Here is a 142,372-nt window from a genome sequence, read left to right as displayed (position 1 = left end):
ACGCTGATTGGTCTGTTTAGGGATGAAGACCTATTAGACCAGTCATTCAAACAAGTTCGCCTCAAATATAATATTTTCACTGCACTACTTCTTGCTGCGTTAAGCAAAAATGATTTCGCCTACATACCTAATTATTTTGTTTTACCTGAGCGTCGTCTTAAACAAACGCATTTGCTCCTAATTTGTCATCGGTAAAATAGTGAGTGCAGCAATTCCACCTTCCCTTTTTAGGGCTCGCTTTGTTGCTATCCTTAAGGTGTATCAAAAATATACATATATTATAGGGGTACGTGAGCACTAACATGTGTCTGTTTCTCCTGGTCCTACAAGGCAATGCAACTGCACAAACGGTGTATTTATATGGTGATTTAGAACTTATTTTAGCTGCATCCCGAACTCCGCGGGTACTCTGACCTCTGCTCTATGATATGGCCTCCAGATCATGCCAGTGACCTTTTGACTCTACTGTATGTTAGTTGTGTGCGTTCCTCAACAGAACTTTGGCTTAATGCGAATTTAAGATAGACATGGGGCGCCACAAATCTCTGGAACCGTAATGGGGCACACTAATGTAAAAGAATATTATATTATAAATTTATGTGAGGATTAGGGGCTGTGCGAGTGGGTGGAGAACCATTCTATCAAACAAGTGTACAAACTGCAGAGACCGAAGTGCCTCCTCAATGAAATGACATTGACCACAACATCGATATCGTCCAGTACTGATCGCGCTTTGCTTGTACGAGGTTAATGGCGTCACTTGTCCATAAACGTTCTAAGTGTGTTGAAGTATGCTGACGCTTTATTATGCGTCATATCATTCTCAGAAATATTTTCTTATTTAATGGGAGTAATCGGGGTTCAGGTAATGCTTGAATTGTAAGTATTTAGTGAACTTTTCTTTTGGGTCCACAATTAATTTTCCACAGTGAAATATAACACCTTCAAATTATCATATAAAATCTGGATTCTAGGATAGGATACACAGGTAATGTAGCGCCTTGAGACTTCTCTGAACACGAAAGATGACAATAATCTGGCAGAATATGTGTTGTTGCGTATAGTAGGGCTTGAGCCTACTGGAAAGGCCCGGATCACAGGCTCAGTGGTGAAGGTACAATAGTGGAGCACTTAAGCTTCCCGCGACCAAAATCGGCAGTTAAATAAGAGGTTAAAGAATTGCAATGAGTTTTAGCAAGCATTTGCTCAAATAACATTAATTCCACGCAGCGAAATCGGCGACAAAATTTAAATGACTTTACGGTTTCGTATACCACGAAAACTGTTCTTCATGGAGAATTTTGGAATAAGTGCGTGCCCTAAGATCTGTGGTACCAAAAGCCGTCTCAATTTACAGGTAATTTTGCCTTATTGCGTGCATTAATTCCCAACGAGTATAGCTAAAAATGAGAAAAAATTATCCTTTAATATGTGCGCGCTTAAATTGCATCAATATGCTTGTTCAAGAATATGATCGCAAATATCCAAAAGAAACCTACTTTTGACCACTAATTTGCTTCCCTGTTTCTTATGATTGATTCAACTCAAGTCGCGACCGTCGCCGCATGGAAGCACTTTCATGGTAGAATCACTGTTGTCGTAACTGTAGGTTGTATTGGCCCCATCGACGAGTCCGTACCCCCAAGGGTTTATTTGTGCATATGCTGCAACGCATGTATTCAATTTCAAATTATTCCCCTCTTATCGGCTGTCTCAATCCACGCCCGCATTACTTAAACCACAAAAATCGCAATAGATACATGTAATGCAGCCGCTTAGTGGGTTTTTTGAAGTACAATACACTACATTTCCTTCCATTTTATTGTGCAGAGGAAAATGCTACCGTAAAAGACTTCCCATAGTTGTGAAAAAAGGTAAGACTGAAATCCGATCATAGAAATTTATTTGAGTGACGGGTTAGTAAACAAATGTGGGTCACGTGATACGTTGGACCATTTCCTGCCCTTGAAGTGTTAAAATAATTCCATGGTAAAACCGTACCACCCGGACTGTGTAATTTGCGACCCCAATTGAGCCTGAGCAAGGCGACGCCAGCATCCGGGGTCGGTGGGCCTAGCATCCATCAACGAGGATACACGTCTAGACGTGGGCAAAGGCGGCTTTTCATTTCCTACTTTAGCTCCACATGACTTTCATTTGTTTTTGATAAATTTTGGATGGACCGCTTAGGAAGTTAAGCAGAGTTATATCTATATTAAGAGTGGAAGTGATTTTAATGCGTAGGGTATAAAACTGATAGTGAGGAGTTATGGGATTAGATCAGGACTAGTGGTCTAGGTATGACCAATAGCTCCATTTCTGTCAGATTAGTATGCTACACATTTATATGATGTGACTTGAATGAGCAATGAATTACCGCGATGCTTACACACGACAGCACCTCACTTTAAAGACGAGCTAACAATCGTTTTTAAGGTGTTCCATACTACTTGCTTAACTTCCCAATTCACCAATCTTGCATGATTGATAAACTCACTTCCCTCAACGAGGAACTTGGAGCACCGCTAGTGCCCCGATCGCTTTGGGGGGCAACTTGCACTCACCTGCAGCCGATGGAGCAGTACTCGATGGATTTCGTAACACGTGGCGACTGAGGCTGCCAAAAGGCGGCGGGCTCAATCCGTCGGAGTTGAACAAAGGCCATGAGCCGTTATCCACTTGTGGAAGACCCCTCCTCACTGCCAATCACAGGTGGAAGGCCCGGAATGTGCACGAAGGAGGGAACATTGATCGGCCCGCCGGGTATTGTTGGCATATGTGTGATCATATGTTAATTATATTTCCGTCCATTTTCAGCAATGGAGGTGTACTCAATCATCCGAAACTGCGGATCCCCGCGTAATTTGAATTCTTGGGAAAGTATATTCAGCTGTAGTAAGATAGAACATTTACAAAAAGTCGGTCTTCCAATCATCCATTGAAGGCGAACATGGGTTGGATGCATCTGTCGAATCGCGCCAGATTTAAAGCCTGAATTCTACACACTCTCTTTTCCAGAAAACAAATTTCATTCCATCGGTACTGCTACTTGAAATGCTGACTAAAATCACTCTTTACTGATACAACCATTTCTGACCGGACGAATTAATTGTAAAGCGTAGCTTTAGTTCAAGAAATGTCAAGCTTTTAAAAACTGCTGTGAACTGGGTCGGTTGGAAGTAGGTATTTGTCGCAGATATTGAGTAGAGCATCGCTAAGTTTATTTCCTTCATAAAGAAGTGTGCCTTTGAACCTATTTCACCACTGGTAGTGGTTATTTTCGAGCGAAAAACATGGGTGTTTTAGATAATTGAGATGTACATTGAGTTATAAGATGAATTTTCAACTCCATTAAATGCGAATTCATAAGATAGGTACAGTTCACTGCCCCAAAATGTCTGAAGTAGGTGCTCAATTGCATCGTCTAAAGATGCGGCAAGGGACTTCCCTAGATCTAGTGCCTTTGGGGGTTGGTTCGCAGCCTTGATGGACGATTTGCGCAGGCCGGGATGGCATGTGGTAGAGCCAATCCACTGAGAGTGCGCGAAAATGACGTCATGGAGTAAGGACTTGGGCATGACCCACGAAGTCAGTTAGGCATGCAACTTGCTGCACTTGGGTCCTAATAGGAGACCAGTCACAAAAAACACCCGTAAAATCACAAGTCCCGAGATCGTGGTGTTGATGCGCCAGCAAAGCCTCAGGAACACAGCAGTATTATTTCAAATTATTCCAAGTGTTCGAGACCTGGCTTTATTCAAAAACATTCATCGCATATTTTACACCTAAATAAGTAATCGACTGAATTTAACAAACCCCACCAGGGGCTGCATTCGTCAAGACCCACGCTGACTTAGTATACGACGAAGATCACTTGTTAGCAAAGATATGTTTAAAAAATGCCGTAATCCCAACCCCATTACTGCCTTTCAACACAGACGACCGCCCAATACTCGTCGTAGCGGCAAAGGCGCCGTGCTGCCTTCCCTGGAAAATGGTCCCAAAGCCAGGACACGGTGCCTGAGGGCAGAGCCCACCATTCTAAATAATATTCTCTCAAGCCTTTCAGACACCATGATCGCTCCCCGAATTACAAAACTGACTTCCAGGCTTCACCTGGGTCAAGGCAAGATCGCAGCAGCCACAGACACTCTCATAGGGGAATGGTAAAGGCTTTAATCGTTACAAAAATTTAATTACAAAAAACACTTAGAAATCCTCATCAGTAGTAAACTTGTGAGTGTCTTCACCTCTCATGCGCGACATGACGCCGGCACGTTGATACTCTGCGACACGCTTCTCAAAAAAGTTGGTCTTCCCTTCTAGAGAGATATTCTCCATGAAATCGAAAGGGTTATTATCCTTGTATATCTGAAAAAGGGAGTTCACTCCATAAATGGAAAGGTGGGAATAACACTAGCGCCAACTAAAAGCTAACCTTATCGTATCCCAGCTCTGTAAGTAGCCGATCGGCAACAAACCTTATGTATTGGCACATTAGGCGACAATTCATGCCAATAAGATTGACAGGTAATGCGTCTGTGAGAAATTCGCATTCAATGCTAACCGCCTCCCTCATAATGTCATAAACTCTTTCTGCCGTAGGTTTGTTGACAATATGTTTAAAAATAAGGCATGCAAAGTCGGTGTGGAGGCCTTCATCCCGGCTGATCAACTCGTTGCTGAAGGTGAGGCCTGGCATGAGACCGCGCTTCTTGAGCCAAAAGATAGAAGCAAATGAACCAGAAAAGAAAACGCCTTCAACAGCAGCGAATGCCACTAGCCGCTCGGCGTATGGAGCCTTCCTATTTGCAATCCACCTAAGAGCCCAATCGGCTTTCTTAGCAACACATGGCAGCGTCTGAACGGCGTTAAACAAAAAGTCGCGTTCCACTGGATCCTTAATGTAGGTATCAATCAGAAGAGAGTACATTTCGGAATGGATGTTTTCGACGGCGACTTGCATCCCGTAAAAACAACGAGCCTCGGGAATTTGGACTTCGTTACAAAAGTTCAAAGTTAGATTTTCATTAACGATGCCATCACTGGCTGCAAAAAAAGCCAAAACATAAGATATGAAATGACGTTCGCCATCATTAAGGCCTTCCCAATCAGTGAGGTCCTTCGCCAAATCGACTTCCTCAACTGTCCAAAAGGAGGCAACAGCTTTCTTGTAAAACTCCCAAATGTCATGATATTGGATGGGCATCACAACGAATCTTCGAGGATTGGGAACAAGTAAAGGTTCCACAGCCTAGAAACACAAAAAACTTCAAAAAGGATTATCAAAACCTCATTGCAGAGGCTAACGGAAATTAACATACGACATTCTCCTTGCCCTCAGACGCCATCAAGACCACCAGGAAAAGTAGAGTACGCTTTTTATAACCTGCACGTGTTGGCCTAGGAGGCCCATGGTGGTAAGATAAAACAAGCTAGCAAAGTTCATTTATTGCATAAAACTGTGGCAGAGTACATTTAAAGGGAAGCATACAGTTGTAAAACTTGCTTGAAAGCGGTACAAAATTTTTCATAGAATTACTCTGTGTGTGCGGTACGCAAGCACCTATATACCAAGAAGACGTTAGATCACATAGTATCGCCTCATCAGAACGATACATAAATCACTTATTCATGTCGTTGTGCAAAATCGCTTTCCCATATATTTTTCAACTGACGATGTAAAATGGCCAATAACCCAGAAAATCTATTCGTTCTCTGCTACTGCAATTACTGTTAACAAATTACCTTTCTGGATTTCAATCTGTAGGCATAGTATTCCTGTAATTTTTGGTTCATCTATCGCTTTGCATGGTCGAAGTCACATCAGCTACACCCTAGGATCTCAATTGGTTTCTCGTAGCGTTGTTTGCTCTACGCCTTCATGCTTCGCTTAAGTTTCCCCCCCCCCCTTTCACCACATTGTACTCCAGGTTGTTAGCAGCCTCCCATCCCCGTCCGTTAGTAACGTACTCCCCACCACTTTACCAAATTCTCACGTCTTCATGGAAGACTGTAAATTGGACGCTGCTGCTATTTACAACCCTCCATGCCGGCGAATAAAGGTAGGTCCTCCGGAGGCCTCTTCCAAATACATGTGCCACAGCTTCCACTACCCGATGCCTGTGAAGATCCAGGGCAGTGTCCCCACCGAGAGCTACTCCATCCCTGGAGAGCCACTAACCACACAATCCCATCAGTAGGTCACATCTCGGTAACGGAGCCTAGAGTAGCGTACCCACCCCCGGCGAAATAATCTGGCGGAGTTAACTGGGCCTCACCGGCTGCAAAGCACCAACGTGCACCCCGCAACTCGCAAATCGGGAGCCCGGTGTGGACTACCCCTCCTCCTACGTGACCCTAAAGCCATTTTTCGCTCCTAATCGCAGTGAGGAACTGAAGCTTAGGGGCTCGACAAGACTGTGGAGCCCCGACCTCACTGATGTCACAGCAATAGACACGCTTAATTCCTTCATCCAAAATACCTACAGCATCCGGGTTTGCGTCTCGCAAGGCAAAGGTACTTCCGAACAGGAGCACACTTGCCTGTAGAAAGTGTGAAAGACGCAGAAACAGAGATAAACGACCCACCATTTTCCCCCCGAGGTAGTTAATGAAATTACAACCGTATGTATTTTGCATATAATGATAAAAAATAAAGCTGGACCAGACATCTCTTTGCACCGGAGTGAAAGATAGGGAGGCAAGTAGTATCTCCTAAAAGAACACAAATTGTTTTAGGACCAATTATCAAAAATAAGGCAAACAGACACCCTATACAATCTTTAGGCGCGTACTAACCTCAAAAAGTAAGAATTCCACCACCAAAAGCAATCGCTGTTATTATGAAGATAAAAAATTAAAGCGCACAAGTGTAATTGCTTTGAGGCATTTCGTGTTAAGGCATGAATTTCACGAAAATTTTAACGCAAAGTACTTACGGCCTTTTCTAATAAGCATGCCATTGTAATTGAAGACTGAATACTGCCAGCCACATCCAGACATTGGTTTAATCTAACGGTTTCCGCTTCTAAACTGGTCCCAGCTCTAGACAACATAAAGGGAGGGAGGTTGAGACTAACCGAAACAAGAAAAGGTTGATTACCTACATCGAATAGTTTGATCAGTTATTTTGAGAGATCCTTGTGGATGTCAGTGTCAATCACAGATTCAAGACGTTGAAGTTTTGCATTTGAATGCAAGCAGAATTTGGACATTGAGTCGACGAGACCTGTGGGGAATTGAAACGGCAATTAACAAGGTGAGCTCCAATAAAAATAAGATGTCTATGTGCTTGTGAAAGAAAGTAGATATTTACTGTGGAAACATTCTAATTTTGCTGGCGACACGGATCTTTGCATTTGGTTGCACTTCCGGCGTGTCGGTCTTTTCAAATAATAATAAACAGTCCAATAAGACCTATTACACATTTCTCAAAAACTCGGTGTCGTGTTAAACAAATACAGGGAGAAAGCCAATGAAAACCATTTGATGCGCGAATATGTCATTAAAATACATAATAGCCAAAAGAACTCCAAAAAACTATATGACCTCAAAGATTATAAGTAAAAAATACAATTTGCGCTCAAAACGAAATTTCGTATCTCTGAAACTGTAGTCGGACTCCACCGATAGTAATTTCCGAGGAATACATGGCTAAACAGTCCCTACAGACGAAGTTACTTAGCAGTTCCCAAGCTACCAAAGCAGTCCATAGATCTGGGTTATTTTTGAAAATACGCACACAACGCACTGTATGGGTGATAATCCTCCGTAAAACCCATATGGCGCTTCCTTCGAGAAATTATTAGAGACCGATTTTGAGAGAGAGATAGTGGTAGCTCATCCACCGGGGGCATGATAAATTCCACCGCGTCGACAGGACCAGTGGCTTCGGAGGAAAGGAAGGACCTCCAGTTGCCTACAAAAATATTAATCAACAGAGTAATATTCTAACCAATCGAGGACGCAGTTATGTTACAATGCATGAAACCTACTAAAAGCAGGAGGAGCTGCAGACGGAATATCACTAATAGATACGGCCCAGTTGCCATGGCGATCCAGACTTGGTGCGTAGAAATCATAATGATTAAGGAATGGCTGTATAACCTCGTTGATGCTTCCCTCACTTCCTGCGGAAATAATACAGCAGCGCTTCATCGGAAGTCGTTGGCGCCGTTTAAAACATCGCCTACAACGCTGTACCCTCTTCCGCTTGCGGCCATAAGTTACCACATTGTCAGTAATAAAGGGCTGCAAAACAGCTGCATAAACGTCATACGCACAGAGATCATTAGTAGAGGACAGAAGGAGAGCATCGCGAAGTAAAAGTCTGCGACAATCATAACCCAAGTTAATGCCGAAGTTTTTGGCATATCTCAAGACGTTTTGGGATACTGAAATGTGCGGGTTATCGCTAATCAAGATACCTACACTGATAGAAGGATTCGATTCGATAGAGAACTTGAACAAGACATCGATTGTCACAACGGTTATCTAGCTTGTCTAAAGAAACGGAAAGAGTAGATAGACGAAAAATAAAAGGTGCTGGAAGAAGATGATATCCAGATATTATTAACGCAATACAGAGAGGTTATCAGATGGAATTAAAATCATTAATGCGAGGATTCTTTAATACACGATATCGAGGTCGATGGAAGGAGAGTAAAAAAAGGACAAAAAGCATGTGCAATTAAAGTTGAGGATACGACTGCGTAAAACTAGAACGCAAACGCTCGTTGCTCAAAAAGTGGCCAGGGAAAACTACTAAACGATGACACAAATACGGACGAAACACACCTTTGTATAACCGCGCAAGTTCAGAGATGGCTTTCTGGAAAGAACCCCAAAGTATAACGCAAAGGTGGTTTTGGCAGGACAAATAGCGTCCTTTCACATAACTATTGCACTCCATCAGCTCATCAAGTGAGAGAGCTTCATCCATCGTCGAGCCAATCAAACGGCGTGCCCGAAGTGATCCGCCTGGTCAGAACGTAAAACAAATTGCATTAAATTTTAAATGCAGAAATTCGCCTAAGATAGCTTTGAGCGATTGCCATTTTTGAACGCAGCCTGTTTTAATCCCTAAAAGCCCTCCTAGTAGTGCAATTGCCTGATTAGTGATCGTAATTTGTCTTTACTTCTGTTAAAAAAATTTTCCTCTTCCAAAAAAGAGGTTTCTACAACATTCATTCATGTATGCTTAAAAGACGTCTATGTTAACCCATGGCACTAACACCAACCCAACTTGTGCCAATTTTGTACTTTAGTGTTGTGTGATACATCTTCGGGTGAAATGTCCTACTGTGAGACGAATCCGGAAAAGCTTCGTAAATTGAATGAGGAGGCGGAATCAAAGCCAGATAGAGACTTGGGATTTTATCCTTCCCCCATATCCGTCACTGATAAGTGGTTGACTCGGGTTTTCTCCCCAAAAGATCCTTATCACTCGGGTAGCTCTTTTCGATAGTTATTTTCTAGATAAGGGATATCCGTATTCGTATAAGCCTGCTGGTAATTATCTTGGAAGACCTCTCTTCGCCACTGACTTACATCTTGGGACGACATGGGGGACCAACCTGCGTCCATTCCGCCCAAAGTTCTGCCAAATTATGGAACGTGACTACCTTAGGTTAGTCGTTGCCTTTTCCGATTTCCTTTAGATGTCTCAGTAGAGTTGGAGTCCAAAATTCCGACAAGATTTGTCGTATTTATTGGGAGGATTTGATGGAATGTACAACGTATGAAAAATCCGTAAATTAGTCGTGTTTTAATCGCCACCACTCTAGAAGAAGAGAATGCTCTATATGGAAAAAGTGCGGAAGCAAAAGAAGCTCGAACCAATGAGTCCTCCACCGTTCACCTCCATTCAACGCCCCAACTAGGTAGTCAAATTGCTGGTATGCGCGGTAGTCGTTCGGATGGGCAAACGCCCCCCTCATAACTCCAGAAACATATCTGTAATTCTGGTTTTGCTGGTTTCATTTACATGGAGACCTAAATACTTCACTGTTGAATGCCAAGACTGTACTCCTTACTACACATAAGCCACAGTGGACTTTGAAATCATGTCCACCTCTGTAGACTCTGGGGGCTAATACCTTACACTCATCCGCCTGTAGCGTCCGGGAAATGCCACAAATTCTGCTAAAGATTTCGCGAGACTAGCCCTCCTTGGATGCTAGTAGCAGCCTAGACCTAAAGCCAATTTTTCCCCTCAAGTGGACACATGTAAGTGCCAGTTGCAGGAAAATAAGGCTCTTCCAATATGCCTCATCTGGGCAACATTGAATCAGCCCATCGAGGCTCTCTTGCGCCTTCAGAATATATTGCGATCATACCGCTTACCTACCCAAAAAAGTCACATCCAATAGAGTTTCCATCAAGAAGTGTAATCTTTGCATCATACGTACAAGACCTTTATTTCGGGGAACGGCGCTGAGTGGTTACTCTGTGCTAAACCCGAGATCACTTAAGATTCGCCTTTACAAATTCAGTTGCTGCAGCGACCACCTGAGCCACAGAGACCCCGTTTGATGACCCGCTGGCTTGAGCCGAGGTTTCTCTGCCACCACCTTTGCCGCTGATGAGGGAAGAGACACATCCCACCCACGAGTTCGCCTTCAGACCGCGTGTCACTAACGCCTATGATAGAGCGACACTTTAAGAAACACCAGCGCAAACGTTCACATCAAGAACAATTTGGATAAGCTGACCTTGGGAACCTGAGTAAGACAGAGCACCTCGCCGTCTTCTGCATCCAATGACAGCGCCATAACAGCAGTTGAGGGCAGTGCTTTCTCTATCTCCTTCAGGGCGGTGTTGAGAACTTTTGCATTGGATCCCGCATTGAAGACGTGGACTATGAAGTCACCTGTGTGGCCGTGGCAGAGATTTTTGGCCTCCTCCATGACCCGACTAGCCATCTCAGCCTTAAAGGCCTTATCAAAGTCGTCTAGACGCTTTTTGGCGACATTTATTGCCGCACGCATCGCCTCCCGCGGACTCACTCCGATTTGCGCGGCGTCAACGCTCTCTGCCACCGCAGAAAGTTTGGCTGCCAACTGACGACAGGTACGCAAGTCCACTTGTTTGTTGGAGATCGCCCTCTCAATGGCACCAGTGTGTTTAGCCACTTCAGCTCGAAGGTGCTTTGCCTGCTTCTCTGCCTGAAACGGCCAAATGACATTCGATTCTCTTGCGCCAACAGCCCTTCACCTACCCACTTTTTTCAGTGCCAATGGGCCCAATAATTCACTTGTTCTAAATACAATTAGTGTGATAAATCACTAAAACACCCAGATTGAATATGGAAAAGGTTATTTACATAAAGTTCGGCATACGAAAGCGAAACCTGGGGAGTGTAACGTTTGGGAAATTAGTAATATAGGTGACTTTTGAGATGACCTTGGTAAGTGGCAATGTGAATGGTAAGCAAGCTTGATTAAGATGCTGGTGGACTTGCAACTGACACGTTCACCCTCGGGGCCGGTGACGGCGACGATCCGCCGAATGCCCTTTGCGATGGCCTCCTCCGAGACAATAACGAACTTGCCAATGTGAGCTACATTTGTTACGTGCCTAGTTACAAACAGATAAAACATAAGCGCCTGGTTTTCCCCGCAAAAGAAGTATAAAATAAAACAACAGGCCTCGATTTTAGTTATTAGAGAAAGAATATTCCCAAATGAGCGCTAAAAATTCAGCCAGGAAAAATCGGCTGAGATTACGCGTGGTAGGCGGCGCATGGCATTAGGGAGAAAATTCACGTTTTGGTCCAAGTCATGAGTAAAGTTGGTGATGAGTAACTAGCACCAGTTTATTCCTGAAAGAATGACAGATGAACAGAATTGTGGAATGATGGTGTGAAACGCTAAAAAATTAGTACTGATCTATCCTGATAACACCTGAGAACTTACGTGCCACCACAAAGTTCGACAGAGGTTTTAGCGGCTTTGTCACTTGACTTGAAGGCAATTAGCTTCTCCACCGGCACACCGACGGAGACGACGCGGACAGGGTCGGGGTATACCTCACCAAAAACAGCGCGAAGTCCCTGGATGGCCTTTGCATCGGCCAGGTGCACGTCCTTTGCGTAGATGGGCTGCGCCGATCCGATCATCTTCTGTGAAATCACCTCTGTCTCACGTACCTGCTTCTTCGTGAGGGGATGCTACTTGGAAACATTCACAAACATACCTCTGACACTCCACAATATAAACCGAACCATAGTCCATGAAAGAGGAAAATATGTGGTTTTGTAATCATGATAGTGAGGCCTCTAAGGTCATATTTTTCCATTTTTGCTATGAGTGAATACAAACACATTCTGTTAAAATGCATCACAACTCAAAAATGTAAAGTACTCTCAACCATGATCCCGTAACGCTACACCTACAATTTTCAAAGAAGAAATTGACAGCTCATGTGATGCGAAAATGGTCACTGGTTTTTGGCCGAAGTAAAACATACCTTGGTGGAGAAGTCGAAGCGGAGGCGGTCGGGCGCTACAAGACTACCCTTCTGGTCAGCCTCGCCCAACAGGCGTCGAAGAGCGAAGTTGAGAACGTGGGTGGCGGTGTGGTTGCGCATGAGACCCACTCGGCGTACTGTGTCCAACCCCATACGTACGTTTTCTCCCCGCGAGAGGCTGCCCTCTAATCGGCCCAAGTGGAGCACAAAACCACCCTTGTTTCGCACTCCGAAAACGGACAATTCGTTAGCCTAAGGTACAGAAAGATACATGCACCTTTGGTTACTGGTATTTTGCAGGCTTTCTTTTCTAAATCACTCCAAATCTGACAGTTCGGTAAGATAGACAGTTGTTTCCAAAAACTTAGTAGTCTCTCTCATTCAAGCCTTCCACTATACATGCGTCCAATCAGTATGCCGTAGTTTAAATCAGCTTCCGCAATACTTCCTCAGAAATTCCCCATTGTAATACTGACCGACCCAAAAGGGGAATGAATGCGGTATCCGTTAAACCAGTTCGCAAATTACATTAAAGTGCAAAAATTATAGCAATAGAAATCCCAGCCATCTTTTAACGCGAAGTGTATTCGTTCAAATTGACGCTTTTAGTGGCAAGAAGTAACGTGAACCCATGGCGTACTTCAAGCCAATGGAATACCACTTGCCATTAACGGAACGAAAAATTGTACACAAAAAGTAAACTTTGGTTAGCTGGAAACGAACAATGCTGTATTTAGAAAACATAGTAATCATGCGTCTCAAATAAGTAATTCCTGGTGCTTACTGATTGTACTGGTAGTGGAGAAGCATTGCGTGATCAAGTGATAAGTCTACTCCATCGAAAATTATAATCTAATCTAATCTGTTTATTCACAAGCTCCATCTAAAAGAGAGAAAGGTGATGACAGGGAAGAAGCCGGCTTACATCATTCCCCTCACTAACGATGAAGCCGTGATCTTCGGCCTGTCCGCCAGCCTCGGCGTAGAAAATGGTGCGATCAAGGACAAGACCACACACTGTGCCTGCCCCCTCTACACTTTCCACAAAGCCCTCCGCCGTGCGAATTGCGAGAATCGACGCCATGTATTCCGAGAACACTGCGGCAGTAGATAACAGCAAGTCATACAGTACGTGTGGCATTAATGAACGACGCATTCTTACTAAGTTATCAAAAGGGGATAAAACTAAGGATCACCAGAGTGAGTGTACCCACCATATTTGTGCCTTTTGCTGTTGTACCTGTATTCGTACTTGAGGCTGTCATCGGTCAGAGGCACTTCGCGATTCTGCAGAGCGGCGATGTCGTGGACGTCGAGATCAATACCAAATACGTCAGTGCCGAAGGTGCCCTGACTCTTCAGCAGGGCCTCCTCCTTCGCCTTCTCGTAGCCCTCGACGTCAACCTGCATGAAAGCAGAGGCGTAGGCGTTATCCATCTCTCGAAACGATGATCGTACCACCGTAAATCACTGCTTAATCTAGCGTTTGTATAAATCACTCGAGCCACGCCAAGTAAGTAACAGTTTCCTCATGAACTCGGCGCAATGTTTGATCTCGAGAGCGAATCTCAAATATGGTGATGAGGAAGTAATAATCTGTATTGAACTATGTTGCAAAAAAGTATTAATACATCACGCTCAACGAAATTTTGATGACCGTCATACCTCAATGCCAACCTCGCTTGTCATGACCTGAGTGAGATCTAGAGGGAAGCCATAGGTGTCATAAAGTCGCCATGCTACGGCACCAGGCAAGGTGGTCACTCGTGACTTTTTCAAACGCTCCACTTCTCGCTGCAAAAGCCGCTGACCGCGTCGGAGTGTCAAAAGGAACTGCTGCTCCTCTTCGTTAATCAACGCTTTCACCTGTAAAAATGCCAAAAAATAGTAACCTCAAGTCCAATTCAGACTATCATGGCAACCAAGACATGTTTAGTAGTGACAATAGAGAAGCCTCAATTAAAGACCCACTGCTGCTGGGTCCCTTTTCACTTCAGGGAAAGCGTCGCCGAGAGAGGCAACAACCACATCAACGAGGGAAGAAAAGAATCCCGGTTTGGCACCGATGACCTCGATGGAGTAGCGGATCGCCCGTCGGAGGATTCGACGCAAAACGTAGCCACGGCCCTGATTGGAAATCTGGCCACCGTCGCTCAGCGCGATCGTGAGGTTGCGTGCATGGTCGGCCAAGACGCGGTAAGCAAAGTCAAGGTTGCCTTCGTCCTCCTCTCCCAATTTTCCCGCATACGGCCGGACCCCAGTAGCCTAGGTAACAAGAAACCGAGATTTTGCCCAGTATTCTACTGCAATCAGCAGGATAACAACATTTACTGCGTGGTTAAAAAATGTGAGGAACTCAACGTATCAAGCTACACAAAAGTGGACACATTACCTTATGTATGATTTCAAAGTAGGGTAGGAATAAATTAGTATCATAATTTGATCGTCTGTTCTGAAGGACAGAGACAATACGTTCCAGACCCATGCCTGTATCCACATGTTTTGCTGGGAGAGGACGTAATGAGCCATCTTCTTCCCTGGTTACCAGAAGGGTAATGGTTAAAGATACGAACAAGCAAATAGACGTTAAGAATATAAGCACCTGTTGTACTGCATAAAGACAAGATTCCAGATTTCCAAAACATCAGGATCACCCATATTCACATATTTTGAGGCGTCTCTGCCGCCAATACGATCATAGTGAATTTCTGAACAAGGGCCACATGGGCCGGTCTCACCCATCTCCCAAAAATTATCTTTCATTCCAAACGGTAAGATACGTTCTGAAGGAATGCTGATTGAAGACAATATCGAGTCATTGAGATGAATTTACCCCAAATCAATCCAGATCTGGCGCACTTCCTCGTCAGATTCCAATTTTGTTTTCTTATCACCCCCGAAGTAAGTGATGTAAAACCTGTCTTCCGGGAGCTTCCAAACTTTGGTCAAAAGCTCCCAGGCCCAAGTGCATGCCTCCCTCTTGAAATAATCACCAAAGGACCAATTTCCAAGCATTTCAAAAAAAGTGTGGTGGTAAACATCACGACCGACATCATCGAGGTCGTTGTGCTTGCCACCAGCACGAATGCATTTCTGTGAGTTTACGACACGTTTGTACGTCGCCATTTCCGTATTTGGATCCACTGTACCCTGAATTATGGGTTTCCACTACGTGTTAAAGTAAGGACTTCGTGATATTAACGAACTTGATTCATTCCAGCATTGGTAAAAAGAAGAGTGGGGTCGTTTCGGGGTATAACGGATGAAGAATGTACATATTTGTGACCTTTCGACTTGAAAAATTCGATAAATTGTGAGCGAATATCCGCCGCATCACACCCGTTCTCCATGCTGCAAAAGAACGCACCGATAAAAAGAGGGGCAGGGCTTTTCAATGTGCCGGCATGTATTTAAATACAGTCCAACTTGTTTATGTAGCGTTATAAAAAGCAAATGCGTTTATCATAATCAAACCATAAAATTGCAATTACTACTTTATTTTAAAAGCTTGGACTCGTGGTAAAGCTAATCGTTACTGCCATGAGCTGAGATGTAGCTTATGCATGTCCCAGCTGCAGGAACTCAACGCTTCCCTAACGTTATAATAGGCCAAGAAGGTGCAAATATATATTAGCACACACACTGTCAGAGAGCTGCAAATATGAACTCTACCAAAATTAATAGAGCCCTGAAGGTCGAATACATCATATAGTAACGCAAGAAACATTAATGTACCAAACGCCTGCTCATTCAAATACTGGTATCTTCTAGATATAGCAGGGTTTATTTGACCCATTGGATATTTCCAAATAATTCATTGGTCTAATTTGGCGTTTTGGGCTTATAAAACAATGGTTCATGTTTTTGGTCGATGGTTTCTGCCACAAAGTATCCAGAGTGTGTAAAATCACGTTTATTTTAACTCGACTAGTATGAATTTTCCTCTGCGTTTCAACAACTTTACTTAATGCTTCATTTCCGGAAATGCCTGCACCAACTTTGGGGTACGCCGTATATCTCCTTTATAAAACGACCTCATTTAATCATTTTCATGGACTTACACAACAACTTTTGGATATAATTTCACTGGTGCTCCGTGGGACGGCATATTTTGACTACATTTGATAGCTGAGGCACACGCTGTCATTGGTAGTTTCTTTTAAGTCCCCCTGAGTTAGGAATTCTAACTTCTACTCCTCATGTCCTTGCGCATTAATACGTATTCACGTCTGGTGGTACTTGCGAAATTAGGCTTATCGAAGGCGTAACATACACTTTATTCTACGACGCATTTCCGGGACAGAAGGCACTGAACCAGTCAAACCCCGCAATTCTGCCTACATCGTCGCTCTCTCAAGAGGGATACAAATCTGAATTTCCTTAAGATTTACGTACCCAAATACAACTCCTATTATAAGGGGATATCATACAATCTGCAAATCAGTCTTATTGATCAGCGTTTGAAACCAGAAGCCAGTGCGAGTGAAAATGTGAGTTTGACGTAAGAACTTAATTACACCAAAGTATTTTCATAAACTTACCATTAACGCGATTGTTGACTCATCCTTTGCTACAGTTTACAGTAGGTGTCCTGTACCATATTTTATTATGTACTCAGTTGTGCTCTTCCAATACCCACGTGTGGGGAGGGAAATTATGGGTAATCTAATCTCAGCTAAAGCAGCTTTTCCTGCAGGTTAAAGAGCAATAATACTTTAATGAGTATACCTACTTTAGGTCTTACTGCAAAGCCTAATCTTTCAATGAGTTTTGAACATTAGTTTGATACGTTAGTTGCTTGTATAACTCTCGGTTTTGGTAAAAGGGATCACTTGGATGCCCTCCATTGTACCTCTGCTGGGTGGGCTAGCCTCCGGGCCAAGCCACTAGCCACAATCCCTTTTATATGTCAAATATAGGTATTATGTCTAAGTAGTGCCCTTTTTCATCTTCGGAAGAGTCGCAGGGGGCTGCAATTGGTACGACAAATTGACCTATTTATGGAGTCTACCTTGACAAATGCCGCGTTCGTTACTGGTCTTCATTGGTAAGTCATTGTTGACACGATCCTTCGCATAGCTTGCCTTTTTTACTGATTTCGTTGAATTTTACAAAATTCTAGCACCTCGAGACTTCCCTGAAGAAGAAAGAAGACGTAACACTTAAGTAGAATATACATATTTAACATACAGTAGGGGCTGGGGCTAATGGCACGGCTCAGAGGCCAGCCCACCTGGCGAAGGTACAATGGCCAAGTCACAAACTGACCCTTTACCAAAACCGGGTGTTAAACGAACAACCAACGCATTACACAATATTGCAATGGCTATTGAAGAGCATTTTATCATTTTGGTTGTGCGAGTCTCAATGTTTGCTTCTTAAGGACTGCTCCCATTACTGTCATTTTCATAATCAGGCTAAAGTCAACTGCTGCCAAATGTTATTCTTTGAAGGCGAGAAGCTTCACCGAGATGCAGTAACATATTAGAAGAAGCATTTTGAGGTCGCCTTTCAATTATGAACAATCAGATACTGGTAGTAAGTCATCCACATCAAAAGAAGTTTTTGAAGAAGATTCAATCACGTTGAAATCACTCAATTGAAGTGCTACTAAAGGAATCCAAATCAGAGAACTATGAAATGGTACATCGGTGTAGTTTTGCAAACCACATTTGTCAACCCAATTCATCAGTGCAATAATGCATTTATGTTCCAATAATGAATCTTTTCCACCGAGCTTTCCTTTACCCAGCCTCCGTGAACTACCAAAATGGTTAGCGGTACCGGATCTAGCCTCACTTATCGAGCATCATTCTCAGAACTGCCGATTTTTCACGGTAATTTTGTTACATGATATTGAAACATGATTCATAATAATAACCCACGGCTGGACAAAATTGTGTCCGCATTCTTCACAGAGCGTTAGTCTCCATTTCGGAATGAATAAGCATGCTTAAAAAACAGACGGCACGAGGCGTTTTGAATATTGCGTTTGCGATCACACTCATGCACCATTCACTGCACAGATGGAATGACCGAGCTGTAACAGCTGAATAACGCTTTCCAACGCAATAAAGCATGGAACACCTTAGCAAATTGATGCTTGCTGTCCAAATCGTTCTGCTTTTAATGGTACGGACTCAATATAAAAGCGATAAAATTGAAAAAAGAAATGCATGAGAAGCACAATACAGTTTGAAAGAGATCAGTCAGTGGGACCTCTCGGTAGTGGAATACTTAGTGATTGACGTAAAGCACTAATTGGGAGGACGTACTCAGACTACATCTACCCTGTACTTCGTAACATATATGTGAAAATGGTAAGTAGCGCCATAATATGTCCATGCATAGCACAGGACAACCACGTTCATTTGTAAAACACTAGCATACCCACCGGAGAGATTAACGCAGAGGTATGATATTAAGTGGAGTGCAGAATTAGTGAACCATAGGATTATAACGATTCTTGTGTCAGCAAATCGTGCTCAGAAATCTGTGTTAAAATAGTAATACATGAGCCCACCAGTCCGGTTGCATTCAACGCAATTACGTTGGAACCTGCTAATATCAAAGTCTGTCAAATTTACCGAGAATTCAGACCGTAGATACAGATAAAAAAGGCGACGTGGTTGCCAATTGAAGCATAACTTTGCGTGGCTAAAAGGATTTCAATGCAGAGGGCTCACATTTTTAAGTAGGATGTCATTGGCTTACGCTACACTAACTCCAAAGGTCCATGCACTCAAGACCATTTATATTCGCTGACTTAGCAATTGCATACGTATCGGTTCAAAAGTAATGCCAAAATGCATGGCAAAGCGTTTACATACCTCTCTGTCCTTACAGTGGACCTCTCATTCTTATTCCATTTCAGGGCTTTTCAGCACCACTGGTTAATAGCACAATTGTTTTTGAACATCTCTATGTTGTAGCATGACCATTTGATAAGAACATACCTATTTGTATAACCAGTCAAACGATGTAAATGGGCGTAACCAATATGGTAGCCAAATAGGCTCAAAATTCTCACAAAACTTAATGTTACATTGAAATACCCAGAATTATGTACTGCTGATATACCTGTGTATTTCTCCGTAGACGCGCGTAATTATCTGCTGAAGGAACTTGTTGCTGAGGTAACAAAATCTCGGCCCTGATTCGGGAGGTATAAAAAAACAACTCAGGGGATAACATTCAGGCAAATGGTCGGAAATGCCTTTCTGCAATGACTTTACCCCTCTCTTCAGTTAGTATGTTTCATTCCTATTAAGACAAATTAATTAATACAAATCAAATTGGCATTAAAAATGAATGCACGGCGAATGCGCTACCAAGGCAATAAAGCAAGATTGACAATTGATGCCCGCTGACGTTACACGTGGCAAAGTACAACAACCCTACGGTCATCTGGCGCTTGACGCTGGGCTCGTAAAAGCAAGTCAAAACAGGCAGCTTTGACCTTTCGTGCACTACGACTCGCAACGTGGCCACTGGACCCTCGCCACCGCGCTCTAAATGGGTAGTCGATGCCCAGTGCTCGTCCATGAACTAAATACCAGGTCTGGACATTGAACAAAGTACACTAGCGAGGGGGGGGGATATCCCATTAACTGAATTGAGACATCCAATACCCGTTTCCACTGGTCAAACAATCAACCAGGGGCAGCCAGCCGGAGATAGCCCAAACCACTTTAGATGCCGAAAAACCAAACGTTCCAAAGGTGCCACCAAGTAGGCTAGCCCGTTGGACTGTTCTACCAACTGAGCCTTATCCACCCAATGCACACCGCGACCGAGGTATCCCATGCATGACAAAAAGACAGGATAGAACCATGCCTCACTATAATCTATTTCCAGTCAAAACAATAGAGATCCAAATTCTACCTCAACGCGGACACTCATGACGATCCACCAACAATTGAACATGAACATCGAGCGGTCTAATTCTAGCAAGAGGAGAGGAGCACGCACGACAATCCTAATTAGACCACCGCGATGAGTAATTAAACTTTTTTACCCCTCACGCCAGAAGTTGAAAAAGGTCGAAGAAACTAAACCAGAAAACCTCGTACTGGATAACACAAGTACATTATTGATAAACTTGAAATGTTACCAAACCTCAATACGCAGACGCTGTACACATCTAAGAAATTTGAGTGTAAATGACTGTGTACAGTTGGTTTAGAAAGAAGCACTGAAAGTAGATGCAAGAACTAAGCATGGTGCATTTACATGCTGGATGAAGGAAATATACAGCAAAAACAATAGCTTTAAAGACAGCATAGAGGAGGGGAGTTAAAAGAACTTAAATATGGAAAGACGAAGCGAGAACGCAGTCGATTATAGACTCATTTCATTACACAGTAACATACTTGTCAGAATTTGTACTTCTGCCCCACCTGTCCAAGAAACGGCAAGGCGCACACCGCCAGCGACTTCAAGTTGATCATTCATACTACTCTTTCCTCGCTCGGTGCTTCTTCCTTTTAGCGGAAGGAATCTCCTGCCACTCATCCTCAACGGGTTTTTCAACAATTGGAACCGTTGGCACATGAATGTTCTTTCCTGGGCTACTATTGTCTGAATTCTTACTTTCCTCATCTCTATGTTCTGTTTTGGGAGACTTCTCAGCCTTTTTATTTTGTTGTTTTTGGGACTTCTTAGGCTGGTTATCAGACTTCTTGTTTTTTGCCCCTGCCTTAGCAGTTTCTTTGGTAGGAGATTGACCCGATTGCAATTTAGTGGGCTTAACCTTTACCCAATCATCCTCTTCAATCGTTACAGGCACCTATGCGATGAAACAACTATTTCTCTCCCACCTGCACCATCGGAGAAATATTCTTCTTTACTCCAGAGGTTGAATTGATTGAAGCGTCCTTTGGTGGCTGTGACTGAGCCTTTGATGTAGACTTAGCAACCTAATAGCTAGATACAGGTATCCTTCTCACTTTAGCTGCCTGGTGGTTAGACTTCCCTTCTCCTTTCTTGTTCGTGTTCTTCTTCTGAGAACTTTTCAGTGGGGAATCAGGAGCTCCTCTTTTGTAGAGATATTTAAAGAAAATGAATAGACTGAAAATCACAACCGATGTGGCAACACCAAGATGTAGCAGACCTGAACTCAGGACATTGACAACACCTGCCATCACGACAAACCGGGATCTTCAAAGACTGGAACGCAGACTGTGAACTTACTAAAACAACATTTTCATCAATTGGCAAAATTTGACTAACTACAAGTAATGTGCAGCTGTAGGGGCATTAACAGCATTTGTGCATTTTATTTTATTATTATGCCACTGTGATTTTAAACATATGCACAAAATCATTGTTAATGAAAATATAGGAAAATGGGGGGTTGATGATCAGATTTGGTGGTATTTTTTTTCTAATCTGCTTTAAAATCCAAACATTTACATTTAGGTTAAGCTCTTGCATGTACTTTAATCACTGTCAGAGTCACTCCATACCTGTAAAGCAAACTTGTTTCGCGCACAGAAAATCTTGAGGACTACGGACATTGGTCCCCGGAATTGCCACCAAAATAAAAGCCCAACATCCATCTGCTAAAGTTTGTGTAGGCATATCTACATGGCCAAACATTCACTAATTTTAGTAATCCTACATAAAATTATTTCAATATTTATTCCCATGAAATTTCCTAGAGAATGTTTGAAAACAACTTGTTTCAAGCATTGACATTTTAGACTCCCGATTTGTAAAGATGCTTCAAGAAAATAGATAGTTACAAACAAACTAATATCCACTAGAAATAACCAAACATCTCATTCACTAGGTGACATACCCTTACTAAACAGTATAGAGTTCCCGGTCCTCCTGCTTTTGAGCTGCACTACCTTCATAAATCGGAAATCATCTGAAGTTTCGTATGTGACCAATTGAATAGACGTTGTGATTTTGATAATTTCCCCATAAAGCAAATATTCCACGACCCGACTAGGAAATTTTGGCTTTCACATTCAAACTTTTCAGCTCACTTAGCTGAAATTGAATCAAGCCAAAGTAGTGTGAAGGAACATGGATTGTCAAGGTACAGAAGAGCTAGGAGGCTGCTAGCATAGCTCAAGTGCCACTTCACAGGTTGGAAGCGCAAACTGTAAAGACTGAAGCGTCTGCGTAGTTAAGCATGCATTCTAACCAAGTGCCAAATAATTGGACTATTAAATTCGTTAAATACTTGCACTTCAATTATACTTATTTGTAAAATAGCTGCAACGAATTATGGGATAGAAGATGAAACACAACCAAGTAACCCTCCCAAAGAAAAGGTCTACTTTCAGTTTTAACTCTGTATATCAAAGCAAAATTAAACGTAGAGAATTAATCAAATCCTTTCGAGTGAATAGAAGATGAACAAAGATGGCTTGAATTTCAAGCGTGTGTAGCGGTCCGAATCGCACTCGAAGGCAAAATTGAGGTGTACTGGGTGTCGAGTTATCGCTTATCGCTGGCTACAGAGCGGCTGGGATAATTGGGTCATAAACGAATTTTAATTTTGTTCGTGGTTACTAAAGGCCAGGTAGGTTGAAATAAGCTATAGACAAAGAACTTCGTTATATGATACCCTCTTTCACATTTATAGATATCACCAATTCAAGCTGCCTATGCAGTCTTTAGTCGAACCACTGCAAAATTCGCTAATTTACTTATTTTGATTTATAATTTGACATCCCCACGCGGTTTTATGCAAACAGAAATATTCACATCACTAACTTGAACCAACAGCTGCAAACGTGCTCATGTCAAATTTTAAATATAGGTACTATTATATTTTATTTCTAATATGCCAAAGTTAATTCCCAATGCAATATTCCCAAAAAATAAGGAGCTGTCTTGCTGCCTTACCATGAAGGAGGGTTGGTTCTTCAGCACCCTGACAACCTACGCATCCAGAGTCAAGAAGGCAACTGCTAAAAACTGAACGCCTAACCTTTAGCAAAATTTAAAAGCACTATTTAGGGAGCAAGTTATCGAAATAATTATTTCTGAAATATTTTTAAGCAGTTGATTACATTCAAGAGAAAGACAAATGGTATCAAATGTCAGAAGTGACTGGTAGGTCTTATGTATGAATATCCAGCCATAACATTTGCACAACAATGCTCCGCATTTACAAAAGTTCCACATTAGATTGTAGGATTCTTTTTGATCTAATTTACGTGGCTTTTTACCCAAACTTGGGTGTTTTTAGAAAACACTTAGCTAACCCGCCCATTTTGAATGTAATTATCCACATCTTGGTGGCCTTGGCATCACGGAGATCAGCAAGCTAAGCAAAGCCGTTGCCTAAATCTTATCAGTGTACAAATCAAGTCTTAAAGCGCAGTTTTCCTGCATTCACATGCCTATTTTACTAGAAAATAACCACTTAAATTGCCATCCAGAGCGTGTTCAAAGTAGGAGTCGTTGTTATTTAAGCTACATTGAAAAAATGCAGCGATGAGACATCCTGCCGTCACGTCGTGACTTACAGTGACTGCGCTACATCATTCGCTCACACGACGTGCTGCTCATCAAGGCCGTTTCAAGGCCCCATCATCTGTCTCCTACCGCCACGGCGTCACAACCTTGTTTTTCTTCAACCTAGAGAGAGAACGGTGGAACGGAGAGGCCTCGTGTGCGCTCCGCCTCTGCACGAGGCAGTAGATGGGGTTGGAAGTGGGGGAGGAGGGTGTAGGGGTAGGTCGAAACATGGTCTACCATTCCATGTGTGCTAAGGTAAACACTTGTGAAGGGGGGTTAGCGACAATTGACTCATTCATAAAGTAGCTGAATGCATCCACATGTCACCGAGACTCAAGTGATAAATATAATAGAAATTTAGAAAAAGGCTGCTGTTGTATGAAGAGATCATACAAAATTATTTACAAATGTCATGCACTTCCTTCATTAGGACATGGAGGCGAGTAAAATAAAGATGTAAATTTGAGCCAATGCTTTTGATGAATGAGGATCAGGACAGGAGATTCAACTAGACCCGAAATGCCTTTCATAAGGGCAAAATTTACTTAACTCTTTGAGACATGATAGTACGCTCTGGAGTGGTGCATCACCAATACGAATTATGATATTGGTGAAGAGGTGGTCAGTTTTCTTTTTCTTTATTCCTTAATAATTTCTATATTAGTATCCCAGAGTCAAATTATTTGCATAATCTTAGGATTTAGTTCTGTTCTTGACCTGACTTCAGTCAGGTTTACGCTACTACAATTCATCTCACGGATGGTACGGAATAATGCAAATACAAATTCGCGTTTCAATCAGTAAAATTATTTTAAAAAGGAGCTAATATTCTTTTGAAGTTATACGTAACGAAACAGACTGCTTCGTACATACTACCATTTCGAGACGATTACAACAGAGCAAACAGGGAGGATGATTTGAAAGAAGAATAAGTTGATTAATCTATTAGAGCATTAAAAAAGGTATTTAAGCGTCCAGGGGAAATAGGCCAGTTCGATGAGGGGCTACGGGTAGCCCACCTTACAGTGCCCTTGTCTTTTATCAATAGAGATCTAGAGTGTGCTTATACTCTCAAATGAGCATTCAAAAACGACCAACTTACCCAGAGCAGAATGAGTCAGCATGATATGTCAACATTTTTAGCCATTTTGAAAAAACGTGTCAGCCTCCACCACATGACAGGAAGTCCTCCAGCCTTTAAAGTATGCTATGTAGAAATGCATTGATGAAAGGCAGCAGCAGGTGTCGTAGTAGTATTGACGAGTGGCTCGATCAAACATGCAAGTTCATAGAAGGGTAACCGCCCCATTGATATGGACAGTACCATTTAGTGCAAAATTGTGGTTTCGTAACCACACGTTCTTGACAGCTGGATCTCTGCAAGATTTGAAAAGCAAAGCAATTCAATCGTGTTCGTGAACGGGTGAGGCATTTTCGTATACGCATCCAGTAATACGGAACTTATCATCCAGTAGCTCAAAAGGAAGCCACCCAACAAAAATCCTGCCCTAGCAGTATCGCGTAGAACCAGCACACAAATCTCACCGAGCCCAAAAAGCGATGTGTGGCATGAACAATTCTCCGCAGATTCCCGTCTATCAATGTCACTTATTATAATGGACAAAAAATGCTTGACGTGAGTTGTGCCAGTCTTTCGGTTATCGGCAGATCATTGTGGCCGGGGCCTAACGGTAGGCGTAGAGTTTGGACGGACTGTTTTGTGCTGTTCGATGTGGATTTTATAAAATCGTGAAATAAAGGCCTCAGCCGACGGCTCTAAGGTAGGTAATGCAAGGACAAAAGAATAGTTTGGGAAGAAGTAAGTGAGATTCAATTAAAATTCCGAGCTGTACTGAATCATTGAGGATGGTGCTTCATAGCACTGTCACGCGCTGGTACCGATTAAGCACTTGGTGACATTTTCCTAATCCAAACGACCATCAAGGGTGGTCCGATAACAATATGTGCTTGACGAACTTCATCAAAGCATATAACTGAGGCTTTGATGGGAGGAAATGCAGCCAAGACGGAAGGTGAATCAAGGAAAATATGAAAGACAAGAAGACGTTATCATGTCATCACGATAACTTGATAAAAAGTTTTATTTTTGCTTGAATAGATAAAATTTTGCAAGAAATAGCACGTAGGGGAGTTTTAGGCGCAGGAATGTGGAAGACATCTAGATGACGGAAAACCTGATAGCCTTATATCAAAATATGGTGTTCTTTGTATAAATTTTTTGGTTATCTAGATGGTGGAGCCACTGAATGTCCACGTCTCAATCCCCGGAAGGGGTAACACGTCCCCAAAGGAGCCCTCCTTATGGTATTGATGCCAGTGTTCGGTGGAAGAGAAAATGTTCTCTGGCTGCAGATAGGAAGGCGCAGTAACCAGTGCTTGGGCTTGGGTCGGAAGACCAAACGGCTCGACAGACCTATCATCCAACCAGCCCAATCGGTCGGCAGCACCGTCAGTGGTCGCAGGGTAGTTGAATGTAGGTTGGTAGGTGATGGAATCTTCAAGTTGATGCTTAATGGCATCTCTCTGGCCGTTAGCGCTCTGAAGCGGCGTCAGTGTGTCCACGTTAGGGTTATGACGCAGTACAGAAAAGTCCAACAGACCATCTGTGAAGTCTGGTCGCTCTTTGGAACCCAATTCACTTAGGGGTGAAGGCTTCAGTTGACACTTGGGGCGGTTACTTTGAAGGAGCTCATCAAAGTAATGATTGATAATGTTGGGGTTAGATGGTGGAGGATTGGTTGCCGGGCGCAATGGGGAGGAGTGACAATCGATTTCATCACCATCGAGAGTCCGTAGACGTCGACGTGGTTGGTATTTGTAGTCGGGGAACTCAAGAGAGTGAAGACTCTGAAGACGACGCGCTTCCTTTGCGTAGACCTCTCTAAAGTCGTTGGAGAGATTTCGCCACAGGCGCCCTACCTGCTGGCTGATGTGGACATTTGGAGCGTCGGGAAAACTGGAAAGTGTCAGTCGTCGAATGTATTGTGCGAATATCTACAACAGAAATGGAACCACTTCAACCTTCTTGATAATATTAAGCATGGTAAGATATTTTTTAATGAGCTTTTAAAGGAAATCACCTATGTGTGAGAAGGTGAATAAACTTCGACACTGGGAGGTGAACCAAAGCGATCCGTGACGCGAACTGGAAATTTAACTTGTGCGGGGTAAAAGCGGTTTCAGTGTTTCTAACGCACACTTAGTAGCGCTACCTCCACACTAACAATGAGTCATGAAATTGGAGGGGAAGAAAGGGGAGGGAGAGGTTCATGGGCTTGCAAGATGGAACGTGTTGTTGAAGCCTTTCATCCGGTGCCCTGCCTCCCCACCCCTACAGCACCCCTCGCGACATTCCCCCGCCATTTCCTTCACGTATTTAGTAGTGAGAGTATCGGAATGCATAAGAAATGCGAGTGCGAGGGTGCGTTGTAGGCAGTCGTGACAGGCACTAAAATGAGCGGCTGGTGTACCATCTGTCATGCGGAGTGTGGTGGCGTGGTGTGTAGGTGAATTTGTCGACGAACTAGTTCATCCACCATCAGATCAGGCGGACCTCAGTAACTTGGCATACCAACACCGACAGCCGAGAAACACCATGCTCCGCATATCTGGGCATAAAAGGACTGAGGAATATTGTTATTATCAAAAGTTTGAGGCCAGTCCAACGCTGAAATTTATGAAAATTCTGCGGAATCCGATCAACGTACAACAGCTATTTGAAACAACTGCCTGTACATTCAAACGCCAGGAAATACAATAATTTGTTCAGTATATGAATAAAATTACAAAAACATTATTAGAGAATCTCAACTGTCATAGGAGACGAATCAGACGTTAAGAGAACTTCCAACCTCTATTCAGTGAGATGAAATTCACCATATGGGGAAAATGGGTACTGCAGTCAGTGTTAGTACCATAGAACAATTATAACATCACAGTGCCCTGGAGAGTTCACATGAGATGGACCATATGCATTCAGACTCGATCGTAGTTTTAAAGATTGACGATAATTTTCGAGAGCGCCAACTCGTTAAATGAAGGCTGTCAGGGTGAACTTCAATTCAACTACAACTACTCGGTAGGATAATCGCTTGGATGTCAGTTGGACTTAATATTGTGGGCACAGCAGGTAAACGATTACTCTAGCGTGGAATATTGTAGCTAGAAGGAGAACTAAAAGTAGGTCAAAGCATTCAAGATGCGAGGATAAAAATAGAGGTTAAGACAATGACCATAAAAGTCAAGCTGAATGGAATACCGAGCACTACGTACATTGCATTGGGGTTTTACCCAAATAAGAATCCTTAAATGGAGTATAAGCTAAGACAAAAACATGGACGCAAATACTTCATTTATTTTCCCGATCTGAAAACATAGATGAACTGAACCCAAACAAGTCATGATACACGGCAATTAGGTATTTATAAAATATAGTAATGAAGCAAATTTGCAGTTTCACTAAACCCACCGTCAACCCAGGGGATTGATAAACGTAGATGCTTGAAAATTAATGTACAAAAACTGAAATTTGGCGTTGCTTCAATGATAGTAAAAATGTATCATTAACAAATAAGCCATGGTATCTAAGAAACTGAGTGGATCACACACAGATTAACGCCGATCACCAATGCTTCGAAAATAAAACGTTCCATGTCCTTGAGGGTGTGGGGATTTACTCTTTTGCACCAATGACGTAAATAGCGAGCGTATTTAAAAATTTTGCAACTCTTTTGCTAGAGCTTAAGTGAGAAGTGACTCCATAACACTGACAAATTCGCATGGATCGAGTTGCATATGCAATTTTTTGATATAACACCAAAAACATAGTGTTACTTTTTTTACACAAGAAACAAACCTCTATGAATGACATGATTGCTCACCTACATCCCACCCAAGAAACAACCACAAAAACACTAAGTTGTATTCTAAATACAGGTATCATCCTCGATGATGAAAGTGACGAAAGGATGACCGAGCCAAGAGAAAGCTTACAGCCAAATGCCATTCGCCATTATGGGTCAATGTCTCGCGCTGTCGCACTAGCCATCAAGATAATAAACTTAGTGTGGTCTGACGTTTATAAGACAATCTGAATAATAGAATGTGACTTGTTCCGCCGTGAAAATGAACTAAGTATCGACATAAACAAGCGTTGTACTCATTAAACGCTAAATAATAACAAAGAGCTCTGAAATAGTCGAGCAGTACCCATAACCGTAAAATGGAGATGCCGCAAAATTAAAATTTAGCTGTCATTTCCTGATAAACAACAGCCTTTTTTTAAACAGCGATCCACATTCAGCAAGCACCACCTCACCGTGCCATCAAAAATAAGGATACTATAATAGTTTCTTTTTTCAACCTAACAAAAAGCAACTTTAACAAATGGAACACGTGTTTAATCAGTACGAAAGCCTACCATTGCTGCTCTTAACTGCTTTCAAATGGCGCAAAATTACCGGTCGCCCTTCATTCCCCTACGCGAACCTCCCATTACATAGAATCCGCAGATCAGTGCATAAAATGCCACATTTAGCACTCTAAAATTGCGTTTTTGTAATCTCTCCTACTATCTCACTTAACTCTACTTGAAATGCAAATTTCGTATGCTTACTACATATTTACAACGTCGAAAATAATCGTGTTCAAATGGGTTTGGGTAAATTTCCCGACTCCATTTGTGTTGCTACCAACGCATGCACTGTGACGCGAGGTTAAAATACTTTTGTCCCACAAAACAACGGGATAAAAGCCTGCTTTAGGGGATTCGTGGCTTTTTTAACATGACCACTGTCAGCGAATTTAATTAAAGGGCAAATTAATATTTTAAGCTGTCTGGTGCGTTTAAAACAGATGTTTTGGTCTAATGGTCTAATGTGTTCACGACTAACTACAAAGCAGTTGAGACTAGTTGCTTCGACAGGAATGCAATTTTGACAAAAGGGGCAAGAGAACACCCTACCATGAAGCTGTTTAGAGGCCGTGGGACGCCTGCTGTTCTTCGTTTCTTATGAGAATCCACGACTGACGTGTAGGGATGACCTTTGTCCATCAGTCCGTCATCGATTTTTGAGCTCGGCCAACGAGACGGGAATGTGTGCACCTGCCCCAAGTGTTCCATCCAGGCATCCAAGCCGGTCAAACGCGCCTTTTCACAGCGGCTGCATTCGTTAAACTCCGCCACGCTGTAGGCGAACAGGGAGGCGCTACCTGCCTTTACCTTGCGTTTACTCTCGTTACCAGGCCCCTCGAGTTTGCAGGGCATCTTGGAGTCATCATTCTGATTCAGAGGGCTATAGTGCATGAGTGGGGCCCTGGAAGGGAGAATGCGCTCGGCACTGTCTTGTGCCGACGCCATTTGACTGTGAGCTAGTGAGTGGGGGAGTGGCAACTGATGGAAGCACGCGTGTGTGCCCACACAAACAAGCAACAATAGCCGATTTTCGGGTCAGTTTGTGGGACACCACGCTTGCATGCACGAATGTAGTAAATATGCATGAGTAATGCTCCACAATGATTGGCTTGGGACGAATAGCCAATCGCATTGTGGCCAGGTTGCATGGGCGGGCGGTCGTATGCCTGCGTGCATATCCGCGGCCTTTGAAGATCGATGGTCGGAGTCGACGCGGGACCCGACTGGCGCATGCTAAAGTTGGTCACAAGACTGCCCACATACGAGTGGCGGTGGTAACTGTCGCGAACTCGGGGAGGATCATTTACCAGCGAGGTGTTGCGATTGTTCGCAAATAGATATTTGGTAAGTCACTATTTCTTCTGGTTTTATCTACTGTCAACAGTTTGTTTGCTGTCCAGGCGAGGTAACCACACGACAGCCCTGTCAGAGGATCCGCCAATCGCATGCCACTCGTTACGTATTCAACGGAAGTAAATGATTACTTCGTTTTTAAATTGGCTCTAAAGTTGTTGATCAAATGCTCATTATATAAATCGAAGTGATGAGTGTTGTCTACTTGTCCTGTGAAGGTAGTCTGTCAGGATGTGCACATCATTTTCATAAAATAATTGACGAAGTTTGTGTCTGGAATGGGATGGTGAAGGTTTCATGTGTCTTTTGAATGAGTAATCAAAATTATTTGTGTCAGCCATGGATAAGCATTGAAAGCATGCTTTCACCGGTCTAGGTCTAGGCTGGATATCTGGAAGCGCACGTTCATTCCAATTACAAAGCATTCTAGTAAGTAATAGTCACATTCTTTGTGACCAGAAGTAACTTGTCTCGTTCGCCCTCGTAAACCTCTACCATAACTTCTGCGCTGACAATTAAAAACTGCTAATCTAACATTGTTGAGACCAACCGCTCAAATTGCTCCCAAATTTACGGACAATGACAGAAGTCTGACTTGTTTTCTGTTCGCCATTGGACTGTGTAGACGTTAAATAATGCTACAGTAAATGTTCTTTTTTAAAAAAGACACACGGGGTTAAGAGTTTGGTATTTAGGCTGGGTGAAACTAGAGGTGCCAAAATTGTAGTGCAGCTGTACTACTATTTTGTAAACACCCGTTGTGGAAACGCTAAACTTAGGAAGACCAACTCCGGAATCGGATCCAAATTCCTTGTGAAAATTCCAATTTTACCCGAACTTCATTCATAACATTGTATTCTCTTCATATTTTTAATGAAACCTGATTTATTTTTATAGCCGGAGAATACGATCTGTTTATTAATATAAGGCGCTATGTTATACAGAAAAACTATGCGTTCATCACCTCTAAAATCACTATTTAAGGTCCCCTTTCATGGGGGTGACACTAGGATTCCCTTTATCTCAAAATTTTATTTCAGTAAACCACGTCTTTTCACGTCCTGTCATGTGTATATTTCCTTACCCACTGTGAAATTAGAGCTAATACTAGACTTGTAGTTTTGATCTAACTAGTAGGAAAACAATGTTAAAGTACTGTTCTAATTAAAATCCGTCAGGGTTTGGTGTTTTTGATTCACAAGCAACTGTGTTGCACCGATACCCCCTAGATAGTGGAACCTGTACCAATGTCAAAGACGAAGTTGCGGTTTACACTTTTTTATATGCGCCTTTCTGGGACAGTCGGTTTGGATATTCACCCTGTCTGAAAGCACGGCTTTTGGAGAGCTGGTAAGCACCGTGGTACTTTACAAAGGCTAGGGCAATAACCAATTTGTGATCCACAAAAATTAAAGTGCAGTCCAACTACTTGCTGATGCGACAATGTCAAGGATACTTCAACAATCATGCTGCGACTCCTCTACAAGAAGACTTCTGACGTAGAAATATTAAATTAACTTGCTGCCAATAAACTTTGGAACTCTGATGTTCTTTATGAACATCTGATGAGGTAGTTTAAAACAATTGAATCGACCTGTTAGCCGTAATCAATTCTAAATGAATTGTGGATAGGCTACATATTTGCCTATATATTATTGTGAAATCCGATTCCTTTCGATGAACCTACCATACTTCGCACTTGTAAGCCGTGTGCCAAAATATACAACGTGCATTGTTGTACTGTTACAGAACTGCGATTAATGACTTGACTGCCTTACTGGTTAACTAGCAGGACTTGAGGACGATAGATGTTTTTTTCTCTAATAAAAGAGAAGGATAGTGCAGAGGTAATCCAATTGTGAGTGATACCTTTCATTTGGGCGTGCCTATTCCATTATGGTAGGCACTTGCGGGGATCATGCCAAAGGTGTTGTTCATGACTCCTCTGGTCCGCTGTCGCATGGTCGCACTAGGCGTTCGGACCTTCCTGCACGTTATCTATGGTCGCCTCGGTCGCACTGCACACCTAATTTTCTGCACTTTCGTCCTCCTACATAGCCTTTGCATTGTCGCCACTGTCATTAAGAGTATGCTTCCGTCACACCTGCCTTTCCATGAACGGTTGAAGGATAAAGCTAGTTGTCGGTAGGTCTGGTTGAAAAATTCCCCAATATACTGCTATCTTATAAAAATATACAACCAGCTTCCCGCTATTCATAACCGACCAAATTAACAATTACATCACTGAATAAAAGATAAGTATAAATTATGCACCAATATATGCATAATTTCCAGGAAGCCAAACACAATGCATGCCCTTTAGACCTAAGTGATGCCGAACATATTAATGCACCTCCACATGGTGACTAACTAACGCGCCTTAACTCCTCATTAGCAGATGTGAATATTAGAATACGGCTATTGTTCTCTTCCCTATCAAACACATCATCATTTGACGAAGGTCGGTTCAGGTTATTAGCTCAGTACAAATCAATGGGTAGGCAAATTGAGAACACAATGTAACCGCGCACACACACGGGTGCACATTTAGCATTAGCAAAATGAAGTATACCTCCAGCTCGTATCTAGGACACTTTAAAGCCAACTTATGGACACAAAAACAAATAAGCGGACCCCAAATTGCACGTTTACTGCCGCTACTCATGTTAATTGCATTTAACTAAGTCAAGAGTTCTCTCTAAAGAGATGTTTAATTTGTTCTTTTATTCCATCACATACAACCTACGTTCATTTGAAGCTGGGAACGGGATTTTTACGAGCACTTTCACGAATATAACCTTTGATTTGGTGTGGATTGTAGCTACAACTATTGCTGGAATCTGCGTGAGCAGCACGAGTGTACGACTAGTATTTCCTGTCTGCGTTGTGGGTAGTGATATCCTCATGCTCCCTTCAATGGCAATCTTCATCGGCGTCTTCTTTCTCAGCAGCAATCCAAAATTAGGTAGTTTTTTCAGCAATCTGTACCAGCTTAATAAATCAAATCGGCTTTCCTACATTTCGATTGCAATCGTGGGGAAATTCATTTTTTCTCCTCTGGTTGTGTATATCGAGAGACTTCGTAAGGAATCTCACAATAAACACAACACGAATCTGGGACGCCAGTCATGGCACCGTATCTATGAGATGGACAACCCATTAGCCCCTTGGACTTTTGACTACGCAGAGTAAGCGCTAACCGATATCATTTCAAGTCTAACAGTGAAGTGTAGTAAACTCCGGTGATATGTAACTTCCATTGCAGATTCGGTAAATTCGTCTTATTCTAGGCGAGTCACAATCTTCGAAACGTGCTAAATAAGGGAATATAGTAGTGCTAGCAAGTCTTCCTTCTGCCTGGCTACAAATTCTATGACTTCCAATAATGAAGGCTAACGTCAAGGTGGTGTAACGTGGTGCCACTGAAATTTACAAAAAATTTAAATTTGGGCTAGAGGTAATACATGTAGTGGAACCTATGAGATATCAAGTGCTACATTGCTCGTTAGACTAATTAGTGGTAAGTTTTACAATGATTCATGCGGTACGCCTAAGGGATTGCGTTTTGGAATATCTGTTGTGGGGTCGCTTAATAGGTAAACACCCGTCTTCTGATCATTTACGCTACGGGGTGTACATATACTGAAATATCAGATTTAAAAATCCAACAACAAGTGCTAATCTGGCTTTTCATAAGTACGAGGCAGTTTATAAAGGTACTGGCAGAAGGATTTCCACCACACCTATTTCACGAGGCATACGTAAATGAAGGTGCTATTTGGGAGACATCAAAGTGGCTTTTTTCGTGCGACATGCATCGGTATAGAAGAAATTTCTTTACACGCTAAAGCCACAATGCAAATTAGTTCCCTGTTTGACATTTTTTGACTATCTAACGATCGTCCCATAACAAATCCATCGACATTTTACCATGCGTTTTACAGATCACTTTCACTCAGTAATTATAGCATGGAAAGTTACAACCGACCTGACCCTGAGGAAGTGAGGCGAGTCTATCAACGCTCATGGTGTTTCGCTCTCGGCAGTCCTATTTTGTTCTTCGTGCTGTATGCCCTCATTATACCCGGTCTCTTCTACACTGTCAATTTCCTGGACATTGTCTCATTCAAGAGCGTAGTATTAGTTAACGCTTATGAGTTCCTAAGGTTGTCATTGTCGACTCTTGGTCATTAAAAAGTATGAGTAGAATGAGGGCGAATTATCTTCATTTAGGTTGGTTTTAAGGCTAAAAGCTCCTATTTAAAGTGATTATTTTAAGCACAAGAATGCCTTTAAGGATTTAACATTAGTAAAAGCATCGAAATGAACTGAAATAAGCGAATCTTTTTAGGTCAATAAATGGGATTCAATCGATGGATAACACAAAATTTCTCCCATTTCTCGACGCAAATAATGCATTTCATTTTTCTTAATAGATATGTGAAAAAAAGGGATAAATTTTGTTAGTGTACTGATCTTTTGTGCCATTTCTATGTGTGAAACGGAGGATGGTTGCCGTCTCGTCCGCTAAATTAACCTTAATTGTGGGCGCTGCCTGCAGCTCTTCGCGCCCCGCCAACGCCCAAACCAAGCGGCGCAGAGCCATCGAGCTCCTATGCAAGCATGTTTAGCTCATTAAAAGTCTGTCGCAAACTAATGCAGTGAAATCATTAGGACTACATTTGCTTGAGAATGTGGGGTAAATAATCTTTTCAATTCATAAGAAAGGGGAACCTAAAAACAAGTAAAGATTGTATTTAAAGGGATACTGCTGAAGTGGTTGAACTATTTCCAGATGGGCGTGTTTGGTGGCCGTCAGAGCACAGAGAATGTGATGCGTTTATTAAGGAATTTGGACAAACTCACCAACAATGGTAATCGAGAGGTATCCGCGCAGGTAGGGCAAAAGAGTGCGTTCTTCATTTCAAAGAAATTGTATAAGAATACTGTACAGTGTTGCTATTTGGCCCTCTCTGAAATTTTAAAAATTCAATTTGATGAAACATTGTAGTAACTCCACTTTGTGAGTAAACAGTACAAGGTGGAAACAAGTGGTGGCGCTTCTGGGACGAAGCTGATATTCCCAATCTCAAAGGGAATAGTAAACAGGTAGCGGATCCCGCCGTCAGGCAAGATATGTGAATAACAACTTAATGCAACTGAAGCAGGCTAAGGTGGCCCTTGCACACGGTTATCGCGATTTGCTTGTTTTTATATTTGCAGACTGATGTAATACACATGGGGCCAGAAGTAAACGTTTGTTTAATGAATTCGGAAGGCAAAGTCAATAGTATTTGTTATCTTGTTACGACAATGGTAATGATCATCCATGAAACACATGTGGAAATTCCCTATCGTGTTATCTTTGTCAAGCTCAATATCTGCCAGTAATGTCTTCTGGTAAGTATTTGTTTAAAAGAAAATAAGGCTTAAGTACATCTAAAACTTTTTTGGCTGCAAGTAATATGAGTACGGTCATATACACAAAACGATTGGTTAGGCTAGAATAAAACATTAAGTAAGTCTTCTAAGGTTAATCGAAAACTTATGCTTAGCAAAAGACGCAGCAGTGTGAGCCATCGCTACAAAGTGCGACTTAATTAGGTGTGCAATTCTTGTTTTAATCTTACCATGAGGCAGGAGAGTCGCCTCTGGAAAAGCACTGAGCTTGGCAAATGCGCGCTTTGCTCCCATGAAGATTGTATTTTACAACTTGTGAAGCTGCATGCTTTGAATAAAACATCCTGTGTTTAAAAATTCGTCTTCCGAGCGCAAGCGGGAAGGGGACTCCTCAGTACCTTGGAGCCATCCAGGCACACGCAAAACAAGGAGTCATGTTTTTCTTACTGCTAATGAAAGTGGTTTAGGCCCAATTAATAGGGTAGATAAATAGATAATTTAAACGTTTTACGAAGGAACATTTTAGCCGCACATAGGTGTCTGTGTGTGGTTGTCTAAACATTCGTTTCAACAGTTTAGAATGGAGAAAGGGTAGAGATATTGCAATATCTCGCAGTTTGAAGGAACAGTTCTGTCAGTTCGATTTCATATTTTTAGTCTTGTAGTCACAACCCTAGGAAATATTGTAAGATGCGTAGCTCTGCCACGCAAACTATTTAAAATGACGTGAGTAGGTTTCGTAAGCGCAGGCAAATTCAGTTTAAAAACACAGCTTTGGTAAAGATTATAAGCTGTAGTTGCGAGATTTAAGGTGGGAAGATGTTTAAGTACAATAAGGTCCACCTTTTTTTCAACACGGTAATCACAACAATTTGTGCTACTGAAATAGATCTAGTAACATATAAAAATGCTTAACTTGCCATTTGGTATCATGTTAAACTAACACTGGAGCATTGAGGTCAAGAGTCATAAGCGAATCATTCAACAGTTAATTTTTGAAGAGCTGGAGGATGTTCTCAAATTTAAAGCGGTCGGAATCGGTGGCTTATTTTGAGTAACCAGGAGGGTAATAAATGGGAGGACCAAAATTCCTTGCGTGTTGTCTTGGTAGTAAACGGGATGGGAGGAGGGGGGAAAAAGTGAGCCTGTTCCACCTAAAAGAGATAGCGTTTTAAAGCGCACGAAATGTCCTGCAACTCACATGACCATTAGGCATCTATGTCATTAAAGTAGGACTGAATGTGCGTGAGCCCGCCCATTTAAAATGATAATTTCGACTTGCTGGAAAGGTGATCTATATTTACTTAACACGAATTAGTGTCAATTAAAAAAGAAAGAAGTCCAACTCATAGAAATTACGAGTTTGAGAAATTAAATAACAGACTACATTGTAAAAAGTAGGAAGTAGGTATAGTGAAATGACTTGGTCTTTGTTGCTAAAATATGATAAATATAATGTGAAAATGGAGGGTACGTTGTAAAAATAAGGATTTTGAGTCGGCTTGGGGAAGTACTTTTCAAATTTTAACGCGGTTAGAAGAAGAGGTATAACGATCTCACGAGTCTGCAAGCAATACATCTGATAAACTGAAGAGCCGTAAACTATTAGCGTTAGTGCCGTTGGAATTTCATTCAAAATTGGACAGTTACTGCCCTGTCCGTTTGCTAGTATTGTGCCTAACTGTTGTAAAAAGGCATTTTAAATAAGAGATCATAATTTCCAAGAGTACAGAAAATCAGTTATTTCTTTGGAGAAATGCATTGGAAATATAAAACATGCCAATTAAATTTCTTATCCTACTTAAATATTCACTTGGGCGTGGGAGCAAGAGGTGGCCAATTGACGTGAAGGAAGTTGGACTCGAACGGATTGGCTGCTGTAGAAACAGAAAAAAACATAAGTCAATAGCAATGAATGCAGTTCAGAAGTATCTCCTATAAGAATTGTACCACCTTTGCTAGATTCTCAAGCTAATCAAATGACTACTGCTTGGTTTAATCCCTTTCTATTAATCATTTTCTACCCTGTCCTCCTGCTGGTTATCAATATTGCTGTCCGCTTATATTCCAAATGGATTAAAAAACAAGCAAGTTTTGCTTTATTCTTGACTACTACCTTTTCCTACTACTACTTTCACTATTACTACTCCTTTAATTTTTATCAAGTACTAGCACGAAAATTATTTCAGCATTGGAACCCAAAACTTAGTCATTAAAGCTAGATACTTCACTTTGTATTTCGTTTAGCGAGAAGAATACACTTCTGTTCTACATCAGATACCAACAGCGCAGTATTTACTGTTATTTAGCAAGTAGGTATTCATTACTTTAGGTAAGTAGTAATATTCTGTTGCTTGCATTTCAAAGCCTAAACCACTTGGAAACAGTAAGGGGAGTCTACTGAATTTTGGGATTGTTACAGTCGCGTTGGCCATGCATTCCACAGGCGCCTCTGCACTTACTGGTAGCAGTTATTCGGCAGTACAGGTAACACCCACTTCATCGAATGTTTGGCAGGAGAATGTCCCATTTCGTCGATTTAATTCTCAAAATGTGTTGTGTACGATTGTGGTTAATGGGTTCTTAAAATACTTTAGCCCACCATCATAAAATGATAATACCTAACAAATCATTACCAAGTCACAGCGCCTGAAAACTGCAATGGTCCCAACATTCGTAAAATCCATCTGCTTATGTATTTAAAACGAACTTGGTCCGTGCATAAGAATTTTATACCTGTGTTAAGCAAAAAACACTGGATTGCGAACACTTAATGAAGAAGCTTTGCCCTTTTTCGAATAATAGTTTGGATTGTCCGGTCCCATGTGGTTCTTGGTGGGAACTGCAACGCCCCTCTGTTTGATAGGAGTCCTGATCACACAGTTTCGAACCAGGGCGCCAGGAGCCGAAACCTTCCCCCAACTGATGCTGGCACGATTCGGGAAGAGAGTACACCTCCTATTCTGTTTTATTACCATTCTCAACAACCTGTCCATCCTTACATCTGTGGTGAATAGTAAGTCTTCTTGTGAAATTCATCGAACCATTATATCTTGGCAAACACACTGACTCTAATGACGAGTCGCCAACATCTCGTCAGACTAAAGGTTGTTCCTGGTAGTACCTTCTACAAAGAAGAGCCCCACTACAGTACCGAAGTTGTACCGTATTTTAAATATAAGTTATATCCACAGCAAATATTCTGTGATAATTGTTTAGTTTGCTAAGTATTTATATCACAATCCCATTATTTCCTTCAAAACTTTGTGATCAGCTGTTTAAGAGAACATTTACTGCTTATTTTTAATATAATGAACCTCATTTACCACATGTTTCACAATTTCTCGAATAATATTAGCAATTGTGCTGTAGTAAATGCAAACCTAAATTTCGCTAAAATTGAAATCCTCTGCCCACAGAGGCACCGTGTGCGTATACGCGGATGTCCGCGAACGCAGTCGTATTTTTCAATTTAAAAGTCAAGTAAGTTGATAAGTAGACCGCAAATTTAAAAAGTTATGGCATTTAAAGACGATATTTTACCTGTTAACTAGCTGGTAGTGGATTCTACTCAGTCATATCGGAGAGAGTGACATTCGAATTGGCGTGGATAATTACTGTTATTGTTGGTGAAATCTGCGCATCTGTCGGCAGTATGTCTGACATCCTTCCATTTAGCGCCACCATATTCGTCTACCTTTTGACAATGGGTCTAGTTATCACTATCAAGGTATTCTTCTACGACGAGACCGGTCTGCTGGGTAAGAAAACGTACAACGACTGTTCAAGTGTGTAAAACCTAGCAACAAAATCACTATGATCCTGTATTACATAAATTATGGTAAATTTAAATACATATATATCAGAAGACCTGATTATGGCCGTAAATTAAAACCGAATTAAGCCAAAAATGAAAAGGTATGTCTTATTGGTTAAGTTTATATAATGCCACGTTGTAGTTGTAGATCGCCTGTGCTCATAGTAATAAGTGTTTTTCAAATCCTCTAGGGTCTATTGAAAAGGTCTATAATGCTACACATGCTGTTGACCTCTCTAATGAAAAGGATGGAGACGATCATTTGACTATGCGAAGCTACTTTTCGCTCGAAATGGGACTGTGCAAATTTCTAGGTAAGGTGCCAAATTTCGCTTCTTATCTTCGTCAACTGCAAATTCGGACTTATCTCTAACCTATAGTCTTGTCCCAATGCATCCAGAAGATCACACAAATCCAACACAAAATTCCTTCATATTCTGCTAACTTCACATCTCTTATGTATTTTCTCATTTTGTGCAACATGCATATTGAAAGGAGTACAAACTCTGAAGCACGAAAGCATAAGTAATTTTAAGACTCAAATAAGTATCTTTCTACCGTTTTTAGTACAAATTGGGGAATTGATGTTTGATCAAGCATTATGGGAAACCTGTTCGTTTTTTGCTCCTGGTCAAGAGAGTCGGGGAATTGTGGCAACTACTTTGATATGGTCTGCATTTCCTTTGGTGTTCGGTAGCAGTTGTGGTTTCGGAAGCTTGGCTTTGAATGCAAGCGATCAAGTATTTGAACCAGCGAGTAAGTAGTATCTATGTTTGCTACTTCACTTAGCGTATTATGATGGATTTGTGAGCGTAATTTTCCATCATTAACCACGGCTTTAATGCCTAATGACACCTAGAAAGACAATTTTACTAAAGCATATAATCCTAGTACGATCCACGAGGCAATTTAAAGGTCATTTTATATCCACTGTTTAGCAAGACCAACGGTGGAGATAGCGAAGCGTCTTCTTGGTCCGAATGGCCTCTTTGCACTCTTCTCTCTTTACGCCTTTATAGTGACAACAGCAACAATTATGCAGATTTTTTCCGTCACTAAGATACTGACGCTCGACATATATGCTGTTCATCTGCGAGTGAGTTAAAATGCATGGACCACACTGATTATAAGGTGAAGACAGTAGTGAAAGCTGAATCTATTTATTTTGCCAGCCATTCAGAGTGTGCTACGAGGTCAACTGCTGCATCTTTTGCGGCAAATCGAAAGACGAAAAGACACGTCCAAAGGACAAATGCCTGTGCTGTGACCCAGCCAACTGTCAACAGTGCCAGGAGGACTTAAAGTCTGTCGCGACTGAGAATATTAACCTTCCACTCAGTGGATGGTCATAGATAGTTTCAAATTTCTCATGGATCATGAATTAACTTTTCAGTAGCTTTAAAGAGAATGCAGTTCATTATATTTTCTTGATGTAGTTCAAACATCACCCCTTTTGAACGCTAAATCATTTAGCGTTTGTTTGTAACAGGTGTTCCACAGGATATTAAAACAATACCTTCCACTTTTTTAGGCCTCAATTGACAGCAAACTAATTTCCCCACAGGCTAGATGGGTTAAATTTATGGTTTTTAATCAAAAGAATTGCAAATGCCTATAGAAAGCATTTTCTTGTTAAGGAGTGAGAAAAACGGTAACCACAACTATGCTCACGCATGCAATGTGCACAGTGGCTATTTGAAGTACTTGAAAGGATTGAAAAATGTCCGTATATCTTCAATTCTCATCGTCCTCTGTGTAATCGTACCTATGGGTTTAATTTTGAACCATTTCCCGGTAAGTATGCGTATACATGCGTAGAAGAAAGGTGAAATTGGAGCTGAGATTACAGACCACCTTAAAATCTGTCGAGATACTTAGGCGAGAAACTTTTTTTGGACTGGCAAACCGAGACTAGGGCTAGCGAGGAGAAAAATAAAGAGTATTTAATCTAGCGAGCGCAACTATTAACGCCGAAAAGTTAAGCTTGTTTACGCAAACCGACTCGAGGAATGGGTTGACTATTTTACGCAACGCTGTTTTCTGTTTATAATAGCATGAGAAGTAACTTACGAAGGCATTGTTTGAAATATTGAGTTAGCTTCAAAACTCTCATCAATTTGTCACTGCATTACCAGCAGCGGTTTGCATAACCTTAAATTAAAAATGGGATTCGTAAATACCGCTTAAAAACGCATACAGCACAAAAATTTCACTTCAATATAAACCCAGGAGAGGAAATGCAAAGGTTCGATAAGTTGCATTCGACTTTCTTCCAGTGCGGGGTCACTGACTGACTCGTCTGCTCGGCTGTGGATTTCTTTTGCGAGCTGACAATGGTGTACCAAACACAGAACACACTTCTTGTAAACATTTGATCCTTTGAAAATGTAACTAGCATTTACTAGCTGTGGAGAGTCTATCTAATAGGAAGAATATGTGGCAATGCTTTTGCGTGAACACAAGACTTGTAAAGAGCTTATCTGACCAAGTTGCAAAATGTCGATTTGTCTGATTGCTTCTTTGTGCACAGTTACCACCGTTATGAGGCACCTGCTGACTTCTTTTGGAATTTTTGATAACAATAGGTAAAATAGAAGTCTATGCTGTCATTTTTCTTATAAGCGGAAGTCCTTTGCTGGTTGGGAATCCTTACCAAATTAACCGTATAGACGAATAAATGCATTCACTAAATTATCTGGATTTAAGTCGAGTTTTATCTTTTAGATAATTGAAACAGTTTTAAGCGAACTCCCGACATTTTTCATTGTGGGAGGGATCGGGAGTTTTGTTCTAGCCCTATTCTGGGGCAAACTGACAGAATCTGCCGTTTTCATAGGAACACTGACAAGCTCAACTCTCACTTTCATAATTTGGGTCGTGCTGTTTCAACTACGAAACCATGCAGGCTTAAATTTGAGTACATCTTTGCCACTTTTATTAATAAACTCATAGAAATTTAACAATTGCCTTCATTTAAAAAAAAATTACATTTTAAATTATATTAACTGCAATAATGCGTACTTTAGTGGAGCAAGCCTTCACAATGATGAGAGTGATCTTTCTCAATTTCAGGTAAAGATGAAATATGCTTGGCAGTAAATGGGGCTGGAATTATGTGTAGTTTTATACTACCTGTAATTGTCGTTTTGGCGTCTAAGGTGAGTAAAAAAGAAAAATCAGACAGAGAGAGAGCTGAATTAACATGGCAGCGTACACTGGATCTTGGAAACCCAATTAACCCATGGGCGCATACTTATTCACAGTACGTAAACCAACTTGCAAGATAACTAATCTTTGGTACCCTGTAGGATATTTGACCTCCCGTTATCACCGGCGGGTATGCTAACAGTAGAGCAAATTACGAAAGCCATGAGGCCTGCTAGAATAATAGCCTATGCAGCACTCGCCTTGTACGTAGTCCTCGTCTCACTTTTCTTGGGAATTGGATGCATCCCAAAGACATTTACCTTACTGGACTTTAAAGCATGGGTAAGAATACACTATTTCTCTCTGTTGAATCACATTACCAATTCATTTAGTCTATAGGTAAGTATCAGTGTTGGCTGAATACTATGTATGCAACCCGAAATATTTTGTCTATAACGAGAGCCAAATCCTTCAGTTAAGCTATTGAAAAGCACTTCCGATTCATGATTTCCGGAAGTTCAAGATTATGCTAGTTATTTCTTCATCCGACTTCTCCAACTTCATTAGTGGAACGTCTGTACATTGATTAATTCCATAGAAAAACTGGCACCTCTTCCAATAATTAGTGAAAGTGTGAACCCAATTTATTTGGAGGATTAGACACATTGTTCAATATTGCCTTATTCACCTGTTACTATAACACTGTTTACGATCATTTCGGTAGATAATCATTCATTCTCTAAAATCATAAAGTAATACGGCATATGTTTCAAACGAGCTATAAGCAAATAGGTTTTCCAGGTATATGTACCCATTAAAGGGACATTGAAAACTATCCCATTAAACAATAAAAGTCAATAATAGCATGCTGGAACTGATTAAAACGCCTGAGTTTGGGTTTAAAGTTGAGTGACAAATCGACAGACAGGCTCTAGTTACTGTGGACTGCTTATTTTGCAAAAAGCCCTTGAATTTAACGTATTTGACTCAATGGAATAGCTGGTATATGGAGTTGAAGAAGGAAGGAATTGGAAAGCAGTTGACGGCGGTAGTAACAGGGAGCCGTAGTGAGGGTGGGGTTTCCCACCTGGGCCTTCCAAAATGGGGAAGAAGGAAGAGAAATAATTAATGTCTGAGTCATGGCGCGTTGCCTGCCGAATGATTTATGGTCAGAGGTAGACCAGGTCAAATTCAGTCCTGGGCAGGACATCCATCTCGAGAGTGCTGATTAGGGGATAAGTAATCAGAAACACTGAAAAAATACAACGGCATTGCAGTCGGCATGATTAGGAAACAAATTCACATCCAATAACCAATCTGTGAAGTTATTTTCAACTAATGTCAACAGTTGCTAAGTTGGAATTACTTATACACTAGTAAATGTATTATAAATTTATGTAGAATAACAAGAGAAAAGTGGTGGCGTATCCTTTTGCCTGCAGGATTTACGACTAAACAGGAAAAGTTAAATACGCACTCATATTTGGATTATGTCAATTTAACAACAAATTATCCCATGAAATTAATTGTTTTTTAAACTTGCTTCATTATCATTTGTTTGCTTTTTCATGAGTAAACTTTTACTCATGAAGCATGCAGGAGTTTGCTTCAAAGAGTTCCAAACAAACGAAGCGTTTGTTTTTTTTGCTCTTTAGATTGTTTGCCTACTTTCTTGGCTGGTGTGTTCGCTGATGGCTGCTATTCAACTACCAATACTGGGCGAATTACCGTTGGTTAAATGCTTCAGCAAGATACTAACAAGACGGCTACTATCGCATCGTCGACAGTCCCAGTCACCTTCAGATAATTCTTGACCTCGAACACTCGCTTAACTTCCCATAAGCACATCAGTCAACCCTTTTACTCTTACAAATTCGGTTTCCAGGCCATCACAATGTTCAGCAATTCCACACACGATCATCCATGCTGCCATAAATTAAGTGCATTTAAAATCAGTACTTATTTCATAGGATGCTTCTTAAAATGATTAAATGGCAAGATATATTTCTCTACATCAAATCCATTTAGTCAACTAATGAGTCGAACTTGTCAGTGCCAAGCCGAGTGAGATATTGGCCAAAACCTGCACTTAAAAAACGCAAGAAAACGCAACAAAAAGCCAACCTCCTAATTTCTTATACAATTTCACAAGTATAAAATCGAGTTGACAGGTAACTGGTGAATTTGAAAGGGTCACGCTAAACAAACGCCTACCAACATTAATCTGGCTCTGAATTACAACGATTAGTTAGGTAGTCTTGTCGTTTAAAAAAGTATCATTCTACTTTCACCGAGTACATTGACAACCGAAGAGCAAAAAATATGAAGTTTCCAGGGTTAAATTAAGGCAGGAGTCTCGGTTCAAACAGTCAAACCTAATATTACGGTTTGAACTCTGTATAATCTACTTCCATTTTCAAAAATCACACCACATTTTGCTATTACATTATATCCACCCTCACTAATTCCTCATCACGCACTCATATGTATAAACCATGGAAACCAGCATCGATACCAACTTCGGTAGTCCTGTCAATATGGCCTAAACAAGGACATTAAAGTTTTTGGAATAAAATAGGGAATTATGAATTGTTGATGAGAAGAGTACTGTATTGGAAGAGTGAAATTAGCTTCCTGCCACAATTTACCCTTGTCTGGAGCACAGAAGTTAATCGGATGATGAAAGAGGTGTTCTACACGGTGATATCAGGATTTATTGAATGGCAGTAGTGGAGTCATTGGGTAGAATAAATGCCTTATTGTAACAACTATGTAGTTTTAGGGTAAAAGCCCACATGAACAAGGTAGGAAGGGGCTATTCATTGACAATTTTGAATTGGTTCAAAACGTCTTTGAGTTGATTCTTCAGCTGTTCATGTCCCTTGCGTAAGAAGTTGACGTCTTCTTCGGCTCTTCGGGTTGCTGCGGCCAGCCGGTTGGCCTCCTTTTCCTCCAGGGCCTTGCAATTCAGCACTTCGGTCTTGATTCTCTTCTCGAGGTTGGCAATCTCCGCCCCTAACTCAGCCACTCGACTTGTCTGGTGATTACGGTCTGCCTCGCGCGCCAACGACTTTTGCAAACCGAAAACCACACCCGAGGCGTAAATTGACTGCAGGGCTGATATGGTCGTCTGCACCTCGTTCCGTACACGAAGTAACAGCAAACCACGCTCGGCACAATGAATTGTCAGTTGACGTATCAATTCGTCGAAAACCTGTAACACAATTTGGAAACATTGACCTTCATGCAGAACAGGCATGGAATGATGGCCACTTCACATATCTCAATTTCAATTTGACGGGTTAATCAACTTATTTGGGTGGAGCATTCAACGAATCGTTTGTACATAATGATGAGATAATCTCATTTTTAAAAAGAACAGGTGGTTTTATAAGGGTAAAAAACAATTTACCTGTGAAAATAATTCCCTTCGAACAGGGCAGATGCCTGTCATCTTAGCACCCCTTGCCTCAAGTTGCTGATTCAGTTGTTTCGTCAGTTGAACGACCTCGGCTCGAGACGCTGGAGTTGAAGACACCTCCTGAATGAAGAGATCTCCTTTAATTTCCAGCCTTCGTGGAGGCATGATGCTGGCGAGAATGCTTTCGGTTGACTGCATCTCGCAGAGTTTGCGCGGATCAAAGCTGCCCAAGTCTTTGTCATCGGATTTAGTTGATTTGCGGGAGACGCGCACGGGGTTTTTGTATTTAAGCAAACTCGTTTCTGGTACAATGAGCTTCTGGTCCTCATTCATGCCGGAGAGCTGTGCATACAGTCGTATCTGCAAAGCGCGCCAAAATTGAATTATTGATCGCGTTCTGCCTCTTTTGGGCAGCTTTGAATAGCACCACTTTTACTTTGTCAAGACGCTGATTTAACACGTATTTTTGATCATTAGGTGGATTCATTCGTTACCAACTTGTAGTATTAGCCTTTGGTAAAATATTTTTCATTGCAGACCTATAATGTAATGCAAACGTACTAGCTACTTAAGTCCAGGTTAAGATTTAAATCGTACTAATTTGGGTAAGCCTTCCACAGGCTAATAGATTCAAGTCCCTAACGGGTACGCACATACGTTCAGAGAGGTCAACCTGCATGATGCCGAAAATTTAATGATAAACGACGGCTTATTGCCAGGCGAAAATTTTATTGCGGTTCCCTTAGCCTCGGTGGTTGGTCGTAAAATCTACCTCTCCACACAGTCAGCTGCTTGGGTGATCTCATAAAATTTCGTCGTCACTTTCACTTGGCCTCTGCAGCATGTACACGAGCTCCGCTCAGATATGGCTCTTGGCTCTCATCTTCTTTTTCACTGCAGTAAACACCACTAAAGTTACTGTTAATTGGACATTGGAACCTCTTCAGTACCATCTAAAAGCCTTGAATGAGGCAACAGGAAGCCACTGTCTTCCCATCGAAGAACCTTCATGTCTGGGTTTGGAATACACGCACACCTACTTGCCCAATATCATCGGACTAACGAGTCAGGCAGAGTCGACAAAGCGAATACGCGATTATAGTCCCCTTTTGAAACTGGGCTGTTCCACGTATTTGGAGTTCTTCCTCTGTTCAGTCTATTTTCCCATGTGTACACAGAGCATGGGCGAGCAGGTTCTCTTAAGGCCCTGTGCCTCTTTTTGTAATCACGTGCGTCAGCGTTGTGCACCTCTGATGCTGAGATTCAACTTCTCCTGGCCAGAAGAGTTGGCCTGCTCAAAACTACCGACAGATGATGAAATGTGCATCAGGCCTCAGTCCTTTGAATCAGACACACATCTTCCTCTTACTTCAGTTTTTTCCTACAGAGAAACAGTACGATATGGTGATGGTGCTTTGAAGCCTAATTCTTCCTTGATTAGTGGCTTCACCATTCGACAAAAGGAAATCGCAAGATACTGTCTTATCGCTTGTGGATCACTAAATGCTTTATTTTGCCTCATTTCCATAAGTTTATACATGTTTAATAGGAATCGTTTCTTACATCCACTTCTACCACTAGTTTTCCTAACGAACGCGTGCATGCTTGAACTTATTTCGTATCTACCGCAGCTAATATTTCGACGCACGTCATTCTCAAACACAGATTATAGGATCGCAAGCATTTCCTGTATGGTTCAATTCGCTCTGGCATATTATGCGCGCACAGCAGTCGGGATTTGGTTCGACATTGTGTCCCTTTCCTGGTTTCTCTCAGCCTGTAAGGGCTGGGCTCCGGAGGCTATTCAAGGTCTAGACCGGTGGTTTCACGTTCTAGGTTGGGTTACGTCTCTATTACCTCCCATGTGTATTCTGGTCTTCCGAAGAATCGATGTGGATGACCTAACAAACTCTTGCTACATCGGATATTCAGATAAAACCACATATTTTCTACTTGTCATCTTACCAGAGGCTGGTTTTCTTCTAGTAGGAGTAATGTTTTTATCATCAACTTTTGCCTCATTGGTAAGATTTCACGGTGAACTTAAGAACTTGCACCCAGCACTCCCTATATTGACAACGAAGGCAATTAGAGCATCTGTGGACCAAAGACGTCTGCTAAAGGCAGTAAACAGAGTAATTTTAACAGTTATGTTTGTCGCTGGGCCACTTCTGTCGGGAACAATTTGTGATCTCTGGCAATACTTCGACAACACACCGGGCAGAATGGCAGTACGGCTTTTAAAAGCAATTTCAGTTGAGATGGTTGGGATTGGTGCAACCTTGGTGTTGTGGTGTAACCACAAAACTTTTCCAATACTTTATTCGGCTCGTAAGAACCAAAAGCCTCTGGATGTTGGAAACTTGATACAGTTCCGACCAATTGCTCCTGCTACAAAAGGTGGGTAAATTCTTCCGTTTGTTAAAATGCTGATAATAAAGGCAAATATAACACAATCCGAAAGACAGAGACCTTTATTAAAGCTAAGAACAGGATCCAATTTTTGCAAAGAATCTAACTGTTAAAAAGTAAATGTAGCACTCCAATCGAACCAGAGCCGCCATTTTCAAAGTGAATCAGTGTTCCATTGCAAGGCCACGGCCTAGGGTTAGTCAGCCCGTGGAATGCCCATTTTGCAGGCTGTAAGTCAAAATTGTCAATATTTGACCGCAAGCATCATTCGAAAGGTCATAGACGTAAAAGCCAATGAGATGCACCGAAGCCAAAGTCTTGAGTGCGATTTCAAAGTCGGCGCTTAAAAATATATTTGCACTAACAAATTTCTACAGTGTCTATTCACATTTGCTTAACTATTTTGTGGGTCGTTTTGGGTCAAATTAGCTTTCTAAATTTTAGAGTCCAGGAATTCTATGTCTGTCGCTCCCCTCGCACGCTCTCAACACGCCTCAGCGACAGAACATAATCACCCATTGTTTAGCCACATGAACCAGAACGAATCTACGGCAATGCTTTCCTTTGCGTCCCTGTTACAACAGCCTCCCATGCAGAGACTGGTGAGTCCGCGGAACGAGGCAAAACTTCGAAATTGGCTTCATGACACTCTGGAAGACAGCTCGATCACCTCCACGTCTTATTCGTCACCATGTAACGGCGTTTAAGCCAAGCCCTCCAAGGCCCAGACACTAATGATACCTGTCATTGCAATTTAAGCAGCTTGAACACACCGAGTGTAATTTCTATTTCAAATCAAGCCTAAAAGTGTATTTTTTTTATATTTTACAATAAGATATTATTGTGCAAGGATTTCAAAAAATGTACAAAGCACCAACAAACTGAAAACGGATTCGACTAACTACTACTGAAGATTATTACTGATGCGTGGACTTCAGCCAATAATAGAAATTACTTCTTTGTCTCACCATCATCTATTTCACCCATTTAGAAAGTAAAATTCAGTTTCATTAGGTGGAAACAGACCAATGTTCAAAAGAGGTGCAGGCAAATGGTCAATCGGTCATAACTTCCTCACATAAACCAATGATGATGCCTAGGTAATGACCTCCTGCAATCCTCCTGTTTAGTGCAAAACTTTATGACACAGTTATTGACACAATCAAGCAAATGTTTCGCAAAGTTATGTAAAGACAGATTCCGAATAATAAAACGAAGCAGCAAAATAAGAGCTGCAACAACTTCGACAGCAATGCAATGTGTACTTTAAAGAAACTTCTATTGGACTATTATTTTCGAAAGCAAAAAGTGCATGATTAAGGCAGCTAAGTACATTGGGAAATTTGGGGCAATGGCAAGTTTTGAAGCAACCCTGGTCAAAAGACATCTGACGAAAAGTTTTCGCTTGATATGGATGGCTAGCCCGAAGATCCTCCAGTTACCTCCATAATTACGAATAAGGAGGGCATGCGAGTTATTGATTGACCTTTAGAACGTCACTTTGGGATGTTGGCGGGTTGGATAATTGCGGTGCTGGTCGCGTCTAGGGCAGATTCGCTGTCAACACAGCCAAACGCTAAGGGGTGCACCAGACCAAGCTGTTTTCTCATTTTGCGGGAGTTGGATAGCGAATTCTTAAAAACCGTTGGGGAAGGGGTCTGCATTGCATACAAAAATGGAACAGAAACGAAAGTTTACAATTTTGAAGAACTTCCTCTCGGCCAATATAGATGCTTTCGAATAAATAGTGAGCCTTTCACCATCATAAAGATGTGTAAGTTATGCAGGTGATGGGCTACTATAATGTATTCTATAACATAAGAGTGCATGTAACTGTTTTAGTAGATCAGAAAAGTCGTACCATTTGACGCGAGGGCATTCCAAGAAGGATATTTTACATAGCTGTTTTTGCGTAGCTTTACTTATGAATAAATGCACCCCGAAATTATGCCATAATAGATTTTATGTTTACGAGGTTAGGATTTTCAACATGTAATTGGGAAGGATTTTCTCTCTGTCAAAAGGTATAAAAACATCATTTTAGCTATTTTTGCTAGCCGATGTCAAAATAATAGAGAATTTGAAACATGACGGTAATCAGGTAGTTAGTTAATTGGTTCTATTTTAATATCATTTGATGCGCCACCCAATATAGGCGCTTAAGAGATGGAGAGAAGTTAAAAACACTTCAATAACAAAACAACTTTAAAGCTCGTATTTGCTCTCATTATATTAATGTCTGATGGCTTCACCTGTTGAGGTGATGGTCCCGCAACGCGGTTTCTTTAAAAGGCAAAATCAATTGTATGATTTTCCATTCCGAATTTTTCAAGAATGTGAAAGGGTCTTAGCTCAAATTTTTTATTGGCAATTAAATAAAAATGGAATTTTAACTTCGGCAACTGGCCTCGTAATACCCAAGTTTTTCTGAAACATGCAAGCGTGCCCACATTTGTGGGTTTTGCGAACGACTTGGCATAAAACCAAACTCGCATAAGGGACAAAAACGCTCTTCAAAACTAGATAAACAAAAGCGCCTTCGTTTAACCCCTCAATGCACCAAAGAAAGTCACAAATCCCGTTTTTGCCCTTAGCACTTAAACCGTACGTGAAACTCATCCCAATGGTGGGTTTGAGAAAACCGCTTAAACTGAATGATGAAATCAGCGTAAAAGTTGCAATATCTGATATCGCATGGACCAAAGAAATCGCAAATTGGGTGCAAGGTATGGAACAGATTCCTCCTGAAGACCGCAATTCCAGCATCCTCATTGGTCGTCGGTATCTCCTTGTTCCACCTGGTCACGATGGCAACCCAACGATCAAGGAACCAGACGGGACTACGTACTTTCAACGCATTACAGCAAACAGAGTAAAAATAAGGCCAGGTTTTTGTGGAACATACCCCCTAATAGCAGAATCAAAAATGTTATCTTTAAAGGAGAACATCCACATCGAGGGTACACATCCTAGTTTGCCAGTTTGTGATGGATAAAGCAACATGTAAACAGCATAAGACTCATTAAAAAGGTGAATAGAAATGCTTTAAATTTTTGCGCTTTACAGGAATCTGTCAAACCCAATTAAATACATCACAAAACTGGGTTTATTGCAGCGGAATCTATCACGAGTGCTACACTAAAAATAACTTTGAACTATAAAATCAAAATGATGTCAGGAGTACAAAGATTTGTTAATTGTATTTTAATAGTAAAAACCCCTGAATAACTTTGATTGTTATAGTTTTGCAATCGTCTTATGCAAATGTTGTGTTAGTTACTGTGTTTGTCACCACTCGAACTGGAAATGCAAGCCAGCTTCTTAAGCATCACTCCAAAGCATTCTCCTCTTCCGTGTACCTATGTGGGATTGTTTTTCTTAATGCATTGTTCCTTCTAATAGATTGTGGATGTGACGTTACATTGAGCATAACATCAGACATTGTATGTTCGCAATCGGATTGCAACTACATTAAAGGCTTGCAAATCATGGTGACCCCATATCAGAATGTCTACAGCTGTTACGTTGACGGTCTCCAGATGAAGTTGAGATGTGAAGTCCTATTGAAGGGTAACGTCCGTCTCTCGTGTTCGGACACAAAAGGTCCAGTCTTGAAAGAGAAGATAGCTATCATTTTCACAGAAGTAAATGGGTGCAAAAGCAGAAATGAAATCACTCTTCCATCATGTGGTAAGGAAAAAACTAAGCCTAGAATTTATAAGTGGTATAGAGCACCACATTGTAACCCATATACCGATGCTGTTAACAGTGAACCTCAGATGTTGTTTGTGTAAGGGTGTAGCATGTGAGCCTATTTCATACTAAATAGTAAAGTAGAGTCAGAGTTTTATGAAAAGGAGTTAAGAAAGCCCATAATTATTATTCGAATGTTCCATAAAACTTACGCTACATTGCTGATTACAGGTATCTGATCCATTTTAGGGCTTAGACGAAAAAGACGTGAAGTTTGTAAGCAGTTGACTTCAAGCAATTTTTTGTTGTTACATCTCTTTACTGTTATAACTGTTTTTCTGGAATACTTTGAATGGAACAAGTATGTGGTAAGATCCTCTATTATGTGTTTTGACGATCACAATTATTCCACCCAAGAAATCTATCTAAAGATTTTGGCTCTTATCCCATCTTCGGCCACTTTTACTGCAATTTGCACAATAATTTCGGTATTGAAACCTAATGAACAAACATTTAGGGTGGTGTACGAATAAACTATTTGCATTCTGTTTAAAATTTTGTTGTATTCCAAGGCAAAACAAATTTGGCCTTAGTTAATGAGTGTTGAAAAAGAAAAATGAATACAGTTATACCATAAGAATGATAAAACTTTTTATTGCGGCAAGGGTCCATTTAAAAAACCTCAGTTTTACGAGAAAGGTGGATTTTTATACATAAAAAGTTGATTGAATGTTTTTGATTATATTTGCATCCGAAATACTCGCTTTGTGGTACTTATGGTTCATTTCACAAATCACTCAAGTCGCCTCACCTAGAGGAGTACAGCTAACATCAGCAGGTGGCTCCATGACTTGCTTTTGGGAGCCGCCTTCCGGTACACCGCCAGCAAAGTATCGCGTTTGGATTAACAACAACGTCGCGACCTACTTGCTCCGCGAGCAGGAACCCTCGCAGCTGTTCGTGTTCATTCCCTCCAAGGATCTTCAATCCGATACGCCGTACTCCTGTCTAGTTGAGGCCTGCTCCGAACTGGGTGAATGCAGTCCCAGGGCTCAGTCAGCCATTATCAGAAGTAATAAAAGGCGTAAGCCGTAACGAGATTAATTTGAATACTGTCATGCGATTCACCGCCTTTGTTACAGCTCCTGTGCTTTTCTCGATTGCGAGCCACCAGCAGTTTCTCAAAGTAGTTTGAACCCAATTTTTTTGGAATTTAACTTAACCTCATGGTAATCTTTCGTTGCTTCTGTAATTTGAAAGAATTACTAATTTTGATGAGGAGCCAGATATGACTCATTATCAACTTCCTTGTTATTATTAACGCAGTCCTTATCAAATGCATAAATGAGTCCATAAGTTCCATTTTATTTAAAATCTTTTTGGAAACCTATCATCTCTTGTTGTTTTACACGTTAGATATTAAAGCTAAAAATGCAAGAAAAGTCAAAAGTTGAAGTACTGCACCGTAAAAAGGTGGCGTTGATGCCCAATTTGACAGAATACCGCGAAATGTGAGAGAATGTGCAAACCACCCCCATGTTTTCGTTATACTTCCCCTTACTCAAAATTCATCTTTGACTTCGCTTTTCCTGCGCAGTTTGAATTCGAGAATCCTTCCTTTTCTACAGGATTACCCGTTCCAATTGGTGTGAGGCTGATTTATGAGAGTGGGGGCTTCCTACGATGCTACTGGGAGCATCCAGTCAAAGTGGACATTCCACTAGTATACTTTCGAACATTCATCTATGTTGGTGGTCAAAAGAAAGAAATTCGACCCCCTACAAGTGCTCAAAAAACAGCAATAGATTTTATCAATGAAAATGTGAAACCCAACAGGGAGTATAGTTGTGAAATAATGGCCTGTTACCGGGAAAATCCCGATCGGTTGGTATGCAGCGATGCTTCCTCAAAATCCACTATGAAAACACCATTTCGACGTAAGTGAAATTCTTTTATGATCACACTATCCCGGTGCCAAAGGGTTGGGAAAGATGGATCTGAGTCTTTGATTCTTAAACGTACATAGGGAAAAATCCCAAATAATAGTTTTGTGAATATGAACCAACTTTGTTTGGACGCATTTCAAACTGCTTATACGGCTTCCGATGACCAACTTTGCAAAGTAGTGCAGTGTTCAAAATTTTTGTCGAATCCTGCTTTTCTAGTTAGTAACATTGGTTACAAAACTATTCAACGCGTAGGAAATTTGTGAGGCCATGCATGCAAATTTGTAGAAATGCCACCAGCTATTCTTTTTAAGAGACAGCTTAAGTCAAAACCATCTTGATCTTATTTTTATCCCGCTTTCTGATTTTTTAGCTCCTTCCATGCCCCTGGATGTCAAACTAACAACACCGAAACCAAGAACCATTCAGATAGCATGGCGAAAACCAGCAAGGGCTGAACTACCCGATCACCTGTTATACGAATTTGTCTTTAAATGGATACCCCAGGAAACGGAATTTCTAATTACGTTTGATCCAAGGAAGGGGAAAGATGGACTGCTTTATCAGCATAACACCACTGAGGACTATCAGCAAGTGGAGGTGAGCATCACCGCCTGCAGTGAAGGAGTCGAAGGAATTGGAGGAGGCTGTTCAGAAGCAGTCAAAGTAAAGGGAACAACTTGGCCGGGGAGTACGTTTCTTTAACTTTTCACTTACGACTTTTCTGTAGACCTAGCAGGCTGGTTGTGTGGAAGGTAAAAATTTTATCTTAAGTACTAAATTAAGATCGTAGTGAAGTCCTTAAATCAGGTACGAAATCCTCCAGACTTGTGTAAAAAGCGATATCACCTTATTTTGCTTTATTATAAGCTATGTAATGATCTGACTGACACTTAATTCCACTTTTTGCATACAAATTAGAGTTTACTTTCCACTGCACTGATTTTTTAAATAAATGCTACTGCCATATTCATGGAATGACAAGTAAAAATGTGTTTTTTTAGACTCTATTTCTTTAGTTTATTTTGAAGGTGCAAAACATTCATTTCTCTTACAAATGTAAAATTAAATAAACAGAAATTAATATTATTTAGCACAAAAAAACTCTTGTCTTGAAGTAAGACCAATTGTCGATTTTCATTTTTACGACCACTCCCATGTAGCTTTGTCGTCAAAACATGTAGGCTTGTCCTAAAAAACACGTCGAATTTTTTTCTAAAAAAGCAGGTCGGATTACTGTAGTAATTCACACCAGTTAATATCAACAGTCTGCTTGATTATCGAAGTGGATGATATGTTCTATGACTATTAAAACCAGTGAATTTGGCCTCTAAGACCAAAAGTTGGCGATATGGTGCTCCGAGGTTTTAGGACGCCGCTTTTGGCCCTGTGGCAATATTTTCCGCTTTGCAGGACTGGAGTCTGTTAAAAAACCAATTGCTGAGATCAGAAACTCTCATGATCTGATTGTGACCTGGGAAGTGCCCAAGAATCCACCAGGAGTGATGGTAAACTACACGGCGACGTTTTATGACGAGCGTCATAATGTGACAATGTCTTGCAGCGTGAAGCACCGGGACTTCGTGCGCACACTCTCTTGCATGATAAAGAATATCACCTACATGAAAGAATACGGGCTTAGTGTGGTTGGTTGCGTTGCACCCAACAGCGATGGAAATGGTGGTGGATGCAGTCCCCCCACCATACGCATGTATCATCAAAATATGCAAGAAAGTAAGAGATTTAGTACATTTTATTTCTTATAAACCAAATAGTAAACAGTGGCATTTGAATGGGAAATTTGCATAAGAAAAATCAAGAATTGTAGACGTATGAATTTTTTACAATGATACTGCCAACAAGAATTATTTATACTTAATTGGTAATACTAAATTGACGCGTTGAAGACTGTTCCTTTCCAGGACCATTACCTCCATCAAATGTCAGTGCTGTGGAAATCGGTGCAGGCCAGTTAGAGGTGACTTTCCAAGTGGACGAGGCGCTACCAGAGAACGCAGCGTATTTTCTGGTGGAGGCGGTGGTGGAGAATAGGACAGTGGCTCTGTGTCGAACAGCCCCCTTAACCGTGGCACATTTTTGCGTCCTGGAGGCTCTCAACAAAAGCGTCAACTATACCATCAGCGTGCGCTCCTGCAATAGGGTTAACGACTCCATGAAGGAACTATGTAGTCCTCCATCGGATCCTGTGTTCGCCAGTGTGCTGATTTCTGGGAGGGCTTTTCAATTGAAGTTTTATGAAGAGCTTTTGCTCTGCTTTGTTGTACACAGTCTCTTCCTAAACTCCCACAAAACATCATAGTTGTATATTCCAACAAAGTAGCAGTAGGACTCTGACGGAACGATGTCGAAGGTCAGGGCTGGACAGATACGTTTGTATTTGACACTAATGTACAGAACAGATAAGAATGGTAAAATAATTTGAAATTCAACTAAGACCTATTTAAGGACTTATATTTTATCGTTCAAAACACAGGTTCGAGGATAGGCCGGTTATGTGCAATGGAAGAGGGAGTGGGTATGAAGATTGAGATCTCCACATCGGTTCTGGTTGTGATGGTTATTTGCTTTTTTGTCTACATCATCCTTATCTGCACCATACTTCGCCGTGCGACACGGGGCAGTCGTGCAACGAGGAAGGAAGTGGGTGCAGAGGCCATGCACCACCATGAAAATCAGTCCAACGCATCCTACGGTGATGCATGGCGTGTGTGCGGGGTAGGTTTAAATTACCCATACGAAGCAAGTCTGATAGCATTGTATAATTATGCTACAGTCGTAAACGCCCTTTCCATTGTTAAAAAGTAGTAGCTCCCTATCATTTTCAGCTTTGCTACTTTTATTCGTGTGCTGCTTGCATTCAATTAATTGAAGTCATACAAGATTCAAGCAGCATAAGTGCTTCCTTACATGTTTTTAGCTTAGCCCTGAAAAATCCCTGAGTGTGGCCCTGCTTCATCTACGCTGCCTCCAGGTCTCTCAAATTTGCTCTCAAGTGAAGACCGCTGAACAGAAAAGGAAACTTTTCAATATCCTTCTTGATTGTATTGCGGTAATTTGTGGCGTGATGACGATAATATTCATAACGGCAACTCATTATACAACTTAGAATACGTTTTCCATTATAGAAGGAAGTAGAAGCTAATCCAGAGGCGAATCACCCATATAAAGCATTGTTGATGGAATTTAAGAAGAGTGAATAAATCTGTCTACAAAAATTACATTTGTTTTTATAATCCAAAATAAAAAAGTAACCAGGGCTATGTAGAGATGGATCGTAACCAAAAACCAAGCGCCACAATCAACTCTATGCAGTAGCCCGTGCTGAAGGATAGGTGGTACTACAATTTAGAATGACTGACCAGAATTAGTTGACATGTTAATAGGGATTCAGACCCAGAGGTGCTACATTTATTTGCCATCTGGAAAGTTACGGAGTAACTTCATAATCTCACTTTGGTCTTTATGTGAGCTTCCATAAAAGGGAGAGGAGAAAGCATATACGGATGATAAGTTTTTGAGATCCCCTGGTAATAATGTGAGCTATACCACCCTGCCGATTGCAATGAGCGACAGCCTAAATAGGTAGCCATAACTACGTCCTTAAACAAAATATGGATAACAGGTTAGTCTCCACTGTTTTATGAACATTATCAGAAAATAGCTCAGACTTAAAGTAATAGTACAACTTAGAATTCTAGTGTAGCGGAATTTCGCCTTTTCATGATGACCACAGCAATAAACGCTGAACCTGTAATATCCTTCTCCCTACGAAAGCACTCGCTATTCAAAACTACTAAGTAGACATTTCAAATATGCCAAGTTCTTAAGGTAATTTGACTTATCTACTTAGCTTTATGAGCAGTAAAAGTTGGTTATTAAGCTAATGGCATTTCATTCCAAAAATTCGAGGGACCATAAAATTCCCTTAAGTTTTTTCCACAGGTGTATTTGTTTAGTCACTTTATTACAAAGAATTTGATGGCCTATTAATTATAGGATGGCGTTACTTAGTTAGCTAAGTTATATGACCTCAAAACAGAGCTTCTGTTTCTCCATCAACCACATGTGTCCCTAAAACTGCGAATTTCGATGATTATAGCCTTCTGTGAGTTGAGCCATTTTTAGCATCCTACATCGCCAAAATGGACTTCTTCGCGCCCCTTTTCAAGCTCTTCGGAGCTCCACCGGGGATGAGTCGAAGCAATGGGTTTCTTCAGGACGTCCTTGGCTCCGGTCTCAGTAATGCCCTCCTTGGAAGGTACATCCACTTTTCAGATGATATGATTATGCTACTTGAAGTTAACCCCCATTTTTAATCACAAGGAAGGAGCTCCTCATTAGAACCATGTTATATTGACCACTTTAAGTTAATTGAATGACACTCATGATGTCTATCACACAGCCGTTGTTTAGAGGCTCAAGATGAGCACTGTTAATCATGGCGTAAAAATTGCTAATAGGATTTCATTCCATATTTACATACATAAATAAATACTGAGCCCGATTTAAAGATAGTTAACCTTGCCGACCCATGTTTAATATAAATCAAGTGTGCCTAAGTTTAGCAGGATCACATACCGTCTTTTGTTTTGGCTTTCTCGCTCCAACCCAAGAATGGCTGATGTACCTGATTATGCAAACGTCCCTGAAATATTAACAGAATGGGCGCCAGTTGATTAAACCATGCATAATAGCGTTTGCTCGTCTTTTGTGATTTTTTTGATCTGCATGGAAGTAGTATCGGTTCTCACGTAAAAAGAGAATTTATGCATTCGACGGATAACAGAATTACAAATGCGTTGAACGAATAGGGCGAAGCATTTGATTGCGGACCTGTTTTTAAATACATATCAAATTCTCGTAATGATTTCGAGAAGCGTAAGATGCTTTGATGCATTTACAATCACAAAAAATATTACTTTATGATGAAAATGCTAGCAAATCAAAGTGCTTGGAGCCCCGAGAATGCAAATAAAAGTGCAACTGCGCAAGAAAGGTAACAATTTCACTTCCCAACCTTTCACCTGAAAACGGCGAACTGGATTAGAGAGCAGTGCGTTCGTGGTCAGATAATACAAAATTCTAGTACGCGATGGTTGGACGTTTCGTGATTTATCTCAAAACCTACGGAGAGCCGATCAATGCGGACCTTCCCACTGAGGGGTATGTGGTCTCTTACCATCATCACATTAAATATCGTCTAGTGCTCCAACCGCAAGCGCATTCTTCCTTGCATCTTAGTCTTACTTTACTATACGCATAAAATTCTAGGTTACAATTTTCATTTCAAACCCGAATTTGTGGAGTGTTGACATCCGGGAAATGTAAAATAAGCGTCTTTTTTTCAAAAGTTGTAATAAAAACACTTGTATGTCACGGAGAATTTTAAAAAAAGTTAAATCTAAGTCATTTACAATGTCGAATGCTGCTGGAGATCTCCATTTGGAAACTTAATCAACTCAGCGCAAATCCATTGCTCAGTGAGCTACCCTGAATAATATGTGTAATTCGAGTGCTTATTCTTATATGTTTTTAACCTTTTTTTTTATTATTACATCAGAAATGGACGCAAGAAAATGTCTTATCACTAATATAAAACAAGGCAAAATATACGCGATGTTGAATTCTAATTCCCAGGCAGTCATAGTATGGGTTAACTACCACCATATGTCAGGGCGGTGAAGATTCATTCGAATGCTTTTCAGCTTTAAATAATTGCATTGAGACTAAACTCATTGAGACCATACTTTTTAATAGTGAGAATTTATGGGTTTTTAAGTAACTGAGAACCTACCAAAGTATATGTTGATGCGAAATGAGCCAAATGTATTGGCTTAAAATGTGAAGAATAGCGGTACGTTAAGCAGACGTTGGATTGCTTTAAACACTGTCGAGGCATTACACATATGTTAAACATTTACCACAGGCAACACGTGACAATACACTGGCCTAAATTACAGGTTCCTTCCTCTGCACTTACTTCATTCGGGTCTAGGCTTCTCCTCAAGATGTGTGGCAGTTGATTTAGTCCGTAATTTGACACAAATAAACTGTGCAAGTTTGTGTATTTTATAACTCATACTCCATGAGGCACGCCAAGAGAATTTACCTGAAATAGTGTTAATCATTTTATCCATTTTCTATATTTTGCACCACATGTAATTAAGACTTTGCAGAATGGGTAGAGGCAAATTTAGTCAGCAATAAAATAGCATAGAATAATTTGTAATTCGATAAATTTTGTCTCAGAGGGACGTCTTTCAGTGTAGGAAAAGTGGCGGAAGGTTGGAGAATTTTTGTAAAAATTACGCTACTGGAAAGTGAGTGCTGGAAAACACTTACGCGAGGGCAGATATTTCAACGAAGTTACTCCAGCAGAACCCTATTACTTTTAATGGCAATAGGAAATACGTGGGTGAGTAAAAAAGCTAGCATCATATAAAACCACCAATGTTTAGGAGATTGAAAAACATCCAGAAATGGGAGAGCCGTAAGCAGCTCTCTACTTATATTCTTGTGCCTTTCGGATAACAGATTTTTTGGAATCACTCAAATAAGGCGTTTAATAATCGGATTGAGAATGTTCTAATTGCGCCAACAAACATTATGTAATTTCTCCTGGTGGAAAAAATACATCTGTGCTCAAAGTAGATTTACGGCGATCATTCCGTTGCTTTTGAATCACTCCTCCTCCTCATTCTGTTGGGAGTTATAAAGCAATCAGGCATCAATCACCCTTGTCTTGCTGTTTATTTACGTTAAGTAACTTTCATTTTAACTACATTTATCTTCAACGAAAATGTACTTTTGTACCGAGTGAGGAGGTTTATGTTGCTAGCTACGCAGTCCGTGTGTTGCAATCTTTATTAAGTTTGGTAACATATCCTTCAAAATACGCTTACACACAATCTCATAAATGTACTAATCACCTTGCTGTCAACTACAGTTTTTCTTTCATTAACCTTCCAGATTTTTATTCTGGCAAAGCTATTTGCTGACCCACTAAACACGGAGCAATTTATCAGCCACCTTAGCGGAAATCCCTTCATTATCTCAAATAATTGCCCACACAATACTTGTTTTCAGGCCTTTGACGGAATACTTATCTGCTAACGGGACAAGGCATGTAGCAAAATAACAAGACCATCCACCATCCATTTATAAATACTGTATTTGACCCTCACACACATCTAAATTAGCCCGTAGACCAAAATTTTGTTGCAACACGTTTTTCTTATATTCACATTAATTTAGAGCTCTGGGGCTTCTATCCAACCACGGTTTAAAATTAAATTCCAAGCACGTTATCAGAAAAAAAACGTATGGTTTTAAAGTTCCTAGCAAAAATTTAGGATCTCAGTAAAAGCGTAGGATAGCGGTGGAGTTAATGTATCAGCTTAACAAAGTATTCACAAATGACTCGAAAAAGTTTCAGTCAACAAAAATGATGTACATCCAAGTGTGCTGCGACACAGAGGCTTAAACGAATAAGTTGAGGCCCTCACAAACGTGTTGCTAATCATTTTGATCGTCAAAGTTTCGCACCTGAATAGACGGAGAAGTAAAAGCTTGGCAAATGAAGGATAGTTTGAAATCTCAAAGAATTTTAGTTCTGAAACCGGAGTCGACTGCTGCTTAAACTTCATTTTGAAGCATAATTAACTGTTGTATTTCCGTGTAGAGCTGCCGAACAGATGATATCGCGACCTGGTATAAATGTTGGGTATGTATAAATTATACAACCTTACCAAACTCTTTGTCTGTTTTTCTTTAGTAAATATTCTGGATTTGCTCACCTAATAGTAGGGTTCTACCTTACGGAAAAGACGTTTACTTTAGCGTTTCAGGTTTCGCCAACATGGACGGTTTTGAAATAAAATCGGCTAGTAGAATTAAATGGCCTCGAAAATTTTGGCATGAGATAAAAAAGTTTATTATTTCGACTTTTTTGCCAAGTTAATTGTAGGGTTATCAAAGCGCATGGGATTAAAACTAATAGCTGATAATTGTAGCCGTGGTATTAAAAGGGGATGGATATTTGTTTGTTAGCCAGCTATAAGGGAAGTGTTAATCTGCTAAGGCAGTGCTTTACATAACCTATGTGCAAAAAAGCGTCTCATTACTTTGCGACGTCCATGCAAAATTTCCACAAATTATTATCTCACTCTTGTGCTCGGAGGAAATGGAATCATGTACTCCTCTATTTGAAGTTGTTAACAGAGCAGAAGGTACTCTTGTACGAGTGTACGTGTCTGACGGAATTATCCAAATTCATTTGTTAAAATGACAGGTTTGCCCCGGACATCACTTCACAACTGGCTCCCAACTACCTTGGAAACAGTAAATGGTAGGTTCCCCGCCAAGACCACTGAATTCGAGCGCTTACGCCAAGTTAACCTTTGTTAAAATACTAACCCTTGTATTACCGGAAGTCTCCAACTATTTTATGTGAGTGTGAAAATGGAACAAAATTTGTTTCCTTCTTTATTATTAGCTAATAACTCGCGGTTATAGAATAAAAGAGGGAACTTGGCCGGTGATATGACTCGATGATAGTTAAAATGGGCATGTCTTGCTGGCAAGGAGTAAAATTAGCGCTAATATGATTGTGTGAGTTCAAAATGTTGACAAAACTGCTTAAAACAACATTTTGCAATGCCTTATCAAATCGCAAATGCAATATTTGTATTTGAAGTGTCGTCAAGGCAAATGATCAGCGATGCAATTTTATGATCCGTATGAAGTATAAATGCATTAAATCCTCCTTTTTTTCAAAACCTAAGCGAAAATTTGCACAAATAAAGCCGTTCAAAAAAGAGTGAAATTCATATAACTTGCTGTAAGCAACGGCTCCTCTTTTGGAATTTTAAACGTGTTTGCCACAGTGTTTGCAGGGACTTCGGTTTTAAATTATCCTTTGTGACTCGAATACACTAAGTAAAACAAAACATACGTTATATTTTACTCATCTAATGACACTCATAGCAAGTGAAAGGTAAGGAATCATACGTGCAAGTTTGCCTTTGTTTGGTCATTTACCACTGGTAGATCGCAATTTCATTGACGTCGCATTTTTAATTTACTCAACTATTTAGGCGGCGGCTTTCAGTTCCTGACACTTTTGACCAGGAGATCAAACTTCTGTTAAGGGGAGGCCAGTCACTCTGAAGTGCAGTTGGTTCAATAGGCGGTTTTACAGCAAAAATTGAGTGCATGAAAGTGGTCAGCCATTTCGGGAGAATAGAATTTAAAGTCTGAATAAAATTGCTGGTGGGAGCCTTGCTTCACAGAGCTACTGATACACACATGCATAAAAAATGCAATTCTCCTTAAATGACAGCCAGCAGGGTCCCGATTCTTTCTAATACTTTCACAGTTGTAGTAACTTAATTGTCCAACCAGCCGCATATGTATAGAATCTTATTTTAACCTAATCTGCTATGCAAAATCACGACGTGCTGTTGATTGTTACTACGGTTGTGATTCTAACTTCCCGATGTCACCAAAATGAGCTGATATGAGGTAAAATTTAACTTGTAAATAAATATACTTTATCAACATTGCAGGCTGCTCCTATCAACGTTTGTGAATCAAGTATGCCTGCTTTTTATGAGTTAAATTTATCATTTCCTACCCCAGTATACCTTGCCGGTATACTTTGCCTAGGATTTCGAAGGATTGCCCAGGAAATAGGTTCACGCAGTTTTGTTTTTTATCATTAACCGGTAATTCTACTGAATAAATCATCAATTTTAATTCCCAACATATAGTGCTGCCTTTTATGACTCAAACTAGACATGAGTTTACCATTTTAGGGGTCCTGTGAAAAGTGGTCAAGCTTCCAATAACCCTGGTGAGAATGGGTAGGTGGAATTTAAAAAACAAGGCCTTTTTATTTACTACGTTTAATTTATTTTGAATGCCGCAAGTACTGATAGTCTGGGTGACAAGTTATGTCTCACACAGAGGGCACACATTTCGGCTCGGGCCTTGTCTGATTTATTTGGGCTTCAACAGCCTTCTCAGCCATCCAAGGAAGCAAACGGTCTAACCAGGCAGAAAATAAAAGTCACCATGTAAAATCAAACGGTCCTTTGTGCCGAAACACTAGAACTGTAAATGCTTTAAATTAGGCTATTTTCCGCAAAAAACATCCAAGGATGGCCACAGCTGCTATCTACGACCCAGATACGCACCAGCGGCGAAGCGTATAAACGCTTTTGCCTGTTACGTTTCCTTCAGCGCTAGAGACCCCTCAATGCATTGGCATTCTAAAGCAGTGGGCTTTCACTGCTTTTATGTGGCCTATCCTGTGGATGCAACCACTCTTTCATCGAATGCACAACTTTATCATTCCCAATTTATGCAACATACCGGTTTGTAATTAGTCACATAAGCCTTAGAAAATTTCATTCTAAGTGATTCACGTAAATAAGCGTTTAAAGTAACAGTTCTGGAAGCTTTGCGAGAACCTTTATGCTTTAGTTATTCTACGGTTTGTTGCTCGATTAATCTGTTTAATGACACTTTAAAAAATAGATTGGATCAAGATATGAGGATTCAGGCAGGAATGAGTCAGGAGCCTCAGAGGTACGTTTGAAATATTTGCTAAAATGTCTGAAACGTGTGTCCCTCTTGCTGGAAGTCCATGTAAATCCTAGAAAACTCAAATTATTTTATCGAGTAAATGGACCTAATTGCCCTACCTGCTGCGCTGCCTACAGTGAATGTTCAAATAGACCACTAGTGGAGAAGATTACTGAATAAACAACCGCCAAAAAATTACGATTAATAAGAGGTTTAATGTATTTTCAGAGGCAACAGCTTCGTTGACAGCATGCTTTCCATATTCGACTCAAATAATGACGGATTTTTAACCAAAGTCGAGGCTAGGAAGGCCGCCTCGCAATTTGACATCGGATCTCGTGAGCTCAAAGTAGGTTACCTCTAGTAAATCAAATTAAATTCTCCCTTTCTATACTGATTTAAATACCGTTGCTGCTATTTGCAAGCCTTGATTACTTGAGGAATCTTTCCATTCACATAATTTCAAAATAACTTATCCGCGACTAATGCGAGGCCGAGGAGACGGGGTGTGCAGATTGAATCGGCCCCTTGGACCCAATCCTTTTGGTTTAAAAGTATTGAATCCTTCGGTCACTAGTACCACTTAATTGTGGTGCATTATAAATAATCAGCAGTTTAACTAACGGTTGTTTATGTATCTGATGATGGGAAATAGTAAACTTAAATGATGTAAAATTCCGTTTTGTTTTAAATCGACCGATTCTACGCTCTACGGATTCTTATATTGCTTTTCCTCCCACTATTAACGTCCCTTAACGTATCGCTTTTACTTAGACCATAGATTAAGAAAATCACTTAAAAATTAAACCTTTTAATATGCCATGTTTATTTCATGTATTTGGCTACTGAGTCATTTATTGTCTTAACCTACAGGGAGCTTTGAACACAATTGGGATTGATAAAAAGGAGGACAATATTCCCCTTGATTCAATGAGTGAACAGATTAAACGCATTTGTGTGGAAAAATTTAAGTAGGTCATTTTTTGCTACAATAGCACTACTAGCATTTTTTATTTACTGATAGATCCCTAGTCTGATCAATTTTCCTTAGGCAAACATTAACATTTCCCAGAACCTTAACGCAAGACAGAGCAAATTACATTTAATATAAAACCTTAAACCCAGTGCAGATAGAGCCATTCATTTGCGCCGACAAATAGTCGTTTTCAGCGTCGACCAGTGCTGACAAGCCGGTCTTGCAGCTACGACGCTTGTGCACAGGGTGCTATCACTCCCCATGCAATGCCATGACAGCTCGGAGACAGCCATGCACGAAATTCAATTTGGAACTTTACATGAAACCTCGATGCTAGTATGTGGAGTTAGCTCAAAGGTTACTCGTAATTTTATTATCATTCTCACATTTAAGTTAGAATGAGTTAATGAAGAAATTCTTACTATAAATAGTAGCTCTTCACTCAGTTTACCCCCCTTCAACCATAGAAAATAAATAGTATAATACGAACTTTCCCCTGTGATCTTTTCGATGCTCTTAGTTACTAATAGCCAAGTCCGAAACCCTCAAAATTCCTCCTTATACACTACTTTGATTTCGCTTTGTTGTAGCAGTGGGAACCTGCTGTCAGTTATTCCGCGGTCGTCTGTCGCACAAATTGTTAGAATATTCAATTGTACCTAGTATAATGGTGCAGTAAGCATACTCACTCGAATTTTACTTGTTTGCTGCTGTACTAAGCTAACGCGGTGTACATGGAAACTGAAAAAGCAAATGGGCTTCTAAAACAGTTTGTAAGCGCTTAAGCCTTACCGACAGTTATACTAATGGGAATAATGCAAATTTTAGGAAAACTGCATTCAAACACTTCTTCAGCTATATGGATTCGGACAAGTCCGGAACAATTTCATTGGATGAGGTTTTGTCAGCGATTCAAGCCTTCAATATGCCGGCTTCAATTAGTCTTGCGAGGCAAATCTTCGATTCTGTGGACTCAAACAAGGACGGCGAAATAGATCTCAAAGAATTTCTAGCGTTCCTCGCCTCCGTCAAGGATACATGTTAGAACTTTAGACTTCAGCATTCCTACATGGAACTCGCACATTCACAAAACTCTTATTCCATCACGTAGCCTTATCGATATGTTCCATCAAGGCTTTGGACACCAAGAGTCTGCCATTTAAGATAAACTTGAAAAAAAAACCTTGAATATCACTGAACAAGCACACAGTAGTCTTTGCATGAATATCTACTCATATTTTTCCATGCCATCTATCGCCTTTGAAATCAAATGAATTTTCATGGCAATTAAAAATAGGTTTGATTTTTGGGAGACAAGATTGTACGAATAAGTACTTCCATTGGACATTTATAATTCGCCAGTAAAGGATTGTGAAGTATTTTGCACAATTCTCACGCCACCGTTTGTTTACCTTAATAACTATAAAAGCGTTATTAACCTGATTCACCATCGTGCCCAGCTTTACGTAGGATGGAGATATCATTGGTCAGAAGCCGACCAACACGCGCGACCGTGCATGCCATAAAAATCGCATTAGCTTCCACAAGTAAGAAACGCTAACAACAGAACGCATGTGTGGGATTGGCTTAACTTTGGCCTCCACTCTTCAAATTTCGTTGGCAGAAGTCATCCCCATGGTAAATGACAGTAGCCTCAACCAAAATACCAGCTTTTCCAACACCACCAGAGCCAGTTCAAGTGGCCCCGACATACTAAGCCTTCACTTCAGTATTTGGTTGATTGTCCTCCTCAGTCTGACCTCACTTTTTGCCATTTGGTTTATCCTCTGCGGCCTCTTTCGACGCGCTGACGCCTACCGAACGCCGTTCCCGGGACTTGGCGATGGGGGATACACTTTCGGAGGTTTGGACGACGCGGCGTTCGGAGAAGGAGGCGGGACTGGGAGCCTCTTCGGTGGCATGCACTTCGACGGGGATGTATAGATTTCGCTTATTGAATGCATATTCAGGCGATTGCATTTCTATTTTCATTAAATAAAATGCCGTAAACCCAACACCTTGACTTTATTTATGTGACTAAAAGCTAGAACAGCAGCGTTTTTATAGATTGCTCACTCAGATATGGCGTCCAAGACGCTTCAGAGATTACCTTTTGTAAGCAATTCCTTTCTACGCGCTGCAATGCACCAGCCTAAGCGATCATTCGGACGCTCAGAAACATATTTCAAACACTACTATACTTTAACTTCAATTTACCGTTATTGCTACGTAGAAATAAGGGTATTTCTGCAAGAAATGCGTCCACCTCATTGTGTGAACATATGACAAACGTGGTGCCGAAATTGAAGCAATACGAACCTAGTATTCACCTTACCCAATAAGCGCCTTTTCCCATCAGTTTAGTGATGGTTTACCCATTTACGCCTTAGAAGTAACATGTAGTACTGCTATTATATTACCCGTATAACATTTATCACAATCATATGGATTCCTATTTATTGGTGGTGTAATGCAACGGATCATTAAAGACTGAAAATAAAAAAATAGGAATTCGAAAGCACAAATAATTAATCAACACTGAGATGTAGATTAAGCATTTCAGTATTCATCAAGATTCCAAACAAAGAACATGTCAGATGAAGGACAAATGAACTTCTAAGAAAGACGGCAATGTAAAGCTGAGGAGTGAAAAGACGGAGCTACCCTCCAGTATCCACCAAAGGCTCCGGATAACCACGCTAAGACCAATGTGAACATTTTACGTGTTTCACACAAGAGCGACAAAATTCTGAATTGACACGTTGTTCAGTTGGAATGAGGAAATTTTAATGAAAAGAATACGTTGTTAAGGTCATTGCGAAACCATTAAAAACCCGAGAGATACGAGTTCTAACCCGTTTCCAAAAATCGTGAATAAAAGCGCCTCATGGCAGATTAAGTGGTCTAATGTTAAGATTGCCAAGTTTTAACGTTCTAAGTAGAAAAATCACTTTTAATGCCAAAAATGCCCGACTTTTGGTCTTTCCTTGTTCTTTCTTTTCAGGTATTCTAAATTTTTCTTTCAGGGCAGACTACTTTATTTGGGTGCATACTCTAAAACAAAGGCTCATCAATAACAATGTGATTCATCTCAAAAGGTTATGAATTACTCGTTCTGCGCCATCACCTAAACCCATTAAACGATATTGCGAAAAATACTACCAGTTGTTTCAAAATATCAAAAAATAGCTGTCTGCGCAGGTACTGAACCCTACACAAACTTGGATCGCGATAAACAACTTCAAGGCACGCTACAAATGCCGGACGAGCAAATGTCAGGCGAAATACTGGACGTCGACACAATTCCCCTTGCCTATGGTAAGTGGAACTTTTTCAGCCCAGCTCCCTATTGTCAATGATACCCTGCATCTCTGCTGTAGACTGTTATCATTACCAACCGCTAGTTGTGTTGATTTTCAATCGGTAGTGCCTATCGCCAGTTTAGGGCAGTACATTCATCTAATTCAATGGGAAACGCACAAGTATGGCTGGACGCTATGATCGGTCAAAGACATTTATCCAAGAAACCGGAAAATTCTGTTGATTAGATTTGCTCGTCATTTATGCGCGTTGCTAGCGATTTCAGTGCACAAATTATGTTGCATTCAGCCCAGTTCGTTATCACCTATGACAAATTGAAGCAGCAAAATAAAAGTGAATCAGTAATAGATATAGGGAAACTTAAAAACCAATTTACAAATATTGCAGAAAGCAAAAAAGTACGGAAAGATGTGCATGGTGATGTTCAACAGATACTGTAAAATCCTCTGAAAGGAAAGCAAACAGTCCATGAAAAGTAGTGAACTGTGTGGACCATTTCATGTCTACGTGGCTCGTTCATACATGGAGGACACATTGGCCACCACAACCAAACTAGAGAAAATTTGACGAGCACCATCTAAGGTTTTAGCAGAACTTCCGATTGCTTGCACCTTGCAAGATAAATTGATGGAAATTAAATGGATTGGTCATGCCTGGGACAGTTTACGCGAGAAAAGGTGCATTGCGGGTGCAGAAAAGTTACCCAAACTTTTAGCTTTATAGCACACCCATTCGGAAACCACGTATAGACTGACAGCCTCCATCCACTGAATACACACAGAACTAACTTAGCCGAATAAAGCTAAACACGATTATTTGAAAAAGGACCAAATTAATGAGGCTGATGATTTTGATAACACCAAGCCCTTTACAAATTACTATAATATCAAATTTCTGGGCGAACTTTACTATTTTTTCCATTGCTTCAAAAAATGACGTTATGTGAAACAGTAGGGTACAAGCTATGGTTACCCAAACGATCGGATGAAAGAATGAAGAAGGCATTGACAGTGCGTTAAAGTGGACCTAATCAGATTCGTCTTTATTCGAAAAGCTAAGAAAGCGTTTGAGCCCCACCTAGGACTCAAAGATCCTTCGACGATAGAAGCAGCAATCTGAAATCCCTCCACTGAACAAAACAGCAGTCGTTCCGGTGCGGAAATACTTGGTTCGAATCGAAGCAAAAAAAAATAGCTCAAACGATACACGCCTAATGAAGACTTTCACATTTTTTAAAAATGTGAATATCAACCGTAAGTTAGCCCAAGCAGAGCCAAATGATGACAATCTAATACACGGTTCAAACAGCGGTCCGTATGTAGTCATACAAGCACGAAGAATAGAATAAAAAATATGCGTTTATTATTCTAATTGTGAAAAAAATTACAAACAATCGAGCGAAAGACTTCCACAACACTTTATAGTGATGTGAGATTCTTCGCATGAAATTGAAGATGGTCTTCCATGAATGTGCTAATGAAAAAGTAGCTGTGGTCGTAGCCCTAAAAAAAGAGTTATTACTCGAAATCCGTGTAACCCGAACGAGCTTTTTTTGCTAAAGCCAAACATCAACCTATGCACTATAAGTACTCCCACTTAAATACTCATAAAATCGGTTTATATGCAAAAAAATGGGAAATTTGTAGACTGAACTTGTTCAATACGATACGTAATACTTCCTACTGATTACTAATACGTAGAAGGACTTGATCAGTGGGGTGGCCGAATACCTTACCTTGTGGTAGCGCAGATTAATCCCCTGATCAGTTTCAGCGCAGGCCTTTACAAGGTCTTCAGGCTTCAAATTTTTCTCCAGCCACTCATCAGCATCGCCCTGGTCGATGAGAGGCGGTGTAGCAAAACGCATTTTGTGCTTTTTTATCAACTCCACGGTGTCATAAACGCTCCAGTCCGCATCGTCCCCAAGGTAGCCTAGAAAACAGTTCAGTTTCCTGCTATTCCTGCTTCCAGATAAGACTCTGATATGCACAGGATCGTCTCATGGCCAATTAAGACTGGTGCTTAATAGAATGTATATTCCAGCTGCGGCAGCAACCTGATCTCACTAGATTCAACACATAATGATTTAAATTGCTGCGTGGCAAAGCGAGCGATCGGTCTTACAGGACAGAAATGGTAGCATCAAAATTGGTGAGGCGAACACCGATTAAAATAAACAGTGGGGAATTTCGGTAGGGAGCAGTCTACTCGAAACGTTCGTGTCCTATACGACGTGTGTCAATAACGATGTGGGTCATGGCTTTGCTTTAGTCGTCTAGTTTTACGTGAGTCGCCCACAAACCCGGACGTCTCGATTGGCTGCTAGGACCAAGTTCGCGTCCAAACACAAGTGGTGAAATTGGTTACGTTCGCCCTACGTATATTGATCTAAGTAGTGGATAAGTCAAGCAAGAGTATTAAACCTAGAAAGAGGAGAGAGCATCACAAAAGAACAGCAATTTGTGCATAAACTGCTTCAAAGCCGAGTAAAGGCGAGGCGTTCGACGATTTCTCTATTCATTTGGATTGCTGAACTTAAGCGGCATGGTATTCAGCACCTTAACAGTTAGAATCTTCAGGCATTCCTCATCACAGCCGCTCTTCCGATTTATAAATCCATGCCTTAAAATGTGAAAAACTTGGAAGTGAGAAACGTGAGCTTGATACAAGCAAAAGATTTCGCGTTCTGTCACATGACAGTCGAGAATCATATTGCATAGGATTTGCGATTTTGCAACACTGAATAATGATTTCAACGTTGGAATGCATTTCATAGGATAAAAAGGACTCGAACCTTCCCTAAGGAATACGAGATGGCCTCTGATCAATTGGATTCAGTGCGTGATCAATTATACAACCCTCTGATAACCAAATTGTCGTTACAAGATATTAGGATTTTGTCCTAGCCCAAACGTGCGGTTTTCATCAGAGTACCTGAGATTTTTCAAATATGCAGATGGGCCCAAAGCATATAAAGCTAATGCAACTATAGTGGGATGCCATAAATGTTCGCTCTAATGAACAATGAAGAAGAACCACCCACCCGTGAAAGCCTTGATGCCCCAAGGCACGACTGAGGGATGGCATATAGCGGAGAAGGCAGACACGGAGACGAAACGATCCGAGTTTCGCAGACCCACCATCAGCGCCCCATGCCCTCCCATACTGCAAAAGGAAGAAAATATGGTAGGTACGTGTAGGACATGGCTTTGTCTTATCTGCTAGATGTCCACAATTTAAAAAAAAGCCACCGAGATAAATAGATACAAGCTCTGGTTTCAGTTCAAGAGCAGAATATGAAATAGTAATAGCCTCACCTATGCCCGAAAAGACCGTATTTACCAGAGATAACATTGAAGTTCTTCTCTATTAGTTCTGGAAGCTAAAAAGAAATTGCGTCATTTCGTCTCTTCAAGACAAGAAATTGAACACGGTTTCGTTTCAAGTTATACCATCACCCACATGTCCTCCTCGTGAAAAATATAAAAATTTTATCCACCATTTCATACTTCTGAGCAAAACTGATGTCCAAAGAAACGAACAATAAGCTCACTTATTCTCCAAAGTAAAAAGAGCCACACCACGAAGCACTGAAACTCACTTCAACCGTGACGTAGTCATACATCTTGTAATGCTTGCACCACGGATCTTGGGTAGCATTTACATAGAAACCAGCACCGCTGCCAAAGTCGAAGTCATCATCTTCCTTTGGAATGTTACATCCACCTAAGAAAAGGAAACCCAATAAACCTTACAGTTTGTGGGGAAAATCTCCCCAAATTTGAAATGGTACAAGTTCAATTAGTACGATTTTTAGTAGTATTATCCAAGGGACTCGTTCCAAACAGTCAGGGTTTAGATGAGAGCGTCGACTCCTTAGAAAATCTCAAAACTTTTAGCATTTTAATATCGGTACCAAAAAGGCCGTTATCTTGATATTTGCATAAATTCTTCCAGGACTTCGCTCATATTACATGGGCTCGTTGTTCAAAATTGGCATACACACGTAAAGTTGAGCTTTCGCACAGAGATTCTCGTCCGGCGACCGTCGCTAACAGTTTTACATTTTTCAGACTTCTGCTTTAATAGGATAAGTGTGGTAAATTCTCCCCTTAATACGCACAAGAAACGGGTCAATGGCGCGGTCATAAACTCAATCACATAAACCACTGCAACGTCCACAATGATTTCGCATATATTTGCAGGCAACTCAATTACACCAGTTCATCAAAGTGACTATCACAAAATGGCAGACGATTTGCCAACTCTAACCTAAAAAATAGGTGGCAGCGACACAATAGAAAAACTTCAATAAGATTAATGACGAACTTACGAGGACTGGTATCAGGATTTACTAGAATGAGCCCAAGCTGAGAGGCATATCGCTGGGCACCAGACTTGATGATGAAATTCTGCTCGGTACAGGTTAGACCTTCAGGATAAGAACATATTGTAAATAACGGCAGCTAGCTATACCTTGTAGGAAGAAAACTACAGGACAGGGCTTCTCAAGACTGTAGCATGGAGGAATGTACACGGCAAACTTCATTGGACACTTAACCGTGTAACTAATTGCGAACTGTGTAAGAGGCAACGCTGAACAGAGGACTACCTGTCGTGCTTGAAAACCTTTTGTGTGCCCTTGAAGCACTTGCTGGACGAGATTTCCTCCAAAGCCATATCGCTAGACTGAAATAGAACAGGAGATAAGTCGAACACCTCACCCATCCTTGCAAAGTTCTATGAGAAGCCCTTTTTTTATAAAAGAAATCCTATTCACCAATGGAAGTTGCAATGGGTTCTGATAAAAGGGCCTAGGCAACTCTGAACGACAATGTTGATCGTGAATGCGTAAACATGTTGGAGTTACTATTTGGCATCATCACATTGCACAAGCAATCCATAAGAGTTAAGCATCAAGTAAACATCAAATCGTTTAAATAGAGACTCTAGTGGAAAAGAGGTAGAGACGCTGTGAAGTACTAGAACTCAAAGCTTACGATGGTTTGCTTGTGTAATTGGATGTGATTACTATTTGTAATAAACAATAGAAGCTGCATGTAGAAAATAAAGGCAAAGACGGCATCACAGAAAGACGAACCTTTATTGGAAATGAAAAAAAATGGTCAAAATAAAAATCAAATGTACTTAATTGTTAAGTATACTTGTAATTTCATTGACTATCGCCTTTACGGTGCCAATGTGAGATGGGCTGGCTTCAACATCGCCTTCGATAAGTCCCACCTGGCTTTGAAGTTCGGGAATGTAATTAACGATTTCCAAGGTCTTTGCCAAATCAGCAATAGATGGAAAGGTTCCTATGAGTGCATGAATGGCTTTCAGAGCATAGAGGGCTTCGAAGGGATACTTGAAACATTTTTTAACGCTCAACAAATGAAACAAGGAAGCGGCAACCTCCATCGCCTCGGACTCGTTAGCCAAGGGGCACATAGCGAAATTCACCGTCAATGCAAGGCCAGCCATTTCATGTTCTGGTGATTTTGCCAAGTATTTACCATTAGATTGAGTCTCATCATCTTGGCAACGAATAAGCCGAATACAAAGAGCGGCTACAGGTTCTAAAGGAACAAAGGGAAGAGTAGTCAAATCCCAGTCGTAGCTGAGCGCAAAAACGTTGCACAGCAAGTGGGACTTAGCTGCATCCAAGTCAAAATAGTTAGATGGAGATATCTGACCAGTGGGGGAGGGATAGGTATTAGGTAACTTGTGCAGACTTTCGTCCGGGTCGGTCAAACACGTGAGAATCAACTCAGGAGAGCGCCACATAGCTAAACGAAACACTTCACATATCGCTTTGCATTGGCGAAAAGTTGCCCAACGGTTAAATCTAAGCAAACGGAGGGCCTCGATAGGTACATCCGCCGAATCCAGTTGAGGTGAACTTAGTTTCAGCAGGTAAGGAAGGGCACTGTTGGCCCACTGGAGAGCGATTCCAGTACTCTCCGAGAACATGGTTGAGAGCTCACCTGGACTAAATTCAAATGAAAGAGGTTCGTCGAACAAAATTGGTCTAACGGTAGCCGACAGTAATTGACGGTGCAGCACGCCAGTCTGCATGGGAATACGAGAAGTAGAAGGACCAATTGCCGAGACAGCACCCTCCGAGACTCCTCGAAATACTGACCCAAGAGGGGTTTCCAGGAAAGCTGACGGGAGATTAGTTATGTATGCGGGTATTTCTTGGCCAGTGAGGTGCCTTACAAGGTGAGCAGAAAATGTGTTACAGTTGTGCTTTAGAAGCTCATAAGATCCAGGCTTAAACAGTGACTGTGATAATGCACTAATATATTTTCGTAACTCCTCATCAGTATAGCGCGTTCTCCCCACTGGTTTGCGTTCCACTAATTGACCGGTTTGCAATAACCCAGGACTGCAGCAACTGATTCCTTCTTGACCAAAAAAGTATTCACGGTTGTAGACCACAACACTCGTGTGCCATATACCATCGAATTGCTTGCCCACAAGTGCTTGGGACATCAATTTCGATAAACCCATCGACAAATCGTAAATAAACAGATAAACATTAGTCATGACCGGGTGTCATTGAAATTATGTGGACCGCCTAAACTAGTAAGCTGCATTAGAGAAATCTAACACGGGAGGATATTGGAAAGAGAATTAAAGGCTCTAAAAATTGCAGTATAAATTTCTTTGAAATTAATAAATAGCAATGGTCGAATTTTGTCTATTTCTGCCATATGTGACTAGTTTAACCCTATGGGGTTCAATGGATATACTAATAAGACAATGTACATTGAACAATTGTTGCAGAAATTGTGATGGGTTATAGGAATAACTGAAGTTTATAAAGGATGTAGCAGTATTACCGATTTGTTACACCTGGTGTTATTCTCGGAATATGGTTCCTACCTGTGCACAGTGGTTCGCCCGAAATGTATAATAACCTGTATGGATTGCATTAGTGTCCCCCACGTACGTAACACATAAGTATTTCAGGACGGTGTTTCTAAAACAAAGACTAGATTGTCACTGATTATAGGAATCTGATACCCGTTAGCAGTATTAGACCCTTTTAATTGCTCCATTCCACATTGCACGCGCTTAGCCCGCGATTTGTGAAGATTACAAATTATTAACAGAAATATTCCTAGTGCAAACAGGCTGTTCGCTTAGCAGAAGTAGTTCAAGCATCGTGTTTATTTTGTTGTTACGAGCTCTTGTTTGACCAGGTTATTCTCGGCTCGTGTGTCCGATCTGCCGTGTGGCTCTTATCTGGTGTCTGTAGCAGGACAGCGCCTCTGCACCCGGCTAGTACATATTCTCCCAGGTATTTCCGCTTGTCAGGACACTAGACAAGGCTTGGGCTGCTAAATCAGTGGCAGCAGCAAGCGACCCCGGTCCAGAAGCATAACTATTCTGGTTTCCATGGCTGAATACCATAGCTTAAAGTGTTGGGAGGAAGGCATCTGCCGTGAATAGATAGGTCTGTTAAGTCTCCTGCAAGTACGCTATTGACACCTAAAGCAAATTTAGACCGGATTTGTTGGGAAGAGACCATTTTGGAGGTGTCTACGCTACCTTTATGTTGATGGTTACGCAGACATTCATCCAGATGGATGGGTGGGCAACGCTGAAAAAATGGTGGTGGTGAGGGTGAATAGATACGAAGCAGTGTTGCCATGGAATTATGTCGAATCTTGTCTTTTGTTAAATGGTTTAGCATTGGGGATTTTTTTGCGACTAACTAATGGCCCGGCAGTTGCCCTCTTTTTAGGACATCTTCCGGTCTAGGGGCACATAAAGCCAATGGATTTTCACTTTCCCAATACAGTTCACGAATAGGAGGTTACGGTTGCAGTGGGCTTCTCGTGAGGCGCCGTTGGCGTTGTAGCGGCTGGCGTTGCTGATTAGCCTGTGGTCTTTGAGAATACTGGCTATGCAGTAGTCGCGGCGGGAAGCTGAATGAGAGGTGCGCTGAGGACGATGCCTCCGAGAGGAGAGTGATCATGTGGTGGGTCATTGGGCAGGTGCAGGATATGAGCTCCTCCTGAAACGCGGAGTACGCTAGCAGATCTCCTGCTAGTTGGTATTGCGCTTCCTACAGTACCTAGGGTTGTTACGACTTGTGGGAGCTCGGGGGTGGGGTCGTGACTTATCCACGGGCGGGCTTTGTGCAGGGGCAGATAGTGAGTTAAAGGAATGTCTCTTCTGCTTCATTACGTAGGAATGTTGAGCAGCGGGAGCTCAAAATGCCAATAAGGGAAGAGTGGGGGGTAGAGGGATTCGCCTCCCTTGCCGGGCTAATTGCTAAACGTATAGGCCGGCGGAGAAATTGTGCGGTTTCTTTCGTGTGCAGGATATTGGTTGTCCGTCGCACGAGACGTAGTATCTGTGAATTTCTACTGGTGTAGGTCTCAGTTTTTTGCCTATCTGATACGTTAGTGGGCGCCGAGCGCTACCCTTCACTCTTTTAAAACTAGGAAAAGATAAATGAAATTGTCATTTACCGACTATTTGACTGTTGAGGCAAACCACTGAAACACTTTTGAATAGATGCTATTACCTAAACGAGCAGTGAGACACCTTTGAGATGCTGTAGCAATTTGTTTAACAACGGGCTTAACAATGCGTGTATCTGAGTCCCTTCTAGTTATGTTCCCGAAGTGCATCATGGTGTTCGAGCCATTTTTATAGTCTTCAGACCCCTCCGTACATTTTGATATATGTTCTTCCATTAATACTTTGGCTGAGTACGATTTCAGCCAAGACTCATGACGCTACAAATTTAAGTAGAGTTGGAGTGAGTGACACGCCCAACCTGTGTAGTCTTAATCATTAATGAGTAATATGACCCAATATAATGCCATTCATTGATGCCTGCATTTGAAGTACATTGACCGGTACTAAAAGTGTTGAAAACTTTCAAGTAGTACCAGTGAGTCGCGTGTTTTGCTTGAGAATTCGTCATTCAAGCAGTTGCATGTGCCGAGTTTATCTCACCGACCTTAGCAAAGTCCTTTCTCAGTAGATCTTTCGTATCATCCTGTGAATTAAGTTGGCCAATGACAATGCTCTTCCTTAGAAGGTGCATGTGCTTAGAATGCGTCCGTTTAAAGCGGTAGATCAGCAGAAGGCGGTAGAGAGCTAGCGCAACTAATAGAAGTACAAGGAGACTGTAAAAAATACCCACAGCGAGAGCAGCCGGCTTTATTCGATTGATCCAATGAACTGACTCCTTGGACATGTCCGCCTTACTCTCTTCGCTGAGGTAGAGCCTGGCGCGTTTGGTGTAAGACATTGAGGCCTCGTGGGCGGCTACGATGAGCTCCATGAAGTTATGATAGGCCCATACAGCAAAGCCCACTATAGCTCGCGTAAGCATCCCACCGTCTATGACACAGTCATCACGAGAGGTGGAGCCCTCCCGAAGGGTAGTAAAACCGGCTGGACAATGGAGGCAGCCGGAGGCCGAGGGCCAGCCTGTGTCTCCGCGGTAGAGTCCACGAGGGCAGGGTGTGCATGGAGCAAAGGAGTAGGGCGTTCGCGGAGCGTGACCAGGTGGACAGGCTTCACAGCTCAACGATACTGTAGCCAATACGTAGGCGCTCTCGGCGGGACTGATGAGGGACTTGTCCACACTTTGGAGCGAAGTATTCATTGGGTAATTAAAGGATATTGGGAGTAAAGGAGGGGGTGGGTGTTTTAGTTGAGTTCCTGTTGGACAGATGATGTCTGCGGAAGTGAAAATAGAAATTTGAGCACCTGTGGATACATTATGAAGCGTTAAATTTCGTAGAACTGATTTTGTGAAATGCTGATCAAGCATGTTTTTCGTTGTTGCATGGATGTACGAAAGGGTTATATTGCCCTCAGGATTAGTACTAGTTGGGTCAGAGAGTACGTTCATTGGATTAGAACTCAAATTGATGGTCAAGGACAGAAGCGTTTGGTGCTTGAAAGAAGAGGTTGCTATGATCTGGTTTATAGAAACACCTAAACAGGGTGAGATTTGAAATTCTCTCACATTTCGCAACTTACGACAGAATACTTCTGCTTCAGCACGCCACCAGTCTGAATCAAAGTGTTCTTTTATGAGAGGATGCTCGGGAATAACGTATTTCCATAACACAAGAGGTTGAACATAGTGCATTAGAGAATACTGATTGTATATCAGCTCCTCTTTCATTGAAAATGGTTCCTCTTCCAGTAGCTCCGACTTTAGAAGTCCCGCACGTTGCGATCTATAGGTCCGGCAAGTAACTGTAGTCATGGCCTTTCGATGGAGTGTGTCCAGACTACTGCCCAAGTCGATTGCATAAGCCTTCGGTAGCTCTAGCGTTGTTCGAGCGCTCTGGGTTTCGTAAGTGGACGCAGTTCGCGACAACTCGTAGTCCATTTCACCAGGAGCTATCATTGGAAGATGGATTGGAAGAATTCCACCAACATGAATGACTCGACCTATGTTATTGTACCAAACAGTAGCCACACCAAGTTCCACATTATTTAACAGTTCTGCCTTTACTAAATCACTACTACTCACGTTCGACACTCGTGTGCTGAGTTGAATGAATTTGTGCCCGTTCAAATTGCATGGCAGATGAATGAGGCGACCACATGGTAACCAAACCGTGAATCGAGATCCCTTTGCCGGTTCAGCATTGAAATCGTAAAGCAGCGCAACCAGGAAGATGAGGGAAAATCGCATCTAACAGGCACGTAAATTTAAATGCTTCATACAATCAATAAGCCTCACTTTAGAAATACATTGACAATGAAATGCCAGGACCAATAACAAGGTAACTTCCAATTCTAGCAAAAACCTACAGAACGCATTGGACGGCGTCTTAGAGACGACACAATGCCGAGAAAAAAGCCCCATAAGCCAACCAGTTAGCGACTCAGAATTCCCCAAGCGATCCATTGATGAATATTCACACATATATTCGGCCATGAACTGAATCCATATTTCGAAATTCCGACTTAATAGATATACACAGCTCTGCTTCAAACATTTGCCAAGTGAAGTCCTTAAACATTTATTTCCACCCATGCCCCAGTGTATAAAATCTTTTTGACCACATTTTAATTCAAACTCGAAACTGCGTTTGGAGAGATTCTGCCGTTTAAAACCCATTCCTATAATTTAAAATTCACAGCAAATACGGGTGTATTTGACAGGTTTAGAAGGGACGCCCGGAGAGACGAGATGAAGTGAGAGGGGTTGAAATGTTACTTCGGTGTGAAAAGGAGAGGGAGGACGAGGAATCGGAGGAGGCGTGACGTCGAGAGGGACGCACCCGAGCAGGCGAGCGATGAGAACCACTGGAGCCTCGAAAATGGCTCGAGTGCCTCTCTCTTTCTCTTTTGTGCTGCTCGTAATCACGCGAATGCGGCGAATCTCGGCGACCTGCGAAGACGAAAAGCGAATCATGCCGACAGCACTCATTACTAAGATATTCACAACTGGAAGTTAAGTGCACGCACAAACCTCGTAAGGCATCGGCTCTGCGACTTCTGTAGGGATTGGAGTAATGAGTGTCTGGAGTGTGAGTCGAGTAAGGTGATGCCTGCCGCTGACGCCGACATAGAGAGGGCGACTGAGAGCGTGACAGGAGGTCCCGGGAATACGAGCGCGATTCGACGGGAGAGGTGTTGCGGTTGCACCGGTCATGACCACTTCGAACACCATTGTTATTGTGATTCTAGTAGGCACCAAAGCCTCATCCATTTGAGATACGATCACCATCACACGACTACACGCAATGAGCAGGAGCACGAACTTACTTGAGAAGCATAATTACATCGATCAAGATCCTGATTACTCTGTGAAAAGTCACCTCTACCATACCGACCCGAGTCCAGATACCGATCACTACGGTGATCCCTATATTGCCTTTTGTTATAATACTGATAGTCCCTAATGTAACGGTGGGAACCACCTCGGCTATAGTTGCTATCTCGACGTCGAGCATCATTCCCTAAAGGATAAGTGAAAAGTTATCCCTGAAGAGATGCAGACAATGGTGCAAGACTTGAGTGAACATGCCTTCATAATATTGAAACCGATCCCTATGAAGGGTTGGTGACGGAAGCAAGAGCCTTCTCTCGGTCAGAGGTGAGGGGTTTCTTTCAAGACTGGGGTTATTAGATGAGCGCATAGGAGGTGAGCTATGCTTCGCCGACTGACCAGTTAAAGACATACGCCGACGCAGTGGGGAGTATCCGCCCATTGTTTCATTATCCGAAACGGCATCCAGCTGTTCCCTAGGTACCGATGCCGCCCAACCTGCGGCGGCTGCAGTGGAAATCTTACGTGAGAAGGAACTCGAATTCTTCATGACTGCTGATGACGCTGTTATAGGTATACTGTCGTGTGGCGAAACTATCAGACTAATATTACTGTGTGGCACATCCTCAGACACAAAGGTATTTGTGGGAAGATATTTTGAAGGGCGCTGAGGTTGAGAGCTACTCGCATCCACGTTAGAATCCGTCGACTCTGAAGTATAAAAATAATTGCTTAAGAACAACTCGATCCGGTGGGATGATATAAGTAGAAATATACCATAGCGAGTTAATACTAGTTGAAATTTACATTTATCTATAAGGGCTCGTTAGTCTCCACGGTTTTATTTTTGTGGGTATTTTTGTCACATTTCAACAAAAGAATAAAATGGTAGGCCTAAAGAAAAATTTTAGTAAAGAAGTGGAAATCACTAAAAAACAAGTTATAAGTGGTTTGAAATAGACTAACCAACTTCCATCTCATCCCCGACATCATCAACCTCCATCTCCACGTCATTTTCATCCGGCAAACTCTGTTGATTCTCTAAATGAAAGGTAGAAGATGTGGGAAGAAGCGGCTCTCTATTAGTTGAAATTGAAGATGGATTCGGTAAGAGAGGAACGGGGTTTTCTGTGTGCTTAACCGGGGAGGCGGATCTACTAAAAATCCGTGGCTGAGGTGTATTTTTCTTCTGACTCATCTTCAGCCACTCATGATAATCCACATTTAGAGCTTCACAAGTAATCTGATTAATCGAAGGGGCAAGAGATTCAGGAGAAGCCTGAGCGGCAAGTAACAGATCCGACATCTGACGAAGACTGTGTTGGAAAGAGGCATCGCCTTGAAGTCTACGCCGTAGTTGATCGCGCAATTCTAGCTTATTGCCAGTTGAGTATTGGCTAGAGAGAAATTGTGAAACGATATGATCCACGAAATTGTGCTTCACGTAAATATAGTCGGAGTTACTCTCAACATTCTCCAGACAGCGTTTACGTATTTTATCGAAAAATCCCTGGCTCTTCAATTTGGTCACTAACATCTCCGAAGTTGGACGATAAGAGTCTGACGGTTCTTTCATGATCTGAAAAAACGATGCAAGAAAAGGTGCTGAAAATCAATAATTAAGGAGGAGGGGACTTCATAATATAAGATCCCAATTCAAGAACCAAGAAAAGAATCAAATAAACTAGAAGTTTGCGTCATCAGGTAGAAAAAAGACGGAGATGAGAAGATTAGGCCAAAAGAATATCTAGCTAGAACCCACTCCCAAGTGCTAGAGCATATGGATAGTACAAACTAACGAGAACTTAACAAAGACTGATACGACTAATAGTTGTTAAAAAATGAAATTAAAAAATACACAAAACAAACTGTAGAAACAAGCCAGTCGTAAACACAATGGAGAAAGAGCAGCGCAGATGTCTCAGGAGCAACAGCAGTGAGTGATTAAGTAAGGTTCTAAAGCCTGTAAGCTAAAGATTACAAAAAATGTGTCAACAATAAAGAACCAAAGAGGGCAAACCTTTTTACAATACGTCGAATTGCTTCATAACAAAGATTCATAAAGTTAGCATTAAGTACTGACAGTTAAATTAAGAAAAAAAGACTGCTAAAAGACGCAAGCTATTGTAAAAGCAAACAAGGATCCAGCAGTACACCTTGTCACGTCTAAGGCTTTAACACTGAGGTCCAACTTTTTCCAGGTCCGAAAGAAATGAATATGGACGAAAAAAAACTGTGCTTTACTAAAAGCTTAATGCACCACAGTGAGCTGTCTCAAAGTTGCAAGAAGTCGAAGTAGAGATGAAACACACAATGTCAACGTACGGAAGGCATGGGGGGCTACTAGCATGAGCAAAAACCATGCCGAAGGACAAAAAAACAACCTATGAGAACTGAAGAGACCGCATGGCTCAACGCGCAGTCAAACAAAATCAACCCGCAGGAGGAGGTCATAAGATGGTCAGACTACCAGCCTTCAAATCTCCATCAGCACGCCCCCAAGCAAAGAAATTGTAAATTACTCATCAAAGTTCAACATTTTTTAATGCGAGCACTAGTCCCCTACTAAATTGCCAATCTAATATTTGAAGGAATAGACTAAGCGGTAGATATGATCGATTCCTTACTAGCCTCATGAGCTTGTTAAATGTTTCAATATGATGCATGGGCCAAATGAACTACGGATAAGCCACTAGTAGGTCCGAAGCCTGTGGACTGTGCATAAAGGACTTGAGTTCTTATGGTAAAATAGAGAAAGTCGATCGCAAGTAACTTACCCATGCTCCCGCGCAGTCACGTTAGGATGATTTAGTCACTCCCCGTATATGACCAAATTGTTAGCAACTTTTTTTAGGACGGAATGATACTTCAATTATTTTGGCTAAATTGTAGTAACATTTGCAGCGCCTTGAGCCTCCCCTGAAGCCGAAAGTAGTCATAGTACCAAGACAGAAAATGCATTGCCGACATTCAAAACGGCCAAGGGTCATTAGTATGACTCCAGAGTCATGCCACCCAGAGGAAGTACAAAGTTGGAGCCTTCAATGCCTGCGCAACCAAAACGAGGATTTAGACAAGTACCCAAAGCACTACTGTTTTCCAGCTACTTGACTAAAATAAATCTGATAAACAGTATTTCTCTAGTGTCTTTTTGTAAAAGTAAACTCAGTCGTGACTCAGTGACCAAATTCTAACTCATTCGTCCCTCCATATTTCGTCTCGTTTAGTATTTTACCTTTAATCCGAGTGTTTGCAAACGAATTATGTATTTACTATCTCTTAGAAAGGAGCTTATAACAAATCAATATTCTCTTTTACCTTGTGGATTATGCAGATGCGTTTAGTGTTTTATTAATGCATACTCATTCGTTGGATGTACTGCATAATAGAGTTTGAAATGGTTTTTTTACTCCTTTTTCCTTTTGGAGTTCCCTGCGTGTTTATAAAACGGAAATACCTCACCGATTCGGTAACTGATATGGTGATTCGATGCGTAAAATACCCTACCTTTGACTGTAGCATATTTTGGAGAAAATTATCGATGTACAGTCCCCTACAAACTGAAGAAAATGATGCTCTAGATGGCACACCTAATACGTTAGATACCGAGAACCTTCATACTTCCCTATTTCTGAAGTTGCTCAAATTTCCTCCGATTGCCCCAGGCAATGTACTCCCTAACATTCACGGAGAGATTTGAGGGCATTTCAATGACTGCCGTAGAACCCTTCCAACTTGAATCTCGAATGTCAGATTCCTGTGACCATTTACCAATTTTGGCTACCTATTTCTCCTCCTACCTGTTATTGTGATTTATTCTCTAAAGGCGACTCTGAACGTGTTAACCTACGCTCACATCGCCTGTATTTTATTTGCTGTCGCTTTGAGAGATAGAGACAATCGGTCAACTGTCCCACACAAATTGGACTTCCTCGTACTTAAAACCTCCAAACGAATGCAATTCCTTGTCAAGTCTAGTGCGAGGACTGGGAGCTTGGAAGTCGTTCCGCCAGAGCTGGCTGTTCCCTCTCCTCAGAAGATGCAACCTGCTAGTTAGCGATGTCGCCCAGGGAAACCGCCCTCTAATACCACAGTGACACCCTAACGCTCTTGCTATTACCTCAGCTTCACTTAGTAAGCCACTGCCGTCCATCAACTTCTGTGAAAGGAAGGACCCCATTGCGCTAGCAACCATTCACAACTCCACCCATTTGTCAACTCAAAACCTTTCTGACTAAAGTCGACTACCCATTTTGATACGAAATTTTCCATTGAAGTAGGTTAGGACTAGTCCTAAGAGGTTTGAGTTTGATAATAGTTCCCCCTACATTTGTGAGTGGACACAACTAAATCTTAATGTCCGGAAGGGGACGAGTAAACCCTTGCGTAAGGATCGGAACGTCTGATGAGCAAAGAAAGTCATGGCTTCTTTTATGCACGATTAACGAGTTAACCAATGCCTTAACACTTTTAAGTCTAACATATGTAGCGTATCATTAACCCTAACTGCATTCACCGTTTCAAACATTTGAAGCATAAGCCTCACTGAATAGGTGCAATACTAATGAACACATTCTTAGATGCGAAGCGCGAACTCACAGTAGTTAAAGAACTGTGATAGATAGTTCCAAACTGTCATTCAAATGCAGGGTAATCGACGATGATGCACAGATTTTGGCTTCCTATAATGTCACCTTCCTAGACCTCCATAGGTTCAGGAATGAAACAGTGCGATCCGGCTTCGATCGTTTGGCATGTGACCCTAACTTTTGGATAGAGGGAAGTAACCACATTTTCTGCATCCCTGATGGATAGGTTCTCCACACTACCATTTTCTGCCTTCCACCGAGCCACAATATTCACTCGAAACTCTGAGGTCTGAGTCTCGAAGTATTTCTAAAACAAAAAAAGATTAAAGTATTTATCCCATAGGAGATGGCAGACGTAGAAAGCTGTGACTACCAGAATTCTGCACTGCTCCGGTGTGAGTGCCTGACCTATGTTACACACGAGGTAGTCGTCTTCGAGATTAATAATGCCCCGAACCAGTTTGACTGGCAAACCTAGCTGGCGCAGAGAAGGTTCGAGGGTGTGGGAGAATTTGGGCACAGGACCAGCTCCCAGAGTTACCTAAGTAAATTTTACAAAAATATATTGAAAATGAAGAGACTTATGATTAACCTAGTGAACGGCAGCCGGAGCATACCAACGTCCATGATGTTTGTCGTAATATCACTAGAATTGAAGGTCCCCGAATAATGCCAAAAAGCAGTTACAGATACTGATCATCACGAAGCGACAGGGCAAAATATATCGACTTACAGTTTGTGCAGCAACGCTACCAGCTCGTGCATAGTCCTGACTTCTGAATTGATTAAAAACTTGACGAAGTTCATCAAGTTCCATGTTGCTGAAGAGAAGAGCACACTGACCCTTAACATATTTTTTGAGTTTATGCAGACCCGGTTTTAGCTGAGTAGTCGCGTCCCGACCGAAGGCGACTGCGATAACCTTGTTCTTGCCGAATAGCAACACACTGCTCGGTAGCTCCTGACGAATTTCCGCGAGTCTAGCGTTTCGTGGGTTCTCAAATGTAATTACATAGATGTACTTGTAGTTGGAGACAAGTGATTGGATCTGAAAGTAAGGGTGATTCGCTGTTACTTTACCACATATACACATAGACCAACCATCATCAAGTACCTTGTTGACAAGCGCAGACTTGTTCCCAACTTTTTTGTCGGTTTTCGTCAGTGAAACTACAGGAGAATGGTGAAGACAGCAAAACGACATACTTCTCTTGTCGCGCTTTGAAATGGGCATTGTATTGCAGCTATACAATCTACGTATAAGCAGGATTAAATGGAAGCTTAGGAAAATGACGAAAAGAGTACAAACTCCTTAGAAGCTGCAGTAAACTATCACACTTATTTGGAACATGATGCGAACTAGAAGTGAGTTTGTAAAGTACGAACTTGTTGGCAGTAAAAAGCACCAACCTTGCACAAGCCTGGCAAGACGCCACCGCCTACTCTTGAGTGCTGCAAGCTAGTTGCTGTTGGTATAAACAATTGTTGGCATGATCAGTTTTTCGAATTGTTGGCATACTGCCCCTATAGTAATGTTACATGACAATAGATCGCACTTAATTTGTTATTTACGTCGGTGCTGCATGTATGCGTCATGTCGATTAAATGATTTTTAAGGAAATTCCTTAAGATACTTATACAATTTTTCGTGAGATCTGTACCTAAAATTCAATAGGTAGATTATAAAAAAAACAAGGTCAAGTGTAAAATGTCCTGGTAAGACTGATGCTTATTATAATCTGAAGAGTACCAACAGACCTACAATATCTAACTTGCTATCCTTCATCCCAAGCGCAATAACCCTGAAACAGCTAATTTGAGCATAGCAAAATGAACCACATAAGCTACTGGCATCATGGTGAAAAGTTCTGCGTAGTTAGCCGCTTGACTTTAGTCCCTCATCTAATTGGCACATAACTAAGCTTTGGCAACGGCAGCTCCTAATGCAAATACTAGTAGCCCATTAGAAGAGCTCTCCATGAAGTCTTGACTGATGCTTTTAGGAGTAAAAAATTACGAGTCTGCTTAGAGGACGCTTACGTGAGCAGCCGAACTTCCTCACGGATCGCTGCGGACGCTAAGCTTCAACGACACCTGCCACCTCACCTGCCCCCCTAGTGCCAATGAAGTGACTTCACCGCCTTCCACGGACCTAATTTTCGCCTCACTAAAACCCTAACAAACGGTCGCTCGAATCACAGAGTTTTCTAAATCGAGTGGGGGAAAACGAGTGATCAAACACCGGCCACACTTTGCCTAAAGTTTCATCAAAATCTAACTAATGCGCCGGCGAGAGCAGACTAGCCGATAGGAGAGCACATTGAGCACCTCACCAACTAAATAGCAAGTAATTCGTTTACTAAATAAGTTATCCTTGGAGCATTCTTAGATCAAAGCTATTCACATTCCAAAAGTACACGACGTGCGAGCAAGAAATCGACTGAGAAGTAATAATTAGAGGACATGTTATAATATGTACATGGTAACAATGGCGCAAAACTACACATTCACATAAAGAGCATCGAGCACAGTAGCTTGATAACAGATTAGACTAATCGCGGCCACAGCGAGAGAGGCACAAATAACTGAACGACTTGAGTTGAAGTACAAAATGACGCCAAAGATTACCAGAATTAGAACGAGTTTAAAAAATTCAATTAAAAGCTGTTTCGACTGTTGAGAGTTCCATTTGTTACTTGAATGCCGATGACTAGATCTGCGTGAGGTGGCAGGAACGCATACGCCTTGCTTCAACCGATAGCCCTCTTCGCACACACAAAGATAGGATCCCGGCTTGTTCACACAGCGCTGATGAAGTCCAGAGCACACATCAGGCAAAGAGCACTCGTCGACGTCCACACATCTAGTGCCTGTCAAGGTGTAACCAGATAAACAGGACAGACATGTAGAAGGATTTGTGCAGGCAAGACATTCCTTTGGACATTTAACACATGAAAAGGAACCCTCCGAGTTTACGCAAAAAGTCCCCACTTTGCAAAGAGAACCATCACCTGCGCACTCATCAATGTCAACACAAATTCTGTGGCCATCTTTTTCAATATCAGTGAAACCCTTAGCACAGGAAATGCAGGAAGCAGAGGTCGCATCTGAACAACCGCCAGCGCAAGACGGATGACATGTACTGCAAGAAATACTTCCATTCTCAAAGGAAGATTGAAAATGGGTCAGGTTGTCACATTTGTCGCACGATTTCCCGCTAAATCCGATTCGACAGAGACATATCCCAGTGCCATTTCGAGTGCCATTCCCATCGCAATGGCCATTTTCAACAATGCACGGATCACAGTTGGAACACTTCTCACCAAATTTATTCCACGGACAACAGAGTTTTAACTTTTCAATGCAGAACACATCGATGACGTCATCAAGATTCGACAGACCCGTCTTTAAGTAGTCGACCCAAAAATCTTCAACTTCACCTTCAATTTCAGAAAGGAATTGAGCCTCGCGATCATTCAGAGCCTTCAGAGTCTTTTCCATGGTCTCAAAGGCATGAAGTTCACTAAAAGCATATTTTCCAATGAACTTTTCTTCCCAATCAGTATTCCCACCTCCAAGACTTATGTCAGGATCAATGTCATAAAAAGCGGAGCGGTATTTTTCGAAGACATTGCGACATAGATCACAATTGTTGACTGAAGCTGACAGGCCTAAGAATGCAAGATATACAAATAAACGTATGATCATTGCAAGAGTCCACAGGAAAGCACTCAAACCCTTTGAAGGAATTTTACGCAATGTTAGTATTGACTCCGGCTAAATTAAGCCGCGGGACAACAACCATTGGTGTTGTGGAATATGTGACCTAGAGCCTACTCACCAATACGAATAAAAGGTTTGCACAACTTACTGTTAAGAAAACTAACTTTCAAACTAGTAAAATCCGACGCCCCAATCCACCGACTGCCTCAGTCGAACCAGAGCACACCTTGACAGGCAGAAATGGCGAGACAAAATGCCTTCCATCCCACACCCATCAGGGGTAGACAAGTCGATCCCCTTCCCGACAAGTTACCCGCCACCCGGCCCCCAAAAGCTACAGCATTGAGAAACAGACCCAGGGAGTGGACAAAAATTGATATTGCTACAGAGGGTATGCAAGTGACTGACAGTTGCAAAGCTGACACCACTGAATAACGGTGGCAAAAGACTTGCGGCCGGTTGGTGGAAAAACTGAGGCGAATGATCTGGAACGGATCTTCAAAGACTACCTTCCATCCGCACTTTTTTCCGGGACTTGTCGAGCATTCTCACCACTGATCCGCCTTTTTTTCTTAATCAGATGACTAATATCACCAATGGGAACATCTTTGTGCACATGCGTTGCCTGAGGCTCTTCAACCGATTGTATAGACTGAGAACCCTCCTTTCGGCGTTCAGATACCTCGCCAATGAGTCCGACGACCTCTCTAATTTGCATTTCCAATTGATTAATCTTACTCCCATCACCTTCACCTTCTTCATTCACTGCACTCAACTGCAACTCCAACTTCAACTTACATCCCTCTAGGCGCCTCAATGCATCGACAAACGAAGCATCCGAAGAAATCACATTTCCTACTTGAGAATAGGAGACAGCTAATTGAAAGTGGGTTTCTGCAATAAGGCGATCATTATTAGGAGCGTGTATCGACCGTATTTTCAGGCATTCCTAAACGCAATGCGGTGAGAAATGTACCCGATGATACCAACAGATCTGACACTGCTTGTTGGTGGTTCCCGATTTCCTGCCCGATTTCTGCCAGTTTTTCTAGGCAATCGGAAGCCCTCAACTGATGCTCAGCATCCTCATGTCTCAGAAATAACTTTCTAGCAACTTCAACGACTTCCCAAGCTAGTTGTAGAGTGGATATATCTTCATCTCCTAAATCCTCTGACTAAAAATTATGAATAATGGCAAAGAATACCCCTTCTGGTGGAGAAAAAGTCGTTTCTCCGGACGCAGTGGATTTTTCTACACTAGATGTCCCAGCATCCCCGACTTCATTAACACCAACGCCTTTTTCGACGTTAGCTTGCTTTAGTTCACCTTTAATATTCTTTTCACAGTCTCCTTCATCATCACTACTATCCTCTGAAGAAAATGAAAAACAAATCTACATCGCATACCTGTCGAGTCCATAGACTCGGCACGTTCTTTCATGCTTTCTCCCAGAATATTATTTTCAGATCTCGAAAGCTCCAACAGAGCCGTCCCATATAACAAATTTGGGATCGCCAAGTCATCGTGCAGGTCACCATTTTTCTCGGCGCTTTATAAATAAGCCTTTATTAAATTTATGCTCACAGTAATTGGCAAGCCATCTGGAAGCACTCAACAGCATTTGATATTTGGGAACATAGCATCTCTCGCTTACCCTTTGCTATTAGTTCTTCGGGAGAAAGCTTATCCAAAACAAGTTCAGAATTCAACGGCGCCATCCCGCAAACAGCTCCTCATCCAAAAACTCATAGTGACGCACGAAGTCGAGCCAACTTAAACAAAGTTTACTTGGCCTAGTAACATTTTGAGCTTACACTATGACTTAATAGTTAAAATTTTTCTGCGATCAAATCTAGCAGAAAAAGGTCTTGAAAAATTTCAAGGGTCCTTTTAATGAACAGACTTGTAAACAATACTGTTCCACCTTTCAACGTATGCCTATGTATTCTGAAGTCCAATCAATCACAACTAGCCACGCTATGCTAAATAGTCCCATTAATGAGTGATCTTATCCATCGACCTTTTACTGGAGGTAATACGACAACCCACCCCTGCTAGGGATGCCTTCTTTCATTGACTTTTCGAAGCAAACAACTCAACTGATCAAATGGGTTGCAAAAAAATTGTATACTCAATGTAGTGACTACGTCTCCAACTCCTCAGCCGTCGGACCACCTCAAGCCACAAACACTACCACAAATCTCGCCCCACCGCAGACCTTGCCCTGGTCAAATGCATGATGAATGTAAGCACACCCACCAACCCAACGTAAGAGTGAGCACGATGAGCAAAAGCTAATTAGACACCAACACGTAGATTCAATCTGTCAGAATAAAAAGGATGAAAACCACAAGTTCTTTGCATGCGGTTAGACAGATGTACCATTGCAAGTCTCGTTAACAATGTTCCTGGAAGAAACGTTTTAATCAACGCAGTCATATAAGGCAATTGCATTTCGTAAGGGAGATGACGTCTCGCTAGACGGTTAGCCAGACATAGGGAACCCCGAATAGGGTGGTGCCAATCACGCTGCCGAAATAGGCATATCGTAGCCAGGGATGGACAAAGAGCAGTAAGGCAGTGACTGAGGCTAAGCAGATGAAGGCGGTAAAGAGCCAACGACGTCGCAAACGAGGGAGCTCGTCAAAGCCATTCGGTACCTTACTCACGGAAAGGTTTCTTAGGAAAGCAGCCTTCACTTCATCCACGTTCGGCTGTCTTGCCTTGTTTTTCTTTATTTCTTCGAGGTCAGCAAACAATCTAAGGGAGTATATACGAACAATTTTTATAGGAGTTAAGCACAGATATACCTGAAATTGAATACTAAAGCGATGTGCGAAAGAGCAGCACCCCCATTAACCATATCACATTCTTGAAGCAATTCAAGATCCGAAATAAAACCGATTCGCAAAATCAAATTGGCCCTCACTACACATAACAGTCCAACCAATGCATGCAAAGAGAAGGTCTTACTTATCTTTGAGAGCGAAACGAGAGTAGAGCCAGGCACGGAGAGCATCGTGGTCCTGAGGAACGTCGGCGATAGGGCAACGTTGGAGATGAATATGTAGCGTGCGAGGTCTCATCAAATAGGCTTTTGATTGATAATATAAACAAAATAAACACAATTACAGGACTTATTAAGTGGAATTAGATTGCTTTCCTCTGCGCAAGAGTAGATTGTACGCGCTCTCTGAGAACAAATTTATGTGAACGAAATTGAAAGGGGGAAACTGCATTAGTGCATAGAATGAAGCAATCCAAAGGGCGACTACGCATAAACACACTAGCCATAGGATTCATTTATCTTAAATTATGATTACTACATGAGGGAGGGAGAGGAATGGCAAATATATACCAAAAGCAAGGGTGTGACGCAACTGTTATCATTTTTCCCTAAGCCAGCTCTCCTTTTCCGCAAAAGTACTGTCGACGTGGAACTTACAGAATAGACCGGGTATGGGCTTGCCCTTATCCAAGCAACTGCCATTTTCGTCGGCAAAGATTACTGTCACATCGTACACGGCGTGAAGATGTGAACTCATGTTTTTCAAAAGCAGCTCCATGCCACGGACACGCGGAGTAAGGTGGTACTGGAGAGGAAGGAGGTCTACAAGAAACGAATAAGAAACACCCTGATTAGGATAACTATCGATACCACTAATAAAAGCAAGACGAAGTCCTGAAGTAAACTTCAATTTTACTGCACCGAAATCCCAATGCTACACGCTTTCCAACCCAGTAAATGTAATGGTGGGATGGACTTACCATTCAACTTTACGCCAGGTTAAATAACTGATTTCTTTAGTGACTAAGGCAGTCAGGGGTCATTCAATCGCAATGCGTATTAAGTGAGTGGTGGTGAGGGATCACATTGCACAATGTGATGTGCATGGCAAAAGGGAGTATCAACACTTCTAATTCAGCCACATCCATTTATTAGCACTATTCATCCCATAACCCACAGGATCCCCAGCCACTTCTACAGCGAATACCGATCAAGTAGAACCTTGATAAAGCTAAAGATTGGGGTGAAATAATAATCTGCCTCTATAGTAAGGCAATGGGACCACAGCCGAAAACAGACTCGTCAAGTTTTCATTACAGGACTACTTTATAAAAAAGCCCAAGAACTGTAGCACTAACTTATTAAACTGTGAAATTGGTGTAGTTAGGGTTTTGATTAGTTCAAAAAAGCCCTGGGTGATAAGGCTTGCAGTTCTACAGAACTAGGATAGTAATTGCTATCAGAACTTAAAAAAACCCGGAGTTAAATGCTCTTTTAAATTGACCCGAACTAAAGAGCAACATGAGAAATTTATCGAAAACATGAGGGGGATATGGAAATCAGTAAATCATGCAATCGTGTTAGTTTTAAGAACTACAGGTCAATGTTTACATAAAGAACCAAGTCCGCATTCAGGTATAAACAAGATGCACGGACTTCACATTTAACAAACAGAAACAATCTTGGTGCTGTTTACTAGCTTGTATAACCTGGTTTAGGGCATCGACATCAACAGTAAACGACCTAAAGATGGCGTCTATAGTTAAACGGTTACCGATGTACCACTCAGTTTGTAAAAGAATAACTGCTCCTGATGGCGTATTATGTCCTGAACTGAGGCTGAAGTCGATACATCCAATATAAGACAGTAAGAAAAGTGCCCAGATGTGGATTTGAAAGTCGAATCACAGCATGCGAAAATAAAAGTTTCACGCCACTAATAACATGGCCATTCTGACCAAAAGCGAAGTTGTCAAACTAAGACATGCGTATTGCACAACGCTTTACGCTGGTAAGGGGGTCAACCCGCCAAGCATTGAAGCGTTGACGGATGCAGTGCCCACACTATAATCGAAGAATTTTGCACATTATAAACGATTTGACCCCAAGCTCTTCTACTAACCAACCAACATAAAAGGCGATTAACCAAACGTTCCAACCGAAAATCATCTTGAGAGGTTCCAAATATTATAGGACAACGGTTCTTTTTACCAATTTCATATGATAGGTACGAATTAGAACGACCGGATATGATTGTTAATAGGTAAATCTTTTTCGCCTATGTAAATAAAGTAGTCTCGAGAGGAACAGGAGATTAAATACTAGTTTATCAGCATAAATTCAAATGTCTGACGTCCACTAGTGCAGGAGATTGAACTAAACCGATACATAGGCGCGAACTGGTTTGCAGATTTAAGATAAACAGTCCACGTTGAAGTATGAGAGGAGTCTAGAAGAAACTTTAGAGCTGTACGGTCATTGATTTTGAAACTTTGCATTCAACAATTGAATATGATTTGGGGAAGAAGTCCCAAGTTCAGAGCGACCGGAAATTCTGTTAATAGATGTGCTCCACCAAGCCATTGAAATCACCTGCCAAAGACGTCAACGATAGGGTGACTAGAGCTTTGCAGAAATGTAACAAGACCTGTTAAAGTACACCCCTAACCCATATCAGTGGTGAATCCGGCGTCACATTATGACCATCCAATAGCGTCCCTGTAAGGAATCGAAGTAGCAACCACTTTAGGAATGGTGACAAATCAATTTGACTAAAGCAATTTTCCCAACCATGAAATTAAAAGTACATAAACAGCCGGTGAGTAGGCATACTTTGACTGCAAATCAGGTTAGAAGTGAATATAATCAAACGGCAAGTAAAATGAAGACGGCAGTGTTCACGGAAGTCCCAAATTTACGAAAATGGCAGACAATCCGTATTTCACATACGACCCGCTAAGCACAATTTAATCACCAAAATTGTTCCAAGTATCCATTGGTTTGATACAACGGCACGAACGGAGAGGCACAATGTCAACTTGATGGGTAGTAATGGAACGCCAGGCTCACCAAGAGTAAGTAGCAACGCATAGTAATCCGTTAATAAATGGCAAATACGAGATAATCAGAGCTAAGGTAGCATGCCAAACGACTTATGGGATTGGTAAGGATTTAGAAGGGATTACTTACTTTTCGATTTAGCGAAGGCGCGACTCTCTTCTATGACCTTCGGTTTCTTCGGGTTGAAACGATCAACTTCCGGAAAGGCAACAATCCAACACTACGCAAACAAGAGGATAACGAGCGCTGAAAGAAGTTGAAGTCTCAAACGGATCTTTTAAAAGGCTATTGAGCGCAAGCTCTAGGTCACACAATATCGTCAAGAGATCGTCCAACTGTAAAAAAATGTGCTGCTGTTGCTAAGGAAACTGAAGCCTAAAAAATTATTTGAAGGGAGGTGAGATGAATTAACCGATGTGACCAGCTTATAAATACAAGAAAATACCGATAAAATTTTCGGTAGTGCTTTTGTAAATCTAATAAGCTATCGCAAAAGCGCGAAGCGAAGGTAGCGTGACCAAATTAAGCACACAACTAACTCAAGAAGAGTATTCTGAAGGGAAAAAGTGCACAACCTAAAAGAAATAATCCACACGACAAATTACACGGCCCAGATGTAAGTAAATCTAGCCAAATCGTACAACTTAGAAGGTAAGAGCATTCTAATAACTTAAGGACGCGACCTAAGTAAGCTGTTCTAGCAACACAATCAAAAAAAGCATCAATAAAGAAACTGGGAGGACAACTAAGACATAATATGGTCGCTTTAGAACCAGAACTGATAAAAGGTGTGTTACATGTATCCAGAAAGCACCCCAATGTCTAGTGAAAGGTGGAAAATAAAGCAATCAACGAATTATGGCGCAAACAAGCGGGAGTAAATAGATAAGAACACCTCCTGACGTCCATTACATTAAACATGTCTTTAAAAACTCGTTAAGTTACAAAACAAATGCAAAATGCGCATTAAAATATGATAGCGTATCTTAGTAACCCAGATATTGGGAATCAAGAAAACCAAAATCCCAACAAAACGATGAACAAGACAGTTACATAATCAACCTCTAGCCACTGACGTGTTTTAAAAAAGAAAAATAATGACAAAGTAAAAGTCATATATAGTGGTTGGAGAGACTAGCTTAAAAACTCAAGTAACTCACTGAGAGACCGTTCTTTGTCACATAATCCATTGTTGCAACAGCCTTGTGTGCCTCAAAATTATCGCGGTTTACGAAAATGAAGCAGTGCTGTAGGGGAGAATGAAGTAAAACGTCTATCGATTGTTAGGATACGCAACAAAAAAGCCACTAAACTGTGAGAAATGAGACATGACTGAATACATTAGAAGTAAGGTATGGTATTTCTAAGCGTCTTAATTAACTGCTTAGTGAAAGACCGAATTATTTACGCATGGGATGAGGAAGAGAAAAAAGTATGGGAATCAGACCTGGTAGACGTAATATCCAAAGAGTGGAATGTATTTGAATATGTTCAATAGAATGTACCGGAGACGACCAATCCCACCCTGCCTGGCGATTACCATATTACAAATAATCCAATCAACTGGAGGCAAATTGGAAAAAAATTCCACATACCTGTCGATTGATGATTACACATAAAAAGTACGTTTTCCTTGCGTTTGGTAAAATCATGATCTCCATAGAAGTAGATCTAAACCACTGTAAGAATCAAGAGGACGTAGTTACTTTCCGCGTCACAAAAGCTTCGAAAAAAAGTAAAACACATCGCTGGTACCATGAGAAGAGCTTATCATCAAAGGTGTGATAAGCAGTAAGCGGAAGGAAAAAGCCAATCAATCGCAATAATATCCACAGGACCATGACAGTAGGTGTCATGGGCACCAATATTATAATCGCTAATAAGGGCAAAAGGATCATGGCCTCCAGCATATACAGGTACACTTTCTGAACACGAGAATTCTCAAAGTTGAGACACGTAGCCAACAGTGCTTGAGAAAACGCTAACGAATGAATGGAGTTGTAAGAAACCAATCAGGCTCCTACACGAAATAAGAACCAATAGGGGCAGAATGACTTTAAACCCGAGTGGAAATGTGTGGTGGTCAAGTCTTTTGTAAAAATGGGATATATTATGCGAACAATAAGCGAATCTTTGTTTTAAATTTGAAAAGCCAAAAATTTGAAGTTTTTGCCTAAATAACCTGGCGTAACATAAGTTCCATGCTAGATCTAATGGAAAAAGAGTTTAGTGGATTTACTGCTTGTCGAATTGCATCGGTTAGGCAAAAAGCGTCAAGAAAACAGCTGTTGTTTACCCCTGATTATGTGTACTAGGAACGAGTAAAACGCCTATCACTGTAACCTATTCATGACGTGACTAATAACGAATGCCCAAATCTAATCAATCCACCCCTTTCAAGGTACTGCAGGCCGAGTTTGAAAAGCTAAACGCCAAAGCTGTCGCATTTTAAATCTATAACACCTATGCAACTCTGTTAAATTGCCCATTGTTCTAAAGTACTTCGATGCGCGAATTGAATGCATGTATGATATTAAATGTCTTACAAATATTCGATTTCACTGTTCCTAGAGTAGGAAAATACAATAGAATCCTCCCAACAAACGACGCATCAGATTCGAATCCTAGTAAATTTTGTCGTTAACATTCTAAAGCAGGCACCCCTCGGCAATCCGCACGTCTTAGAGTGGTGTGCAATGTCACTCTAGTAGTTCAAATTTTACACTTAAATAGTAGCAACACATCGGTCCAAACTATAATTCACCTAAGATGAGACTGCTCATTTTAGAGCATAAATGAGTAACGAGACAAGTCGTCACGCCAGGTAACGAAACCCACACATACAGAAGAGTTTTGAGACTATTAACATGACCAAATTGGCGGTTATGGAGTGCAGGCACAATTGTAATACGATGGTGGTTTATCCCTCGGTTCTAGTGAGGCGCCACTTTTGTACTTCGAATTAGCCCCCTTGTACCTTGCTGGGTGGGCTGGCCTTTTGGGCCATGCCAATAGCCCAGACACCTTCTTCGTGCTAAATATATATATTCTGCCCGAGTATTGTGTCTTCTTTCGTCTTCAGGGAGTCCCGGGATGCTACACAATCTTCGAAGGTTATGATGCCTATGTAGCCCGATACATAGCTAAATAATAGATCAAATTTCCGTAGCGTATCGAGGCTCCCTGAAGGCAAAAGAAGACAAAGTACTCGGGCAGAATACAGATTCAGCGCAGAGAAGGTGTCTGGGCTATTGGCATGGCTCAAAAGGCCAGCCTACCCAGCGAGGTACAAGGGGGCTAGTTCAAAGCACAAAAGTGTCGCCCCACCAGTACCGAGGGATTAACCATTATCGTATTACATTACCATGCATCTTCAACCCACAACAGGGTTGGAAGGCTGACCTTAACAAATTGCAGTTAATAACCTCGGGAACTGCTGTGCCTACTCTATTAAGGCCAGTTAAGCACGAAACAATAATAAGCCCTTAAGTCTTAAACCTTTTTTTTCGCCATTGAGTAGCCAAAGGTAAAAACATTAATTATTTTTGGACTAAGGGCAAATGTGCTAAGGACAAAAATAATGATCACATTTTTTGTAATGTGAATTCAAGATACTTTAAGCATATATTTTTGCTTTAACTTAACCGGCCTAGGTTGGATCAAAATTGCTTGCCCACATGGAAGTCATATCCTTATTACAAAAATATTTTGCTATTGTGTATTGCCTACAATTGGTTGGTAGAAGACTTACCAATCAACTACAAGAGCAACTTTGAATTTCTTTTGCTGAGATTTTGTGTGCTTCGCAGTGCATATTGTGCTGCACAATGGCGAAGGTGAACGTCTGCGACGTCGAAGTTCTGGATAACCCAGCCACATTTTTTGACAATTTTAAGTTTAGAATAACGTTTGAGTGTCATGAGCCTCTAGAAGATGGTAACTCAAAACAGCCTTGAATATGTATTGTGTAGACTTGGAGTGGAAAGTTGTATATGTTGGTAGTGCCTACAACTCCTCTTTGGATCAAACCTTGGATTCAATACTGGTTGGCCCTGTCCCTGTTGGTAGACATCAATTTGTTTTCGAGGTAATATGCGCACACAAATCCAGTATGCTTAGGTCGACGCTCCTGACCCAAAGAAAATTCTCCCCGAAGACCTTGTTGGGGTCACTGTTGTGCTAATACAGGCTCTATATCATGAACAGGAGTTTATCCGTATAGGATACTACGTAAATAATGAGTACAAATCGGAGGAACTTCGAAATGAACCTCCCGCGGAGCCTCTACTGGATGAGGTAACCTCTAGTTCACGGCCCCTCACTTTTTAGCTGAAAAGGTCTATTATTGCCTCGGACCCCCGTGTTACTCGATTCCCTATTGATTGGGGCGATGGCTTACTTGATGGTTGTCCTGAGCCAGAGCAAAAGGAAGAAGATGTAGATATGCTAGAAGTGATGGATTCTAAGAGTGAGGAGAAAGATGAACAAGAGGGCGAAGAGGAGGAGGAGGACGTTGAGGCAGATGTGGAGGATGTCGGCGAGGAAGATTTAGGTGAGGAAGATGATGAAACGGAGGATGAAGACGAAGATGAGGAGGATGAATGTGAAGTGGAGGTTGAGGATCTGGACGAAGCTGTCGACGAAAACAACACCGGAAGTGAACCAACGGACACCGATCGGACTCCATTGAAGAGCATCCCCGCGAACCCTGAATTGGCACCCCGCACCACGAATCCCCCCCTCAAACAGCTCTGAGTCACTCAGGTATATTCACGTTCGTATCACTGTGCACCAGCTATTCCCAGTTTGGTACCCGTAACACGTCCCAACAGTGCCACCAGGCCAGTTACTGCTATTGGATCTATTGCGATGCTCACAACCCTTACCCTTGCTCTGTACCGCTTGATTGTCTCAATAGGACCTATCAAACACTGGCTGTTTCAGCGTTGACTTTTATCGGGCTGAGCCTAATTACGATTTGCAGCTCTTAACGGGGCTAATTTGACAGTTGCGTGTGCATTACCAATAGTAACCTTACCTTAGGATAGACTCAACATATTGCTAAGACAGAAGGTCCCCTAGTGCGGCCAGACCTTTATTTAGCGTACACAAAAAGCGGATACGCGAAAAGCAGCCTCCGTAAGTTCTTCGATGATCTAAAGGAGAAAGCGCATGATTGGAAATCACGCAAAGTACTGCAATGACTGACAGAGCCCCTACTCAGTGGATTCACTATGATGTGGATATTGATCAAGGTTTTAGATAGATGATGATAATATTACTTATGTCGGAGCATTGAATGGGTCGAGGGATTAGTCGCCAGTTGCGAGTCTTGAAACCACCCCAGGAGTTACGGAAATAAGTGTTAGAGTAAGGGGCAACCCAGCCGATTGCTAATGAACTTGGTGTTAGCCGACATGGGCCATCATTAAAAGGGGGATTTGCCTTAGGAAAATGCACGTTGAATAGGCATAGCACTGTTAGCTGTTGGTAGCATAGGGCGCAAAACCTGAACTGATGCCGCCATCGATGAGAGCGACGGCTGCAGCTTGCGTGGCTACCGCCATTTCATCGTCCCGCTCGATGCCCACGTATTTCAGTTGATGCGTGGGACCATATCGGTAGTCGAAGAAGAGCTCCTCACCCGGCTGGACGGCTCGTTTTGCAAAGATGCCGATGCGATGATCTCCGTTCACCATCAAGACCTAACACACGAACAGTCAACCAAACCATCAAGTCGAGTGTCTGATAATAGAAGTTATCAAAAACTAAAGAATAAAACAAAAACAGACTCTAGGTTCATGAACCAGCAATTTGTAGTAAGGTCTTCAACACGCTTATATCACATGACATTAAAAAAATTTGCGACCACGACTAAGACAAAAACAAGAGAGCAGTAGAAAACTAACCTTAGCATAACAATTAGGATTAATGGAGTGATTAGCAAATCTAATTTTGTTTCCCTTGCGCATAGCATCAACGGCAAATTGACGATTAAGGTTAAACAGGAAACTGCACATGGTGCGATCGTAGATCTTGCCTCGTCGCTCCGCCTCGTCTTGACTGATAATCTCCCCGCAGTACTCATAGATAAACTCATTTTTTTCCGCGCCATCCTTCATAAAAATACCCCACCTATAGGGAACAAAACCTGAATTGTAAAAGAACGATGGGCAATAGTAATTATGAATTAAATAGAAGAATAGAGATGTCTAAAAATGAGGTAAGAGAAGAGCGAACCCAGCAACATCAGAGCTCGCCATGAGGAGATGTTTGCGCAGACCCCTTTGAATGGCAACATTGCGACAGGTGGTTGCGTGGGTCAGACTCGAATTGCTATTGCCATTATCGTCGACACTCAGACCGGCCTCCTGGGCCGCTACCAAAGGTGGCTTGGATGTGCCTGCACCACACGAATGACAGATGTCAGGGTCGCATTCACGAATGGCCAACACGCAAGGACACACGCGTGAGTTGCATTGGCCGCGACATCGGCAACCCGTAAAGCTATGTTGGGGTACAAACATTACAATAAAGTAAGTCACATTTCTGGAGTCTGCGATCTAAGCGTACTGGTAAAGTCATGTTTGCTTAAGGTAACGAATCGTGATAAAACTTCGTCTGACCCCGACGAAGAGAGGCTGACACAGCACAAACGCTGGAGCGATCTAGTAGGAAATTGCTTGCTTTACCTATTTTACTTGTGACGTGCCAGCTCAAGTGATAGCAAACGCCCACACGGCTATCGAGTTTGACCAGTTTAGTAAAAATTCACTTCATACACTCCGGACTCACCGATTGGAACAATCGACTGAGCACTGACAAAATTTTTCACAAAAGTTGCCGGCTTTTTTGCAGCTGCAGGATTCATTACACCTGGAGCCAGGATGGTCACAGGGCTGAAAGTAATTGGAAAGGCACCCAGTTGCCAGTTCTGCCTTACCCACGTGACCGGGAGGCAAGCCACTAGCCTCGTTCACGGGACCTGAGACAGAAGAGCAAATTTCAAAAGTTGGTCTTTACATATCGTGACGCACATCGTATCAAATCAAAAGCCTATGCCACACATGTTCCAGTTTTAAAAGGTATTACCATTGGCAAGAAAAATAGGCAATGGATCAGAACAAATGGATGGATTGTCGAAGAATTCCAGACAGCTGCCGCAATGGGTCAAGGATAGAGATGGAGATCTGAAAAGATAAAACGACAAGACCTACCGGGACGACGCGAGGCCAAAGGATGTTTCACAAGGGAGATGCGCGATCGTTTGGCCTTCTTTCGCCTTTTTTTTCCTCCAACCAGGAATCCAATGAAATCACCATTCGCTCCCACTCCATCCTCGTCATCCGAGATCAGTTCATCGAAATCGGAGTTTGTGTCGCCAAAAATTCGCTTCCCATTGCGGATATTTGGAATGGAAATCTCATCATTGTACTGATTAACAAGGCGTGATTGACCCGCATCATGCCCGAACAAAACAAACGGATCTTTTGATATCTTACACTCGCAATAACGGAGGACCTAATTGGAAAAAAAAACAGGCTAGTATTCGAAAGCATTATTCCTGCTCGCGAATGACAAGTTATTTCAGCTGATGGACAACCGCCCAAAAGCGAATTTTGACATGCATGGTTTAAGATACTTAACATAGCCATAGGCCAGAAGTTTAATAAAGAGATGTGTGTACAGGTCTCACATTAGGAGAACCGGGAACCTCACCTCCTTACAAGTCCGAGTTTTAATAAAACCCGAAAGAACGCAACACCAATTATAGTTTTGGAAGCTTGGTTGACCGAAAGGAACGTAAATAGGGGCAAGGACTTCAAAAAGAGTCTGCTCCGAGATTTCCCACTCCGGTTCCTTCTCGCCTTCCCTAACTTTGCATTCCTTTCCTACGTTTTCTGCACCTGCACCACGAAGTGTGCGAATACAATCGGGACCGCACAGCGGAAGGTCTGCAAAAGGGGGAGCACAGACACCATTTGATTGAAAATGTCATCTCTGAAACAATTTGAAATAAAGCTACGATAAGGAAGTGTTTCAAAGTCTATAAAAGTGCAAATGAGACAACGACTTACTCGAGCACGCCCACGACTTCACAGGCCACCGGTGACTCCACATAGTCTGTGTTGACTTGTAGGGATGAAGTGCGCAGTCGTACTTGAAGCAACGGCGACAGAAGAGAGCTCGAAAGGTGTGCAGTGCATCATGACGGGAAGGCTTTTTTTGCTCTCGATCACAAACTTCCCTTACCTCAACAGGATCATCCAAGTTTGGACATGATGGCGTACCAGTCTCGGGTGTCTAAACCAGGAGTATTAAGGTGACTACTTTAAGGGGAAGACCTTGATTTACTTTCTCCCCACAAAAAGCTAAATAAAAAACAAACAACACCAAAAGTTGTTCCCACAAGGTTATCATGCAGGAGGCACAGTGAATATCCAATTCAACGAGAATACTGATTGAAAGTGGAAAGTTCTAATCCCCCACCAAAGTCAAGCTGCACGTTAAAATGGCAAAGAAGATTACTCACAATCGAATTATTTCCGGCATTTTTCATTTCGCAGTAATGAACCTGAAGTTTGTTTGAATCTTCCATAGATCCGAATGTCAAAGCAATCGCCTAAGAAACAACAAAAAACAGCAAATATATTAGCTGATCCATGTTGCCTGTCAATGGTAATCAAAAACAACATTACTATACCTTGAAAACGGAATCCGAGATGCCTGAATCCGATGAAACCCGCGAAACGTTAGCTTCAGTAGAAGTATCTGCTGCTGCGGCCGAATTCTTCGGAGGACTCGAAGGGCATTTAGAGGGATTTGAAGAAAAAGTGGACAATTTCGACTTGTAAGAGACGGCACTATCTTCATTCGCATAGTCCTCCTGTTGAAATTCCTATAGAGAACAAGCATTTTCAGCGATGACAAAATGCAAAATATGGGAGCACAATTTGAACGCGCTAATGATACTGCAGCAGTGTCATTAATCATAAATACTTGGAACACTTTTACTGCGAAATGGTTGAAACAATTGCTGCACATCGGCCTTTAAATTACGTTATGGTTTTTAACCGCAACTTGTCCACAGGGCCTATTGTCCACCTTCTCCTGACAATCCCCCTCACGGTCACAATGGAAGGACTTTGGACTCTCAACAACTTCAGTATTGGGTAAGGTTTCCCATTTGGAATGCACTGTGTCAACCAACTCCACAGTTAGATGCGATTCAAAGTCAAAAGGAAAATTCCCATGTAGACGCCCATCGTAGTTGTTGAGTAGTTCCTCCAAAAAGACATCATCTTGAGCCTGTTCTTCTCCCATATAGGGTAAATGGTTAAGTACAGGCTCGTCCTCTACAGAATAATTCAGCTGCACGGGCGCCCAACTGGACATCGCAGGAACGGGATCCACCTGATTCATAAATGATGGCCATTATTTCGTGATCACAACCCAAAAATGCAAAAATTAGTGCATTAAAGGCAAGCTTCCTTAATTTAATGTAATCGAGGTTTTTTATCACTAAGCACAATGTATTTAGTAAACGAACAGTATCGCAGCAATACAATAAAATTTATGTGCAGTGAAGCGTTGAAGCATTTTTTACTGATAGGGGTCATCAAAATAAGCATGCTGGCAACTCGGAGACCTCTTTACGTAAGTTGCGTTTACCGAGACAGCAGGTATGGCAATTTGAGTTAGTCACATGAAAGTAAAGGCGTGTTCAAAACTTAGTGGCCTAAGAGCCACACTAACTTTTACAAATGACAAGTTGGCAAAACCAATGTTAATAACTTTTCTGAGGTAAAACCTACAGGAGGAATGATAGATACACCAACGCGAGCGATATATCCGTTTATTTTAGCTTCGAATCGTCCCAACTGACTGTACAACTGAGGTATCTCGACTGGTGCCGCCAGCAGTAGCGTGTTTGAAGAAACTCCACTGCCAGACACACTTAGATTCTTCCAATTACAATTTGCAGCCTCCTTAAGCTGCTTATCAATGAGGGCATCATTCCTGCGATACAAAAAACCCACGCGATTCCATCTAGCTAATAAACGACGTTTCCTAATGAACTGGTATATATCCCGAATGGCGTTCTGTAAGTTGCGCTTCCGACTATCGCTTCTTTGTCTAGCGGAGCCGGCTGGATGACGCCGATTCGAACGACGTCTCCTAGCATTGGAATTGACAGAATCTACGGCAGATATCCTGCCATCCACATACACAGTGGTTTTTTGGGGCCTTCGACCCAGATTTCTCGATGCCTAAGTAAATGAGAAAAAAGCATATAACAAATCACCCTTGTGAAGAACACTCGGTTGAACATGTAGCTATGTTAACGACAAGCGCTCCAAGACACGCTGCAGGTACAGGCATGAGACGATAGAAAAAAATAAAAATTAATACGATTTCACATATTTTTATTGAATATCTAAAAGAAATTTCAACATTGTGTACAAACTTAATTGTGACGACGACGTTTGCTCCCGAACTTCCCACCCTAGAAAAAAAAGCAGTATAATCAAGTTTAAACGGAATACTGCAGACTACCACCGAGGGCTTTGCGCGTCACACTACAGTTCGATACGAGGGCAAAAAAGGCCATGACAATAAGGTTTTTAGTGAACCACAAACAGAGCAGTACAGCCAGGAGCAGAGCAACCGTTGTGGCAGCGACAGTTTTTGAGACTCACTAATTTATATTACGAACACACAATACCTATTGTTCAAACATTGTAGTCTTGAAAACATTAGAAAAATCTTATACCAGATTAGCATAACACAATTACCAAATCAATCCCGAATCTACCTTGATGCTCTTATCCAGCAAAGTCAGAGCATACTGAAACAGTATGTTACAGAAGGAACAACCTCAGCACACTAGCAATACTTCCAGTTAATTTAATTAGGTTACGTAGCAATTTCGGTTAACGTACATTGGATCGTCCCGCCTTTCGCTTTTTGGACTTCATGGTAGTCAGGATTTTTCTCCAAATGTCAATTTCCTCGTCACCTAAATTTGAGAAAATAAATGAATGCAAAAACCAACAGAACGCTATGCAATTTCATTAAAAAATAAGGTTGCAACCATATCGACTAACTTGGTGGCCAAAATGATTAAAACGCCAAATCACCTTCAATCAATCTAGCACTAATTTGGGAGTCATTGTACACAATTATGCCTCCTTCAAATGCTTTTGTAAGTTTTTCAAGAGCCGACAAAGCAGAATTAGCCTCTTTAAAACGGATTATCGCCTTATTTCCCGAGGAGTCGACGTCAATCCAAGCAACAGGAATGCTGGCGTCCAACTACAAGTATGTGTGAATGAACCAAACCTCTGTGTAAACAGCAAAGTACCTTTTCACTTATCCATGATTTGAGATGCGAGACTGTCTGTCGATTTCCATCACCTTTTTCACAAACTGAAGCATCTACTTTGCATTCCAAATCCTTTTCCATCTCACTTTCATCGAATTCCCCGGCCGTCTTGTCATCAGGTTCATCAGTGGGTTTCTCCGATTTTGATTTATCTGCCCTAGGCACTTAATTCAACACGAAGAAAGTTAGATTGTTGCTGATAAAGGCAGAATGACTGGTAAGACTCGTTAAATGCATATAACAAAAAGCAATAAACAGTAATGGGTAAGACTATCCTCCGGCCTGACCGTAGGAGATGAAACTGAGGACATACGTCTTAGGTCTGTGTGAGGTCAGAGGAAATACACAGGAAATGCATTAAAACCATGTCAATAACTAGGACGATACATTAATTAGTAGCGACTCACACAACCTTCAGTAAGATGAAGAAAACTTACCTTGGGGGGGAAGGCCCGTAAACTCAATAAGGGCACCAGCTGTCATCTTGGAAACAATCTCAGCCCTCTTACGGTCATTTTTTTTATTCTTCTCTTCAATTCGTGCCTGTTTCGCCTTTATCTTGTCCTCCAAGTAGTCTTTGCTAAATAGCGTACGTCGGTGATACAGTCGATTTTATTCATGCGACACGATAAAAAGCATAGGAAATCCCACGCACGCGACACTATTTACTACGTATTAAACTTACTACCACTTGCGAAGAAGAGGGTTCCCCTTAAACTCAGCACAATCCGGAGAGGTCATGAACTTGTCAGCAGCCTCCTTTTCCTTAAACGTGACGTAAATACTTCCCTAAAGCAAATCCGGCTTGACATTAAACGGTCAGTTTACCTTAAACACCTTATTTGGAAAACGTTTGCAAAATACATCGTACGTCTCTCCGGCAATATTCTCAAGCCATGAAATTATTTCATCAAGTGATAAGGTAGTAGGGAATCCTTTCACATAGAGAGCTCTATCTCCATGAATTGTGAGAGCCTCAGAGAGGGTTTCTGGAGCCGGATTGGATGGAACACGACGAACACCATTTTCTCCTACTTCAACTAAACCTGACTTCATCAGCGCATTTTTTATAACATCAATATCAGTGGACAGTTGCTTGAGTCTTTTAAATTTTAGCAAAATGTCAAAGGGCATCCCTAAAGCAGATAAGCTAAAAATTGGCATACAGCCACCGTTTTCTTCCAAGGTTTTCTTCATGAAGGTGTCCTTGGGAAGATTTATGTCACCGAAGTAGTACTAAGTTGTAAATTTGTCTCAAATGCAAAGTACCTCCACCTGTCGGAGCACCTTCGCATCTAAATCTGCATCCGCCATAACGACAAAGTACTCGTGGGAGGAATTTCGGAATTCAAATACGTCCGCGCAAGTAAACCGATTCAAACAAGAATATTAACGATAAAAAACTCGTATGTGCCAATATCGCCAGCCTTTTAAAATATTGCTATTGCAAAACAACTATGAAATAAAAAACTAGCATAAATAGAATTTAGATGATTTTGATAAGACAATATACTTTGATTACCTGTGTGCATTTATAGAAAACTTTTTAAGCCTCTTCTAGGAGGGTGGAAAAAAACTTTACTACTTTTTTGCTACCCGCGCTCTGTAAGGCCAAGATTATTCAGTTATTTAAAACCACTGTATTTGGATTTGAATGGAAGAAACAGCCACAAAATCGTTTGGCTTTACCTTGGTAGCTTCTGCATACCTATTAAAATGATTTTTAATTTTTTTTTGGGGGGATTGTCTTTACCCACGATAAGTATAACCTTGGCCATTATTCACCCCTGGATGATTCCCGCACAAAACATGGCTCAAAATTAGCCTGTAAAATTCTTTTACTTTGCGCTGTGTTAATTAGTAGATAGTGGCAACGGCATAGCGGAACATGTATTATTAACCCCCAAATTGCGCGGCAGAGCACTAGCACATGTCGGAGACCTTGCCGCCTGGCAAATGCAGGTTTCAGGTATTCTAATGCTCTCGTAGTTTTGCATAGGGTAAAAAAAATATCCAATAATTACAAACAGGCTAAGCGACTGCGGCAAGGTTCATCGTTGGCATCGATATCAAATGTTCTTCCTGGTCTGGAAGTCACCTCATAGCATTAATTTTTAACTTGATGCTGAAATGCTTAACGTTTGGACGTATTAAAGAATTGCTGTAGAGTTTGCGGAAAAGATCTTTTTAGGATAGTTGTCAAAAAAGAAGAGCATTTGTTCTAGTTGGCACGCTCCAATATTGTAACGCGATAATTGTATATCTCCCTGTTTTTGTAATGAGCCACTTTTGACTTGGCTTTTGTACCACGCCGGGTGGGCTGGCCTTCGGGACATGCCTGTAGATCAAACACTCTCTCTGTGCTAAATATTCTGCCCGAGTATTATGCCCACTTTCGTCTTCAGAAAGGTTTCGGGACACTACATTATGACTTTCTAAGTGACTTGGAATCAAGAATTTCTAGCTATAGTAACACATTTATCATTGAAATATTGCCTTAAAAAACAAAGTACAAGTGCCTTTTTAACAATTAGGCACGAAAATAGCCGGTGAAACACACAAAATAACGTCAGCAGCCTTAAAATATGACGATGTGTAGGGTCAAATTTGAAGCACAATCTTGAGGCCTTTTGACCCAACGGCATTAATGCTACAAAATTAGGCAGATCCGCATCATGCAGGACTGTAGCCATACCGTGCTTGACTTTGCGACAAATAAGGAAGAATGTCTTTTGTCAATTGGATCCTAATCTCATACGTCTAAACCTAAAGCTGTGCACAGACTCAGTTCCACAGACCTATAGTTGCAGTTCAAAATAGCTTCTAAAATTCGTACTTTCGCGAAGTGTGTCTGTCAGTGTCGCAGGAAAATACGTTGGCACAAATGAGTGTAGGGCGGGACTCGTCAGTCTCCACTTCCCTGTTCCTAGCGTTCTTAGAAGAGCCCGGTTGATTCAATTTGGACACATTTATTAAAGAGGAAAAGGTCGAGAGGGAAAGTAAAACGTTTAAGAAGAGGGAGAACCGCAATCACTAGCCACAGGAGAGGGCGATCCCGTCACCAGATTTGTATTTCCTGATAGCCTGCTCTCTGAAAAATCCATTAAAACAACACAGGTATTACATGAGACCGAGCCTTGGTCAAATTTTAAAAGAATAGCCGATATTTATTAATGTAATGCGTTAATTGCTTATTTAACTGTCAGTTTTAATAAAAGATCACTTGTCGTCTTGAACATATGTTATTCTCTGCTCGAATGTTATGTACCATTTCGGCTTAAGGATAGTATCAGGGTATTATATCACAAAGCCGTCGAAACGGAATTACCAAAAAGTCAAAATGACAAAACTACAATTCGAAATTTCTTAGGCAATGAGCCAAAAAATTTAACCTAAAAATATTTTTAGCCAAGGTGATTGTAGGATGAGGCTCGTAGGTCTCTTCGCCCCTGGTCCTCATACGCTTAGAGCACCCAGGTTAATTTGACTTTGACCTGTTTATTAGGGTACGTAAATGGGGGAAGCCAGTACAGAATTTAGGGGAATGTGGACACGTAACCGGGTTTCAGGACGCTGACCTCTCGGTTACGAGGTTCGATTCGTAGTCCCGCCTCATCCTCTCTGAAAAAAACATTATAAAACATAGGTATTACAACGAAACTACTTCTTCCAAGCCAGATATTCACTTTGTTTTGTAGGATGCGACGGATTGGAGAAACAATGACCACATATGACCAAATGCATTAAACTAGACAACTGATTAAAGCGGCACATTTGCGTTCACAAAAGGTTAAAAATAACGTTGACGTGTAAATCATCTACAAATTATGGACAAATCTGCCTTCGGTGAAGCGAAAATATTCCATCGTTAGGAGTTTTCTATAAAAGCAGTGTTGGAAAAGCAAAAAAAATGCTAAACCTCTTTTCACGTTTTTTGGCGAAAAGTATTGCCTAATTGAAATTTGTTTGGATTAACAAATAAACTGCTAGTTAAAAATGTGTTCTTTTAACCCGAATTGTTCTGCTCTGCATCTCTGTTAAGGCGGTAGTTGTGAAGTATTGAAGATGGCGAGTTCCGAGTGGGTGTACGCCGGAGTCCATTTGTCCATCGACAACTACGTTATTCCACCAGAAAAGCTATTCCCTACGCCATCCAACCTAGATGGGCTCGACGCGGAAACTGAATTTGATCTTCGCTATATTGGTTGCGAACTTATTCAGGACGCTGGGACACTTCTAAGGCTTCCTCAGGTGGCTATGGCAACTGCTCAGGTCCTTTACCAACGATATTTTTACTCAAAGTCCTTTGTAAGATACGTCTACGAGGTAGTGTCGTATTTTTACGTCACTGTATTAGCATTACGCAATGGCGTGCATATTCTTAGCTGCAAAGATAGAAGAGTGTCCCAGACGGATTCGTGAGGTCATTAATGTATTCCATCACATGAAACAAGCTCGAGAGGCAAGGTTGGTATTAAGATTGTTTATAATATCAGTTTCAGGCAATTCACTCCTGTATTGTTCGATCAAGCCTACGTCAACTTGAAGAGACACATCATTAAAGCGGAACGTCGTGTTTTAAAAGAATTGGGGTTTTGTGTTCACGGAAAACATCCACATAAAGTAAGGCAAATGCTAACGCGTAAAATTCCATAGCTTATTATAATGTATCTCAGATCGCTCTCGTTCGAGAACAACAAGGAACTTGTCCAAACATCATGGTAAGTAATTCGGCAATAAGGATTTCTTCGGACAGAAACGTCCGTTCCTACGATTAATATTATTTTCCTCCCTTTACGTTTTAGGAATTGTATGAATGATGTGCTGCGGACGGACGTCTTCGTGCGTCACACCCCCGAAGCGGTGGCCTGCGCGTGTATTTTCCTCGCTGCTAGACGCCTGGGGATCCCTCTTCCTCGACATCCTCCATGGTGGGAAATGTTTAATGTTGACGACGAGTCTGTGCACGAAATCGCATTATGTCTTCAGCGTTTGTATGCTAGGGAAAAGCCAAGCATTAGCGCTCTAGAGTCGCGTTTAGCTGAAGTGCGGAAAAGACAAGCCGAAGAAAGGGAAGCTGCTGCAGCTGTGGCAGCTGCCGCCGCTGTAGCTGCTGCCAATAGTAAAAATACGGAAGCTTTAAGCACAGAAAGTCCTGGATCAAAGTCAGAGCGTGCTGTCCCCAATGGTATTAAAAGCAAAAGTTCTCCTACAGCATCAGCCTCAGAGACGATTCAGCCTGAGGTATCTGCGCCGCCGGAATCAGTTAAGCATCCTTCGGATAAGGCAAATGGTGTCACCGTGACTGATACCAAGGATCCCAAGGTTCTGAAGTATGTTTCTTGCTCCGATAATTTATTGCCTTTGCTGGCAACGTCTCGTCCATGTTTGTTTTTAAAATTTAGTCTTCGTCTGCCAGAAAGGCGTCGACCGAACGCGTACAGTGAAATGGATTCAAAATCGAGGAAAATTAACAAAACCCGTACTCGTTCGCGTAGTCCGGTATCTCGGCACAACAAATCCAAAGTCCGAAGGCGCAGACATTCCTCGACTAGCGCATCAGTCACTAGCTATAGTGAGGATTCACTTTCACCAGTTAGACTTTCGGGTGTACGCAAAAGTTCTATGTCCAAGTCTCGTCATCGTGAAAGTCACAGGAAACGGTCCAGAAGCCCTTACAACGATGGTAAGTATCGGCGACGGCATAGATCGCGATCACCATCAAGCTATTCGTCCACATCAAGTCGCTCCGATAGATCACCTCCCAAGCATACGTCGCGCGGTCGGATTTCTCCCCACCGGTCCAGTCGCAATGATCTTGATAGAAAAACTTCCAGATCATCCTCTCGTTATGTCGGTGGACAGCGAATTACCGACTCAAGCAGCTCGAAAAATCGTGCTCGATAGTGGCTATCGCTACTCGTCTCACTAACTTAAACGCATTCGATTTCCCTCCCTTACCGAAGCGGGCTTATCCCAACTTGTACAGTACTTACAGTTTTAAAATCTTGAAACCATTACCATTAATGGCATGTATTCATTCTTAACTATGTTCCCATTGTAGGCGGGTTCGGGACCAGACCTTGATACACTAGTATTAGTCGCTCAATTAAGGGTATCGATGCCTTAGAAGTTTGGATTTATTTTATTCATGCGATTTTTATTGCTAGTACTTATTCTGCTGTTGTACAGACGAGGCACGCAGTCTCTCGCAGGTGGTCCAGCTTCCCCAGGAATTTCTTCCCGCTCGGTCTCCAGCCCACGGTGGTTTTGGGTATATGATTTTCAAGGGACTGCTTGAAGTCTTCATTCACGATGCGCCATTCACAATCATTAGAGTAAGTTTTAAGTATGGCGCGCTATTGCGGTTAATGGTTTCAGTCCTTGAATTGTTAGACAGCAAAACTCGCATCACTGTATTCAGTAGCAACATTAATGTTGTTAGCTTGCAAAGCGCATTGATGTAAATGGGTGACTTATCACACCGTCAGCCTAATGAAAATGGTAGTTTTTAGTTGGGCGTTCTTTGGTTCAAGCTTGTTCACTTTGTATACTGATGATAGGTACCATCTTGGAGTTTATGCAAGCAAATCACGCCTTAGATTTCTTTAGGATGCTAGCTCCGATGCACTTGGCTCTTTATCAAGGCTGCATTCAATAACCATTTGGGTTTTAGAGAAATTTGGTTCGTAAATTTGGGTTACCCCTTTGTAAAGTAACGTTGGGATCGTGCTTCGCTTATTTTGAACAATAGGGAACTTTTGGGTTTACTTTGGCTTCATGAAATAGGCATCCAGAAAAATCGGTCGGAGATGCTCAAATGCCTTCGATTATAGGGTTCCTTTGACCAATCAACTGGGAAAATCCAGGAATGGTTGAAAGAAGGTCGTTTATGTTCATTTATCGGGATTGATCGAAGTTTTATTAATGTTGACCTTTTCTTGAACAGCCGACTGGGGCCGCCGGCTGAAGGGCGTCTATCTCTGTGTGTTGCAAGTTAGCATTGCCCTCTACTCTGACTCCGACCTTGAATATATCACTGGCTGGGGTGTGCTTCCCTCTTTTGCACACCGGAAAGCGGACATTTACTCTTGTAAGATTTTCTTCCGCTCCACTTTCTTCAATATACGCTTATTCCTTATCTATGCTTTTATGCTCTTTATTGAACCGGTTACATATCATTTAGATTTGGTATCATTAGTGCTTACAGTTAGCGTTTAAATGATTGAAACTGTTCCAAATTCAGTAATTTAGGTTGTTACACAGTTTGCAGCCTCAAATGTCTGTGTATAATCAATTTCTAAAACGTTGTTATGATCTGCATAGTGGTTTTACGGTGTCTACAAAAGTAGTCGTTAGTGCAGTGAACTTAGTAACGCTGAAGGCTAGGTTTTGTCTTGGTACTAATTTTTTTTCTATTGGAATAGTTCATTTTGAAAACTGAGGTTTGTGGATCTAAGTGTTTTTCACTGCCCTCGTAGCCTGTTTTTAGGCGTGCATGCGAACCGTAAAATATTGTACTGAAATCCTATAGTAGAATTCGCTTATCAAAGTTAAAACTGTGGTCCTTTAGACGATCAAAGTTCTGGTCTTTGCATGTATATCGAATATGTTAATCACATGTATTTTTTATTGGAGTATTTTAAACCGTTAGGTCTGCGTTAATAGGTAATAGTAGGCCGTTAGCTACTACTAATCATCACTGTAGAGTTTTCGAGTCGTTTTCGGAGTTTGCAGTGAGTGAAAAGAACGATTTAAAACGCCAGGAATTTCAGGTGATAGTTTGCGTCGGCACAGCACTTTGCTGCGGTAGTCTTCATCGGCAGCTCCTAGCACTGATGTGCGATTGGCTTTGTTGGTGCTGTTCTAGTCTCTTCCGTTGCTGTATTGCTTTGAATGTAAAAGCATGCGTTTGGGCTTTCACGTAGACTACTGTAAAAAGGCGGGTTTTGTACATTTTAATGCTATTTACAATTGCAATGAAAAGTAGTTTATCGTGTCTGTAATTGGACCCACTAGGTCAGTTGCATAACACTGGTCATGGCAGGATTCCCGAATAGTGTTGAACCATTTTTTATTGACTACTGTTACTATGTGGGACCAACTGTCGGAATTGCGAGGTTTCATTATTTTTACCAAGTATCATTTGCTAAAATAAATTGATATCTTTGTAATTAGCATGGGTGCAGGTGGCAGAAGAATCAGTTCGGTCGAAGAAACTCGTATATTACTTATTTTGGTTTTGATGCAGTGGTAGCACAGATTGCGGAATTGAAGACCCCTGTATTTGTCTGGATGAGTTTCTCGCAAATCGAATCAATTTTTCTGGCATAAGCCCAGAGTAAGGAAACAGGCGACCAGAATGCTCCCATGGGACGGCTGTTACTGCCTTCAACTCAAACGAGGAAAAGTCATATCTATTTTTATGCTTAGCAAAAAAGCGTTTGTACACGAATACAATACACAAGATGATTGCATAAATCATTATTTAAAAATACCATCTGACTGTGCTTTACAGTGGAAGAGGTCGAATCACCAAAATTTTATGCTAGATTGGACTGAAATTATCTGATTTGGAAAGTGCATAGGTTTTTCAGAGAACCGAAGTTTTACCATTTAATAAAGCGAAATGTAGTTCACTTTTGGATAGTTTTAATGCGATTAGTTCGTTTCACGATTAAACATGTAGGATGCCAACACGGCACGATTAATGTAGCCACCTTGGGTACAGGGAGACTCGATCTTAGTCATTGTGTCGAAAAAGATCTTTGAATGCTTAGTTTGGCTGGCAGTCTGATGCAAAGTACTGGTGCGTGGAAGCAATGAGTGTTTCTTGTGTGGTCGGCATCCGGCGGCGTTTTTTGCACACACAAGCAAACTACAGTTCTTTTTTTCACACTGCTAGCTTTTGTCAATGAAGTGGGCGCAAACCGGAGAATAAGCGTCTGGATTTGTCGACGTAATATTTTCCTGCACGCCTTATGCTGATTGACGCATGAACGAAAGAAATAGTGCCACTGGCAAGTATGCCTTGGTGGAAGTGGCCGAGGTGTTAAATTTGCTTAAAGACGGTCGGTGACCCGTTTTACTTTGTTGTCATTAGAGGACTAAGGGAAGACGATAGGTTATTTGCATTAATTACGTGCCTACTGTATCGGGTGATTTGTGTATCTATTTTGGTCAGCGAGCAAACAGAAATCCATACAATAAACGATGCATTCTTTATGCGTTTTTCAACGAGTAGAGTGCGTACGTCCTGCTTGAAGTAGATCGAACTACGTTTTATTAACTTGGGAATCTTTTGACGACTAGCATGCTGTAAGAGCTTTATGAATTAGAATAGCTAAAGTGGCCAATTATGCTGCTGACAATTAATTTCCCTGACAGGTTGAGCTAATTATGTAAGTTACGCAGATCCAAATTCATTTATGAAATCGAGTGTTCGATAACGCTACTGAAAATGAACTCAGCAGGGACTGTGGGAAGCGTGGAATGCCATGTTATTCGAATAGCAAAACTAAATAGGTCAGGATGGAAAGTGGTCCAAATATCTGGGAACCCCTTTGAAAAGGAGCGCACAAGAAGGGCTAAAGGGGGTGGTCCAGGCAGTTATGAAATCCATTAACGTCGGAAGTGGTGGCGACGTATCCAGCATCACCTTAATCACAGCGTTAGATTGCTGGTTTCTTCGTGCCGCCCATATCGTCATCAGCTTTGCCAAGCATACTGGGATGTAAACAGTTCGACGTCAATTTACCTCAAACGTCGACCGGGTAAGCACTATTTCGTGAAGTCATATGATTTTATTTTCAGCTGGACATTTAAAGTGCTGACAACGTTGCTGCTTTCCCCCATGAAATGTGTCTGTCGTATGATGCTCAACTAGCCAGAAACTTTTGCAGCTTCAATTCATTTTACTCCGCTTCCAGTTCTAAGCATTAAAGCATCAATGCAGCTGAAGTGAATGTTTTTTGGAGATTTTCCAAATTTTATCAAAACGCTAGTATAAAGGAAGTCCAAAAGCAAAAATGGCTTAGTGATGACCTCAGTTAGGAAAATGGACAGCCCCTCATTGTAATTCAACTTTCACTGCTATATAGGTTTCTAGCCCACTTCTTCCTTAGGAGCAGAGATAGATGTTCTTGGGTTGAAATGAACGAGGCATCATCTTCCAAGTCATGAAACTATCAAAGGGCATTCTTCTGAGTGACAATAATATTACAATCCTAAACAACTTGTGGAGTAGCTTCATGGAGCTAAGGCGGTAGGCCATAGTTCAACGCAAAGCATAACGTAATTGAAGATAGTGTAAACACATTACAAGTCCATAAGGCATCCAAATAGTACAATAGTAACAGTGAGCGTTGATTAGGGATATATTATTTTGTCACTAAAACAACCCCTACTATAGAGGTGTTTCCAGGTTCTGCTGTTAAAAGTGACGATGTTTCTGTTTGAAATTGAAGTAAAAATTTGATATTGAAATTGTGCGTAATTACTGTGGCGTTTCAAGGCTATCCTTGATACAAAAGAAGACATAATTCTTGGGCAGAACATGCACCAATGACAATGAGTGGGGCTTGGGGCTGCTGACATGGCCAAAACGCCAGCCCACTCGGCAGAGGTACAGTGGCGGTGGCCCACAGTGCCCCTTTTCCAAAATTGAGAGTCAAACAAACAAGTAATGTTTTGCATGCCCCCCACCTCTTCCTTTTCTTTTGAGCGCCATCTCTGGCGCTCTCCTTGGTCAGCCTACCGCGCCAGCCATCACAAAGTAGTCGGTGCTGTAAGGGAACACCAAAGAGCCAACTGTGCCAGTCATCGAATTTCCACACAACTGAGGACATGACCTCAGCGTCATTAATCCCTTTTGGCAATTCGACTAGATCTGCAGTTCCATCTTGTATGGGAACTGGATTCAAGGACGGGGTAATATGCTGGTCATCACGCGTGTCCATAGCTGGTCATAGTGACACTGGCTATAGTTCCTTGGGGGTAGGGTTTCGCTTCTATTTCTCCTTGCCACTTTTTCCTCACTTCAGGGCTGCCCAGCCATATCTATCTGGGTTATATCCAGCAAGTAAAGAATTGGAGAGGAAATCGCGTGTACATATATTTAATACCCTAATACAGGTAAGGTAGGCAACTCTGTAACAAAACTTTTCGAGATGATTTACGGCTAGCGTCGCTTTCGTTGTTAATGGCTTTCCTGCAGAACACGGTGCTGTTAGGGGGCGCATTGATTCAGCCATACACAGCAATATGTACCTCTTCCGCCCCGTCAAGATTTGTCATCCATCAGTAGAAATCAGGATAAATGCCCTCTAAGATCAGGTTTGCTTTCTGCTTCCACCAATGCAGCACCCCGAGACTTCACTGAGGCTAAAAAGGTCACAATACTCGGACACGATATACTTATTCAGCATACGGAGAAGCTGGGGGCTACTGGCGTGCCTCGAAGGCCAGCCCACCCGGCGAAGGCACAGAGGCGAAGACCCAAAGTGGCCCCTCTACCGAAACAGAAGTTTAAGTAAACAGTTAATGGATTACTTTAATGTAGACGTTTAAATAATTAGCGGAGCATAGCGGGCTTATAATGTACCCCCATAATGTGTCAAGTAAAACTTGTTAAAAAGTTTCTAGATAAAGGAAACGGAAAAAGTGGAGCTGAATTGGGAGAAATGTAGTAAAGTTCTTACAGAGGGTTTGTAGATGACGTGGAAGGAAGTCTTATTTACTTTAACGAAAAGCATGTTCGCCAAAAATGTTTTCTACATTAATGAGACAAATAATGACAGAAAATGGCATTGCGGACGACGAGAAACCCCGCAATCCTGATTTGAACTTTATCCTTTTGGTGAGATACTCTTCTCGAACATCAACCAATGATGGGCAAGGCCTTTCCATTTTGGGCATAAAAACGAATATAGTTTAATGGGTGTTTTTTTAATTCTACATTAACTATTAAAAGGTACTTGCCAAACAAAATAGTAAACTTTTATCAACTTTATTTCATTATTAATAAAGAAATGCATCTAGTCGATGAGAACATAAGTGACTTTTACAGCGTCTGAAAGCATGTAGGTTTGCATTCGAGTTTTACCATTACTTCAACGTGCTAGGCTAACCTAGCTCGGAATGCAGGGTGAAAAGGCAAAATGTGAGTAAATGTAATAAATAGTTTCGTATGCGTAGAGAGTGAGATCAACAACAACGACGGTATCATAAATCAACTTGGTAAAGTTCATTAAGAAAAATTGTACTATGTTTGCGATAAAAAGCTGTCGAATATGTTGCGTTTGATAGGCGGCTAACTTTGGTAACCAGTTCATGGCAAACGAGGTGATTGTGGACATAGCTTGAAATTTGTAGAGAAATAGCATTTAAAGTACATTTTTGCAGGAGCAGAAGTGGGGATTGTGGAATTCAGACTGTTCAAAATTCCATTGAAATAGGCGCAGTCTTCTTACTCTTAACTACAATTTGTTGGCAGCAATTAGCGTGGCTGAATGGGAATTGGTTGACTTTTCAGACTAGTAAAGGGCTATTAAAGAGGGAGAAAAGTAGAATATCCCATCATGGCTAGCTAACCTCAGCAGGAGAGGAACCCTCTCACAGGGAATGACGGGTCATGTATCTGTATTCAGAACATAAAATAAGTACAATGGGACAAATATTCTAACCATATTCACAAAGTTTTATCAAATGTTAATAGCTAATTGCAAGCAGTAGGCGTTAATTCTAAAGCCTGCACAAACACGGGGTGAGGGACTGGGTAGGTCAGCTAGCCTACAACATACCATTGATAATGGATGTCAACTATTCCCCAGTGCATTTAATGATAATTACGTAAATTCAGTGCTTCCGGTTGCAAGACTTCGCTTGGTATTTAATAATGAAAAGGGTCATGATGAATTTGCTTAGCGTTTTTGAGATTGGACAAATAGGTAAGCACGCAACCTTTGTTAATTTAAGGGGTGACCAACTGTAGCTTCATGAATTATTGAAAGCCTGTTTGAGTTCTCGATTTGCATTCTTTAAAAACTATTTTGATAGGAGTACTTGCATTGGGATACGTAGGTGGCAACACTTTGTGATCCCACTAAACACGCCATGTAGGTGCATCAGGCATTCAAGGGATTTGAATAGTCATTCCTCAAACTTTTGAAAAGGTAGTGGAGTGTATTCTCTCAGTCAACATTAATTAACTGAGAATCTTGGCAATATTAGGGAGTTGCCAAATAAATTAAGGTTTCTTGTAGAGTTAATCCTAAAAAATACAATTGGTTATCAGCACGCAAAAGAGCCTTTAGCTTAGTTTCAGCAATGCTATAATAAAAAATAAATTTCGTTGTGTGGAAAAGCCATTGCGAAGGAAAAGCAAAACTTTCGGTAATCAATCCCATCAAAATATGTTTATGTGCGACCATCATGCAATCTCGAATCTCACTAGACCGCAGCCAGCAACCATCCAAATCTAAAAGGAAAGTTGTTTCTTTCCCTGTTTCCGATTTTGTCTAATGACTTAATTTAAAAAAAAAACAACCAGATTAAGGAATGAAATCCAAAATTCTTCTTCCAAAATACACCTTTAAGATTCATGAGGACCTGCAACTTTTCTCGTAAAAAGGGGTGGAATACATGTACGCTTATAAAGCAGACTGATGGCAGAATGTAGTGGTGATTAAAGTAGGACGAAATCTCCCATCACTCTCCATATGTTACAGTTCTTTTAACTTAATCTCAAATAATTTTAGCATGAAATTACACCAAAAAACTGGTGATTTCCGTTACAAGCGAACAATTGTAACAGGGAGTGTATTGAATTGGAAATTGAGACGATGGGTTATTAAACATACCCATAGGATTTTGAAAAATAGAAATACATGCAAAATATGTCAAAATTTATTTTATCAAATGCAGAATTCTGTAGTGCTGATGATCAGATAAGATACGCCATTATTGTTAATGCCTGCTGCATAGTACTTCAACTTGCCCTTGAACATTGCAACAAATTGTAATACAATGGTGGTTTATCCCTCGGTGTTCGTGAGGCGCTACTTCTGGACTTTTGAATTTGCCTTCTTGTACCACACTGGGTGGGCTGGCCTTCGGGCCATGCCAGTAGCCGAGACATCTTCTCTGTGCTGAATATATATACTGCCCGAGTGTTGGCTTCCTTCGTCTTCAGGGAAGTCGCGGGACGCTACAACGTATTTTAAAACCCGCTATATTCTTTAAATTTACGCAGGTGAGCGGATAAATAGTTTATGATGGGCAACGATCGGAGCTTATTTTCGGACCAAAGTCGTATACAATCCAGGACCGGTGAGGCATGACAGACCTGATGCAGTCATATGTATTCATGCCCAAAATATCCAACTACTTCCAGGCTACTTGAATGGGGAGTGGAAGTGGATAAATTGTATAGCTCAAAACCCTGGAGTTGTCGATGAATTGTGACCCAGTTCGAAAACAGTCTTTAGGAGATCATCAGTTGCATATTCGTTCAAAACCGAATTAATCTATAAATGCTTAATTTTAGCCAATTTTAGTACACGTAATTACGAAATTAAGTAACGTTCACACACACGATAAAAGTTGTCTTAGACATCAGTCTTTCTACCTCTAAACTGCGTTTACTGACACTGCTTCTTTGAAGGCAATGATAAAATGCAAAGTAGAAGCGTCAAATGGGGTTAAAAAATATATTTGCACAAAAGTGGGGAACAAGCTCCGTAGTTCTTGAATTCATATACCCTTGGCATGCTTAGTTTTATTTTGGAGTACAAATGTGCTTTTCTCCGGAATCTTGAGTTTAGCATTATGATTCTTGGGTAGATGAAAAAAGTTCCACAAACTTTGAAGAGCTTAATTATCGATACGAGACATCTTCTTGTTGCATTCAATTGCACATAGAAGGGAAATTATTGTTTAAAAGCACAGCAGAGCAATACAGCTCGATTCGTGCCAGGGAAGACAACTAAGTAATTCAAATCAAGTAAATTGTCAAGACAACATTAATGCCATAAAGTAAGGGAAGAAATAAGCCTTCTTAATTTGAATGCATTCAGCAGCTACAAAATTTAAATTATGCATTTATCCGACGTTGAATGAGTGATATGACGACTTCAGATATGTGGGTTGTTGACACATGAAAATTAGGTAATCGCGAAGCTCCAGCATTGAATATGCCAGTAACTGCAGTTTCCACACACCTAGGCGTCTACTTCAGTCGATTTGCTTAGGCATATACAGAATTATGAACGAGGACACCTGGAAAAAAGTAAAAGCTTCCAGCAAGTTATGGGAAAATTGGGCAAAACTCCTGATCCCTATACAATTCAAACAAATTTGTCAGCACCGACGGGTAAAATGAACAAAGCAGACCCACCAAACACCTCGTGTAAGATATTTTAAATAAATTTTTTAGTCACTTTTAAGAGATTTCATCAGTCTATCCAAAAGTGCATCATTAATGACACACTAAAACTAAATGAAATAGTGGTGGCAAATAAACAAAATGATTGATGATTGGTTTTGCTTGATCAAATAGACTAATTAGCACTCAAAAGATTGTTGATAGGGATAGCTAAAAGTTTTAAGTAGCACTTCTGGCCAATGTTATAACCTAATCAGAGATCAGTGACGCGCTACTTGCAGTTTGCCATGCATATTTTTACTTATCAGAATGGTTTAAGTGGATGCGCTTAACTATAATGTAAAAAGCTGCAATTTTGCTCGAAATTAGATAAATTCATTTTAAGAAATCACTCCTATGTTACAGTGGTAGAGAATGATATGTTCATTTCTACCAATTAGAAATGGAGACGACGTCATTACGTGGAAGATGTTCCAGCATAATATTTTTCTTATTTAGAAATGTCATCTACATAAATTTTATGTTTCACAAGCTTCGGCAGGATTAAATTATCATTTACAGCATTAAAGAGACTTCCTCTTAGAGCATGAGGAAGAGGTACATGAATTGGATTCCAAATTCCCGGAAATAAGGTATTTGAAACGAAAAGTGCGATCATATGGAGTCAAAGGAAAATGCAGTTGGCGAAGGATTAATTTCGGGCCGAATATGGATCTAGTACAAGATTTACTGAGGCCATTAAGTCATCACTGTAATTATCCCAAATTGAAGGATTGCGTTTAAACGTGGAGCATTCTCATAAGTGTTCGTGGAGGGCCCTGGCGTGTGTACATTTTCGCCTATTTGTACTACAAATCGCAACGACAGGGAAAAAATAAGCTGGTCGGGTAGGCTTTGAAGCTTTTAAGAAAAGCAGGTCAAAAGAGCCAGGCAAATGAGTTGAGGACTACTGGAATATAGAGTATGGGCGTTCCAAAACAAAACTTATTGGGACAATGCATCCAACGTATTTGAAACAATTTGTTTACCTCGCAAAAATAGGCAGAGAGAGATTTTAGGTAAGGAAGGGAGACAGCACTGATGGCACTAGCCTCGTGGTGTTAGTCGACACATGAAATGAAGAGGCATGGCGATGAATAAAAAAATGGGCAAAAGAATAAATTATAATGCGCTTTTATATCCACTTTATGATTACTTTTACTCAAAGGTTCACTTGCGACAGTTAAATTGAGTTGTCAATTGCTTGAAAAGGCACTTTCCTCGAGGAACAAACAACTGTTTAATTCCATTAAACCAATTTTTATTTACCAAATAGGGGTACATACCTGGAGCATCACCTTATGAATGAGCCTGTTATTACTACATGCGCCACCACAAAAGAACCTCTGCAAATAAGAACTGAGTTGGGGTAGTGAATGGAAGATATGAAGGTTTGAAATATACACCATTTCGGTTTTTTGAATAGATTAAGTCTTAAATCTTTTTATAAACAGCCAAATCCCAGTTGCAGAGTTGCTACGATGAGTGTGAGAGCGAGTTTACCTAAATTAGCAAAAACTGTTTCGATAACCAGGTAAGAATGTGACGTTACCCATTTCTTTCCAATAATAGAATGTCCTTCGATGTTGAGAAGGCTTCATTTTAGCAAATGCTGGTGGATCTATTTAATTACGCAGATTCCACTTTAAAGAAAATAGTTCAGATAGTGGGATGATGTAATCACTGCAAGCTAAACGTATGAAGCAGAGGTCAATCCTAATCTGACCCCTTTCCAAGTAGGAAATTCTTGAGTACAGTAGAGTGGTAATCATTTGTGCCACTGCATTGTGTAGTACATAATATACTCTTGTATGACGTAAGGTAGCAGTGGTATCTGCGACGCGCATTGGAACATCCTCCCCAGCCATTCCATCAGACAAGAAGGCGAAAAAGGAGTGCAGTCAAAGAAAAGCCCAGACCAGAATGTTCAAATGAATGATTCTGGTCGTAAAACACCATCTAGAAAATATTCATAACTAGTTCGAGACTAAGGCTATATCCTTTCATCCACTTTGTTGTAGTATGCCAACTGTTTGAGTTGATGGTTAATGCGATTAATCCCCAAAGGTTCGTGAACACTTAAAAGCATAAAAATGCTTTATACTTTTTTCGTCTCTTCTTACATAAACAAGGAATACAATGGTTAGGTATAAGATAATTTAATGAATGCTTTCCTCACTTTTATTTGCTCTGCTCATGAAATATGGGGTGAAGTGTGCGTGGGCTGGAATAATTAATGTCTGGCCAGAGCATTCCGAGACATAGGCAGAAGCTCCATCAACTTACATGGATGGTTTCTAGCTAATTATCCTACCATGTAAAAAGTATTTATTAAAATGCAAGGAAAGTATTAGTTTTGGTTAAATAACGGTTCTGATGAGGCTATTTTGATGCATATAAGCCGTGGAAGTGCTCCTAATCCGTCACATTTGAATATTGCACAGCAACAGAATAGAGGAGCTCCCCTCGCTTACCTTCATTGTATGACTATTTATAAAAGTATTTTTGATGTAAAATAATCCAACTTTCAATTCGGTTGAAATTATACCAATTTTTGAGCAGCTAAGGATAAAACGCAAATTTTAATTTTAATGAACTTTAAGAACTACATATCCATTCATCGACTTAGAAGTCTGATGCAACAAAACAAATGGTTCCTCATTTCTAAACCATCGTTCAATTTTAAGATCCCAAAGTCTTTGCATGAGTATGTGCGAGGGCATTTTGTGAATTCATATAGGAATCTCAACCAGCAGTCAAAGCTCAGAATCGGACCCTACACACAACAATTACAATTTACAATTTGAACTGGTAAAATGACTTAAAAAATCAATAATATCCTCAAGCAACCAACTTGTTTGTGTGAAAACTTCCTAGGTAGGCTCGGAAACTCTTATATGGTGCCAATAGCATTTTGCTGCCATTTATGAGCAATTAATGGTATGGCTGCTTAATGGAAAATTGTGCTTAGCGAAGTGAAAAAAATGCTCCAACCATTGGGTGCATACTTTGGGTCTTAAAAATACCTCACCGTTCACCAGAAATTATTCTAATCCTGTCTTGAACGCAACTTTTTTAAAAATAAACGTAGCATAAAACGGCATTTTCTGCCCATAATGATAACATGCTCTTCATATAAATCAGTGGCCATAAAAAGTGAATAAAAATGGAAAGTTTTACATTTCAAGTTCACATTTAACGTCCCCCCATCCTACTTGTTGCTGCGAGTGCTTGAGCAAAAATCCAGTACATGTGGAAAATACAAATTTACATGGAATTACATTAGGGTTTGTAAAATAGCCAAGATAGAGGGATAATATCATGAGTTATTTTTGTACAGATTGGTGTTTCGTCTGGGCTCCAGCTCCCATCAATGCAGAAGGTGTACTTGGGTCCCTCTATCCGATGGCCATCTTTGAGGCAGCTGTATTCCACGACGGCACCGTGAGTGGGGAGGATCTGTTTGCTGTCGAAAGGCCACCGGCCCCTGGCGCCAACCAAATATATCTCCATTCCTTCTGGGACAGGAGGCCGGTTACAGCGCACTGAAGGATTGAAAGAACTAGCCTTCACCACGGCCGCAACATTATGATGGTACGCGAGCATTAGATCACGGCTTAACAAATCTAATTTTGATTGGGTATTCCTTTAGATCTTCTTTGTGTATACTGAGCAGCTGTAGCACATATTGTTCTTGTTATTAGTATTCCAAAACATTACCTCAAGCATTCCTTCATGCCAAAGATAACACATGAGACTCATACATTCTCTCATTAATAGGCAGAAATTACTACTATTTAAGAACTTTGGGATACTGAACAGGCCTAGTTTGTTGTGGTTTTGTGGCCAAGGTCCATTGATCGCGTCTACTTGGCTGATTGAAGTGTTGGATTGATTAGACTGCTATTTTTTGGTCCCAAAATTAGAGGCCTTGCTTTTTCCGTTAACTGTAACAAAGCATTACAGGACTAGAGCACTTGAGGGTCAGTGATACAGTAATCAGTTTGTTCATGAAGTGTGGTAGCCACCATTGAGCTCCTATTTACCCAAGAAAGAACATTTGTCGAGTTGTTTATAAAATTATAGAAGAAAAACTCCTTTCGTTCTTGATAAAATACTGTAGTTAAAATATCTTAGGATAGCACTTTTAATTAGCACTCTGTACATTTCTCTTAATTTAAGGGTTTGGGAACCGAAAAATTTTTACAATCTAAGCTTACTATGATTATTCTCAGATTAATACTAATGGGAGAATAATAATTATGAGCTAAGCATCCGCTTTGTTTAATATTGACGATTTACATAAACTATATAATGATTTTGGTCCACTACGTATTTAGTCCACATTAAATAAACTTCTACTACCTCAGAAAACTGGAAAGCATACCTTGAACGCACGCGGGCAGCTCCCCCTTCCAGACGCCATACTCGCACCTGACGCTGTAGCGATCGTGAGCGAGAGGCCACGTGTTGGCAAGGCCGCCGGTACTTGCGGCCTCTCGCAATGCGGCTTCCGTCCTATTGGTGTCAAGCTCGTATCCCGGAAAACACTGGTAGCGCACCACTGAGCCATGATGCAGCCCGTAAAAGCGGGCCAGTGCGTTGGGAATGTTTGGAGGCCGAGTTGTGCATTGAGCTGAAATTGATGGCATGCGTGGATGTGCAAATTCCAAGCATCACTTTGAGCTAATACTGAGAATTTCATGCCAAGGATCATAGCTTGAGAGGAGTCATTCCATTTAATTCAAGCTGACGTTTTATCGACTTTCAAACTTCTTCCTTCCAGTGGTAATATACTAGACCATAAGATCCTAATTGCCACTGCTGACATCCTCAAACTTTTTGATGCGAAGCGGACAGTTTACAAATAAACAGAAGTAACAACATCATTGTCTCGTACGATTTGATAAAAAACCGTCAAAATCCCAAACTTGTCAACTACATTTAGACGAAAGAATAGCAAACTTTGGTGTCTTTCATGTAAGCGCCTAAAAAAAACACGATTTTAGTATATAGCAGTCCATCCACGGTTGTTAACACAAAAATACTGGTGGTGAATTCCCATGATTCAATAGGAGTAGAAAAGTAAAATATTAGAAGTGTAATTAAACCAGATAAATAGATGTGTTTGTAAAAAGTATCTGCATAAATCTACGTCCTATGATGATAAAACATAAATAATATAATTTTTAAGCCTATTCATTGTTTGTTACAGTGCGGTAATAATGCACTGACAGGTCTACGAATATGCAGTCCATAAAATTTCACGATAGAGTACATATTCGTGCACATAAATGCATAGTGTTAATTAAACGTATTATTGTTATACTATATGTTAAACGCAGAGTTCCCGTACAATTTTCAGGGCTTTACAAAAGGGATGGTTAGTGTTTAAATTATTGTTAGAAGCTGCTTAAAATGAACACAATGAGCTTTACCAGTAGCGGATTTTTATGACAGATGGACAGTCGTTCATAGTGTTTTTAACACTAACAATAAACTGAAATACGGGAGGTCATATACTGTGCATGTTTACATTTAACTGCCATAAAGCCTGAGCACCGTTTAATAGTGGCTTAAAAGAGTCAATGATTTTTCAGCATTTTAGAAGCTTGTCTGAGTTTGGAGAGAAGTGACTACATCTAGATATCTGGACAGTTGCGTGAATCGCAAATGCCATGTGTGATTATGAAAAGGTCTGGAAATTTGCATTGCTCGAATCACCTCCCAACAGCTCTCATAAGCCATGTCACCTTTTCACACTTCCTCTCTTTACCTCCCTCCACAGTAAAATTCAATTTATTCCGGCTCACCTGGTTGGCATTCAACCTTGTGGCTCCACTTTCCATTTTCACAGGTTGTGGTTGTAAAGGCGCCCTGATCAAGCCTAATCTTTCCTTTGGAGAGACTGAAGCCCGAGTGACAATAAACTGCAATGGTGACACCGTGTTCAAGCAGCGTCTCCTCAGCAACGATGTCTCCATCCGGTTTGCCGTTCATATTCAGAAGGGAAATGTTGGCGCTGACTATGTCAGGCACACTACAATGCTTGTAACAGGCGGGATAGGGAAAGGGAAGCCACGATGTTTTATTGCCTATTCGCCCACAGATCAGCTCTGAGGTCGATACGGAAGACTTTGTGCCTGCCTCGCAACTGCAATAAAGGATGGAGAGCAAATTGCAGGTAAGTGTTTATAAAAGGCACATAAACGTAGGAACGCCTAAGTTGGAGTCAAAAATATTCAACCATCTTAATTTCAACGCTATCCCAAATGTTGCGTAAAGAATACGAATATTTGGAGGATTGAGAAAAATATTTTGACAGGATTTATTTTTTGGTAGGGAATTTAGAAGCAACTATTTAAGGGGTTAGAGTCATATTTAGTATTAAAGTATGGGTTTTGAGACGATTTTACCTTTTGTTATATTTTAATGCACCTCTTCCAGTGATTTGGCTGACTAAAATTCTCAACTCATTTAAGACTGGACCAGACGCTCATTAAAGTAGCGCAAAGTAAACGCAATTCGATAACATTTCATTTGATTCGGGAAATGAGGTATTTCGCACACAATGGTTACATAGAATGATGATTTGAGGAGTTCTAAGCAGTTTTGCAGTTGTATGTTGTCGTAAATACAAATGATCGGGAGAGTCAGCATCTTAGCTGCAATGCTTTACAAAAGGATCATGGATATAAGCACACGGGCTCAAATAAACGTACCTAAAGTAGGCTTTGCTACCGTATGAAGTCGATGAAAACTTAACGACTGCATTAGAGATCTCTGGAGGTGAACCACAATCACGGACTAAATTTTAGGAAAAATTTGTCAAAATAATATAATAAGCTGCAATGAAGTTGTGCATCAATAAAAACTTAGTAGAAGTATGGCGATTAATGCGCCACATCCTTCTAGGACTTTAAAAATCAGCTTGACTACTTTGCTCGCAAAGACGCCCCATGAGCCGAGAGTTCCACGTAGAATAGGAAACTGCTTCTGTCTGTTTGAAGTATCAGAAAAATTGTATGTAAAGTTATTTCAGGAGTAAAATTAGTTGTGTCAATTTGTTCTCTGTCGTAAACTAAGGAAATGATGGCAAAAGAAAAAATACCAGTGGGAAAAGATAAAACTATGATTGGAGAGTTTCTCCAATCAATTTGCCAAGCATTTTGGGGAATGCAGGAAACAAAAAAGCGCTGAAACCCTTTTCCTTAAACATGGCTTCTCATAAGATTAGAGCCAAAAGTACTTAGAGCGAAATTTAACAAATATAAAAGCAAACCCCCTGTAGGAAAAGCTTTATTAAGCCATAAACTACTTGAGCAGCAAGCAAGGTCAGGTGTTGAGAAAACATGAACACAACTTGTAATTTTTTACGATGTAGGAATTTTAAAGGTAAAGTTATACTTTAAGTAAGCAAATATCGTCTCTAATAACCTAAACAAAAACATTTTGCATGTAAACAAATAATTTCCAAAAGGAACATTTAAGCATGAAACGGCGGCTCACTTTACTTCCACTCATTTGAAAATCTGCATTTTACGTTTATTTCTAGGCTCTTAAATCATGCATTTCATCCTCTGTTTAAAAGTAGTATTGTTTTCCATTGAAAAGTGGCAAAGCATCTAAGACGTGTCATTCTCACGCCAAACATATAGTAGATTGAAGTGGCGATGGATAATGGTTTTGGATATTTGGCTGTTTTACATTTGTCGAATGAAACTTTTGCACCAACTGCACAACAATAGACTACAGCTGTCTCCAGTGAACTGGAGTGATTTTACCATCATTTTTAGAGAAAGGCAAACAGGAGCACGAGGCTGATAAGTGCTTGCAAATGTGATAGCAATGATTTACCCGAAATGTATGCATGAAAGTTCTGATTTTTTTCAATTTTTTATAGATGAGTACGACTCTAAACAAATTGCCGTATACTTCATCCCATTTGCCATTTTCGAGCAAATAGCACATCGTTTTAAGAACTAAATTTGTTTGATTTAATCGAATGACGATGCTCTGTGCATGCGATTTTTCCTTGCAACAACTTCTTTTGCAGGAAGCATACATAAATCTTTGCTCTGATACGAAAACGGTTTAAAAAGCCTAAATAAATGTCAACTAAAAGTTGGAGCGAGACTAAAATGTCACGTCAAATTCAAATCGAGAAATCAAAGGGAAGTTGATAATTTTTTGCGCTGTCAGAATGCAGTGTATAACAAATACTTCCAACTATCTATTTTATCAACAAGAATATAATTTATATTATTATGAGTTTCGGTGTTGCAAACCATGGATTTTTCGTCTTAATTACATACTGATCTACAACACTAATTTGTGAGTGGGCCACTCTAGCTTGTTCAACGGATTCCAACTTAATTTCCTTCATTGTAATTGACCGTTAGGCTAGTAAATTCCTTAAAACTAAATATACTAAAGAACTTGGCGGACTTCCTAGACCATATTCATTGGGTAGGATGATAAAATTAAGCAAAAAGCACGATCGACATTTCACGGCACTGAAAGGATTTGAAATAAATAAAAATCTTTGTAGGGTCGAGACACACCTTGACATTGTGCTGGCTCACCGTTCCACTCCCCATTAAGTTGACATTTTCGGAAACTGGAACCTTTTAGTTTGAAGCCCTCAGCACACTCGAAAGCGACAACGCTATTCACTTTTGTCTGGTATCCTGAGATGAATCCATTTTCAGGCTGTTGCAGTTTGGGACAAGTGACTGCTGCAAGGCGGATAGCAAGAAAGAAAGCCTATTGACTAATGCAATTTCATTAGGACATTACCGCTCAAGAAAATACCCATGCAGGGGATTCAAGTTGCACATCTGTGCTTTTGCTAAAACACCGAACGTAGTAGTCAGTGCCAGCCGTTGTAATAAATCAAACTTCGAAATAGTACCTACAATAGCCTGGATCACGGAGAAGTCAACAGGGTTGACCCTTGAGTCTTTTTTGTCTTCGCTGAGTGCAAAGCTGTAGCGTACAAGATAAAATGAGCAGTATGATGGGCAGACGCTGTTCACAGAAGCGTGTCAATCAATCCCATTAATCAACGTTCTATTAAAAGACAGTGGCCTCAATTTTGCTGGTTTTTGGTATCTGAAGACTATGTCTCTTATAAGGAAAATATAAACACGAACAAATACACGTAGGATTTGCGCTATTTTATGCTTTTTTTCGGAAAAGAATACTACGAACAATCATAAAAGCCTCACTTGGGTCCCATCAAACTGATAAGCTGAACATATTTTAGGATTAAATTTTAACTCTGAACTGTGCTAAAGCATAAATTATCCACCAGAAAATGTTTGCACAAAGTGGTTGGGCGTAGTCAACCCTCTTTCATACACGGTGGTATGTTGCCAAAGCATTTTCAAACGTGGGCCAAGAAAGGTCGAAACGGATGCTTTAACAAGGCATATACTAAAAAGTCAGGTATTTATTTCTCAGAGAGACAACTAATAACCTGCATTTTGTCTAAAAAATGATGACTACAAGGTCTAGTTAACGATGTTTCCGCATTGTCTTCTTTGACGTAAACACCTAAAAAGCAGTGCAATATAAAGATTAATGTCATAGGTTAAATTTATTCATTTTATTTGTTTATACAGGCCTAGAACTATCTCTTATTGTTGTCAATGTAAAATTATCTAGATTAATTTTTCGTTAATGGTGACATCCATCACTGGAAAGATGAATCCGCCTGAAAATAATCACAGCAACGGGTTTACCGTTATCTTAATCCCATGAGCAAGGACGTAAATGGGTATTTGTGATTATCGAAGAAGAGGCATTAGCCTGTCAGATTTTGCTGGTGGCAGGTAAAATACCATTAACAACGACGTACATACCTATGCATTTCGCAGACTTGCCGGACCAAGTTCCATCGGCCTGACATACTCGACTACAACCTAAGGTGATAATGAAGGCTCGCAGTTGCATTAGTTCAGAGCTATAGTGCGTACGCAAAGATATAATTTTCATCACTCATTGCAATTTGCCCTAGCAGTAGGGGATAAATAAGTAGGCATGTTTACCAAGGAGTACAGGAACATTCATCGCCTCAGTTATTAGTCAAATGGTTTTAATTTGATCCTAGATGGATAACTAAAAGAATAACAAGAAGAAAGCTAGCTTTCTGAAATATTGAAATGAAATAAAGGGACGGTGAAATGTTCCGAAAAATTTACTGCCCTAATCTAATAAACTTTAGCGCTTTGTAGCCCAAATAGTCAAGATATAAGTAGGACTGAGCCACCGACAATAACCTACTCTTAGATGAGGTAGGTTCTGTCTTAACGGTTTCACCAGGGCAATGAATTGTGTATCCGTCGTTGCAGAATTGTACTGCTGTTCCCTGATAGCGCATATCCGAAGTGTACAGAGTTCGTCCATTCTCCGGCCCATCTATTTCCGGACAGGATACCCCTTAAATAAATAACAACTGCCGTCATTACAACCTAGCCACATAGCTATTAAAACCACCGCGTGGACGCTAATAAACTAGAAAGGCAGTTGAAAAATGAGAAAACATAAGCTTGATTAGCATGTCCTATAGAATAGCACTAAAAGTTGCTGACAAGTTTTAATTTCGAGTTCATTATAACTAAAAAATGCAAAGTTAATATTTTTATCAAAATCAGAAAATTACATTATTGAAGAGACATATTAGTGCCAGAAGAAAGTCAACACACACTTTTAAAACACCAAAAACTTACTGTGACAATCCAGCTTTTTATACTTCCATTGATTACCGACACACACGATGGTGGAGTATTTGCGTTTGGCGTCCACGAACCCAGGCCGACAGGTCATCGTAATTGACTCGCCGCTTCGATAATCAGCTCTGTCCCTGGAAATTTTGGCCTCAAGCCAGTGACCCTCTATGACCATTGCATTTTGTATGTATGGCGGTGAAAAGCAGTCTAAGTACGAAAATTAATTTCAGCGTGTGCTATCAGGGTATTTGGGTGCATGAATTTAGCTATTAATTGCCCATTGGCCAAAATAGACGGTGCTCCAACGGCAAGTTAGTGATTTAGAAACATTTTGGCCTTCAGCATTGCAATAATTGAATAAGCATATGGGTTATTCACATAATGATTGCATCTGCTTTATTTTTGTAAGTTCACAGCTCTACGGTTGGGATCACCTTTAGATTATGGTTGACCAGTTAAATGGAAAAATGCTCCAAAATTGTAAACATTCCGAAACAAATATAAAATGCTACTGTATTCTGTGGCCAAAATTGCAATTGGTAGAGCGCAGTCAGGTTGCCTTTTTTAGAAGTTAAAAAAATTGCAAAAACGTACAAAGAGTGCAATAAGCATGTAAGTGTCTTACTTAGCCCATACATAATCAATTTGTACATCTACCTGGAAAAGCTCTCCCATATCCTTTTCACGCTTTTATGGTAGAATCTACGTAAATTGTTTACCATTTGTATAATAGGGAAGCCTCAATCAAAGTCCAAAAGGCATACGAAAAATGCTTGACTTTATCCCGATAATAAGGGGTTAACCTTCTATTTCTGCCTTTGACTCACTGATTATCCACTTCCTATTGCTAGGTTACATCTATTTTAATAAAGTTGTCATTTGAAAAAGGTGTTTTTACTCTAAATTTACCAACAGTAGACATCCTGAAAGCAAGTTTGAAAATTGCACACAAGATATGAAAACAAAGCATATTTTATTGCTGCCTGTAAATTTGACTTTGTTAAAGTATTCGTAAACTGGGTGGTAAAAGAAATTCTTGGTGTAAAAATCAAACTGTGAATGTGTAAGATTTCATTAGTTTGACATAACCTGTCCGTGAAGGTTGCGCTTCGTGCAGATGCTTGATTTGAAACTCCAATCGTTTGCTAGTGTTCCACCGAGATGTAAGTGTTGGAAAAAAAGAATTGTATGGCATTAAGACCCCATTATTTTCAAAACAAGATAAGAAGAATACTGGTTTTGGGTTATTTAAATATGAAGATATTTGAGGACAGTCAATTAGCAACTTGGATAGGTTGCTGAAACCCACATTGCCAGCGAGTAAGAATTTCTTAATATGTCTAATTGCAGTAGAGGGATTTAAATTCTAAAATGATTAAGACTAGGGTTTGTGGGTTATAGGTATTCGCGTTATAGTATAATGCACAAAAATATCAAGAAGTACCCCAAATCTTAGTAAATGAAATGTGAAGGTAAATGATAGAAAAATATTCAAACTGGCATAAAATAACTACATCGACACATTGACTAAACTGACAAATCTTCGAACTATAGTACTCTTACATTTATGATTTTTGAGTCAGAAGAACGAATTTGGGTGATTTCTTGAGAGCTATCATGAAGCGTGGTCTTGATGTACCAAAGAGTAGCTGGATCATTTGCAATACCACTGCAGGATGCGTTAAGACAATCGTCATCCTTGAAAAAAAATCCACTGGGAATTTCGTTTTGGCTGGTGTTGAAGCCCTCTGCTACTAAGCGTCCAAACCACCTAGTAGCGCTGTCTACCAAAACCCGGAAAATATCTAACTCAACCATTTCAGATTGCCCAACGTCACAAGTAGTACATTTAAGCTTTGTATTTAAAATTAAGCTTATTTTACCGGTTTACTTTTTGACTCGATGGGAAATCGCTTATTATAACTGTGGAAGAAAACATAGTTACAATGCGTCTACAGAATTCCAACATGCTCAACATTTAATTAATTTCACGCTTTTTGGAAAATAAAGCTGTTCTCTCACCATTATTATTGAATACGAATTCCTTCCGGTTTGCATACATACCGACTAAGTACATCAAAGCTGGGGTAATTTCATCAAAATCGTTTAAAACCTTGTATGATTACTTTGCCTTATCGCCATGCAAGCATACCTTATTAGTCTAGCTAGCCCGGGATTCTGGAATTACGCAAAACAGAAGGATAAATGCACAAATGGTCCACTTTCTTGGTCACTTTATTCACAAAGAAGACATACACCCACCGATAAGAGCATAGAAATTCCAATTTAAACCCACTAATGAATTAATTAATGCTTTTTATAAATGTTAGGACATCTTTTAGATATTTTCAAGTAGGTATATCATCGTAAGCTAGTTTTAATTCCTCCTTGGGATATCAAAAAACTTGAATTCATGCATATTCATTTTGATTAACGAAGGAAAGCAAATCTATGCCTAAAAAATAGGAAGAAATAGTGGTCTTAAATTTTTTCGTATAATGACTTTAAGGTGTACTACTTCCATACCACCACATAAAAAGCCGCATAAACTCACGGTCGGTTTGATTTGTGCAGACAGGTTCTGGGCCAGACCAGCTCCGTGTGGCCAGGCAGTGGCGCTTTCGAGGGCCCATAACTGTGAAACCAGCATCACATGTATAGTCGACCGTAGCTCCCACCCTTGTGTCTCGGAGCAAAATATTCCCATTTTCAGGCTTGTTTGGGGGGGAACACCGAGATCCAACTAACACATAAATAGGAGGGAACTACTTTAACTGGAGGAAAAAGAGTGATAGTAGCTGCTCTCTTTACGGCCAAAAAAGCGGAATTTCTGTACACTTGGGTGTTGTTTGCCAAACACCAGTTGCAGCTGGTGTTAAGCTGTCGTATGAACAATACCGGGGATTAATCAACCTGTACGAAGTAACTGAGGTTTACGATTTACTAACAGACGAAATCTGAAGTGATTTTTGTGCAGTGAAGGCCCTAAAATACTTCGTCAAAAAAGGCAATTCGAATAATTCTACTAAACCTATGCATTTAAAAGCCAATTTATAGTATTTAAAAAGCTTAAGGCACATTTTATATCATTCAATAATCCTGGAAACCACCATTACCTATAGGTGTGTATGAAATGGTTGTCGTGTCTAATTATGGTATTACGGTTTTGAAAAGAATTTCCTGTAACCAAATTACTTTGAAAACCGACTTATTAGATTCCGCCTTAAAGAATTATGCTTCCTACATGTAACAAAGCACCATAGCCCACTTTTATCAGCGTCACGTAATTTAGTCAGTAGTTCCCCTTTGACTTGATGCTACATTGAAATGTACACCAAAATACAAAATCACCTGGAAGGCAAACTAGACCACAAAAATGTGGATCGCAAACACACTGCTGAGGTTTGCCGTAGGCAACCCAACAATCAACGTTTGCACGGCATGTGCGCTTGGGGCACTCGGCAAATTCACTTGTCCCTCGTCCTGGTGCTTCACACAAAATTTCCGCAGCTTCGTTGCTTCCATCGGCTAAAACAGCGTTAACAGTTGATTTACATGAAGAATTAGTTAGGTATCTCGGCATATTAAAAGTAAAAATTTAAAAATTACTTTAGGGAAGTGGTTTCAAATAGATAAGTTAAATGAATTTGCGTAAAAGTCACAAAAAACGAATGTTTCGGTCCGAATTAAACACTTTAAATGGGTTGAAAACGAGTCAGCATTCAGTGATTTCGCCGCTGAAAGACATTTCCAGTTTGTACGAATTTGTTCAATCACGGTAAAACTAGTGGTTTTAAATTTTTCAAAGCAAAGACACTTAACTTCGTGTAGGGTTATGCTATATGAAGTGTTTACCTTAAAAAGTAGAAAATACCAGAATCTCTTAGCTTCAAACAAATTTTCCATTAGCAATCAAAATTCTTCCCTAACGCGCTGTTTGACTTCCAAAGCCATAGCTGGGGGAGATTGAACATTTGCGTCAGCTCCTAGAACAACTTAAAGTGATTTCCTGTTGACGTTTTTAAAACAGGAGATTTCACCTTAAATAATGAAAATATAGGGAGGGGTTACTTCTCACTGGAGTGCACAAAGCTTCAATTTAGATAAATGAATAAGTGATGTGCCATTTTCCTTTTTTAAGTGTATAGCAAGGGTACCACACAGTCCCTCTATTGAGGTAATTAGACTTAAATTTAGGTTTAGAATTCGCACGTTTTTTAGGGGTAACCCTTGGCAGCAGGTGAAGGTTTTGGATATTTTGTTACTCATGCTATACAAACTATTAAAAATGTTGACGGACACACGTTTCTGTTCATCTGGGTGTCAAGTGATGCAGAAGCTGCTTCATTCGACACCGCAGCTCAAGACACAACAAATTATTTTGGTGCCAACCTAAGACAAGACAGGAGTAATTAGGTCACTTTTGGCGTTTGAATATGCTTTACCAACGTTTTCATCCTCAGTCGACATCACAGGAAGGGTTGTGGAGGCTCTGGTGGCATTTCAGTGTGTCAGTCATTTACCTTTAAGGGCCAAGTTATGCAAATGCGCAAATATGTTGCACAGGGAAACCTTGCACCATCGGACATTACGATGCATTTCCTTCTGAAATACCTTATCGCCGAGGAAGCAGTGTTACTACGCCATATCAGTAATCAGCCGTTCTTGGTTCTTCCAAAGCTTACTGTACTAGCCTAACAATGATAAAAACTCTCAGATCCTTTTGCTTTTTGCTTTCTTTTAGCTCCTTTCTTAAAAATGTCCTTACAGTTGCTTCAGCAACTAATCACGCATAGAGACCAATTTAAGTTATTACATTTATCTACCCAAAATAAATGCATTTATAAAAAGGAAATAAAGAAAAGGTTGACCATTTCATTCGCCCCGTTGTAATCAAATTTGCTTACATTGCCACGAACAAGTAAAGAACCGGGAATTTTTGCATAAAAATGCATAACACATGCGATATGCATCACAAAACAGTCGCAATATAAAGGAATTAAGTTGAAGGATAGCAGTTTGGGTAGTGCGCATGTTAGGCTGTGCCAACTCTATGCACAATGGCTCAATGTACTGCCAAGTCACTTTGCAGAGGGAAAATACGCATCTCACCATATTGGGCTGCACCGCATCGCATCACATCACGTTACATTCGATTACAAAACACGACTAATCAACTTTAAATAGATGAAGAAAGTTAAGAGAGTGAGCCAAGAATTTGCGTGCTTTCAGCAAGAAAAAATAGAGCTAAATATGCATGGTGACTGTCGGCAATGCTTGTTTGCTATACAGTAAACATGATGCTTTGGATATTGCAAGAGGTCTTGTCAATTCCAAAAAAAATATGATTTGCTCCTTTGAAACTGCACTACTAGACAATGAGAGCTAAAGCAATACAGGTTAAAACCAACGTTTCCACTGCATTTACATTACGCTCATAAATTTTGGAGTGAAAAACATATTTAACCCGGATAAACACCGAGCTCTTGTATTTTAATCCAAATCCGGTGCCACAAATGTCAAATTAAAATGAATATCCTACATATTTTGCTTGTGAAATTGTTCTAGCACTACTTTTTAAGGCTCTACATCTTCATCGGACAGCTTTGCAAAGTAGGAATACACATTTTTTAAATAAGATCGTTAAGGGGGTGCTTGTGTTACTTTTGCTTTTTGGTGGTAGTAATTTATCCCTGAGAAAAGTCCTACTGCCTTTAATATTTTTTGTGCAATAATTCTTCCTCTTTTTATAAAGTTACACAGTTAACTAATCAAAATGAACCTCTGTTAAAAGTGAAAGGGTAAACAAAACTCACAGACAACGTTAATCAGACAGAATCATTATTAACATAAGAAAGGTCCAAATCGACTTGGAATTGTTAGCAGTTTCTATGATGGTAGGGGAATCACCGAACCTGGACTTGAACATCACGCTTAGGAAATGTGCCAAAAAACCCGTTCAGGCTAAAATTGTTGTTTTTAATATTGTAAAACATGAAGTATCTCAAATATAATCATTCACAGGAGTACCAAATGTGATTGAGGCTGCAACAAAATTCCATATTGCTACTTTATTTTACACAAACAATAGCAAAAATTGAAATTTTGTGGGCCGACTATGTTTTGATAATCCACAAAAAAAAGGATTTTAGCTCTTTGCAAGCGATGGCCCTGGATAAAAACAGTTGTTCTTTTGGTTCTAGCAAAAGTAATGTCAAATAAAATCTTAGATTTGAAATATTAACTTGCATTTCGACCGCGAGTTTGTCACTTCAAAACTTGCGCAGTTATGTAGTCTCATTTTTCAGTGCATACTCAATTCAATTTCTAAACATAATTTGCTCAAAAAAGACGCATTAAAGTGGAATTTTTCCTACGCACCACCATAGCATTGCAAGTAGATCCCAGATGTTACTAAATACAACTTTTCTAACGTCTCGTATTCTCGCATGGATGAATAAATTACGTCCTCTTTATACTTACAAACTAATATTTTGCAATTTTTGGTTTAAAGCCGAATTTGAAGAGAATAATAAGACCCCAATACTTTGTATTCTTTTGTGACAAAAGTTGGAGTGGTAATTAAGTAGTTCATATTGTGTAAAGGTAATTGGTCGATTTCGTACTAATTTAAAAAAAACCTCTTAGCTGTAAATGACCGAATGCTCATATTTAAGATCTTCTGAAAAGCTAGAATGACGTTTAGTACATGGTGGTTGGTTCATTTATGAGATAACTGCTGGGTACTTAGGGATTTCACGCCAACTAAAATAGTTCAGCAATTATCTTAATCTTGTCGATTCTGCCATTTTTACGGCCCGATCAGGCTTACATTGAATTATGCTGCAGAATGGAAACTATTATTATCTTGATGGTAAAATCTCAGTGGTATTTCGCTCATATAGGGAACTTTTAACAGTATCATTGCATTCATGGTTTAATGAAACCTTTAAACTAGTTGCCATCTTGCCTTACCTAACCGTTCTCATTTTGTTCAATTAAGACACGCACAAGGCTTTTGCAGCTTTAATCTGTCAGGAAGGTATGCATCATGTATACTTACGACCGGACCTCGATGACCTTTTTATTGTATCTTGTGCACCTGCTAATTCACTCCATGTTCGAATTTTACCACTGTTTTGATGCTCCACGAGGTCGGCAGCCGTACAAGCCAGGAAAATAAACGACAGGCAACCCGAAGATATCAGCATTCAGTGCAGCTATCGTAGAAGAGCATGGTTATTAGAGTATTAAAATTTGGAGGTTCGTCTGGCTGTATAAGTTGAAAGTCTGAAAGAAACACCGCTTTCTCAAGCTCACACATTGCAAGAGGACAACACATTTATTACAATTAAAAAAGGAAATTGCCTACGAGGAAAAAGCGCATTTTATTATTACCTTATCAATGCTTGATAACCGTTTATGCTAAATCCAAGTAACAAATATTCATACGATTTTGCATTAATGGTTATTTCCATTTGCAACCTTGATGAGGATGCATCGCTAATTCTGAACAGTAATTAATAGGAGTTTTTAAAATGTCACCTAAATATAAATGGAATATTAGGGCATTAAATCAAATACTTTGTGCTTAAATTAGCGGACTATCATTGTCAAAAATTATTCGTGGAGCTGAATCTACAAGATAAAAAATGCAACTGAAATCATAGATATCAACTGAGGCATCTAAGACGCCCACTCACCTCCGAATTCGCGGCTTTGGAAGAACTTGTTTTGTGCACTTTCGTCCAACCGCGGGAAGGAGACATTGGCTACCCAGTTGTGAATTGTTGATTGGCTGGAACGGACTGGTGACTTTCCATAGGTCCGCACCATCGCCAATTCACTTGCCAGGCTTAAATTGTAAAATCGAGCAAAACTTTTTGTTGTAATGATAATGGACAACAATAATTGAGAACGGGTCACTTACTGAAGCAGTGATGAGACCACGTATCCAAATGAAATAGCGGTTTTGCCAATGCCTGCATATAAATTCCACTTCTTCTGTTATTTCATTTGTAATCTAATTTTAATTAAAATGTTATTTAACCTATCCGTATCCTCGATTGCCAAGTGTACGAGCTCCAAGGTGTCAATACAACTTTCTACACTTGGTAAAGGAAGAAAAATGGAACGGTACAAAAATAATTTCTATCATTTCACCAATGTTGCCTCACTAAGTTTATTACTCTTTCACTTTGTAAATGTTTACAAAAAAAGTACAAGACACGAAAAAGACGTTTTTTATAACTTGAATTTTCTAACCACTTAGAACCATATTGTCAGAGAAAATCCACTCGAAGGATTAAATGACACCTAAAAATGGCTTTGCAGATTACTGTAGCGTTTACCGAAATGTCGAAGGGGCTACTGGAGTGATAGATTAAGAGATGTGAACTGCAAGACATGGTAACTGTAGAGGGTGAATTAAGCCTTTTGAAGGATATTGCAAATGTGGTATGATTCATCTTATTTTATTTTGAAACTGGTTTGACACATATAAATGTTTACGGACAAGGACCTATCGCGTGCATTAAGTATTTTCTGTGCAAGGAATTTTCTTGTTCTCCGTTAGGCAAAATATGCAGATCATGTGTGACATATCCAACTGTTTTCTTTAACTTGCTGACACTATCAAATTATAGGAAGGACTAAATAATTTAGATCGCCTTTGCATGCGTGGCTAAAGAAAAATTCTCTTTTTATGCTGTCACTTAGTATTTTACCCCACATTAAGCGCAAATTTGGTGTAAACTTGTCAAAATCTACATTTTAGAACCAAAAAATTTTTCAAATTAAAATTTAACCGGTTTGTGTGTATTTTTTTAGCTGGAGAGAGTTGATTACTCACAAATCAGCTATTTAAGTTACAAAAACGAAGTGGAAAAAATGCGTTTAATGCAGTTCCACGTGCAGAAAAGTGTAATGAATAGTTTAATGCTATAAAATACCCCATTATCATTCACGCTCTTTGGCGTTTTTCTAGTGTTGGATGATATTTGCTTGTAATGATTGGTTTTAGGGGTTCAGGATGGATTCTCGCATGCTACTGTTTTACAAAAAAGTAGCAGGTATTATTCGCCTAACTAAAATACACTAAAGATACTTTTTAGCTTTTTTTACGTAGTACAGCAATTATTATCGACATTAGACTCTGATTGATTTGTTTTTGTTCCTGATCAGTGATTCTATCTCACTGATTATTCTTAAACACGTTTGACTTCCTTTAATTTTTCTCGCTTTTGACTCCTTTAAATTTGCTCCGCTGGTTCAACCAAGCAATATCCTATATGCTGACATATTGGTAGGGTGTTATTACAACTGGTGGATGATACGTGTATTTCCTTAATCTTATAATTTGTGGTTCTGTCTATATGGTCTCACTTTCTAGTCTCAAACTTTCCATGTCATAACGTCATCA

The 142,372-nt window shown here is 40.8% G+C and overlaps 24 protein-coding genes across 24 annotated transcripts in view; 8 read left to right on the top strand and 16 right to left on the bottom strand. All coding sequences in view use genetic code 11, as the record gives it.

Annotated features, from left to right (window-relative positions):
- Positions 1-4,209: 4,209 nt before the first annotated feature.
- EGR_02227 (Ribonucleoside-diphosphate reductase small chain) lies at positions 4,210-5,351 on the bottom strand (the record flags this gene model as incomplete). The annotated part of the gene is made up of 3 exons (XM_024491476.1): positions 4,210-4,371; positions 4,439-5,254; positions 5,325-5,351. 3 exons carry the CDS (start codon positions 5,349-5,351, stop codon positions 4,210-4,212), a joined length of 1,005 nt encoding a protein of 334 aa, XP_024353982.1.
- Positions 5,352-6,360: 1,009 nt separating this feature from the next.
- EGR_02226 (hypothetical protein) lies at positions 6,361-7,058 on the bottom strand (the record flags this gene model as incomplete). Its single annotated transcript, XM_024491475.1, has 3 exons — positions 6,361-6,546; positions 6,592-6,717; positions 6,942-7,058. 3 exons carry the CDS (start codon positions 7,056-7,058, stop codon positions 6,361-6,363), a joined length of 429 nt encoding a protein of 142 aa, XP_024353981.1.
- Positions 7,059-7,127: 69 nt separating this feature from the next.
- EGR_02225 (hypothetical protein) lies at positions 7,128-8,944 on the bottom strand (the record flags this gene model as incomplete). Its single annotated transcript, XM_024491474.1, has 5 exons — positions 7,128-7,231; positions 7,754-7,921; positions 7,998-8,396; positions 8,434-8,505; positions 8,800-8,944. 5 exons carry the CDS (start codon positions 8,942-8,944, stop codon positions 7,128-7,130), a joined length of 888 nt encoding a protein of 295 aa, XP_024353980.1.
- A 351-nt stretch (positions 8,945-9,295) lies between these two features.
- On the top strand, positions 9,296-9,884 carry EGR_02224 (hypothetical protein; the record flags this gene model as incomplete). Its single annotated transcript, XM_024491473.1, has 4 exons — positions 9,296-9,452; positions 9,481-9,631; positions 9,663-9,753; positions 9,789-9,884. 4 exons carry the CDS (start codon positions 9,296-9,298, stop codon positions 9,882-9,884), a joined length of 495 nt encoding a protein of 164 aa, XP_024353979.1.
- A 583-nt stretch (positions 9,885-10,467) lies between these two features.
- Positions 10,468-15,821, bottom strand: EGR_02223 (Alanyl-tRNA synthetase, cytoplasmic; the record flags this gene model as incomplete). Its single annotated transcript, XM_024491472.1, has 13 exons — positions 10,468-10,644; positions 10,716-11,168; positions 11,472-11,580; positions 11,919-12,172; positions 12,472-12,723; positions 13,397-13,569; positions 13,686-13,875; positions 14,137-14,337; positions 14,443-14,736; positions 14,864-15,008; positions 15,074-15,265; positions 15,305-15,639; positions 15,678-15,821. 13 exons carry the CDS (start codon positions 15,819-15,821, stop codon positions 10,468-10,470), a joined length of 2,919 nt encoding a protein of 972 aa, XP_024353978.1.
- A 2,165-nt stretch (positions 15,822-17,986) lies between these two features.
- Positions 17,987-21,614, bottom strand: EGR_02222 (hypothetical protein; the record flags this gene model as incomplete). Its single annotated transcript, XM_024491471.1, has 6 exons — positions 17,987-18,233; positions 19,428-19,551; positions 20,537-20,665; positions 20,704-20,775; positions 21,064-21,259; positions 21,420-21,614. The coding sequence occupies 6 exons, from the start codon at positions 21,612-21,614 to the stop codon at positions 17,987-17,989; spliced, it is 963 nt and encodes a 320-aa protein (XP_024353977.1).
- A 4,585-nt stretch (positions 21,615-26,199) lies between these two features.
- On the bottom strand, positions 26,200-30,618 carry EGR_02221 (Putative transcription factor; the record flags this gene model as incomplete). Its single annotated transcript, XM_024491470.1, has 3 exons — positions 26,200-26,967; positions 29,936-30,342; positions 30,486-30,618. The coding sequence occupies 3 exons, from the start codon at positions 30,616-30,618 to the stop codon at positions 26,200-26,202; spliced, it is 1,308 nt and encodes a 435-aa protein (XP_024353976.1).
- Positions 30,619-38,962: 8,344 nt separating this feature from the next.
- Positions 38,963-41,308, top strand: EGR_02220 (urea active transporter-like protein; the record flags this gene model as incomplete). Its single annotated transcript, XM_024491469.1, has 5 exons — positions 38,963-39,155; positions 39,694-39,927; positions 40,148-40,270; positions 40,895-41,052; positions 41,129-41,308. 5 exons carry the CDS (start codon positions 38,963-38,965, stop codon positions 41,306-41,308), a joined length of 888 nt encoding a protein of 295 aa, XP_024353975.1.
- Positions 41,309-45,918: 4,610 nt separating this feature from the next.
- Positions 45,919-46,857, bottom strand: EGR_02219 (inner dynein arm light chain, axonemal; the record flags this gene model as incomplete). The annotated part of the gene is made up of 2 exons (XM_024491468.1): positions 45,919-46,317; positions 46,516-46,857. The coding sequence occupies 2 exons, from the start codon at positions 46,855-46,857 to the stop codon at positions 45,919-45,921; spliced, it is 741 nt and encodes a 246-aa protein (XP_024353974.1).
- A 509-nt stretch (positions 46,858-47,366) lies between these two features.
- On the top strand, positions 47,367-48,932 carry EGR_02218 (Frizzled-4; the record flags this gene model as incomplete). Its single annotated transcript, XM_024491467.1, has 1 exon — positions 47,367-48,932. One exon carries the CDS (start codon positions 47,367-47,369, stop codon positions 48,930-48,932), a length of 1,566 nt encoding a protein of 521 aa, XP_024353973.1.
- Positions 48,933-53,475: 4,543 nt separating this feature from the next.
- On the top strand, positions 53,476-57,702 carry EGR_02217 (Usher syndrome 2A (autosomal recessive, mild); the record flags this gene model as incomplete). Its single annotated transcript, XM_024491466.1, has 7 exons — positions 53,476-53,713; positions 54,258-54,566; positions 54,949-55,266; positions 55,989-56,309; positions 56,498-56,791; positions 57,070-57,311; positions 57,514-57,702. 7 exons carry the CDS (start codon positions 53,476-53,478, stop codon positions 57,700-57,702), a joined length of 1,911 nt encoding a protein of 636 aa, XP_024353972.1.
- A 7,464-nt stretch (positions 57,703-65,166) lies between these two features.
- Positions 65,167-67,204, top strand: EGR_02216 (Calcium-dependent protein kinase 3; the record flags this gene model as incomplete). The annotated part of the gene is made up of 4 exons (XM_024491465.1): positions 65,167-65,186; positions 65,412-65,532; positions 66,057-66,154; positions 66,988-67,204. The coding sequence occupies 4 exons, from the start codon at positions 65,167-65,169 to the stop codon at positions 67,202-67,204; spliced, it is 456 nt and encodes a 151-aa protein (XP_024353971.1).
- Positions 67,205-67,731: 527 nt separating this feature from the next.
- On the top strand, positions 67,732-68,103 carry EGR_02215 (hypothetical protein; the record flags this gene model as incomplete). The annotated part of the gene is made up of 1 exon (XM_024491464.1): positions 67,732-68,103. One exon carries the CDS (start codon positions 67,732-67,734, stop codon positions 68,101-68,103), a length of 372 nt encoding a protein of 123 aa, XP_024353970.1.
- A 2,795-nt stretch (positions 68,104-70,898) lies between these two features.
- Positions 70,899-75,996, bottom strand: EGR_02214 (S-formylglutathione hydrolase; the record flags this gene model as incomplete). Its single annotated transcript, XM_024491463.1, has 7 exons — positions 70,899-70,982; positions 71,216-71,412; positions 72,524-72,645; positions 72,798-72,862; positions 73,082-73,206; positions 73,814-73,912; positions 74,646-75,996. 7 exons carry the CDS (start codon positions 75,994-75,996, stop codon positions 70,899-70,901), a joined length of 2,043 nt encoding a protein of 680 aa, XP_024353969.1.
- A 1,312-nt stretch (positions 75,997-77,308) lies between these two features.
- Positions 77,309-80,167, bottom strand: EGR_02213 (hypothetical protein; the record flags this gene model as incomplete). Its single annotated transcript, XM_024491462.1, has 3 exons — positions 77,309-77,509; positions 78,467-79,194; positions 79,501-80,167. The coding sequence occupies 3 exons, from the start codon at positions 80,165-80,167 to the stop codon at positions 77,309-77,311; spliced, it is 1,596 nt and encodes a 531-aa protein (XP_024353968.1).
- Positions 80,168-85,948: 5,781 nt separating this feature from the next.
- EGR_02212 (mRNA turnover protein) lies at positions 85,949-91,281 on the bottom strand (the record flags this gene model as incomplete). Its single annotated transcript, XM_024491461.1, has 11 exons — positions 85,949-86,146; positions 86,213-86,380; positions 86,573-86,887; positions 86,954-87,092; positions 87,902-88,014; positions 88,582-89,510; positions 90,085-90,511; positions 90,549-90,737; positions 90,768-90,934; positions 90,970-91,112; positions 91,148-91,281. 11 exons carry the CDS (start codon positions 91,279-91,281, stop codon positions 85,949-85,951), a joined length of 2,922 nt encoding a protein of 973 aa, XP_024353967.1.
- A 759-nt stretch (positions 91,282-92,040) lies between these two features.
- EGR_02211 (1-acyl-sn-glycerol-3-phosphate acyltransferase epsilon) lies at positions 92,041-97,321 on the bottom strand (the record flags this gene model as incomplete). Its single annotated transcript, XM_024491460.1, has 8 exons — positions 92,041-92,323; positions 92,537-92,657; positions 93,009-93,173; positions 95,541-95,631; positions 96,572-96,658; positions 96,859-96,974; positions 97,007-97,082; positions 97,118-97,321. The coding sequence occupies 8 exons, from the start codon at positions 97,319-97,321 to the stop codon at positions 92,041-92,043; spliced, it is 1,143 nt and encodes a 380-aa protein (XP_024353966.1).
- Positions 97,322-99,238: 1,917 nt separating this feature from the next.
- EGR_02210 (Histone chaperone ASF1B) lies at positions 99,239-100,166 on the top strand (the record flags this gene model as incomplete). Its single annotated transcript, XM_024491459.1, has 4 exons — positions 99,239-99,347; positions 99,383-99,498; positions 99,531-99,707; positions 99,741-100,166. 4 exons carry the CDS (start codon positions 99,239-99,241, stop codon positions 100,164-100,166), a joined length of 828 nt encoding a protein of 275 aa, XP_024353965.1.
- An 885-nt stretch (positions 100,167-101,051) lies between these two features.
- Positions 101,052-103,393, bottom strand: EGR_02209 (Histone-lysine N-methyltransferase E(z); the record flags this gene model as incomplete). Its single annotated transcript, XM_024491458.1, has 4 exons — positions 101,052-101,156; positions 101,321-101,562; positions 102,207-102,310; positions 103,308-103,393. 4 exons carry the CDS (start codon positions 103,391-103,393, stop codon positions 101,052-101,054), a joined length of 537 nt encoding a protein of 178 aa, XP_024353964.1.
- Positions 103,394-103,951: 558 nt separating this feature from the next.
- On the bottom strand, positions 103,952-104,735 carry EGR_02208 (enhancer of zeste ezh; the record flags this gene model as incomplete). The annotated part of the gene is made up of 2 exons (XM_024491457.1): positions 103,952-104,034; positions 104,540-104,735. 2 exons carry the CDS (start codon positions 104,733-104,735, stop codon positions 103,952-103,954), a joined length of 279 nt encoding a protein of 92 aa, XP_024353963.1.
- Positions 104,736-105,879: 1,144 nt separating this feature from the next.
- On the bottom strand, positions 105,880-108,111 carry EGR_02207 (Lupus La protein; the record flags this gene model as incomplete). The annotated part of the gene is made up of 9 exons (XM_024491456.1): positions 105,880-105,918; positions 106,355-106,431; positions 106,553-106,727; positions 106,777-106,961; positions 107,235-107,377; positions 107,483-107,586; positions 107,626-107,933; positions 107,964-108,033; positions 108,067-108,111. The coding sequence occupies 9 exons, from the start codon at positions 108,109-108,111 to the stop codon at positions 105,880-105,882; spliced, it is 1,146 nt and encodes a 381-aa protein (XP_024353962.1).
- A 2,751-nt stretch (positions 108,112-110,862) lies between these two features.
- EGR_02206 (Cyclin-L2) lies at positions 110,863-115,131 on the top strand (the record flags this gene model as incomplete). Its single annotated transcript, XM_024491455.1, has 10 exons — positions 110,863-111,123; positions 111,155-111,264; positions 111,300-111,420; positions 111,454-111,518; positions 111,603-111,843; positions 111,964-112,130; positions 112,455-112,654; positions 112,990-113,139; positions 113,747-113,890; positions 115,049-115,131. 10 exons carry the CDS (start codon positions 110,863-110,865, stop codon positions 115,129-115,131), a joined length of 1,542 nt encoding a protein of 513 aa, XP_024353961.1.
- Positions 115,132-126,186: 11,055 nt separating this feature from the next.
- Positions 126,187-128,218, bottom strand: EGR_02205 (Sushi, von Willebrand factor type A, EGF and pentraxin domain-containing protein; the record flags this gene model as incomplete). The annotated part of the gene is made up of 3 exons (XM_024491454.1): positions 126,187-126,335; positions 126,606-126,854; positions 128,032-128,218. 3 exons carry the CDS (start codon positions 128,216-128,218, stop codon positions 126,187-126,189), a joined length of 585 nt encoding a protein of 194 aa, XP_024353960.1.
- Positions 128,219-138,198: 9,980 nt separating this feature from the next.
- Positions 138,199-142,372, bottom strand: part of EGR_02204 (hypothetical protein) — a gene marked incomplete at both ends in the record, with an annotated part of 7,948 nt that continues 3,774 nt past the window's right edge. The window contains 6 exons of the mRNA XM_024491453.1: positions 138,199-138,336; positions 138,616-138,694; positions 139,435-139,506; positions 140,350-140,460; positions 140,799-140,974; positions 141,129-141,218. Of these exons, the coding sequence (XP_024353959.1) occupies positions 138,199-138,336; positions 138,616-138,694; positions 139,435-139,506; positions 140,350-140,460; positions 140,799-140,974; positions 141,129-141,218 (666 nt within the window). The remainder of the gene's footprint in view (positions 138,337-138,615; positions 138,695-139,434; positions 139,507-140,349; positions 140,461-140,798; positions 140,975-141,128; positions 141,219-142,372) is intronic.

This window comes from Echinococcus granulosus, assembly GCF_000524195.1.
Source record: "Echinococcus granulosus chromosome Unknown EG_S00010, whole genome shotgun sequence".
Classification (NCBI taxonomy): Eukaryota; Metazoa; Platyhelminthes; class Cestoda; order Cyclophyllidea; family Taeniidae; genus Echinococcus; species Echinococcus granulosus.
The sequence above is the reverse complement of the archived record's forward strand: the minus strand, read 5'-3'. Positions and strand labels throughout refer to the sequence as shown.